This window comes from Lepidochelys kempii, chromosome 5 (genome assembly GCF_965140285.1).
Source record: "Lepidochelys kempii isolate rLepKem1 chromosome 5, rLepKem1.hap1, whole genome shotgun sequence".
Taxonomy (NCBI): Eukaryota; Metazoa; Chordata; order Testudines; family Cheloniidae; genus Lepidochelys; species Lepidochelys kempii.
The window spans coordinates 79227490-79371668 of NC_136384.1; the positions used below are offsets into that span (position 1 = coordinate 79227490).

The following is a 144179-nucleotide window of genomic DNA, read 5'->3' on the forward strand; positions in this document are numbered from 1 at the left end:
TGGCCAGGAAAGAGAATAGAGTTCTGTGTGTCTGCCTGCCTGCTGGGAGTTTCACTTGCAGGGCTGTGGAGACAGTCCTGCTAGCCAGAAGCAGCCACTGAGGAGAAACAGCCAGACCCCAAGGATGAAGCAATACTCAAATCAGAAACTGGGCGGGGAACCAAGTCCAAAGGAAAGGGTGGGGATGCCCCTTCCTTCCCCTGCTCACCTGGAAGACTGGGGGATGGCCAAGTATTGAGTTACATTTGTTTTGTTTTTTTGTCATAGAACATTTTGGGGCTGAGCATCCTCAACCCCAGCCCAGAAGAGGAATAAGATTGAAGGGACAATTAGCTGGTGGGCCGAAGCCTGCCGCAGTGGACTCCAGAGGTAGAGACTCTTTCCTCCCTCTCACCCGCCCGGCCACTTGCATCTGGGCTTCTGGAAGTTCCACTCGGGGCACTGCTCCAGCCACACAATTACAGAGCTGCAGCTAGCATACTCATTAACATACTCATATAGTCAGAAGCAAGCAGTATTAACAGATCCAGTGACAACTTGATGAGTTTGCATACAAAGAGAAGGCAGAAGGATCCTGGCAAAAAGGAGTAGGAGAAAATGCAAAGGATAACTTTTTGTCTCATTTTAGGTTCTCCTGCTTCCTAAGATACCAGAATGTCTGTTCTGCTGAATGTACTGCTTCTTTTAATAAGCTTCTGGAAATGCTCCCATGCCAAAATTCAAAACATAGCCACAAATCATTTATAGGAGACAAAAAACAATAAGTACTGTCAGCACAAAGGGATATATCTTACTTGGTCATGCCATGAGGAATTATGGTATGCTGTGATGAGTGGAATCTAAAGTAACATAAGTTGTCTGTTGACAACAAGTTTTGAAATGATAAAATGCAAAACTCATATTTCCCCACAGTGTCAAACAGCTCTGAGGTTTTTTTATGGCTTCTAGCTGGATATTGTGGCTTTTTTTTTTAGAGCCCCATAATTCTGTAAGAATATTTAAGTATGTGCTGTTTATTTTATTTGTTTAGTTTCAAGCATTTCATAAATTGTTGCACTGAATTCTAACTAACTTAAGGGATCAACCTTTTGTTTAAAGTTGTGCTCATAGATGGTTTAGGTTGGGTCATAAAATGTCTGGCAATCATACCTCATTAAATATATTATTTAATGATGTATTATATTTAATGATATCGCATATCATGCAACAACAAAAATCCTGCTTTCATCTTATTTTTATGCTATTTCAAAAACTAATTATAAAAAAATATCTCTTCAAGAAGCTAACAGCATCCAAGTTCAAATAAGAGCTCTTCAAGTGACAGATGGTAATAAGCAAGTCACGCAGTTAGATGGTGTTTTATTTGCTAGACACTGGAGGTGGTATAACTACTGACCCATGTTAATATGGTTACTCTGGCAAATAAAATGCAGAAAACCCTGCTTTGGGTTAACAAATGTGACTCGGAACAAATAGCTCAATCAATTGTAGCTGTGGGGACAGGGATGCACAACTGTTTCTGTGGTCCAATTCAGTGCCGCTCCCTGCCACACTCTCATATGTAGAGACAGGAATGCTTCAGGCCTTGGTTCTCTTCAGATTCTGGAGCTGTTAGAGAATGGGAGTATTAGTAACTGAACCAGTAGGATCACATCATTTTTAAATATCAGATATGCAGTATTTCCACACTAGTTGTGATGTGTTGGATGCAGTTTTGCTGTCATAGTTGGATTTCCCTCTGTGCTTCTGTCCCACAGTTCTTGGCACTGCTCTCTGAATCAGTACCAGACCATGAGGATGAGAGCTCCCGTCACTGTGGAAAAGAGAATGAAAGGTGATTGCCCCATGGAAGCTGGCTGGCTCCAAGTGTGATGGGTCAGTTGGGTACCAGACTGGGGATGAGAGGTCTATGGTGGGTGCTGAATGGCATTACATCGTATGTTGCAGGGACATGTGATCAAGGTGACCAGATTGCCTGAGATCATCAAGCAATTTAAATAATTATGCTTTCTGAACTGTGCATGAGCTGTTGATGGAATTCATGTGTCCATTCTGAACACTCCCCACCCTGTGCCTTCAAACAAGCTCAGGACTATATTAACAGAAAGGGGTACTACTCAGGAAGTCCCCAGTAGTCCGTGGATCATTATGGCAGTTCTTTGATATGTACACAGTGGGTCTCAGTCAAAACGATGCCAGAATTTTCAAATTCTTTAAAGAGTAGGCAAAGTGGAACTCTATTCCCATTGCGTCACAATGACATTAATGGTTTCTCCATTCCCGACTGTGATTCTGGGTTGTTGCATTCACCCACTTCTGCCATGACTTCTGAAACTATTGCCAGGCTACGCAAACACAGAGAGACACTGATTCAGCTATATACCCAGTAGGTATAGGATTATTGACTTTAAGATGGAGAGGTCTATTGACCCTCAATGCCAGTTCAGTGACTAATGTAGCAATTACATTTTCTGCCTGATGCATTTTGCATAATATATGTGAAAGCAAAGGTAGAATCTTCACTGCAGGCAGTGGGATTTGCTACAACTTATGCATATGATAGACAAGCAGTTGCAACTTAGGCTGTTGTTTACATTAGCATCGTCTTCAGAGTGCTGCCAGACTAGAAGTGGTCTATGCACACGCTGTCAAGCTGGCAGAAGGGAATTGGGAATGGAGCATATCTCTCAATGACAAATTTCTGTTTCTAGGCTACCTTTAAAAATTATGTCCCTGTTTGTCTGCCATTTTGAGTCTAGCTCCCAGCTAACTCCTCCAGCAAATTTTGACCAGCTCTCCCCCAAATTCCTTCAACTCTGCTACATGGAATGCTAACAGCCACTATTAATGGCAGACAAGGTGAGAAAATCCCTTTTAAAAAAATAAATGTACTGTTGTGTGATGGGATGCTTTTATCACCACATTTTTTAAAAGTTGTCTATCCGCCAGGGAAATATAATGAACTAGAAAAACATTACATCAGTTGTATGTTGCTTGGTTTGGGGAATGAATCTTCTCCCTTTTGTAGTGCAAAAAGGCACACTGCAAATTGAACATCATCAACAACTTAACATGACTAAGAAAGTCACCCTAAAAGTTTTTTCTTTTTCTCTCTTGCTATTTCTAATTCTCTCTCTTTTTGGTTTCCCCCTTGCTCCCCCTTACGTGTGTTCTATACCAGGTTGGGAGTCCCTTCAGTTTTATTGATGAAAATAGAATTGACTGAAGCTCCATGAAACCTCCTTTTGCCAAAAAATACAGATTTGGGTTCATGAAAACAACCACACACTTATTTTTTAAAAGGTATCTTCTCAGCTTGGCTGCTAATAGTACATGGAATGCTGACCCTCAGTACCCGAGTTTAAGGAGTTTGGGAGAGGGCTAGTCAAAAGAAGTGGACGGAGTTAGCTGGGCCCCTCCCCCCACATATCTCATTTTGCTTAGGGGCCTGAAAAATGAAGGTGGACCTTTTTGCGGGGGGCTAGAGTAAGGACTGCCAGACAGAAGATCCAGGTTCTGTCACTGGATTATTGAGTGATCTAAGGCAAGTCACTCGGGACAAAATTGTCAAACTTGAGTGCCTACGGCCAGGTAGCTAAATCCACACTTTGGCACCTAAAATAAGTGGTGTGATTTTTTTTTCCCAACGGTACTGAGCTGCCTATAGTTCCCATTGACCTCACTGGGAACTGGGGGTGCTTGACATCACTGGAAAAACATGAAAGAAAGATCATCATGTATGAAAAACATAACTTGGATTGTTTTAAATAGGTCAGCTCAAGTTGCAACTGTCAAATGTTTCACCAATTTTCCACTTTTATTTAAGTGCTAGACTCCCACAATGCAGAATTGGTTTGGAATTGTTGTTAAGCAGGCAGGGGGAATGGGGAGTGACTGGAAGTACACATGGAGCTGATGAGCAAGGGTGGAAGGGGTAGTGTTTAAGTACCATACAATGAATGGCAAAGAAGGAAACTGCATTAAAATGAGGCAGGCTCCCTTGAGATGAAAGAAACTGAGCTAGTCTGCAAATAAACTCTCTCTGAGGCTATGGTACCTTTCTTTTCCCTCAGTTTCACGAATTGGATAAGGGTAAGTATTGCTTGTCAAATAGCAGTTTGTTAGCTGTCAGCAGCACCCAGAGATGACAAAACCAAAAATCAGTTTTTGTAGATTCTCAAGAGTGGCCGGTTGTTGAGCTGAGAAGAGAGGAAACATCAGATGTTGCTTATCAAACAAAGACCCAGTTTTCATGCTTAAACCTCAAAGATAACTTGGATTTTCAGTTCTTAAGACTGGGAAAAAAAGACCTTTGTTCCTTTGAAGTAACAGCAAGCTATGTGAAATGAATTTTAATCAGGACCTGCCAATATCTATCAGTGCACAGCATTTCATATCACAGATAATAAGAGTCTGGAGAAAATGACAGAATGGAGAAAGTGAAATCTGGAAGCAAGGCACAGAGTTTTTGGTATCCAGGTCAGACAAGGGTACAGAATGCCTTTTGCATGTTAGCAATGAATGCTCTTTGCCATATCTATCTATCGATTGATAGATAAACATAGATATATAAACAGAGAGATTTCTTTAAACTAGAGAATTTGGTTAATTCTTATTTGCAGTTTAAAAAAAAAACTAATCAAATTCATATGTTAACAGAAAATACAATTTATTGGTAACAAATGGAATATATTGTCTATGTGATAAAGTAGTAATATTAAATATTTATTGCCAAAGGTGCCCAATACAATCATTTAAAAATAAACAAATCTTACAAGTTCAGAAGCCCATAGCATGGCTCAATAAATGCAAGTGGAAAAAAGACTAGGATAATATGAAGGGAAGGATTTGAGAAATGAGTAATAAGATCATCCTGATGTTAAATTGCTCATATTTTGGGAGACATTATACTTAAGGCTCCCTTTTTCTTATATCATGAAGTTATGACTATGGATTGTTTTCCAAATAATGCTAACAAACATTTTTAAAAAGGAAATAAGATGATAAAATCACTGTAGTTTCATTACTACTGCTGGTAGGAGAATACAGGATAAAATCAAAGCATGAACCTACAGCGCTCATTACAGATGAATGTTTTGAGGCCAAGAACTTAGATTCTAAAAGGGATTGGGAATTTATGTGGATAATGAGAATATCCAGAGTTATACTAGTTTATGCTTACAACATTTTGGAAGTGATATTAAATCTCATTTTTCAGGATTTAAGCCAATCTTTATCTTTAAAGGATTAGGAGAAGATCTATTATGGGGGGTAGAATTGCTCCACTTCTGTCTGCTGCAGATTTCTTACCATTTTTTCTGAAGCACCTGGTGTAGGTCACTGGCAGAGATGGACCTCAGGTCTGATCCAGTATGACAATTCCTACAGTGCTAAATTCTATGTTCTCCCTGCAAGGCTGCACTGGACCTTCCTGTTCAGCAGTCACTATTCAGAGGGGTTCTATTTTCAGATTTTATACTGCTGCCCATCAGCATAGTATCTGAGTGCCTTACCCCTCTTCTGAGGGCTGGTATGGAAAGGAGAGCACCAGTACTAGCAGGAGTGAAGGAAGTAGTAGCTAATGGGCAGAGAGACAGAATGAAACTTTGCAGGGGCGGGAGGGAATATGCTTCCTGGAGATGCCAAGAGAGCCCACCACCGAAGAGAAGGGAAATGTGGAATTAACACAAGCTATCTTGTGAGGGACAGATACTTCCACATGTGTGGCACTGCTGGGTGGGGGGGGGGACGGGATCAACTAGCTCAAAACTGAATAAGAATACAGCCCTGCTGTTCCTGTAGATGCAGTGCTAGGAGGATCAAGATTACATGTCCTTCCATCCCTCCCAGACTTTGTACTCCTGCGCTGAGTATAGTATGGCTACAGGACTCATATGTTTTCTCTCCTGTTCTTCCTCCAAACCATCCCCTCCCCATAGGTGGTCGTATTTCTTGCTAATGTTCAACAGGGACTCGCGTGATTTGGATTGGAGGAGCAAGATTCTCCTGCCTGGAGCGGTCTGGGTGCATGGAGGGTAGAGCTGAAAAGTATGCACACAACTCTTGCAATCATGCACCAAATGTAAAGACCTGAGAGGGAAAACTTTCAGAGTCAAAAGAATACTTCCAGAATCTACCACCATTTGGCTGCTCTTGTACTATTTCCCCAGTAGAGGAAATAAAAGTTAGCACACAGTCCTGGAACCTTAACACTATATGTGGGGGACTGCAGTGTCCCCGCTTGTAACCATTTTTCTGAAAGGATTCAAAGCAGTTTTGCTAGTCTCTCAGACCTGGTTCAATGGAGGAAAAAGGAAAGAGAATATTTACCATCCAGCGTAGCGTAAAACAAGCAGACATCCTGTTAACAGTGGAAGATATGAAGTTAGAGTATCAGTTTTAAGGCCCTGAATGAAAAAGTCATAAGAATATTTATTGCATAGATATGAAGCAATTCTCTAATTGGCATGTAAAACACTGAGTTAAAACCTGCCTACACGCTTCCTATCAAATCCTGTCATAACCATCCAATTCTCCAGAGGCTGCTATTGCAGTCCTTGCTGACAGAATATAGGCAAGTCTAAAATACTGAAACTTGCTGAAAGGAAACCCAAAGGATGTTCACTTTATCAGAAGGAATCTATAAACACCAAGGTTGGCTCCTGAATAAACTGAGAAAAAGAAATGCCTTCAGCAAAAAAGGGCTAAGGAGATAGACAGACTTCCTTTAGCTGAGGGAAGCAAATCATGCTGATTTGTGCAAACTCATGGAACTCATCATGGTTGAGTTCTACTGAAATATGCAACGTTCACATCCTATTTTAGTCTCCACAGCATTAATCCTGCTCTCTAGGTTTATAACATATCATAGAAGCTAGTGAAGCAAAACATAACTGAACAATTCCTTCTTTATATGGTTATTTATCCATCCATTTATCTATCTTAGCTATTTCAAAGGCGACTATCTCCTTAGTATATAAGTGCTGAAGGTTGGAGACTAAGAAGATTTGAGGCACATTTATTGTATCTTTGTACGATGACCATAATGTGATTGAATTACACACAAGCTTTTCAGTGTACTTTTCTGGGCTGCAAAAACTAGTTTGGAATTTCTTATAGCTGCTTGTGGTAGCTTTGTTTTTCTGATTCTTCACATTGTAGCCAGCTGCCCTACCAGCCACACTGGGTTACTCCAGAACTCAGAGGAAAATGAAATTATGGACATTGTGATGAAGTTTCTGAATTCACAGAACACTTAATCCCAGATAGATATTTGGCATAGATTATTACCTTCCTCTGGAGGGAAGGGGATAATTTGGGGGGATGGAGAGGCTTAGTAACAGCTATAGAGAAGTGTTTCTCCAACTATGTGCGTGGATTTTTTAGTGGGGGGGATCCTGTAGCGGGAGGAGGCTTTAACCTCCAATGGGGTATAAGAGGCAAAAGAAATATTACTTCTGTTTTCCTTTAGACTTGCCAAAACCAAACACAGTACAGACTATCCAACACCAAACATTGAGTCCAAAGTATAAATGGGCTAAAAAGAATTAAAAATCAAGCTTCCCCTTGCAGGTGGTTACAGTGTATCTTCTCCAAATATACATTTTCCCCTCTGTTCAGGTCTTTCTCAGGCCCCGTTTAAAAGATGGGTTTCCCTGTGGGAAAAGACTAAAGAATATATCTCAGTAAGGTTTGCTGGGTGAAATTTTCTCAGCAGTTGTGGGGCCCACTCACAAATGCCGCTGATCCATCAGGATCCACATAGAACCTGTTAGAAGCTCTGCTCTGGTTTTTTTTTTTTCATTGCAGGCTCCTCTCCTTAGCAGTGTGGCTCCATTGAAATTATGCTGCCATGGCTTCCCTACCTAGAAGTTTCCCTGGGGCCTTCACTTTAAAGGGGTTGGGTTGTGGGGGGAGGAGAGGAAGTTCCCTCTCATGGAGGGTAGCAATGGAAATGAAATACAGCCCCTCTACTGTGCTAATACTGGGTAGGGAATAATGTTCATCCCCCTTCTGCCCAGCTTACCCACTGCCTACGTCTTTTTCTGGTTGGGTCCATGGACCCATGTTGAGCCTTGTGTGAGGTCAAGGGGAAGGGAATAAAACTAAGCTCTTTTTCCATGTGGCAAGTGTTGTTTCCACACACAGATCTTGGACGGCCCTCCCTTGGGGTAGGTTGCAGAACTGTTTCTGTGCTTCTTTCTGATTGGGTTTGGAAAACCATGCTCTAGGGTTCTTGAACCATACAAGGAATATAAGGAAGAGGCTTTGAGTTGGCACCAAAGTGTGGCAAGGAACTTCAAACAAGAATAAAACCAGTGATTATGTTGGCAAGTGTATAAATGGATTTGGGAATGTTTTTATATCTTAGCACAGGGTACTCGCTTCCTCTTTAATGAATGGCCTCATTCATCATCCTTTAAAGGAGCATTTTGTTTGGTGGTTGTTGGGTTTAGAAAAACATCCAGAATGCCCGAATGCTGTTTACCAACTTGGCTCACCTTTTGTAGGTACTCTGTATTTGCAGTACTCTGGTAAAAAACCTCATTCTTCCACCCATGGGCTATTTCAACAATTTTTTGAAAGAAATATACAGTGTTTTCCTTTGAATATTGCATATTCATCCTTGTGATGGGGTATATTAATCCCACCCTGGGAGAGAAGGGGTTAAGAAGCACTTCTCGGCCCATGTAGCCCCACCCCACCTGCAAAGGCTGCTCTAGCTGGTGGAGGAGTTTGAAAGAGAGCCAGACACCCCACTAAGGGTGGGAAATAACAGAGAGGATAGGGGGTTGGACCTATCCTGAACACCTGAATAAGGCTATAGTGGGAGCCCTTGCTGTAGGAGGTCCATGAGTAGCAGCTACCCCGGGTCCCATTCCAGAGGAGAGACTAGCTTGTTTTTAAGGATTAAGGAATGCTTCACTTGGATTGTTTGTGAGACTGTGACTGCACTAGGAAAGTAAATGGTAGGAAGTAGCCCTGAGAGACAGCCTTGGAGCACAGCTGGGTGCTTACTATTGTTGCCACTTGCAGGGCCCTGGGTGGAGCCTGGTGGACTGGGAGGGCCTGGGCTCCTTTATTAAACACCATCTTATGAAGCAGGAAGAAGCTCCTTCCCTCCCCCTTACGGAGATAAGGGGACACAGAGACACTGAAAGCCTTGAGTGCAGTGCCCATAGGTGCCTGGAGTTGGGCTGAAGACACTTCCTTTTGTGGGGACACTGGTATATTTTGCCCTGGAAGAGCGTAGACTCAACTGCTGACCTGGCTGGAGGGCTGAGTCACTACCTACTATAAGAGGGTCTGTCATGGAGCAGGAATGGCTGAGGGCAAGGGATGGTGGAGATTGGGGAGAGCTGGGGCCCAGTGACCTAACAACTAGGTAGCACGAATGGTAAGTCCAGCCCCATCACAAACCCCTTCATGTATCCCACTCTTGCAGCCTCTCCCCTGCATGATCAGCCCCCTCATACAGTTTCTTCCCACTCTTCCTTCCTCTGCAGGTGTCTTACTCTGCCCCATGAAACCCTTTCTGAAGCACCCATGATTATTTATTTGTTACACTCCAAAGAATGACTGATGTTATAAAGATATCAACTGAAGAGAAGTCCCTGCTGTGAAGGGCTTAATCTAAAACATGAGAGAGAGAAGCAGTACTGGGAAACTGAGGGCAAAGTATGGCTTTGATACAATAGACATTGTATTATATAACATAATATATTCACTTCTTGTGGGTCTTGCTTCCTGTATTTACACTGCTTCCAGTGGCAGGTGTGTGGTCAGGGCATTCAGTTGTCCAGATCTGTTTCTATAGAATTCAAGTGTTCATCTAGAAATGGGGAGTGCGGGACGGGGGAAGGCCAGATTCTCAGGTGTGCCTGAGGAATGCTTGGTGCAGATGGAGGGTGCATGCACAAAAAGGTAGTTATTTTAATAAGGAAAGGGTGACTTTTGAGCTTGGTTATCTTGAAATGCTCCCTGAAAACTCTTTATTTTTCAAATAAATGATACTTATCTTACTTCTTTCTTCAGAAATGTTGTTATAATTTGTAGCTGATTTTTTGAGGGTTATTAAAAATCTTTTTGGAAAAAATTGGTTGTTTGGTTCAAAGCAGCATGGTTTTCCTCTTAGCATTCAAATTAGAATACTAATAAAATGTGCTTTCTAATCTGCATTGCAAACCTTCCTTCCATTTCTAACTCATCCCCATATTGCAAAATCCTAGATCTGTTCCTCAGGCATCCTTGGCTTTTGAGATCTGTCTTTCTGCATTTCTGGAAAGAAATTTTAAAAGATAACAGGATAAAATGAGAAGCTATGCACTGAATCCACAAATTTCTGATAATGCTATGAATTCCTAGTGCAGGGATACACCAGAACAGCCAGTGAGAAAAATACAATTATGGCAGTTATGAGGCTATGTAATCTCAGAGTGTTCTGGTACAGTATACTTCTTTTTTCCTTGTAGTTTTCGGATGTTTAATCAGTGGAACTTTTCTCCTTATGCAGTAACAATGAAGGTTAACAAGGGGCTACAGAGTGATCCCATTTGGGTATGGAAAGATTATCTTTCAAGATTACTTTCTCAAGACTTTAACTTCTTTACTGAGCCAAGTGTTCAAAACTGGCTGTCTCAATTGTGCCTGCAAAATTTGGCTGCACATGCTCTGGGAGCAGAGCTGTGTGCAGGCATGCTGGAACAATTCCTATAGTGGGAGTGCTGAGAGCCATTGAACCAAACTGTAAACATTGTATATTGATGGAAACCACTTCAAGTCAGGGGGTGCAGCAGCACCACCCAGCACTCCTAGTTCCAGCATCTACTGCTGTATGTGTGTGTGTGTGTCTGTGTGTGTAAATGATCAGAAATGTTGATAATATTGAATCTGTAGGGCTAACCCAGGTTAAGCAGCTGGGGATCTCTTGCTTATCCTTAGAAATCTTGCCCTTTCAAAGTCCAAGCAGCACAGACACTCAGTTTCTTCCTGTCAGGGATTTTTATTCCCATCCCGCAGAGTTTGAGCTGATGAGTTCTCAGGGATGTCTTTAGGGGTGTGTGGAGGGCAACCAATGAAGTCTTTTGACCTCGGCTGTTCCACAATGGTTTGTCTGGTGTCTAAGGGCCTTCTTTTGTTGGGAAGGAAATAACATCTCCTGTGGTAAACTAGTATTTTACACTTGGTAATGCTTCTCTCCTGGCTATGGCGGTTTACAGTTTCAGAGCAAACCCTTATTATTACCTTATAACATGGGATACAGATAAAAATGAGATTAATGCATGGAGCAATTTACAAGCATTTTGTTAAAGTCTACACCTTAAACACACTTTTATAAATCTCATATCTATTCTACCAATACTATCAAACAGGTGAGCCACACTGGTTTCCAGCCATGTATTTGTCTGTATTCAGTAGAGGCCTATGGGCCTTGGCATGAGCGGGCACCTGGTCTCCCAGTATCCCAGTTATAAAGAGGACGGTGATCAATTGTTCTCCAGATCCACTGAAGGTAGGACAAAAAATAATGGGCTTAATCTGCAGCAAGGGAGATTTAGGATAGATAGTAGGAAAATCTTTCTAGCTATAAAGGGAGCTAAATTCTAGAATAGGCTTCCAAGGAAGGTTGTGGAATTGGAGGCTTTTAAAGAACATGTTTATGTCTATATTTACTTGGTCCTGCCTCATGAGATAGGAGGCTGGATTTGATGGTCTCTTGAGTCCCTTCCAGCCCTACGTTTCTATGAATCTATGAAAATTATTCACAACAAATAATTTATTCATAGATTGTAGCCCATCTTTCTGTTTGAAAATTAATGGTCTACACATAGATTAATATGAATTTTGTCTGTTGTTCAAAACTGTTCAAGCACTTTTATACAACTGTATTCCACCCTAGGCTTTTTCAAGAGCTAGTCAGTTTGACAATGTCTTTATTTGCTGTTTGCGATGTGTGGTTGGTCACCTGAGTCACATGATACTGTTCCTGCTTCCTGATTTGGTTGAAATATTTCTAAACAGGAGAACAGAAATTAATTAATTTCAATATGGCTGTGGGACAGTTCCAATGTAAACCTTAACACAAGTGCTTTGACAGGGGAATGAAGATTACAGTCTACAGATTTTAACATAGGGGAACTGTGGGGCTGGATATTCTAGTGAAGGACCATTTATTCTGGAATTTGTTTCTTCCATCTAGTATGCCAGCATCCAAACGTACTGATTTTTAGAGCCTGGTGCAAGGCTCATCACTTTTCTCTAGCTTTTGTTGGGCTTGTGGAGACATTGGTGTATGCTTTTTTCTTCTTCTTCAGTGGAAGAGTCTTGTATTATGATTTTGCTTTAAAAGTAATTGTTCCCGTAGTCTCAAAGTGTGTATACATCATTTATCTCAGTCAGACATCTTTTATATAGGAAAAGAAATAAAAACAATTATCAGAATGGTTATAGATTTAGTTGGCAAGGTTGAAAAAATATCATCTTGTTTCTGCTGCATTATATTTAGGTATTGAGTACATTTATGTTTTTATTTGTCACCAGCTACTGTAAATTTGGTTTTGGTAGGAGTTCCAGCACAGTGTAAATATCTCTATTAATTTTGTAGTGGTTTACTATTAACATTCACAGAAAAAACTTTGGAATCTTTAATTTAAAAAATGCATTTATTGGTTTGTCCATTCATATCCAATTAGCTTGATTCTGAGAAGTCTCAGAAAGAGTTTGAGTATTGGTACAAAAAGCATCCATACAATAAAGCATCTGTACAAAAATTATAATAGAAAAACAAATGGATACTCTGTATGCAACAACCGCATCAGAGTCCCTATTGCTGGAGTCTACAGGGCTCTGCATTAGGAAGGGAAAGACAAAGAACTTTTAATATCTCCCCTTTCTCACACTAAATCTTGAGGTGCATAGCAAAAACACACAGCATCCTAATTGCACTATAAAAAGGAAATTATTTATTGAAGGGAAAGCTGGACTCTATGGACTATGACCCAGTCACAAGCTCTCTATAAAACAAATCCAGTTAATCTAACAATTGCAAAGGGAGCTAAGAAGTTTAACCAAAGTGTGTGTGGTGGGTGGAGAGGGGAATCCCTGTTTGACAGAAAATATGCTGCACCATATTAAGCAAATGGTTTACCACTTAATAACCATTTCTAGTTTGACTCTGTGAGGGTGCAGTAATTAGACATCAATCTCTTCTATCATTTGCCAAAGTCTGAATACAAACTGGTAGCTTGTTGGACTTCACTATTTTCAATACTTCACATGCACTTCTAAACAGACATTATCTGTCTCAAAATAAGGCAGATTTGTTGTTAAGAGTAGACGCAGTTTTTTTTTTTTTAATCAAAACTTTTGTGTGGCCCTTTATCTGGGGGGATAATGTCCATTTGTTAGTTTTGGTTAAAATAGCAAGAATATAGGGAAAAAACCAAAAACATTGGGGTGGGATTCTTCTCTTTGTTACCCCATTTTCATACCCGTGTACCTGCATGGACTCAAAGGAGTTGCTCTTGATTTACACTGGTAAAAGAGGAGAATCAGGTGCAATGTGTGGTGTTTTGTGTATGTAGGTTTCTTCTTCTTCTTTTATTTTAACAGCTTCCTGATTTTTTGCCTTGCTTTAAGCAGTAATTTGTATATCGGTGTGGAAAAAACAGGGAAATTTCCCTTTCTAAACTCACTCTTCCCACACTGAAAATGTTCAGTACGATCCTACCAATCTTCTGGACAGTGTGGTAGGAGGCACAGAGCAACTGCTTGACTTTTTTCTGCATTGGGGACCAATAGGAGGCCCACAAAAGGCCAGCGAGTTCTTGTAATTGCTCTTTTTGCTCATTTCTACTCATACACATTGGATCTTGATCCCACATTCCTGTACAGAGGCCATGGGAGAGCTATTGCTTTCTGTAGCCAGCAGTGACTTCTGTGGAGCCACCTGCAGGGGAAGAGAGAGGGGACCTAGGGATTTGTGGAGTCAGTGTGAGTCCTTCAGAAACAACACTTGGAGTTGGCTGCCCCCATCTGCTTGCTTGTAAGGAGGGAGGATAATGATGGACCTCTAATTTTGAACTGTCAGCCAGCTCTGGTGCTAGGCTGAGGCTTGCTCAGCTTCATGCTTATCTGGCAGTCATTCTGCCAAGGAAACCTTTGACCTTATATGGGAACCTTAGAAAGCTCTGCCTCCCTCTCAACTTCCATCCCTGGTGTCCTCGCTTCCATCTGTATTGGGGGCAAAATCACCGATTCTGTACCCATAAGAGTGATAGGGCTCAAGAACCACTTCTTAGGTATTCCTGTGCTCCCAAGGTCTGTGTGTTGCTCCAAAAGCATGGAGCCCGAATAGCTCTGGTCAGGGTTCCTGAGCAGAAGGGTCAGGATTCTGTACCTCTCCCCACTTTTTAAAAGTTTACATTATAATTTAACTGTGGACCTTATCCTGCAAAGTACTCCTTCCTCATTTCCCAAAGATTTTACTCTAGGCCCTTTGTTAGGTCAATGTTAGCTTGATCTACAGTTTTCAGAATCTTTGTATCCTTCACCCAAGAAATTTGACAAATCTTTGTCTCTTGGATCAGGTAAGCATATTTTCATTGTTTTCTCTGTTACAGAGGCTGCATTCACTTGAATCTGGGACACCTCATGTCCTGATCTGAGCTATTACCTACATCCAGTGGTGGGTTTGCAACAGTCGTCTACTCTAGGAGGCCCTCGGGAATCTAATTGCTGGTCACTGTTCTCTGTGTTCACCCCAGATGGCCAATTGATCTAATTTGATGTTTGAGGCAGCAGCAGCTTTTTGTAGTCTGACAGGTATTAATATCTTGCAGCAATGTGATTACCGATCCTTTCTGGATTGCATTACAGTACCAGGTGAAAAAAGATGGATCGCTCTATATCCCAGTCCAAGCAGAAGGCTCTTTGTTTGGTAGAGAGGAGGGAAAGAAGGGGAGTAGTGCTGCAACATGTTACCTAAACATTTTCTCTTTCTGAAAAATGATCTTAGATATTTTCCTTCTATAAACTTTTGCATTAAACCTGCTACTATGAATTCTTGTTTTCTGATTTGTATAAATCTTACCTTAGCTATGTATGTTTGCTGAAGGAATATTTATAAAAAATCACAATATGGCTATAATGATCAACAATTCTGACACAGCTTTCCCATGGCATATTCAGATTAGGTATAATCTTTTTTTTAAAAGGTTTTTCATCTAGGTAACATAACAGAAAAGAGAATCAGGTATGAGAGTATTTTATAACTAATTTCAGATAATATTTGCATTTGTAAATCTTTGCTTTCTTTGCAACAAACTATTTGTCTGCCAGGGAACAAATCCCTTTACTCAAAAAATTCCACTACAGGTAAATTATGTATCTTTTTATCAATGTTTTAAGTATGTCAACTGCATTGGACAGAACTCAAATCTTCTCTGAAACTGATTAAAGTTTAATTGTGGAGGAAAGAATAGAATTAATAAATGCCCAACTGTGTTCCTTGATCTCTTTTCTGGTTTTTACTTGGTAGAAGATAAAAGAAGCAATCACTCTTTAACTATGTAATTAATTTAATATCTGAATAACTTAGCATTCATGAATGTATCTCTGTTTTATCTCATCATTTTTATATCTTTGTTTATGTCATAAAATTTGCAGAGCTGTAACTGCGAGGGTAAGAAATCATTTAAGTACTGCTGTTGAAGCAGATGCACCTTAATTTGTATGCTGGACTTTGCATGCATGGACAAAAGCATTTTGATTTCTAAAGAAAATATCAGTGGGTAATGATATTGGGTTGGTTTGATTTACTCTAGTGATGATGTCTTCATTAGTTGCAACAAATGATTAATCTTTCTTTACCACAGCCACTGCTGCGCTTTCTCAGCCAGCCATTTTAATGTTCAGGTTGACAACCAGTCAGAAAAAATCTATTACAGATGATCAAAGCTCATGCTAGATAGTTTTTTGCTTTAAAATGACAAGCAGAACATTTTTGAAGTCTAGAGAAGGTTATTTGTGCTTTAATCTGTATGTTTTGATGCTCTGCGCATAGCATTCTGTTTGTTGACTTATATCTTGTTCTTTTATGTGTTAGTGAATTTTACCTGTTTAACCACTTTGTAAAGGTATGTAGAAGTGCTGGATGAAACTGACTATTACAAAATAGGAGGGGGTCTCTTCACCAATACACACTGCCTTCCAGGTGTGGGGTAGGGGAGGAGAGGAAGTAGCACAAATCCCACTGAACTGAACACGTAACTGGTGCCAAAAGGCTCCTGAGCCCCTAATGTATTTAGCAGCAAGTCACACTGGACCTGTGCCAATCAGCTGAGTTTCAGAGATTGTGACAGCAGGAAACAAATCAGAAAACTTCTTAAACAATTGTTTTTTAAAGGTGTTTGATCTACTGTTCACACACTTGCACATGTTGCAGGGTGAGGAATTTAAAACAGGGAGCTTCTCCAAGATTTGAGTGCAGGCTATTAACAAAGAGAATTGGGTTTTTGTACATGAATTGGTGTTTCCCTTGCCCCCATTTGAGGGTCTGAACACGAAACTAATTTTTTTAAATTTTGCCTCTTCCACGGACTTTTCTCCGAGATACTTCAATATTACATCTAATCATAACTCATCTGTGCTACTTTGATACTGCCTGAAGTTCTGGGGGGATGCACCTTTGTGGCATAGTATTCCCATCTCATCTTGGAAAAAAGACAAGACATTTTGCTTTGCTTTGTCTGTGTTGTAAAATGCAATTCTGACTGCAGAGCTTGCGAGACTCCCTTCACAATAAATGGATTCTGTTTAGGATATTACGTTTCACTGAAACACTTTGAGAGAATTTACTCCATTTTATATACCCTACATTTAAAGAGCATTATAATTGTCGTAAACACAGTTTGTAATGCTAAATTCACACAGCTCAAGAAACCTGAAATAAAAATGGAATAAACAGCAAACATGATGTTCCCCTGGTAGTGTAGGAACCATGGGAACTCCCCAACATGGAAGATCTTGCCAAATTTCTCCAGCACAAGGAAGTGGGCAGCAGTGGACTAGATAAACATGAAAGCCCAGATTCTCAAAGGTATGAAGCATCTAGCTCCCATTGTTTCAGTAGAAGTTAGGAACTTAAATACCTTTTGGGGTTCTGTGCCGAAGAGTCCATAATCCTTGGGTGGGGCAGAACTAGGCATGGCACCAGTTCCACATATGCCAGGGTGTTCAGGGGTCACACTCCTTCTAGTCTAGGAGCTAGAGTAGCAACTGTGGAGGAGCTTTAGGGTATCCCCATGCCCTCCTCTGTTGGGATGAATGCTATCCACCTTCCAGTGTAATCCAACAGAGCTTCTCTAAGAAATGTTTGTTTATTGTGACTTTTTCCCCAGATGAGAGGGAGGGCAAATGTCAGCTTCACCTTAACTGCACTATTACAGTAATCTTTAAAGGTGTTCATGTTATTAATAGGTTTTCTTGCAAAGGATGATAAAAGATTATCTCCCTGTTGCCTGGAAAATCCACTATTAGGTATTTATATCAAGCCCTTGTGACTTCCCATCAAAGGGAAACTTGGACCTTTCATTTGGAAGTTGCAAACTCAATGCTTCCCTCTTTTGTGTCAAAAAATGCTTCTAAAATGCATTTCCTTTTCTTCCCCCTTTTGAAACTGTTATGGGGAAAATCTTCTTAAAATCCACCTCTTGAAGCTTGGAGACTCCAATAAATTTAAATTGGGAGAAATATAGAAAGTTGAAAATATACAATTAAAGAAACAATGAAGGCAGATGTGTTATCATTTCAGTCTGAGTTCGAATTTTCTCTCTGCCTGGGCTCTCCTGAGCCAAAGGGGAAAACATAACAAAGTAAAAGTTAGTTAAGCTTGCTGATCTAGGCTTTCACTTTACTTTGTAAAAACAAACCTACTTATGCTAAAATTCTGCCCAGCTGTTCCCAGTTCAGATAGTCTGCTCTTTCTAGACACCTCAAATAGCAGGTGGACTGTCAATTTGAGCACATAGGCAGAACTGAATGTAGGTGATAGTGACTCATAGGTTGATTTGAAAGTAGAATTTTATCCTACAAGTAGAATTTTGTAACCTCACCCGTACCCTTTCCTCTCTGGCACAGTCAAGTCTGTGAGAGCTCATTACCCAAAAAGATTCATACCCAAAATGAGGTTACAAGACACTGACCTTCTGAACTGTTAATGGACAGTTCAACAACACTTGGCTGCCATTATTGCAACAGCTTGATGCTACAAGTCATCATTGTCACTTCTGGCTGTTTAAGAGGGCCCTAAACTCAGCAGAAACATTCCCTAGGAAATTCCATCTTGTATAAGAGGATTCCTTGATCTGAGTAGGGCCAGTGGAATGTCTATACATCACTTTTCCCATTGCAGCCTCAGTGTAGGCAGCATTCAAGAAGAAGTGATGTGACCAACAGACCTGGTCAGAAAATGGGATAATTTTTTCTGCAGAAAATGTCAATAAAATTGAAAAACATTATTAAAATGTTTCACAAAAAATCAACCCCCCAAATATTTTGATTCAGAAATATTGCCATAATGCAGGGGCGGGCAAACTTTTTGGCCTGAGGGCCACATTGGGTTTCAGAAATTGTATGGAGGGCTGGTTATGGGAGGCTGTGCCTTCCCAAACAGGCAGGTGTGGTCCGGCCCCGCCCCCTATCTGACCCCCTCCCTCCCTTCTCGCCCTCTGATGCCCCCCCGGGACTCCTGCCCCATCCACCCCTCCCTGTTCCCTGACCGCCCCCAGACCCTGACTGCCCCCTGCCCGTATTCAACTCCCCTGTTCCCCGCCCTCTGACCCAACCCCTATCCACATCCCCCACCCCTGACCACCATCTCGAACTCCCCTGCCCTCTATCCAACTCCCCCTGCTCCCTGCCCCCTTACCGCGCTGCCTGGAGCACCGGTGGCTGGCAGTGATACAGCTGCGCTGCCCAGAGCACCAGGACAGGCAGCCATGCTGGAGCCAGCCACACCACTGTACAGAACAGAGCACCGGGTCACGCCACGGCTCTGCAGCTGCACAGCCTGGCAAAAGCTCGCAGCCCCGCCGCCCAGAGCATTGTGTCAGTGGCGCAGTGAGCTGAGGCTGCAGGGAGGGGGAACAGCAGGGGAGGGGCTGGGGGCTAACCTCCCAGGCCAGGAGCTCAGGGGCCGGCCAGGAGGGTCCTGTGGGCCGGATGTGGCCTGCAGGCCATAGTTTGCCTACCTGTGCCATAGTGCCTTATGGGAGTTGTAGTTCAGTTCCCATTCTCCTGTATAAACCAGGCCCTTCATCAGACTACACCATTCTTGATGTGCCACAATCTCCCTTCATGGTGAAGCGAGACAGTTGCATTCTGGGAGTCCCTGGCTGAGGTGTACCATAGAGGAGAAAGTGGACATGAGTAAACTGAACTACAATTTCCATAAGGCACCATGGGAGGATATATCAATCAAAGTCTTTGGTTTTCCAGGCATTTGGGTTTTCATCATAAAAAGAAAATTTTCTGAGAATAGCAGCCGGTTTTCACAGAAATAATTCATTTAGTCAAAACAATTTTCCATCAAAAGTTTCAACAGAAATTGTGTGACCAGATCTAGTGGCCAGGTTATGTTATCTGGCTATTCTCAGATACGGAAAGACCCCCACCCTTAAGCAGTTGTTGCAGCCCCATTTAAATCCTTAGCTTAGGTCAATGCCCAGGCCCAGAATATGGGAGGTGCACTTAACAGAGTATAACTAGAATAGAGAGAGTAGCCCACTGTTTCTATTGTAAAATTGCACAATTTTAGTCGATGGTTATCTGTAAATTGAAACACTCATTCTTTCAAAATGCTGGAAGAAAATGCATTTAGAGCATTTCACCTGGAAATAATACAGGAAGCTATATTATACTTATTTGCAGTCAAAATGGGTCAATGCAACTACACAGTAAAATAGATGAAATTGTGCTAACATGCTTCCTCTCTTGGAAAGAGAGCGCTTCCTTGTATTACTTACTGAAAAGGAGTGGGGCTAATGGAGCTGCTCTCCACAAGGAAAAGCTCAGGAGGCTTTTCACTGCAAATCCATAGTTGTGTCTACAGAGGTGAACATTCAATGAGTCACTTCTAGGCAACTCCTAAAGTGAAATTTAAATCCTAAGAGGAACAGCCACTCATCTTATACATTTCCTGAAAGAGGGCATTCATAACAAGTACTTCCAAAGGGGAAGATAATATATTTTATTGGATCAACTTCTGTTGGTAAAAGAAACACAGGTTTGAGCTCTTCTTCAGGTCTGGGAAGGGTACTCAGAATGTCTTTTTCACCAACAGAAGTCTGTCCAATATAAGATATTACCTCACCCACCTTGTGTCTTTCGTATGCTGGGACCAACAGGGCTACAACACTGGAAAGTGCTTCTAAAGACAGCCTACTTGGAAAATCTCATGGAAGAAATCAAATAAGAACTTGTAAAAAAAAAATCACTCTAACTTATTACACTGACAATGGTCAATACCCTACGTTGGAATTTAACCTTTGGTGCTATAAAATCAAAAATTTTACATGTATTATGTTCAGGGCTGATACTATTGCCTATTTTTAAGGATGTGTGACACTTCCCATTATAAGACTCCATTTTCATTGCATATAACTTTGCCAGACGTAAACCTTTTGAGCTAAAATTTTCCATGCCACATGTCTACCTCAGGCTAATTTTCTTGGAGAACTTCAGCCTAAATGGTTCAGCCATTTCCATGAACAAGGCTAAAGAAAAATGTTGTTCTGCCTATGCTTAGAAAAAGGTCTGATGCGATGCTCCCCAACCCCTTATGCTTTGGAGTAGAGACTTGAAATTTGACATTTGACTTGAAATGTGAAATTTCTTCACATTTATTTTATATAGAGTATATGTTTTGCATTCTGTCTTCATACATACAGTGGCAGGTTCCAGATGCTTCAGAGGGAACGAATAGAACAGAGCAATTATTCAGTGATCCATCCCCTGTCATGTAGTCCCAGCTTCTGGCAGTCTGAGACTTAGGGACACCCAGAGCATGGGGTTGTAGCCCTGACTTTCTTCTTGGCTAATAGCCATTGATGGTTTTATCCTCCATTAATTTATCTAATTCTTTTTTTTATCCCAGTTATACTTTTGACTTTCACAACATCCCTTGGCAACAAGTTCCACAGGTTGACCGTGTGTTATGTAAAGTACTTCCTTTTGTTTGTTTTAAATCCATTATTTTCATCCGGTGACCCTGGTTCTTTTGTTATGTGAAGGGGTAAATAAGACTTCTTAATTACGGTGACCAACTAGCAAGGATGAAACATTGGGACAGGAGGTGGGGGGTAACAGGCACCTGTATAAGACAAAGCCCCAAATATCAGGACAGTCCCTATGAAATCGGGACATCTGGTCACCCTATTCCTAATTCACGCTCTCTACACAATTCATAATTTTATATATCTCTATCATATCTCCCCCCCACCCGCAACATCACTTTTCCAAACTGACCAGTCCCAGTCTTTTTAATCTCTCCTTACATGGAAGCTGTTCCATCCCCCTAATAATTTTTGTTGTCCTTCTCTGTACTTTTTCCAATTCTAATTGTAAGAAGAGTCAGAATGAGCTCTACCCTGACATCTGGTGGTGAGCTGTGGAAAAGGACTTCAGGGGCTGATCTGCTTTGCATGGGCACACCCACTCTGCCTAACATGATGGACTGCCTGCCCAAATGGTCACTTTGGCTGCTGTGGGGTCCCCTCTTTGTTATTGGGGCAGGAGAAACAAAGGTTGTTAGCCTGGTTATGTGAATCAAGGACAGTAGAACTGTACTTGGCATTTTATGACGGAGGGACTCACCCTCAACTAAGCAGCACTCGCTAGGCAAGGGACATGGGTTCCAAAACCCAGTGACTTGAGAGAGGTTGGGGACAGGTATGTGTACCTGGAAGTGTAGGCTCCTAATGCTACTTTGACCCCTCCTCTCTCCACCATGTAATAACAGAGCTAATTTTGATTCAATTAGGGGTCTTATTATGTGCTGCAGAGCTGAAATCACCGATACCTAGGTCTAAGCATTAGCCGTACTTTGGACTAGTGGTGCACCAGCACTGAGGCGCCTCTACTACCAGCTAAAATCACTGACAGCTGAAATCACTAAAAAGCTGAAGTTACTAAGAGCTGAGAGCTGTGTTAAGTAGGGGGCGGGGCCTGAAGACAAGTTGGTGAGCAGCTAGCAGGATGGCTAGCGGAGAGGCGCAGAGAGGTGAGCAGATAGCAGGGCAGCTGGTGGAGAGGCGCAGAGAGTGGAGCGGTTGGTGGAGAGGAGCGGCCAGCAGGATGGCTGGTGGAGAGGCACAGCTGGCGGTGAAGACTACAACAGAACCCCATGGAGAGGCATGGCACTCGGCCATTGACCCGAGCAGCGGAGCATGTAAGATACCTCCTATACCTCCCTCCACTTCAACCCAGGCTGGGAGGTAAACTCTACAGATGAATTTCTGAACCCTGGGCGCTACACTGACCGAGGTCAGAAACTGTGGGTGGGGTGACTTTTGGGTTGCTGGAATTAAGACCCTGAGGGGAAAAGGACACCTCCAAACTTACTTGGGGTTGGGTCTTTTGCTCATGGTTTGTGTCATGAATCCTGTTTGTGGTGTTTCCCCAACATAATGCCGCATTGTTTCCCTCCTTTATTAAAAGGCTTTTGATACACTCAGACTCTGTGCTTGCAAGAGGGCAAGTATTGCCTCTTAGAGGCACCCAGGGGGGTGGTATATAATTGTCCCAGGTCACTGGGTGGGGGCTCGAGCTGGTTTTACATTGTGTTATTGAAATGGAACCTTTAGATACTGAACCCGGCCCTTGTTGCTGCCAACTCTGATGGGCAGAAGGGTTACATAATATATCTTTTTTTGAAGGCGACCAAAACTACACAGTATTCTAGGTATGGGAGTACCACGTATTTGTATAGTGGCATTATAATATTTTCTGTCTTATCTATCCTTTTCCTAAAGGTTCCTAACATTGTTAGCTTTTTTGACCGCTGCCGCACATTGAGTGGATGTTTTCAGAGAATCCACAATGACTCCAAGATCTCTTTCTTGAGTAGTAACAGCTAATTTTGTTTTATTCTCATTGAGCAATGTGTGACCCTCCCCATGCTTTATTTACTGCATGTTATTAAAATCCTGCTCCAAAGACAGAATTATTAATTTCCTCATAGGCTTTTTTGTGATGCTCATCACTACAGTATCTGAGTGCTTCACAAATATTAGTGAATTTATTTTCACAACATGCTTATGAGATGAGTGGGTATTCATTTTTTTATAAACAGGGAACTGAATTAGAGAGATTAAGGTCAAAAGTAGCATTATATTGCTCTCTATAAATTCAAAGCACTGCTCCCATTTACTTCAATTGCAGCTGTCAGTGCTCAGCACTTCTGAAAATGAGACCCCAGGTATCAAGTCAGGCACCCAGAAAATGAGGAACACGCAATTAGTGATCACCTATGAAAAGTTTGGTTTAAGTGACTTGAGTAACATTACATGGGAAAACTCTGTGGCAGAAGCAGGAGTAGAATCCAGTTTTCAAGGGCAGCATTCAATTAACTTAATTCTGACACCATCCTTTCTCTTTCTGCAGTGCCCTGCCTCATTCACTACACACCTTCCAGCTTCTGCAACAAATGAGGCAGGGGTCCTATTGACAAAAGTCTCCTTCAGTCCACAACCCTGATTCATCCCAGACTAGATGACCCTTGCAGTCCCTTCTAACCCTATGATTCTGTAATTCATTCTGTGCACTGAATAAGGCAGGGGTCCTGTGAAAAAATAGATATGATCATGGAATTAAAACAGCAGCACAATATATATACACAAGTCTGTTTAATACTGACATTTTCTAACTTTTGAGTGCTTGACTTCACAAACTTAATGTTCTTCTAAAGTAGTATTTTTTGTGTGTAATATTGTCAAATCTCTTTAAATTCAGATTTCAGAGTAACAGCCATGTTAGTCTGTATTTGCAAAAAGAAAAGGAGTACTTGTGACACCTTAGAGACTAACCAATTTATTTGAGCATAAGCTTTCGTGAGCTACAGCTCACCTTGTCAGATGCATACTGTGGAAAGTACAGAAGACATTTTTATACACACAAACCATGAAAAAATGGGTGATTATTCTTGTTAAACCCTGGATTTGTGCTGGAAATGGCCCACCTTGATCATCATACATATTGTAAGGAGAATCATCACTTTAGATAAGCTATTACCAACAGGGGAGTGGGTTTGTGTGTGTGTTGGGGGTGGGTGGGGAGAAAACCTGGATTTGTGCTGGAAATGGCCCATCTTGATTATCATACACATTGTAAGGAGAGTGATCACTTTACATAAGCTATTACCAGCAGGAGAGTGGGGTGGGGGGAGAGAAAATATTTTGTAGTGATAATCACCCATTTTTTCATGGTTTGTGTGTATAAAAACGTCTTCTGTACTTTCCACAGTATGCATCTGATGAAGTGAGCTGTAGCTCACGAAGGCTTATGCTCAAATAAATTGGTTAGTCTCTAAGGTGCCACAAGTACTCCTTTTGTTTTTTAAATTCAGAGTGCATTTGACCTACTCACATCTATTTATTGATGTGTAAGGAAGTCAAGTTGGTGCTGTTTACATGCCAAGGAGGCATAAGTTAAAGTACTGTCAGGTACATGTTTTTATGACTTCTCGTTGATTGTGTTTCTTGCTACTCTTCTCTTTTTTTGCCTCTTGGCATATGTATTACACTATCTCAGACTTCTTTGGACTCAGCAGGCCAAATTCAGATGTGATATGTAAGCTAGTTGTAATTATGTGCTGGTTAGTGCTTTCCCTTTTCTCTGGTTTGTGGAATGCTCTACCTCAAAAATAACAGCATTTCAATTCTATTGTATGTAAATTCTGAAGTTTATAAACAGCTTTGTGTCTTTTACTATTATTATTATTTGTATTGAAGTAGCACCTGGAAGCCCTGGTCATGGACCAGGACTCCATTTTCTTAGCAGTGTACAAACACAGAATGAACATGCTTATAATCTAAGTTTTCCTTTAGAGCAAAAAACACTGTATAAATATGAAAATTACTCTTATTTTCATCAAGGTCCAAACTTTAACATAACCCTACTTATTGGTCAATATGAGAAGGGTTTCCTCCCTCCCAGGTAGAAAAATAGAGTTTCAAAAAGCATTTCTTTTCAATGATTTTTGACAGGTAAATTGAACAAGTTGAAATATTAGTCCTTTTCATCAAACATCTCTCTTGATCAGGATTATATGGACAGATAAGAACTACATGCTTGATTCTTAATTGTATAGTGCTGTTAGGACTTAAGAGGTAAAAATCGGAGCAAGCTAGCTTGTCATGTGATCCTACCCCTATTCCTTCATGCCTTGGGGAAGTGTCAATAGGCATGTTAGATAATATGCCTAATGTTAGGCCTAAATTCTGCAACTGCACCATGCATAGAAAGCTCATTGGAATTCCATGTGTAGATTTGTTCCAAAATGAGACCCTTATTAATTAATTTATTGTCATCTCCAGTTTTGTTAAGACACTGGGTGAGCTTCACTAAAGAGATGATTGTGTAGATATATTTTTGATATTTAACTAGTTTTGATATTGTCTGGCGATAGACACATCAGGGTGTTTTTGCTCATGTTTGTAGGTGGGAATAGAATTCAGAGGGCAGAGCCTTTAGTATTGGCAGGTGCTGCTTGCTTATGTACACATTTAAACAAACACACAACCTATTTTGCGTGATATTTTGGCTCCCTTTGCACTGGTGAGACTCTGAAGCAACTGTAATGACTAGAGCTGGTCAAAAATTTTGTTTAAATTAATCATTTCAATAAGGTCAAAACAAAATATTTCAGTATTCTCAAAATTTTTTGTGAAATAGATTTCTTTACTTTTTGTCCTCATTTGGGTTGAAAGCAAATTTCAAGGCTCAGCATTTCCTATGGGATGGAAATTTTGTTTTTCAACCAGCTTTTGTAATGACTAATTATTGGTATCATTATACAAAAATCACCTTTTGGGGACAAGGGTGGTCAAAATATTTTTAAACAACATGAATTTTTGACAGAAAATTGGGTTTTTCATAAAATGAAATTTCATGAAAAGTGTCTGCTTTTCTGTGGAAGCTTATTTATTTAGTCAAAAACTCAAATGTCTGACGACTGAATTATTTTGGCCAAAAACTGGCATTTTCGTATTTGAATTGAAATTTTCAAAATTGAAATTTTCCATGGAAAATTTTAAACAAAAGCAATTTTGTTTTTGTCACAATCTTCTGCTGAAAATATGCTATCCCCTTTTTTCATTCAAGCTCTATTTTCGAATAGTCTTCCCTCCCCCGGCCCTTATCCTCTTCTATCCCCCAGATGATTTTTTCCAGGAAAATTAAGGGACTGAATTTAGATTTAGGAGACCTGAGTTTGGTTTTTGATTCTTCCACAAACTTCCAGTGTAACCTGACTTCCCATGTAACCTGCTCCTCAGTGTCTCCTCTATAAAACAGGGATAAAACTACTTTCCTACTTCCAGCAACGTTGTGAGCATAAATTCATTAATTTTTGAGATGCATCCAGATACTGCCATAATGGGGGATATACAAATACCTAAAGAGAGAGAGAAGAGTAAATCCATGTTGTGTTTTACAGAAGTACTTGCTGTAAAAGATAATGAAGTCCATTGATTCCTGAGAGATCAGCTCAAGACAAAGCAAGGCGCCTGCCTGGCTTCTATAGATTTTTACATAGCCGAGATCAGTAGCAACCATTGCCGAGTTTATTATTTCTGATTGCATAATTATGTACACCTTTGTATTTTCTCAGTGCTCATGTAAGTCTCCAGTAAACAGCATGTAGTTGCCACAGCAACTGTAGAACTTTAAAGCATAGATTCTTACTGTGTTTTTGCTGCTCACAAGGCAACTGAATAACCTGACCAAAAAAGCGATGTTTTTATATACAGTTAAGATTATTGTCTTGTGGTAGTACGTAGCAACCCCCAATGGTGGACCGGAACCCCATTGTATTAGGTCCTGTTCAAAAAAGAGAAAAAAAAAAGGTCTTTGCCCTGAGGACTTTATAGTCTACGTGAAGCTCACAAACAACTAATATGTCTCATTAAATTTAATCAATGTGTTTTACACATTTATATACATTGAAAAAAGAGAGTGAAGATAGTATAGCAGAGCCGTTCAACAATTTGATATTCATAGATCTCCAAAGGACAGACTCTGCCTCCCTTTTCCCCAGCTTCAGTAGTAATACCTCAAGGCATAAGTATCTCTTTGATTTTCATGGAGAAATTCAGAGTCAGTTGCTATTTTTCATAAGTACAGGTGGCAGAGTTAAAGAAGAATGAGATGTACAGTCTTAAGGGGTATGTGTAATTTAAGCTTCAGAACACAGCAAAGATAGTCATTCTTTATGATCATTCCTGCACTGCTCTGGCAAATCTCCCACTGAAATCAGTGAGAATCCAAAAGGTGAACTTGGAAAGAATAAATACAATAAAGACTAAGAGGATCCAGTGATTGTGTTAACTCAATGGTGTATGTAAGGAAGAAAAAAACATTTCATTTTCTGTTTGTGCATAGTTTTTTTTTTAGGGTGTATGCCTTCACAACGTATTATCATACACCTAAATAAGACAAAAGAATCAATGAAATGTCAAGGCTTTTTGTTTTTTAATGCTTGTCATAGCTTCAGACATCCAAACTTTAACATTGTCTTGCCAAATATATACATTTGATATGCCATTTGGCAAGTTTTATATTGAAAGATTGCCATTTGCTATTAATTTTGCATGTGAAATATTGTTGAGAACTATGGAATATTTATTGGAAGTCTTAAAAGTTATAACATTCCATGTTTAATTTGATCACAGTATTATTTTGTTCACAGTAAGCAAGAATGTGTTGCTAGGATCCTAGAAGATAAATTTTCTGCTTTTGGTGTTTATCCAGACAGATGTACATTACAGGATGCAGAAAATATGTCAGAGCTAATAACAAAAGGGAAAAGTGTAACAGAAAGTAAATATCACTAATTATTTGCGTAAATTTATACCAAACTTGGCAGCAACAACTAACAAGCTCAAGACGCTTTCGCAAACTAAAGTTAGTGGTGGGAAGAAGAAGTATAAACGGATACTGTTATCATCTATTTTAATCCCTAAACTAGTGTTGATGATCTCTGATTCAAACAAAAGAATGAGCATTGCTGCTAATACTTCTGAGGATAGCCTTGATTAAAAAGTTTAAAAAAATGAGATTCTTGGCTTCCTCTAGCATACGCCCCAAGATCAATGATTGAGACTGTGTTTACGTGATCAAGATAAAAAAAGAATGTTTAGGTTTGCATTTCATTGGAATTGTCTCAGACTCATCTCCAAGATGCTTTGATACCATGGGTCAAATTTAGTAAATTGAGTGACTCCAGGAATGAATTTGGCCTCGTGTCAATTCAGCTTGGTGCCTGAGGCAGAAAACTGAGGTAGAAACTAAAGCTGCAGAATTGCTTGCTAAATCCAAACTGTTCAACTTGTTCAAACACACCTGAGGGCAGAATTTGAAGACAGAAGAGTTGCACAGGTGTCAATGAGGACCTAATTTTGCTGTAATGTGCCCTCCTTCCTGTTGTGAATAAAATAACACTGGACCAGAGAGATGATTTTAAGATTGGAGTCTAGATTAACTTTCAACTGTGGTTTAGAATTTGGGTCTAAATTTGGGTTTAGAACCAGGTCTGGAGTTTGGCAGGAATCTGTCAAGATAATCTTTGAAACATAAACTTCTTACAATATATCTATTTTTATCACAAGATTTCAATCACTTGGGGCTGTATCTGGATTCGATTTGGAAAATAGATCCATTCTGATCCAGAACCCAGCTATCTGATTGAAAAAGCACCACCCACCCTTGAAATTTAGGATGCTGTTGAATTGGAGATCCAGTTCAGGAGATCTAGTTCAGTCACAAAAATAAAATTAAAACACAGCGTTTCTTGTGCTCTTGCTTACATGTAGTTGCCCTGAGTGACTGGTGTTCACTGAAGTGATCCTTTCCCTTCTCCTTGCAGTCTGCCATGCAATTCAAGTCTGAGAACCATCTGGGTTAACATACATAGTCTGTAAGGAGAGGTTTTTTTATGTGATCCAGGACATTTGCTTACGTTTCCAAGATTAGAAGCATATGGGTTATGATGTCTTCTTCACTTCTCTACCCTCCTCTCACTAAAACACAATCCTAAAATTTCTGTGCATCTTCTCTATTGGAAAACCTACCTTTATCTCTCAGAAGTGGAGTTTCTTAACTTTTGAGTTTCAGCACTACCCTGAACTTTAGGTTGTTCTGCATATGGCAGTAATGATTATGCCAATGATGTCATTGCTATCTCTCTTCTGATTGCAAAGGTCTTGAGTGTAAATTCCCATAAGCAAACAGCTGTTAGTGTTGCATCAGAAAGGAAATGATCTATGGGTCTTCAGTGGATTTTATTATGATCTTTGGATCATCTTAAGAATTTCCTGTCTCATCTTCCAAAGCAAATGTCTCATGTTTGTATGATAATAGGGCTCACATGAACAAACAGGAACTGACAAGATTTAAAGAGAATTTGATTTGGTCAGAATTTTCATTATATGCAGTCTTGATTGAGTAATTTTTCATGGGCAGTGTTGCACAAACTTTAAATTAAAGCCAATTAAAAAGGTTCAGATTGATCCTTAATTTTTACTATGTATGTATCATATTCTGGGTTCTATTCCCGACTCTGCCACTGGTCTGCAGGGTGAATTTTGGGCAAGTCACAGCAGTGCTACGTGCCTCAGTTTATCCATCTGTAAAATAAGGATGTTGATACCTCCTTTCTAAAGTGCTATATATACGTAGGATATTCATATTATATTTTCTAACATGTATTCTAATATATGACTGTGTATATACAAAGATTGAAAATGTACAAAATATATTGCAAAACATCATGGGCAAAATTCATCTGTAATAAAACTACATTGACTCAAATGAAATTACACCAGAAATATTTTTTACACACACACACACACACTTAAATTTGTTAATTTGACTTTAGCATGTATGATAAGTTTGGGTTAAAGCTCTATTTTTCCTTTTAATTATATAAATGCAAATATATACTTTGGTTTATTTATTCTGGATAATATTATATCATACTCCAATGTGCATATGGCTACTCTATTACGATGCTGAAACATAGAATGTTTTTAAACTGTCTTGATTCAGAAGAAGAAAATATTCAGTGATTGGAGTTTATTGTATGAAAGCCTTTAAAAAAGGTTTCAAACCTCTGATATTTTGTGACATGATTAAAATTGTCTCCTCTAAACAGCAAATTGACATTTGTCCACATCATAAAATCAATACACATTTCATCATATTTTGTATTACATGGCCACTAGGGCCTCAAATTAGAATGACATGGGTTCAGGATTGTGGAATAAAGAATTGGTAAGATAAAGTATATGAGGAACTTGTCAGATTGCCTATCTATATTATATTATGCTCTCCCTAGTACGGATTTTTATTCATGTTCATAAATACTAGAAATCACCAGGTTAACTCTCAAAAAAAAGGTAAAGTTACGTGCATGCATTTTTTATTATCTATAGTAGAACAATTTCTCTATCAGCCAGTGAAAAGAAATATAAGTAACAACCCAAAATCTTGGAAGGAGAATGGAAACATGTCAAACTCTTTGCAATGCCATGATGCCAAAATGCACACTTCAATCTGAAAAGCGCAGCAGGTTAATTTCAGAAATACATTTTTATTTTTGTGGCAACTAGCCTTTAAATCTACATCAGGCACATATAGACATACAGAAATCAGGTCGGTGTTAAAATGTAGATCACTGCAGCTGAACAGCTTTGATGCTGCCTCAAAAGGAAAAAAAGAACCGAGTGAAAGCTGATGATCTAATGCAGCTCGTAACTTTAACAGGCGGCATAGCAACTAATGAAATGCTAAAGAAAAATCCTCTTGATGACTTCATAGAACTGGAAATGTATGTAGTCTGCAACACAGATATTATGCCCAGCTTGCAGGATTGCAGAATTTTTCAATTCAGTGTTTCTACAGGTTTAAAAAACATATTTTCTGAAAAATGTGAATTGGAATAATTTGCCATCAGTTCCTAATATAATGACTGATTTCCCACTCTGCAGTCAGCAAGCTGCAGGCAATGGGCTTGAATTGAGTCCAGGTGGAAGTAGGCCAGACACATTAAATTTAAGACTTCTATTTAATAACTCCCTACAGAAATTGTGCAAATAACATAGCTGAAGTGCCTTCTACATACTGTGTAACCCAACTCTTTTGGCATTCTGATTAATTCCTTGTCCTTTTCTGCTGTATGCACAGTTAAGAAGTATACTAAATAGGAAGAAAAACCCATAATCGGATCTGTCAAGCATTAAATGCAAAATGTTCTTGTATTCATTTGAAATGTAGATATAAATATGAAAAAAGACTCAAGTTCTTGTATTGAAGGGTAAGTAGGCAGGCTTTTCAACTTAATTGCCATTTTTCCTATTGTCTGGTTAGTGCTACGAGTGATGCAAATATGTGCTACTAATCCAGCCCCCAGAGCTGAAGAACACCCCTTGATTTATTAGATAAGCTATTACCAGCAGGAGAGTGGGGTGGGAGGAGGTATTGTTTCATGGTCTCTGTGTATATAATGTCTTCTGCAGTTTCCACAGTATGCATCCGATGAAGTGAGCTGTAGCTCACGAAAGCTTATGCTCAAATAAATTGGTTAGTCTCTAAGGTGCCACAAGTACTACTTTTCTTTTTGCGAATACAGACTAACACGCTGTTACTCTGAAACCTTGATTTATGCTGAGTTCTAGTGAAGTTTATATGTATTTCTAAATTTCCTTCCTAAATCTTTTGTGTTTATTCTGAATACCATGCTGTGATAGAGGGCTGATTTTTGAGGGTAAATAATGAGATGAATTTCATCCAATTGTTTTATGTCACTTGTATTAGTTTTTACAGAGATGGAGGCGTTGATGTTGTCAAGCTTCCAATGAAAAATGTAATGCCAAGATTGACGTGTTGAATTCTGTACATGCCAGCCAAAACCTCAGCTTGCCAGATGGAACTAATGTGTTTAAATAGATCATTTAATTTCAAATGGAAACATTTTAATGACCATTTCTGTACTGTCTTCTTGTTAGATTTTTATTAAAAATTTGCATTTGAATGGGCAAGAGAGGGTTGAACATTTTGCTAATGAACTTTAACATTACAATTTGGAAGCCATGTATTTAACACACACTCACTCACTCACTCACTAGCAAGTTATTGGTGTAGAGTACCTGGAAAACTCACATATGGACTTATGTGTTCTGTAAAAGAAGAAAAGGCTCTGGAGCTAGGGTCAATTGAGATTTAAAATATAATCTAGTGATGGGCCAATTCCAAAACCCTGAATCTTCACATCCCCCAGACTTTGGGCCTTGAAGTGAATGAAGCTATTCTAATTGATACAAGCTGAGAATCTGGCCCTTTGTGTGTCTGACCTATCTCTAGTACAAATCAGAATATGTCTGAAAGGAGGGGGAAATGCACTTGGATTCACTGCTTACTAAACAGAAAATAATTTATTTCACATTTCAAAATAACACTGGCAGAGAAGTGGTGGCATGGACATCTAGTTACAGTAAGTAATATTAATCTTAGATATGTTTTAAAAATCCTAAGACCTTGGATATAATAATCAATGTTCTTACTCATCATGTGTAATAGAATACATATGGGGTCAGATTCCAATCTTTTGTACACCAATGTTAATCTAGAGTGGTTTCAATCACTACCTTTTCTAATATAGCTAGGTAAAAATTACATTGCTGAATAAATGTATCGCATATAGAGCTAGGTGATTATTGCAAAAAGTTTCCTGAGAATATTTGTTCATATTTTTAAACAAATGAACTTTGACCATGTTCAGAATTCCATTTTTGTTTACTTCCTATAAATGTTCAAGTTTTACTGGCAAAAATGTTCATGAAAAGTGAATTTCAAAGATCCATAAACAAGCATTTGCAGAAACTGAATTTTCAAATTGCATTTGCAAATATTTGCACTAGGAGTGCTTGTATGCTCATAAAATGAAAGAACAGAATCAAAACCATATGACTTGCATATGACCACTCACAACAAAGCAACTCAGCTCAAAATATGAATACTGGCCACAGATCAGGCAGTACAAACTTGCAGAAATCTGTTGAATAAATCTGAATATCCAATACACTCTAGCAAATTGTGATCTGTTCATTGATATTTTGTGAGCAAACTAGATATTTTGTTGCTAATATTTGTTATATATGTCTGTCATGTCACAGATACTTAAATCCATGAAGTTTTCATAAGGCATGTGCATAACATACCTGGGAAATGCTAATTCCTGAAGCAACTTTGGCCTGTTTGTTTCTTCATTCTGTGCATTTGCTGTGGGCTTCTGTTTGCCAACACAATGGGTATGTTTATACTAATGACCATACACATATCCATGCTTTGTGCCATAACTCCCTTATTGTCCATACCTAAACCCCAGAAACGTGTTTGAAGGCGAGTGGGGGAGATTAAGATCACACATCTGAGGGGTGTGGGTAAATACACACCATAAGATGTGGCACGGCTCCAAACTTGTGCCAGGTTTGCAGGGAATAATGGTGACGAATGATATGATCAGGCACTCCCATCAGTAAATGTGTGGGGGCAGGAGAAAGTATGAACAAAACACAGCAAAGTCTTTCTATGAGTCACAGAATCCTGGGATATTGCCCAGGAAAGGGTAGTGCTAACATCTCGTACCTACAGTGGTAGTGTGGATGCAGGTATATGCGAGTATAATGTTATGCCTTTGTGCAGCATAGCATATGTGGACTCTTGGGCATGGAGGTGGGAAACATCCACTACTTGGGTATACACACAAGTGTAGATATAGCTATGACTCAGAAGTGTCTAAAAGTCTAATTGTAATTTTACAGACTTACAGAATGTAAAAAGAACCTCTTCCTCCTGCAACTTCATTCCCTCCACAAAGCTACTCTCAGGAGTCAGGGTATGTCCCCCAGGTGCTTGTAAATAAAAGGAGAAATGTACTGTATGCTTTCATAAAAGTCTGGGAGCCAAAGCACAGTTGCTTACATCATGTTGTTGTGGGTTTTGTTTTTGAACAGATCACGTCAGGTAGCACGAAAGGGGTACTGTACTTTGAGTTAGTCCCTTGGGTTAAAAACAAGCTATTACGATAGAACGCAAGAATAATTTATTTTCTCTACTGAATTACAGGTGTGTGTCTGTATGTCTCTCTCTGCTACTTTTTTATTGAGCACCCCATGTTATTTCATTACTTATATTTTGAATCAAATATCTTTTCTATTTAATATTGCATTAGCTCTAAGAAATCAGTAAGTGCAAGTTTGTAATTGCTGTGTTTTTCACTGATAGTATTTCTTCCCAAGCCTGCACATGTTTTGCCCATCTCAAAGGGGTGTATGTTGTCCAATTAAACAAAGTCCGCTCACAAAGCAGTGTTCCTTATTGTACACTCCTTCGTTTGAAAAGCAGCAGAAACAGCTCTCCAGGTGTAAGCTGGCATCCTGCCCACTCCAGTTCTGATAGCTTCATAAATCCTGACCCTGCCGTAGCCCAGAATTACATTTCATGACACAAAGCCAAGCTGTGTTGTTCACCCAATGCCCTGATTTACATTTCCCAAGACAAAAGGACATACAGATAGAGTTTCAGAGCTTTATTTGCTTTCACGTTTCTCTAAAGGTTAGTTTCAGGTCAAGTACAAGTACCTGGCAAAGAGAGGTGAATAAACTTAAAAATAAATTAATAGTAAAGCAAATGTAAAACATAAGCTTTCATTGTTCTCTTGCCCGTTGAAACCACAATGCAATTTATATTATAATATCAGAAATGAGCAGCTGTTACCTAAGTTGTAGCATAGAGAGTAACTATTTATGCTCCTTTTGTCCTGTCCAATGGGAAAGAAATTGCTCCTGGTTATAAGTCTTTTGATATCAGTTTATTGTGCCTTAGAACAGTGTTTCTCAATGACCAGTCCATGGACCAGTCCCAGTTCCTCAGATCTCCATGACACAGTTTAGGAAGGCAGCAAAGTTGAGAGTAACTGCCTTAGAGTGTCTTAGGAAGGGAAGATTCAACTTACAATAGTATGAGAAAAGCACTCAGCCTTGTGACTCCTATAGTTGGAATTTGCCACCTGATGTTCTATTGGGAACAGCAGTAATGGGATTTCAAGTAAGAAATCTCATCACTGTAGCAACCTAAGCACAACTAGAAATTTAGGCACCTGGAGTGAGAAGGTTAGTGATAGTCTGTACCAATGTAAGTAAGGGGCAATCAGTTACCTGGAAGGACTGTTTGTGTGTAGTAACAGGAAGATCATCAATGAACATAAATAAAACCATTCATAAGCAATCACACCTTAGTCCGAAGACATATTTTGCCAGGTGATACTAATGGCTTGTCATTATGGGTCATCAATGTAAAAACACCCAGGTATAAACCCAGTAGAGAGAGAATTCAGTAACTGCACCCAAACCCTCATTAGGAAAACCATCTGTGTGTGTCAGCTTGCTTTCTCTTTGTCTGGCCCTTAGAGCTTTGAGGTCCTTGCAGCTGCACAAAAGGAGAATTGACACTTAGACTCATCAAGGAAGGCCGTGTAGCCCCAGATGAACAACTTTGGGCTATGTGTTTCCGAAGTGTAAAATACAGCAACCGGGATAAGAAAAGAACACTATGTGTTAAGTCAGTTTGGCTGAGTGAGTAAGTGTGAGACTGGAGACAGAGGGTATGTCTACATTTTGAGTTTGAGGTGTAATTTCCAGCTCGAGAGACTAGCCACAGTAGCTTTGATAGACAAGAGGTCTGTTTCTGAGATCAGGTTAGTGGTGCCTTCCCCAAGCAATCTGCAAAAGGAAATTGCCTGCATACCATTTGTTAGGTCTTCTGTTCAAGGAAATGGGGCTTGTGTACATTTTGTACATACACAAATTACACTTGGAAAACCCCTGACTCTGTGTCACCAATATCTGCTTCAAACAAGAAAATAATTTGCAAGGCCTGAAATCTGCTACTGCTCCACAAAAGGGGCAACAGAAATAAAGAAGGTTTTTAATTGCGTCAAGTGAGGTGTGCTGTCATACAGGCCTAGTGTTAGTGCTACGTGGGAGATCTTATTTTGTTGCCAAGTTGTAGTCTCTCACTCTGCAGGCAATCAAGTGCTGAAAGACAGAAAGCTTTTATGCTGGGTAGAACCAACTGCTTTTTGTTTCTCAACAGAAGCCTCTTGTCTGATAAAGTTTGTTTCTGAAATGTGTCCAGTCTTTGATGGGATGGATCACAGCCTCGACAGGAAGCTGTCAGAGTTAAAGGCAGATAAGAGTGTGTGTGTGTGTGTGTGTGTGTGTGCGTGCATGAGCATATACGAGTATAAGTATCCTTGCTTCTGTTTGGAATGCAGGGAATACTGTGAGAAACAAATAAAGTCATTACATTCATTGTGAACAGAATTAGGCATCACAGATGTTTCTGAAATTTACGGATTGCTGCCATCTCTGAGCTGCTTTTCAGCTGTTCTTGCAGTTTTAGGAGTAAAATGCCTCCCCTCCAAATATTCTATTAAAAGAACACATGAAAATAAATGGAATGTATCATTACTTTTACAATGGACAAATTGCATATTTGTCAAACCACAGAGACAGGAACTCTAAGTGATCATTCTCTTCCACATTTAAGAGTGTTTTTAAAAAAAAAAATACAAAGCAGTCTCCTCTCCCAATGTCTTCCTAAAACTTCCTTTACTGACCCATTTAGCAATTTCTTTGCCTTTATCTTTATCTTCCCATGTCTTTAATGTAGGAATGGGACCAAGTGTAGTAGTAGCTGAAAATGAGCAGTCCAATTTAGGATTGTTAGTTTAGAAGTTTATTTGAAGAGTGAAGGCATAAATGACTTGTGCCTTAATGTGCCAGACTAGTACAGCTGCATTCTGCTTTATCACCCATCAAAACCCTTCAGCGCTATCTTTCAGCAATGCTGTGAATTATTTATCTCTTTAGGTTTGGACATTTTAACAAATGTCAATGCAGCTGCACTGTGCAGTGAAGCCGATCATTTAGCTGCCCCCTCCATTATGTGGAATAATAGTGCATCTTTTGTGTGGACACTATTGTTACAGAAATGAATGAGCCATGAAATCAAGGTGTGAAACACTGTAGAAGTATCTGTTTCCCCTTCCATTCTCTGATTTTTTTTCTTTGAATCAGATTCTTAGAACACAATTCTTCTAACAATCCTTTTGCATCTAACCCTGACTAGTTTTCAGTATTTCTTATTCCATTGTTATCACTGGTCAAGTTTACATTTACTTTAAACTTTACATGAGACAAACTTGACTTGATTAAATGTAGACTGATTTTACAGGAGCGCTCTCTCTCTTTTGGTGTGCTATATGGAAAAGAAAATGTATATTTAGTAATTTTCAAAATTTTCTAAATATTTCCTTACCTGTTGCTAATCAAAAACATACTGATTTGCTTTCCCTTAACTGCTTAAGGATGCTAGGCTTCAGTCACTGAGATTTCTCTAATGTGGAGGGGTTTCTGGTGAAAGCATTTTAGTGTTGTTTTTTTAAATCACAGAGAAAAGGGAGTGGTGTCTAATCAAAGGACAAGAGGCTGGCAATTGTTGAGTTCTAATCCTTCTAGTACTGACAGTGTGTGGGGCTTGGAGTAATTCACAACCTCTGCCTCAGTTGTCCCATCTGTAAATAGGGGCTGTACTTAGGAGACCTGATGCACTTAGGGTGCACTTGCATATTTCAGGCGCCAGGGTCCCATTTCAATGGAAAATCTGTACAAAGCACGCTTATTCATTCAGGGCACCTGCAGCTGGCCAATGCAAAGTCCAGAATGGGTGGTGCTGGCCAACAAAGGTACATCGAATGGAGTGCCTTGGGAATGCACTGATTCAGTGGAATGGAGGCCTGGCAGGACTCCAAAGGAGAACAGAAGTGTAAACACGGTCTGCCTTCCCCAGGATGAATTTTCCTCACAGCATAGGTGTGGTGATGCATAAGGATACATGTGGTATCCTCAGTGATGCATGAAGATTGAATTCAACCCTAGTAGCTTCAAATTCTATCCATGCTATCTATCTTGCAAGAGAGTCATGAGGCTGAATTAATAATTTTAGAAAGTTCTCTTATAATTAAAGTGTTTGCAAAGATCATGTAGTCTTTTCAATAATATTCATAGCAGACAGGCTCAAGTTTCTTTTTTTTCTTCTTTCTTTTCTTTTTTACAAAAAGTAAATTAAATTTTGGGCCTCCCAGCCTTGCCAATGCCCTTTTACCTAAACAAAGTTTAACTAGTATTAACAGAGATCAAATCAAGGTGCTCGCTAATTTAAAGTAACAGAAAAGCATTTCAAGACCATCATAATTTAAGTATTTCCCTAGTCCTATTCCAAACTATTTATAAACAAGCAGCACATTATTGGTGATCAACTGTTTGAAATTTTCTTCAGTTACAGTGAAGGTTCAGTATACTCCCTTCTTTCTCTCACTCTCTCAACACACACTTTTGGCAGCAGCTCTGTAACATGACTGCATGCTGGAAGGCAGCCAGAGAAGTAATGCCATCTTCTTTTGAAGCAAACTGGAGTTTTCAATGTACTGATGATAATTTAGTCTCACTGGATATCAGTTGAAGGGACGGAGCAATGATCTTGAACTCTGCCTTCAGAGTATGGCTGGTGAAATATGTGCTGGAAGCAACACGAAACACAATGCTGATTAAACAGGTCAAAGTCCTCTGCCTTGACATAATTGTGTTGCTTTTGGGGGCACTCGCCATGTCAAGCCAAAGGAATATGTTTTTTCTAGCTGGCTAGAATAGAGAGCAGTTATTATTATAGTCTTCAGTTGTTGGGATAATTAGATAGTTACGTTGTGGTTCTCTTCTCGTCTTGTTGCATGAAATAGGACTCAAAAAGGAAAGAAAAGGAGTTAAAATATAATAATTTAAATATTTAACGTCAAAGAGAAAGATTGTAGTGAATCTTGAGCCTGCTGAAATGAGCTAGGGTTCAATGTTAGCTTTTTTTTTTTTGCAAACCTGGGGAGAAGTTTGCAGGACAGGGAAATTCATATACCCTGCTAAACCTTCCTTCCTAAGCCAATTGTCCTATTTCTTTCTGTAACCCAAACTCTCTCCTAGACATCCCCTACTTACTGCTGCTGTATTTAATATGAGCAGGCATATGTGTTTGGCCACCTCCTCACCCTTTTCACAGTCTGCTGGTCATTAAGTGGCTAAGATGCCAACCAGCTGGTCATATTCTATCTTAACAAAGGCTACCACACAGGACCACTACCACTCCAAAGAAAAGATGTTCTGGGAAAACTGCCAGTATCCCCCCAGCTCACCCTCCAAAAAAATAAACTTTCCTCATGCTCAAGATTGTATTGGATTGGATATTAGGAAAAACTTTTTCACTATGAGGGTGGTGAAACACTGGAATGCGTTACCTAGGGAGGTGGTAGAATCTCCTTCCTTAGAGGTTTTTAAGGTCAGGCTTGACAAAGCCCTGGCTGGGATGATTTAACTGGGAATTGGTCCTGCTTCGAGCAGGGGGTTGGACTAGATGACCTTCTGGGGTCCCTTCCAACCCTGATATTCTATGATTCTATGATTCAAGGGTTTGGTAGCAATCACATGCTAAAAAGTCAGGCCCCATCAATCTTAATTTGGTTTGTAGAAATCTCTAAGATGATATTTCTGGTATCCCTTATATAGCCTATTTCTGGGATTAGACAGAGTTGGTTATTTCAGGAGAGACAAATCCATGAGAAACCTAGATTAAACCCTCCCCCCCCACCCTAAAATGAGTAATACTTTCCCTTCCTCTATGGAAAAAGTGACAACCTGTACATGGCTACAAGTGACTAAGATAATCATCAGCACTCACCAGATGAGTCTGCTATGCCCCCTGTCACTTTTACCAGAGGATAGGCTCTGCATTGCTTATTGGTCTGGATTTCTTTGGTGTGTGTTTAATTTAGTTTAAAGACAAAAACAAACAAAAGCTTTCAGAGACTTTTGAGCTATATTTATCTGGGCCTTGTTTTCAAATTGTAAACTCCCTCTCTCTACTCCAAAGGACTGATCCCATTGTTTTCAGTATGCTCTGGGCTTTGGCTCACTGAAATTTGGATCATTTCTTAAATTCAGAGAGTTGCCAGAAAAAATGACAGATTTTTCCACAAACTCACTTAAATAAAGAGGAGATTTTATGAAAGGGGTATCTCTGTGTGTATATCTATATAAATTCATAATGTTACTATTATGCTCACAGTGTTTATGCTCAGAACATGAAGAATTGCACACAGGATTCCATCAACAATATAGGAGTGAAGAGAATTTCTTCTGATTTTTTAAAAAATTACCCAAGTAAGCTTAGTCTCATTGTTTCTCTGTTGGTTCCCACCATTTTCCTACTTTTATAGTTGTAGCTTCTTCAGAGCTGGTCTCTTTTTCCTAATATTATAAATTCTTTCTTCAAGTCACTTATCTTCCTTCATTTTCTTTCCTAAGTATTATATATTTTTGGCCCAAGTCCTTCATTTTATTTTTAATCCTCCTTAACCTGGATGTCTGTGTACAAACTCTTACTGCTTTTCTGTAGAACAAAAGTATTTTGATAAGAGCAATATGTCAATAAACTAGAGAGAGTTTGACCTATCAAGGTGAAATGGTGCTTGAAAACATCTTCAAATACACCAAACAACAAAAAAGTATGTAAGAAAAAAACCCTTTGAACCATAAGGAATATTTTGGAACCTTCCATCTCTAAACATGAAAGATAGAAAAAACTGTATACATCTGGTACCAATACTGCATTAATTACACAAATTATTACTGAAGAGATACCTGTTCATATATAAACTGTTTGTGGAGTTTAATGCATATATTCTGGAAAAGGGCAGTGTGGGCAAAGAAAGGACAAATTTCTAGTGTCTCAGTACTTATTGAAATATTAAACCTTTAATGTGGGGTACCATTAAATACTCTATTTCCACAATTGGTTATAAGAAAAAAACCCCAACAACTACTAGCTTTTCTTTCTCTGTCAGAGACAATCTCAAACCCTAGGGGAGAAGTGGTATATTCTACAAATAACAAATCACCTCTGAAATCATCAATAGGTAATAATTCCCCCAAGCACCCACTTAGCTAGGTTTACATATGACCATATATCATCCCTCACCACCTCTCGCCAACAGACTGAATAAATGGGAAATACAATTTTTTAGTTGGAGTTCTTTCCCTGATTGAATGTCATTACAAAGGCAGCTTCTTCATCCAATACAGGGCCTACACAAACATTAGTGTGTTCTCTGGCTGTGGAAGTTTACAGAATTTTCCATCTCAATCTTGCTGCAATCACACTTCCCTCCCCCATAGGTTTTACAATTCCATTTAAACCACAGTAAAGCTTTTGGTCCTTTTTGGTAGGCTTACACTATATTCAGCATGTTCAGTGCTGATTTAAGTTCCAGCCGCAAACCAGTCTGCACTTTGTTCATCATACTTCAAATTCAGTATGAATGGTTCTGGATGGAATAATTCTGGGAGGTAGTTTTGTGGGGGACGTGATATGCTGATACAATATTTCACCTCTGTTGCATCTTAGGCTTCTGCTAGCTAATGATTGAGGAAAATAGTCAAATTTTATAATATGCCCAGGATTGAAAACGATTAATTCTCAATCTTGTCCACTTTATGCTTGTTCACTGTTGTATTTTTACAAAGTCTCACAATTGCAGCCCAACAGTTTGCTGGTGCATTCCTTCCCCAAAAAGATTATATTTTTAAGAGATTGCTGAACAGAATCCAATCTTTCTAGGAAATAAGCTCTGTGTTTTTAGTCATTGTTCTGTAAAGTCCTGCTATATAGTCTCTTCCAGCGTAACACTAGAAATTCATATTTCAATATCTAAACATAGGAAGAACTCTTGTAAAATTACACATTCATAACAATCTAGCCTCCTGAATTGTAACAGTTTCACTTTTACTGTATGTCACCAAGACAGTCTTTCCCTGCAGAGACAAGGGGGCTCAATCCGCTTTTGGGAGAGATTATAGGACAAAAACTGCCTCCCCCCACAAGCTCCTGACTAAAGCACTTGTTTTGTTTCTGGTTACCATAGCAACACAAGCCTTCCTCCTCAGAAAGTAACCTATGGAGACTGGGATAATTTTTTTTTTGAATGAATGAATCTAAAGCAAAGAACCTTTTGTTAAAATGGGGGCAGGGAAGAATGAGTGAGATGGGAAGTGAGAGAAAGAGAGCATGTAAAAGGCTGAAGAGGGGCAGCCATGAAGTCTGGGAGAGTCAAGCAGTGACTCTAGTGATTTTGTACAGCTCAGCCAGAGGTCTCATCCCAAACACGGAAACTGAGTGACCTGAGTAGTGTCTGCTAGCAGTATGATTAGGGTAGATACCCTTGCACAGAGATTTAGTGGCTCCTAAGGGGTCTCAACCCTATCACAGTTTCATAATCATTTCTCCTCCACCATCACTTGTGTCCTTTATCTGTGGCAACAAACCCCACTGTCTACAAGCTGAACATTTGTGTATTTAAAACTGAGGTTTTTGCCAATGTGTGCTTAGCATTCATGGCCAACACCTAATGTGTATTGGGAGTAGATAGAGGGAAGGTTGTAGTAGATTATTAGTCCATTTGTTACATGATTGTTTAACCAGCCCTTTTTATAGTTTTCAATCTTCAGTTTCTCACCACATGTTAATTTAAATGAAGGTAGCGGAGTAGATGCTAGGAATATAAGAAAAGGGTTTTTATATTATTATTTTTAAAAGTAATGAAAATAGGAAAGACACCAACACCTTGTGTTCCTTTAGGCAAGTGGCTTAATCTTTTTGGATAAGATTCTTTCAGCACCATGCACCATCTTTGATCATGGTCTGCTTCAAAGGCTGGAGAGACTCCGAGCATTAGATACGCAGTTCTGGGGTCCTGCTGAAGTTTCAGCAGTCTCTGAGAGATGCCCTATGGACCACAGTGCAGCCTGGAATCTCCACAGTTCCCTGACACTGTCCTTCCATCAGGGAGTGTGAAGGAGCTGGAAATCCTCCACAAGCAGCTTTGTGGCTGTCACTGGGGGGAAACGTCCTCCAGCCAGAATCTTGGCTGTTAGGGCTCCTTTATGCCAGGGGTGAGGATCTCACCTTTTTGTATCTCAGCTCCCCATCTATAAAACAGGGATAACAATATTTTCCTACCTCCCAGCAGTGTTGTGAGGACTAATTTATTAAAGTATATGGTGTGTTTAGATATTACAGTGATGCGTGGCATAGAAAACTCTATAAACAAAACAATAAATAACCTATAAACTGATAATGAAATAGATAGTATAACAATAAATAGGACAAGTATTTAAAAAAAGTAGTGACTCACTTGTGTGTTACACCATTTCAATTACACATGCAAATACCTGGTATGAGCAATCAGTACCTGTTGCAAAGATAGGTGTTCTGTTTTGTCTATGTTTTTCGTTCATACTGTCTACAAATGTGACCACAAAGATGAGAATACTTAATTATCCTGTAAAACAGAAGATGGCAATGGGAGAGCTAAAAGGAGACAAAGTGAATATCTTCTTCTTACAGGCATGTTATTTTTAGGCCATTTTGAAAGAAAAACGATAGTTTTTAAAAGGTGCTTTTTTGTCAATTTGTATAAAGAGGTGAGGGTTGAGCATTCTGTTGGCAAAAACTTTTGTTTCAGGAAGTACAAAGATGAGGGAAGATACATATTTGAAAGAGTATCCTTGCAGAGAAACAAATTACTCTGGGATCAATGTCCTAAATTCAAAGTGTAAGGAATCTTTTGAGAAAGCAAGGTTGAACACGTGTAGATTTTATAAAAGGGGATATTCTCTTCATAGAATGTTTAACTTATGCGGTGAACCCTACTGTAAACAAGTCTAGAATCCCTCTGGTCATTTGGCTCTTCCTAAACCAGTTTCCACACAGCACCCTTTGCAGAGAGAAATCTCAACTCTCTGGCTTCTGACTGAGATTCTGCTTCTGATTCAGTTAGGTTCAGGGTAAATTTCTGTTTCTCCATGACGTCTAACAGTAGTTGCTCCAATTAAACTAAGTAAAAATAGAAAACAGAAAATAAACACAACATCACATAGGCACACACATATTGTAAATAAACATCTAATTTATCATTAGTTGGATAGTGTGGTAACGGCTCTGCTAGACAGGCACAAAGCTTGTTTGTACAACGTATGAAGGTATTTACTACAGCATGATTGAACAAAGAGTTTCTCTCTGAGCCTAAAGGCTGTCAGAGTATCTTACTCTTCATCCAGTTAGTGTTTATCCAAATAGTGATTTGCATTTAATAAAAAGGATTACCTATTTGCCGCAAAGGGATGGGTGACCAGAAGGTGAATCACAAGAAATGTCATCAGTCACTTTGATTGTTTTTGACACCTCATTGAAGATTGGTTCATTATCAATGAAATCAAGCTATCCTGTTTCTAGTTTGCCATGTAGTTTGCTACGTAGAAGTCTATTATTATGGCAAAGATAGTACTGAAATGCATGTTATGAATTATTGATATAGAATGACTTGAGATGAAACTACATAGAAAAAGCTAAACAGAGAGAGTCATGTCCATTCTGCTCATTGATGAGGACTATCTTCAGGCTTAATGGCAACTTTCAAACTTCATCTATTTGGGCTTTAGTGCTGTTGAAATAAAAGATGCAAGATTTTTTGTATATTGGAAATATGTCTTTTTTTTATTCTTTTCTCATGCCACAGTGGCTGGATTATTTTCATTCAAAGACTAAAAATGCAAAATTTCAGACAAAGTGATTGTTTAACAAAATTATGAGTGACTGAAACAGGTAGGTAGAATAGAAGCTGTTCTGACACCTTAATCATAACATTCGCTCTCACTTTAACTAGAGATGACTCTAAAACTAATTCCCATTACCCTCAAACATTGCAGACCTATAGTGCAGACCAAAACATTACTACTACATAGGTTCTCATATTGCCTTCATTATCATAGTATTGGAGTGTCTTCCAGCAATGTGACTGATGTTAGTCACAAGTGGATTGATTGTTCTTGCTCTCATCCTGTCCTAAGGGGGAGAACTGTGTGCAGGGTAGTGTTTTGATTTGGTAGGATTTTTGTTTTTATTTATTTAATCTTTTCCCTTTCTAATGAACTATCAATGTGGCACTCAAGATGGCTATCTTTGTAGCTTATACTTTCCTCAAAAATTGCCTTATGGTCAAAAGTTTTCATTCCAAAAAATATTTTGTGAATTTCAGTGCATTTTGTGAATTTCATCTATCTCCTTATTTTTTTTCTAAATAACATAAATATAATTGTCAAGTCAGTATTCTGTGGAATAAGGTAAATATGGAAGCAGTGGATATTTTTCTGAATATATGGTTGAATACATAGTTATCACATTGGGAGTTCAACTATAACAAGGGAAGTGTAAATTCAACATAAAATTATAACTGGGGAGTGTAAATAAAATGAAACATAATGACTGAGAAATCATTATTTTGGGTTCCACTGAAGCTTCTGTGCAGCAGATTGATTGAAGCATTAACATCAGCTCCAAAGTAACAAAGCAACCATACAGGGCATCTCCTGAGGTGTGTTTTCCTTATGTACTCAATATGTGATGTCATGCTCAGTTAATTCACTGGGGTTGTAATGTTCCCAGATGTTTTTTGGCACATACCTTTCCATCTGAGCTAAGATCAAATAAAATCTGTCAGAAACTGAGAGAGATTTACCAACTGAAAAGTATCTAAATAATAATTATTCAGATATATAAGCTTGAAAAAAACCTTTTTTCCAGATCTGAGGTCAGGAACCATTTTTACCCTCAATTGATCCTTATTACAATCCCTGATCACGGTTCTTAGAAGACACATTGGTACTCTGAAACAACTGAAGCATATTTGTCAGCTCCTGCTGCCAAGCAAAGTTGTTCTTGGCATAAAAATCACTTGCCTGTGAATTCTGATTGAAACTACTGTCCAAAGTCAGTGGCCTAAAAATCAAAGAGAAACTACTGAAGAGCTTTACTGATGGATCTTGAGTTTTGACCCTTTCATTTTATTAAAGACTTTTAGAAGGACTAGTCTGGTTTTAGGATCTTTGGAGAGTTCCACTTTTTTATACTTTATGCAAAATTCTTAACCTCTTCCAGTGAAGGAAACTCAATTTACTCCCTCATTGTCGCTGATGGAAAATCATCTATCAAGTTTACAATGGCACATCTGTGCAATCTTCCTACCTTTTGTCCAAATACAAGCTATTTTCACTTTTTCATTGCCTGTGATTTTATAAATTAATAAATTAATCTGGGATTGATTAATATTTTAACAACAACAAAAATCTAATACAAGTATATTGAGATTTTTGTAATCTCCCAGAACATGTAAAATAACATGCAATGGGACTTAATTTGTCATCTGTGCCACCATTCATAGTAATGGTATCATAGAATATCAGGGTTGGAAGGGACCTCAGGAGGTCATCTAGTCCAACTCCCTGTATCTCCAAGCAGTTTGCAAGCAAGGTGTTATCATTATTGTACATAGTACCTTCTGTTGTAGGAGCAGCAGTGATCTGTATGCTATGTATAATCTGCATGCTCAAAACGTCTGTTACACTTCCCCCCCGTTTTGTCTCCTCTCCCTCTTTGAGTACCTGTGAAGTGTCTTTCCCCCTCCTCTGCATGGACACTGCCCAAGGTGGAGTGTGACCAACCAGATGCGGCCACGTCATCTCTAGTCACAGGCCGTGAGGAGCAGGTCCTTAAAAGAGGAAGGGGCCATGTGCTCAGGAGTGCACTCACAAGCTTGTACCTCCCGTGAAGGCCCTTCACCCAGACCACCTGGCCAGTGGTTCACCACATTGCGTTCCATCGTGCCTCGGGAAGACTTACCTTCATCACACCATCCATTGCTGCACTGTGGGACACTTACCTTGAAGGATCCTGACATCTCCAGTGCTGTGCCTGTCCTGGGAGTGTGACTATGCGAGTGTGAGTGTGCGCCCCCCAACCCCGCTTCTTTGAGCTTAGCTATCAATATAATAAACGTGTTGCTTTCTGCCAAACTCTGGTGGGTCATTAGTCCTCCCTAAGCTTACTAGCTGGCCCAATTTCGGGTAACACCTTTCTCCCTGAAAGATCATAAAGCACTACATAAACTGTGGTCCTGATACAGCATGGGTATAAATTTAAGTAGAGACAAGGTGAGCGAAGTAATATCTTTTATTGGACCAAAGACTGTTGGGGAGAGAGACAAGCTTTTGAGTTCACACAGAGCATCTCTTCAGCTTTAACTGACTTGAAGAAGAGCTCTCTCACCACAGACATTGGTCCAATAAAAGATATTACTTCACCCCCTTTTCACTCTAATATCCTGGAACAAACAAGGCTACAACAACAATGCAGATGGCTTGAAGTGTGTGAGTAGTCTCATTGACTTCAGTGATTCTATTCACATGCTTAAAATTACTCATGTACTTAAAGAACAGGAGTACTTGTGGCACCTTAGAGACTGACAAATTTATTTGAGCATAAGCTTTCATGATGCATCCGATGAAGTGAGCTGTAGCTCACGAAAGCTTATGCTCAAATAAATTGGTTAGTCTCTAAGGTGCCACAAGTACTCCTTTTCTTTTTGCGAATACAGACTAACACGGCTGCTACTCTGAATCATGTGCTTAAGAATTTTGCTGAATTGGGGCTTGTAGGCATACAGCACTACTGGAATGCAGCTGATGGCAATAGCCAACTGGTTCACAGTATGTTGCGCAAAAACAAAGATAGGGAAAACTTTGGCAAAGGACAGAAAAACAAACACCTGTTGGTTTTTTGTTGGTTTTCAAAAACTGCTTTCATGTCCATGCAGAGGAGGCAGGAACTCACACAGGCTAAAACCTCTGGTGCTCAGTTTGCTTCACTCTCCTGGAATTTCAACATGTTGTTCCAGGGAGTCAAGCTTTTCCAAACCTGTGGCTTAGAACACTAAAATGGCCTTTCTACATTATGTAGCAATGAGTGTAAGCAAATACATCAACTGTGATCGACTTAATAGTAGATGACACTAGCTTTGGAGAATAGGATTTGTCTTAAAGTGGCCAGGAGGACAATCAGGCCATACCTTGCTCTTTCCAAAAAGTACTATGGGATTTTTGATGTGTCCTGGACAGCCATTGAATATGGCTAGAGGGGCAATCTAACAAGTTATGGCACTAGCACTGTTGTCAATTATTTATTATAGTGCAGAACGAATAATATTCCAAATCCTTATGTGGGACACAGATCTATCCCTTCTGAACAAAGGGTGATGCTGTCAGTTGGTCATATTAACATTTTAATCCTGTGGTTGTGAATGACTGAGATTATGACATGTTGGGAATGGCTGCTGATCTATGGGAAATGCCAAACTCGCCCTTTAGATGCTGGTGTAATGACACTAGCATTTCACTTATCAGATTTTTATTTGATGTCGTTTTGTAATTTATCCTTAAGAAAGCAGTGTTTGCAGTTAACAGCAGCATTGTACTTCAGAGAGTTGTACACAAAGGTATATAAGGATTATATGATATGTGTATCTAATGAATTCTGGCCATAGAGTAATTTATACTGATATTAATGGCTAAAATTTAAATGCCCACAGCCATACATGCTCCTGTTGATTCCATAAATCTTTACATTTATGCTTGCAAAGCAGGTAATTACATCCTAAAATACTCATTTGCGTAATTCCTGAACCTAACTGGTGCCTACACACGTGCTAGTTTACATGGAAATATGTAAGGTTTTCTGGGCAAACAGATGCATGTGCATTTTTCTCTGCATTCCTGTGGCCTGAGGCTTTGCAAATGTTGCCCTGTGTAAGTGCAGTTACAGTATTCGAAATAAACAAGACACAGTATCTCTTAGTATTGTGGCATATGGCATATTATTGTTCATTACACTGTAATTCTCTCAGAACTTCCATAATTACATAATATTAAGTCTATTGCTGTTTTATGTGAAAACAGTCGCATGAGATACTTTACTGTCCTCATCTTAGCTAGTGTGACATATTTTATTGGCAAAATCTACTCATACAGAACCTTACTTTCTGAAACTAATGCACACAAAATTACCAATCAAATATATGAAAGAGTGAAGAGTCTTTTCTACTTTTAAATGGAGACTAATATATTTCACATTCTTCATGCTTACTGCTTTGGCTCATCCTGAGCATACCTCACCATCATAGCTCTTTAATGCTCTGAATTTTAACTACAGTGTTAAAGCTGTTCCACTTTGCTGATGGTCTGTTGTAAACGTCTGGCTGTCCCTCCTCCACCATGCTGAATCAGCTAACACTGCCAGAGGAAAGGAGGACCATTTCAGTTTCCCATCAGCTCTGATGGTGTGGGGCAGCTAGATTCCACTGTAATATAGGTGTAAAAAGTCAAAGTGTGGAGAAGAATAAAGAACTAGAGTCTAACTGGAGAGGGAGAAGCAGAAGGGGAAGGGAGCAGAGCAAAGAGAGGACAAGTGTCACACTGTGGTGAGGGATTGGGAGCAGGGTGGTAATGTCTTCTCTATGTGGCTGAGCGTAACACACTATGTTTATAAGCAGGCTCTTGTAAACGGTAATAAAGTGCAAGTAACAGTGAGTAAAATAACAGAGTAAACATTGACTCATCCCCAGGAGGAAGACAGACATAACACAAGAATATGGTTTAAGTGTGGCCACTATGTTATTTAACACATGCAACTGGGATAACTATCCAGCAAGGCCTAGATCAGTGTAGGTTCCTTCACCCCTTTTAGGGCAAGCACAATCTGGGGAGAGAAGTCACTCTTTGCCCTGCACCTCTCAGTAGCTATCAGAGTGCTAGCAGTATTGCTGTGATTCCCCTCCACTCTTCCCTGTATGACGCTTAAGGCTACTATAAGGGGAGTTCTTTGCTGTACCAGACATTGGAACCCTCCCCATTATCCAAAGGAAAGATCTCCTGAATTCCTGGTCCATGCCCTTATTTACCTGGCAATCAGTCACTTGTACCCAACACAGACACTCAGGACCCATGCCAAGTAGCAACAAACAAACAATACATATTAACACAACCCTAACCTATCCACTGGATTTCCAGGCTGCAGTAAGGAATGTGAAAAGCCCACAGTGCCATGCTCAATTTGGCAATGAGGGAAACATTTCTTCCCTGCCCACAAAAGGCAATAGGCAAAGTGCCCACAGTAACTCCATTACAGTATATTGAGATATGTTAGCATAAAACACATGTGCAAGGCAAATCCAGTCCAGTATGTGATGTGATGGTCAAAGATTAGGTGAGCAGAACATTACCTGTCTGTAATAGAATGTGAGTCCTAAGGCAATTTTTTTCAATTGTATAACTAGCTTGTAACAATCCTGGTCAGTGTTTCCATTGTACAAAGTAAGCATGTTAAATAAGAGGAGCAGTGAACATTACTGTTTGTTATCTTCTGTACATACAGTTAACCCCAGAACTTATGGGCCTCATTGTTTTACGCATGGGCTGAAGGCACAAACCTTTCTTTTGGGATAGTCTCTGTATTTCTAATTCATCATTTTGTAGGACATTTTGTAATTCCAGCCAAACTGGAAAGAACAAAAATTAAGCTTTTGTAAACTATATTCCTTTAAGACACATGCACGCGTGTGTGTGTGTGCTCACACACACGCTCTCTTTAATTGGTTAGTGTTTCTTAAATAAATGTTTCATAGGATTAAATTCTGCAGGAGAATGAAGCTGCTATGAGGCTCTTGCTGTGCATCCATAGGCTTTTTCTGACAGTGTATCATTTATAGGGCCCTGAATCCTCATTACTGAACTCAGCAGGCAACAGGAAGCTGCTGTACTGATAGCATTCCTGTTATCTGTTTTAATAAAAACTTAATTCCTTTTCTTTTTCCCTACACTCCTAGACTTTTAAAATAATTCATTTTTCTGACTGCTGCTGGTCATCTTGCAACCATCCAAATCATATTGTCTTTATCTTTGGAGAAAGAAACAGAACAATTTCAGTTTGAAACTGACCCTAGACTAGACAAGCAAGATTTCTCTAAACCTTTGACAATTTATCACAGAGAAAATATTCTTGGGGTCTCCTCAGCAGACTCTGTACCATAAAGTTGGGAAGTGTGTAATCAAAAACACTGTAACAAATGAGCATAATCATCCTCCAGGTTATTATTATTTATTATTATTTTGCAAGTAACATATGTTCTTTTAAAATAAACTGTTTTCCAAAAGGTGGCTTAAAAATCAACTTTCTTTTACATTTCTGATCTTACATATTGTGTTTGACATGAGGATGCATCAGTTGTGTCAGCTCAGATTATATCATTGTGACATTGTAGGAAAGGAAGAGATTGAAATTGGCTGACATGATGTGATGCAACAAAACATATCAAAACGGAAATAGTAAAAGATTCTTTCCTGTACTGTAGTTCATGTCCCTTTTTTTCAAACATGTTTTGGACTGGATATTTCATTCCTGGGGCCTTGTGAGTACAATATGTCACTCTGTATATTGCAATGAGAGGCAGATTTTTATTTGTAAACCATATTCCTTTCCAATGCGTCCATGTGCACGCGCAGGAGTGCATGCATACATGTGCAGGCAGGTGGATGCGCATGCCCACACATACACACATGCTTATTATTGGCCTAATTCTGATCTCAGTTCCAGTGTTTTTATACTGATATAATGTCACTGACTCCAGTATATCCACTTTGAATTTACACAGGAGAAACTGCCCTGTGCTGCATGCATAAAGACCATTAGTCACTGGTAAACTTCAGAAGATTCCATTCATTGTACTTAAAAATCCAGGGGGGAAATCCCGGAGACATTGACTTCAGTGGAGCCAGGATTTCACACCAGATGTTCATCTGAATCATACCCAAACCTCTTGAATATGTAAAATTAGTCAGGAAAAGTGGTTTTGTCATGAATCATGAAACTTTGAGTGTCTGTTCAGGCTAGGACTACTACAAGAATGGTCTTTCTCAAGATATTTCAGCACTTCCACTTCTGGTTGGAACTAGGAAGTGATGAGACATGAAGAAATTAAAAGCAATTAAAGACAAAGTTAAGAAAACTTTGCTCAACTTTTAAAAGTGTTCAATTCAATTTTGGGTAATCTTTCCTTGTATTCCAACCAGTTCATGCATTCAATCCGTAATGTACACAAGCTTTAGGTAGTGAGGAAGCAATTAAATGTTTTACAGGCGGTGCCACTTTCACCTTATCCATGGTTAAAAGGTCATAGGAATTTGAGGTGGGAAAGACCTATTAGGTCATCTCGTCCATTCCTGGAATGCAGGACTGTTCTCGACAGTCTATTTTCTAGTTGCTTTGTCACATCTAAGTGCTAGCCACTTAAGGTTCTGTACCCCTTAATGAAATAATTTACTGAAGTATCTGTTGTTTCCATTATATAACATTCCTTTCCCACCCCCCACCCCCTGGAGACTTGTAACTAATCTGTAAGAGTTCACTGTGGTTTGAAAATAAATTAACTCCAGGACTGAGACTCAATGTGCATTTTCAATCATATGTTGAAAACAAAAAATATATGTGGCTATTTTAAAATTTCAGTAATACAAAAAGTATGTATAAAATAAGATTCTGTTGCACAGTGGAGAGACTGATTCCTGGTTTTGAGTCTGTGTTTCCTTGACTGGAACCACTGTAGAATTTTTAAATGAATTTATCATGAGCAAACTTACTTAGTGCATGTAGTGAAATCTTCAGTATGTCAGGTAAGACTATTGACTTGAGAGACTAAGGGAGTCCTTAACTTGTTTGACATTGTTGTAGAGCTAATTAAAATCAAAGGTTTCACTGGGGGAGATCAGTCAGATTCTTCATTAAGACACTTATGCAACTATTTCAGTGATAGCACACTAGCTGAGCCATCCCAAAATTGATCGAGTGGCAATGATATAGGAGCCTTCTTTTAAATGCTTATTTAACATTTTCGGGTAGTTTAAAATCATCTTTATGGACCAATTTCTTAGCACTGATATAGTCCTTTTTTATTTGCTGCCTCAGTGCCCCAAAAGGATTGTAAAGCAGCATAGAGGAATCCCTGGGCTCTGTACAGCCACGGCAGTTGCTCTGTAACACGTTTTCCTGGCCCCTTCCCAGCATTAGGAGCATGCTGGCAGCATGCCGGAGTATTGGCCCCTAGCAATCTGTTATTACTTGTATGAATTACTCATATGAACTAGAGAAGCTTAAGGCCTATTCTAACTTGCTCCAGTCTCCAGCAGTGCTGGGTATCAGGGAAGGGAACTATGCTAGTGTCCTGCACCAAGCACAGCTTGGCTGGACCCAAGGATTGTATTTTAGGAGCTACTTTTTACCTTTATGAGAACTAGCTACAAGTTGGACTATTGCAATGTGTTCTACTCTGGCCTACCTTTGAAGCAACAGCTAGTGCTCAATTCAGCATTCTGCCTACTCTGCAATATGATTTGGTCAGGGCATACTACTCCTGTATATCATTCACAGCCCTGGCTTCCCATCTGCTTCCACGTACAGTTCAATGGGAAATCACCTGTGGCAGTTTGCTGACAAGCTCCCTAGATGTGTATTCTTGAGAACTGAAGTCAAGGCAGTCTTGATGGAGGGTTCCCAAACGTAGAACTCACTTCCTCTGGCAGACCTGAGTCCTAGTTTATTAGCTTATTATGAACAAAGGTTAAAGTTCATGATTTTGTCCAAGACATAACTAGATGGGTCTAAACAAAAGCTAAAATTTGCATAAACCATTTCTTTGTTTTCAAAAGTCCTCTTGATTATTATTTATTTTGTTGTTTGTGCATATCAGGCATGCTCACTGCATCAAGGCAAACATTTATCTTCCTAGTAACTAGGCACATATGCATAAGAGAACAAAGGTTAAGTGCAGATTGATATTTTATTATTCAGAATGAACTCCTATTTCTAGAGCCAGGATGAAGAAAGTAAATAAAATGGTTGGAGAAAAGAAAGACAACAATATGATATTAAATAAAACAGCAATAATATTTGTTAGTCATTAGACCCCTATGAAATCATCATATGTAAATAGAATGCGCTTAACCTCCACCAAAAGACATCCTTATAATAGAATAATCTGATGATTAAAGACAGATGAAACAGGGAAGTAGAAGGCGGAAACAGGTGTTTAAGGACATTACATGGCTTTTGTAGAAGGCTTTGTGGCAGTTGCTATGCTATTAGTCAGCTGGAGGGCTTTATTATTCCTCCATTTCAATGCTTAATAGTAGGTTTGCCTCAGTCATGCTTAGAGAGTGAGATCAGAAGTCAGGCAATGAAATTCTGAAACGACTTTGTGAAAGTCCAGCAATGAGGAAATAATTTTTATAGATGTACATACACGAGAGGATTTTTTTTCTCAGACAAGGGATAGAGAGGGCATCCTCCGAATTCTATCCAAGAAGAATTCTCCAGGCTTTAAGAAATGTCCTTTAAAGCTTCCTTATTAACGATAGCAGCCTGTAGATAATGCACATCAATGATTTCAGGTTAGACAGTTAGGATTTGAATGTTTCAGTGTGCATGTCCTTTTCAAGCAAACTATTCATATAATAAAGCTTTCCTTTTTTATGTTTTGTAAGTGCTATCAAACTGGGCCCTCTTAATTTAAAAGAATTCTTCTTTTCTTTTTCTTTCTAACCCTTGCTAAGGAGCATAGGAATAACACAATTTGAAGCTGATTTCCCCTAAAAGATAGAACAGCAACATAATGAAAATGAAACAGCGGTGTTGTAGATTCTAATCCTTCCAAAGAATAAAAAAAGCCAGAGTTGAAAGGCAAGTATTGGCAAATGCAATTTGAGATGAAAGTTGGTGGGGTAGGTATTGGCATTTTGACATAATGGGAGCTGTAAAGAGAATAACCAGGTTACAAGACCCCACACTAGTTTGTAAATGACTACTTTCTTAAAGGAACATTTCATTTTCAACAGCTGTCTGCCAAATCATATTATCTAATAATAATAATTTAAAAAAACACCAGTGGTCTCTGTTGCTCCCTTTCTACATTTGAAAAAGAATTCAGAAGAAAGGCTTCATTTCAACTTCAAGTATGCTTTGGATAGATTTAAAGAAAGTTAATTTGAAATGACAGTAAATAATCCTGCACCATTCAGTCACTGGTTTTATGTTTCTCTTTAATTATATTTAAATAAGCCTCTTTTTAAGCATGTTTATTATGTGCATTTGTCTTCCCTTTATTGCTTTATGCAGCAGATAAAAATGACATTTCTGTAAGGAATCCGAAGCCACTATTCTTTCCTGTAGGGACCTGCTCAGGGAGAGTTATGAATTGTTCAGGTATTGTAAATGCCAGCCATTGCAGATTTTAACTATGCTTCCTTGCCCTGAATTCCTCCTACTGTTTCAAAGTAAATAGCTTTCTGTCCTTTCTGTCACCATTTGATCAATGTCTTTATGGTGACACAATAAGCTTCATGAAAACAGCAAGAGAAAAGATGAAGATGATTAACACGTACATAAAAACAGTACAGTCTGAAGTGGGATTGGAGAAAGAGGTGAGGAGACAAGAGCAAATATAAACAGCAAAAACAAATGGATGAAAGAATTTAATGTGCCATCTCTAGCCATAATCATAAAATTAGGCAGTATACACTCTGTTTGCCCCAGCTCACAAACATAATCCTTACTACTAGTTACTTCCCGATATATGAGCCAGTCTCTTTGTAAAGGGAAGCAGTCCACACAGCTCATTTTTCTAAAGCACTTAAGGATCATTAGTCTAGCACTGCAGCAAATGTATTATTCATTTTGCCGTAGCCCAATTTCTCTGTGAAGACTTTTGCAGCGAAATGCTACACAGTTCGGCAGAGAGGTGATTGATTAAGCAAGGAGGAGCAGAATTTGGGCATCCTGATAAAATTTTCTCATAGTCTTCTCAGTTAGCATAAATCAATTTTATTTATGTAGTAACACTTGAATACTAACTACCCAATATCATCCATCGGAACAAAATTGATGACTATACCTTTAGGTTAATATTACTTGAACATTTCATTCTTGAATAATTTATACACTTTGCTGTCTGAGTGTCTGTTCATGATTGTTTATTCTGTTTTACTAAGTGTAGCCAAGCTCTTGCCAAAGCAATGACAAAAAAGTCCATTATTCTTGTTAATTTTATACTACCAAAGGGGCTTGTACCTCACAAGACTCCATTCTAATAATAGTTCCTTTTCCCAGTAGAATATTCATTTGCAAAAGCAAAGATGACACTTTTTTGGCCTATTAGAAAAATTGTTAAATCATCAAGAAAAGATTTTTATCATATACATTTAATAGTTAAAGTGCTTCACATGGATATAAGAGAGAAAAGTGGAGACAGTAAAGGCTGCTATTCATCAAAGCACATAAGCATGTGCTTAACTTCAGACAAATGAGTGGACCCTATTAATTTAATTGAAATTAGGTTAAGCATGTGCTTAAGTGCTTTGCTGCTTCGAGGCTTACATTTCAATAGTGGTGTAGTGGTACATCATTTTAGCTACTTGATGACTTTTTCCCCTGGACTTCTTACCCGAAATGTTCAACTTTAGACTACAAATAAAACAAAAACAACCCATATTACCATATGAGATTCATAAAGCATAGCCACCTAGCATAGAGGGAAGAATATTGATTTTAAATTTTAATATAGATAAAAATTATGATAACCTTACCAATAGCCCATTCAGTAATTGTCAGATATTAATTACCACATAGCAGCTGTTTGTATAAAGGCTCTGAGTGCATTTTGCGGATAATTTAAAATTGCTGGCTTACCCTGGATATTTGTTTTTGTCTGATCACTTCTACAAATAGCTCTGACAATCTTACAAGCAATGTTTTTTAACTCTATACTTTGTCTTGGGCTTCAAATAATGTAATTCTTATTGATTTGATTGACGAGAATGAGATGCAATTTGGATTGGATATGCTATGGGCCTCTTTGGGTACACGTGAACCAAATAGAATTGATTTGTACTTGGCATATGTGTAACTTTATATAACGTACTGACCTTTGTAGGGGAAATATATAGTTCATTCTGAAGTGCAGATTTCCCAATGATAATATATTTTAAAAGGAAAATAGGGGGAAATGATAACCAGATTATATCAGTCAAAGTAGTTGAACTGAGCCAGGAATGTGTCAGTTTGAATTTCCTTCTTGTCAGAAACACCATATATTATCAGCAAAGAGGAAAGCCTATTGCCTTTTCTTTTATTTCTACATGATTTAAAAAAAAAAAAAAGGGGGGGGGGGAAGAGAAAGAGAGAGAAAATCCCATATCAGATACTTGCCTAAAAGTCTCCATTAAGCTAGAAAGAGTTTTTTACCTCATGGACCACAAACATTTTTACAGAGCTGCATTTAGGCAGTTGTCACTTACATAGACTTGCTCCAGTAGAATATTTGATGATTTTTGGAAGGAAATGTGTTGGATGGCCCTTACTCACAGCATTACTTGCATTGACTTTTGAATTGGTATCTACAAGTGGGCCTGATCTTGCAAACCCCTACTTAGATGAGTAAGGAGTACGGATGAAATACACCAGAGCAAGGCTCTCTGCACCACTTACGCCTCTCTAGGGGTTGCACCTGGTTTGTTGGTTGACTGCATGATCACACAAGGGTGCCTGTGCACCATGAAACTAGTCTCTATCTATGCAGTGCCAGTACAGAAGGTCACTTGCAGATCAGCCTAGGTGGGCCAAAGGAAGGGCCAATGTATGATATTTGTTTAGATGGACTAACTGGGGTGGGCTAGGTTGTATGTTAGCCCCGTGCCCTGGCAATAAGTGTACCTTTAAGAGGGAACAGTAATAAGTCTCCATAAGAGGAAGATAGTCTGCCATATTTGGTCAGCATGTTGCGCGCTTTCCTACCCAGGGGAGCTCATCAAGTTCCGTGTGTTACGTATGACTTTAGGGAAAACATGCCTTTCTAACTAAAGTAATGTAATAACCATTAAATATAAAAACATAGCAACAGATAGGGAAAATACCTACACTTATAAGGGTTCTGATTTCATGCTTCCTTCTTGAGCCACCGTGCTGTAATCAGGACTTCTTGATTTGTGGTTTCCGTTGGTTACTTATAGGTACATTTTCACATTGTACAAAGCTGTAATCCAGGTGTGGGACTGACTTGCATGCCACAAAAGCCTCCCCCCCCCCCTCACATTTTTGGTCAGCACTTCCAGGTGGTCTGTGGAGCTGCGACTATCATTGTTGGTCGATCATCTGTCTGTCTGGGTTCCTGCTTTATATACCCTAGTCCAAACCTCTCTTAAGAGTTTTGAGAGGCTATTTTGAACAACTAAGCAAAACCAACCCAACTGCTTTTTAATGTTGAGTGTTTCTTCAGTGTAAATTTGGAATTTGATCAAATTTGTAGATGACACTGAATTTGGAGATGTAGCAAACACACCCAAGAGGAGAGAACTAATCTGTTGTTAGAGATGAGAGGAATGTCTGTAGGGGAGATTTAACAATAACACATTTTAATGTTCAATAACCAAGGAAAGGAAATAAACAATTCAGTTAAAAAAGGTAGGACATATTGTAGCAACTGCACCTCTAATACTAACATTTATTTTCAACCGTCTCTCCTTAATACTCCACTCATACCTTTTTTTATGTAATAAAATACTATGTGTTTGCCAAAGTGAAGATGTTGATTAAGTATATAGTTTGGAAGGGAGGCTGTCTTCTGGACAATATCTGAGTCAGATTCTCCACAGGTGTAAACTGAGGTTAATGGCTCTATGCCAATTTACAGCAGGCAAGAATCTTGGCTTTAGAAGTGATCCAAATATGAGAAAAATGGAGAACATCGGGTATACCTAACTTTCATTCTATTGTGTATACATTTCATGATATTGTACAAGAATTAACAGAAAACCAAACCCAATTTGATCTTCCTATAAGTCTAAACTTTTAAACAGTGATGCCAAAAAAGTATCCCATAGTTAATTCACTCTGAAATGTGCTGTTTCTCTTGCAATTAACAACTACTTGTCTGATGAAAATACATACATTTTTCCTTTAAAACAACACGAACAATATTGGAGAAAATCTATATTGGACACAGATAAAAATACTGTATTTATTCCTGATTGTATTACATCAATTGGTTTAAAAATGAACTCCTGCAGGGAGTGTCACAAATCCACATGATGTAGCGGAGTGCTACATTTTGCATTTGGGTTTCTGATTTAGCTGACAGATGTGTAAAATCACGTGTAGCCAGACAGCTCCCTATTGACTTCACATCTGAGTTGGATCAGTGCACTTCATTGAACTTTATTCCACTTTTGGCCATCATTAACTTAAACTTACCAAATTGACTCCAGATCCACCTGTTTCAGACTGTTGTGTGGGGTAATTTTTTTTGCTGGTAAGTCCATCTACTTTAATGAAACCATTCTCCTTTTTTGAGCTCTCCTAATATAGATGCAGACGACGAGGCTTTTTAGAGCTCCAGGACCCATAGGTTTTTCCCTTTGTGGAATTAAATAAGGGGCAGGAAAATACCAGCATATCTTCAAAAAAGTGCAGAGATTGTTGTTAGCCTTACAAACACACAAATCCACATTAGAGAGCCACAACTCAGACCTGTCTATAGAATTCTGGCCATAAATTAGAGAGTTTTAAAAATTCACCTTCAGTTTTAATTCTTTAACAGTTTGTAATGGTCATGAATGTCTGGTGAATGCATAATTACAAACATTGGGCAAATAGGTATTATTTACCGGAGAACTCATGATGACTGTATTGATGCTATTGCATGTACAGTTATATCAATCTGTATTTTATAGACTCTGTAAATCTGATATGACTTACTTGTCCATACTGTCCACAATACCATACTCTAGCTGGACACATAACCAATTGTCCCCTCCCCACTTCCCACCATACTGATGGCATGGTAAAGTAGTTTGGTACAGGTAAGACAAAGAAAGTGTATAATTGCTCTTTTGGCTTTTATTGTCGGGGCCCTCAGTGCAGTGGCTTTTGGGGGGTCCAAAATTTGTTTGAACTTGCTCTGATCCTAGGATTTATTCTCACTTTCTAAAAGTGTATATGTTGTAAACATATTCATATGTATAGAAGCATGGGATTGTGATAGCTATTTCCACAGTGGGTCAGGTAGAATTTGGATAAAGACACAAATCAGCTAAAATATCGACTTTGCTTCTGAGTAACAAAATGACCTTTTCACAAGTTAAATTTAACTCATTAAATGACAGCTCACGGAATGAGAGGGAACAGAGTTATGAAGCTTGCTAACAATTGCAATCCTTGTTTAATTTCAAGGGTGCAGGGCAAAGGGCATATTTCAAATTACTAGCAAAAACAAAACCAAAAAAACATACTACCTGACTAACCAGACAGTTAGGCATTTAACCTATATCAAAGGCTTTTGCAGAAAATAATTTAATACCCATGATAAAGTTTGATTCTGCAGCTTTGGCATGTAATCATTTTCTAAGCTGCCAACTTTGTTTCAAAATAATAGGTTTAGGTTCCAAACAGAGTAGAAATCTCTTAATTGGAACAATCTGGTGAATAGTCTATCATCCCAGTTAAGAGAGGAGACCATTACCAACACATCCGAAAAGGTTTAAAGCAAAATTCTCCTCTCAAGATCTGCACTGAACTGCAGAATTGACTTATTTTCTGCTATTTCTATATGCACAAGGCCATCTACTGACATAACTGGAAGTCTGACACAATTGGGGAAAAATAGAATGTTGGAATCCAGATTAAATGTCATATTGTATAAAATGCAAGAAAAAATTCATCTTTATTCCTTTTAAATGTTGGTAATGTCCGTAATAAAGCACTTGGCCTTAGAATTTGACACCTGTTTGACACTTGAGCTGGTCAAAATTTGAACTTCTGAATTTTTTTAAGGAAAATTTTGAATGACATTTTTCCAAATATTTCCCTCAATTTTTCAGCCAACCATAGAACTGGTTGGTATGTTTTGAAATTACAAAAAAGTGTGCAACATTTTGAAGTATAAAAAAGAGTTTTTAATTATTAAAAAAATCCTCTTTTTTTTCTCAACTAGCTCGATGTAACACCTATTACATCGATGCCATTTAGTGAAATATGGTCAACTAGCTCGATGTAACACCAATTTAACCACATTTCACTAAATGGCATTGAAAAAATGTAACCCAGTTAAGCTGAATGTTTGCTTGAAAAAGTATTTGGTAAATATGATTTGACCCTGTGTCTCCTTAAAACACACTTCTTTCCTGGGGCCTGTAAAGTATCATAAGTACTATAAATACATCAAATAAATAAATAAAATGCTGATGACATGCACATAAGTAACCAAAGTAATTGCATGAGCCTATTGCTGTAACTCCTATCTTTCCTTTCCTTTACCCCACAGTGTATGGACCTTATTCTGTACCCTTTAATATCAATGGGAAATTTACCATCCATAATAATGTTGCATCTTAATTTAGACCTGATCTAAATGTATATACACAGAGAATAAGAATTACACAGGTATATGTGCATCACTGTTATATATAGGTATTGATACCATGCTGTAATACACTGATTGGTCAACTTGTCATTGATGTCGAACTTTTTTACACTGATGGATTCATAGGGACAGAATTACTGTACTGTGGTAAGAAAGCAGGTGATATTTATTCAGTAGATGAATTAAACTGATACCATTAAACTTTGTTATTATTCATGTATACAGTACTATAAATGTATGTGTCATTTCACAGATCAATAAAAGCCTAAGAGTATAGAATTTAAAGGACTGAGCCAACTACAATTATCACCAATAGAAATACCCTAACTGAAATAAATTTTTAATTCCATTTTACTTGTAATTCTCAATATTTTTTCTGATGCATTCATGGAAAAAATATGTGGTCAGAAAAACACAATTAGATTCCCTTGTATGTTAATCAAAATCTGTTTATCCCACTGGATTAAGTGACAGATTTATATTTAAGCTGCACTGAGTTGAAATCATTTTAGAATACTATTTTTATTAAACATTCTTTATCTTTTTCTTTGTGTTAAATAGCTTACTACAAATAAAACTATCAAAAAATATCCTGCAACTAACAAATATTGAAACAACTTTTGTCAAAGAAGCAAATAAAAATACATAGAGTGCACCCAGAGAGTACCAGCATTTTCCAAGATGCCAGTCTAATTAATGCTCAGGAAGACGTACAGACTTGCACAGTAAAATCCCAGCAGCAGGGTAGCAAATATAGCCCAAAGCATTTAATTGAAACCTCAGTACAACCTCCCAAAAGGTACCTGACAACCTAAAAAGAAGCAGTATGGCTTTGTGTAGGAGGCAGACCATTTGAGACTCTCTGGGTAAAGATAAAAGGTGTAGAAAATAGGGGTGACATCATGATAGAAGACTACTATTGACCACCAAATCAGGAGAAGGTGGATGAGGCATTTCTAGAACAAATAACAGAAATATCTAAAGCACAAGACCTAGTAGTAATGGGGGACTTTAAATATTCGGACATCTATTGGAAAAGTAATAAGGAAAACCACAAAATTTCCAATAAGTTCTTAAATTGTTTTGGTGATAGCTATTTGTTTCACAAAGCAGAGGAAGTAAGCAGGGGGACAACCATTTTAGACTTGATTCTGACCAATGGAGGAATTGGTAGTGAACCTGAAGGTGGAAGCCAATTTGGGTGAAAATGACTGTGAAATGGTAGCTTTCTTGATTCTAGGGAAAGGAAGGAATGACAGCAGCTGAATAGGGACAATGAACTTCAAAAAATCAGACTTCAACAAACTCAGAGAACTGGTAGGTAAGTTCCATGGGAAAAAAATCTAAGGGAAAGAGTAGTTGAGGAGAGCTGGCAGTTTCTCAAAGTAACAATATTAAGTGCACAACTGCAAACAATCCTGATGGGAAGGAAAGATAGGAAAAGACGCTAATATGGCTCCATCAGGAGTTCTTTAATGACCTGAAAATCAAAAAGGAATCCTACAAAGAGAGAAAATATAAACAAATTGCTACGGAGGAATACAAAAGAATAGTGCTCGAATATAGAAACAAAATCAGAAAGGATAAAGCACAAAATGAGTTTCATGTAGCAAGGGACATAGAAGACAAGAGAAGCAAGGGACATAGAAGATTTAAAAAGAGGTTCTTAAATTACATTAGGAGTAAAAGAAAGATGAAGGAAAATGTAAGACTTCTACTTAGCAAGGAAGGAGTGATGACATCGAGAAAGTTGAGGCGTTTAATGCTTCAGTCTTCTCTAAAAATATTAATGGCAACCAAATACTCAACTCAATTAATATTAACAACAAGGGGGAATGAATGCAAGCCAAAATTGGAAACAACAGGTTAAAGAGAATTTAGAGAAGCAAGATGTATTAAAGTCAGCAGGGCCTGATGAAATTCATCTCAGGGTACTTGAGGAACTAGCTAAAGCAATCTTGGAACCGCTAGCAATTATTTTCAAGAATTAATGGAGATGGGTGAGGTCCCAGAAAACTATAGAAGGGCAAACATGGTACCCGTCTTTAAAAAGGGGAACAAAGAGGATCCAGAGAATTATACACCAGTCAACCTAAGTTCACACTATCAGAGGCTCGTTCACCTGCACATCTACCAATGTGATATATGCCATCATGTGCCAGCAATGCCCCTCTGCCATGTACATTGGTCAAACTGGACAGTCTCTACGTAAAAGAATAAGTGGACACAAATCAGACGTCAAGAATTATAACATTCAAAAACCAGTTGGCGAACACTTCAATCTCTTTGGTCACTCGATTTCAGATCTAAAAGTTGCAATTCTTCAACAAAAAAACTTCAAAAACAGACTCCAACGAGAGACTGCTGAATTGGAATTAATTTGCAAACTGGATACAATAACTTAGGCTTGAATAAAGACTGGGAGTGGATGGGTCATTACACAAAGTAAAACTATTTCCCCATGTTTATTCCTCCCCCACCCCCCACTGTTCCTCAAACTTTCTTGTCAACTGCTAGAAATCACCCACCTTGATTATCACTACAAAAGGCCCCCCCGCTCCGCTCTCCTGCTGGTAATAGCTGACCTTAAGTGATCACTCTCATTACAGTGTGTATGGTAACACCCATTGTTTCATGTTCTCTATGTATATAAATCTCCCCACTGTATTTTCCACTGAATGCATCCAATGAAGTGAGCTGTAGCTCACAAAAGCTTATGCTCAAATAAATTTGTTAGTCTCTAAGGTGCCACAAGTACTCCTTTTCTTTTTGCGAATACAGACTAACACGGCTGCTACTCTGAAACCTGGAAAGATAGTGGCCCAAATTATTAAACAATCAATTTGTAAACATCTGGAGGATAACAGTGTTAAAAGGAATAGCCAGCATGGATTTGTCAAAAACAAATCATGCCAAACCAATCTAATTTCGTTCTTTGAAAGGGTTACTGGTTTAGTGGATGGGGGGAAGCAATAGATGTGATATATCTTGATTTTAGTAAGGCATTTGACACAGTCCTGCATAATATTCTCATATGCAAACTAGGGAAACGTGTTCTAGTAGAAATTACTATAAGGTAGGTGCACAACTAGTGAAAGACCATCATCAATGGTTTGCTGCCAAAATAGGAGAGCCTACCTAGTGGTGCCCCGCAGAGGTTTGTCCTGGGTCTGGTACTTTTCAAAATTTTCATTAATTACTTGGTTAATGGAGTGGAGAATATGCTTATAAAATTTATGGATGACACAAAATTGGGAGGGTAGCAAGCACTTTGGAGGACAGATTTAAAATTCAAAATGACTTTGACAAATTAGAGAATTGGTCTGAATTCAACAGGATGAAATTCAATAAAGACAAATGCAAAGTACTTCACTTAGGAAGGAAAAATCAAATGCACAACTACAAAATGGGGAATAACTGGTTAGATGGTAGTACTGCTGAAAAAAAATCTGTGTGTTATAGCAGATCACTATATGAGTCAACAATGTGATACAGCGGCGAGAAAAGCTATTATTCTCAGGTGCATTAACAAGAGTGTCATATGTAAGACATGGGAGGTAATTATCTCACTTTACTTGGCACTGGTGAGGCCTCAGTTGGGGTGCTGTGTCCAGTTCTGGGTGCCATGCTTTAAGAAAGATGTGGACAAATCAGAGAGAGGCCAGAGGAAAGCAACAAAGCGGATAGAAACCTGACCTATGAGGAAAGGTTAAAAAAGCTGGGCGTGTTTAGTCTTGAAAAAAGACAACTGGGGGGGGAGAGGGGAACCGATAACAGTCTTCAAATGTGTTAAGGGCTGTAATAAAGAGGATGGTGATCAATTGTTTGTTCTCTGTGTTCACTGAAGGTGGTCAAGAAGCAATAAGCTTAATCTGCAGCAAGAGAATTTAGGTTAGATGTTAGCAAAAGCTTTCTAACTATAAGGGCAGTTATGCTCTGAAATAGGCTTTCAAGAGAGGTTGTGGAAACATCACTGGAAGTTTTTTTAAAAACAGGTTGGACAAATACCTGTCAGGGATGATCTAGGTTTAGTTGGTCCTGCTGCAGCATAGGGGGCTGGACTTGATGACTTCTTGAGATCTCTTTCAGCCCGACATTTCTACAATCCTGTATGCACATAAAATGAAGGGGTACAGGGTTTGTTGTCACTATTTCAACCCAGGGAGTAGAGTAGCAGCGATAGAGTGACTGTGAACCTGTTTCACACCCTCACTGTGGCTTGTAGGGTGGTTTCAACCCTAGCTCCATGTAAAGGTGTTATGTGGGTGTGGGTGTGAATTTCACTCTTTTGTAATCCCCAAAATAAATACACCTTGATGCAAGTGTGTGAAAGTTATAGGGTTGACCTGATTTTCATCTTTATTTGTATGAATTTTTGTGCTTATGTGGATTTAACTCAGATCCCATTTTAAAATAGTTTTATTATACTAAATTGCACTAAATGAGAGAGGGAGAGAGAAAGGACAGAAATCCATTCGTAGTACAAGTAAGTATATCATATTTAGCACTCAGACAAAGCTATTTGTCTATTGTGTAAAAATATAATTAAGGATTATAGAAGTGTTTATTGGTTATTTGATAGTCTTTAAATGTTTCCTGAATGTATAGGCTCTCACTTTAAGAGCTAGTTTGAGAATTTTTTACTTTGTGAATCATTGGCAGGATACAGCCATTTAAAGTCTCGACTGAATTTGGATGTCATGCATTTGTAGTAACTCAACATGAAAAAATACCTATGAAAAATAATAATAACCCCCACTTCTTCATAGGAGCATAGGAATTGCAATACAAACCTGATCAGACCAGTGGTCCATCTAATCCAGTATCATAGCACTGATAGTGGGCAATATCAGATGAGCTTGAGGCAGGTATAAGAAACTCTGTGCTAGGCAGTTATGGGATAATCTTCCCACAAGCAAAATTTCTTTCTAATCATCAGTAGTTAGAGATTAGCTGAAGTCCTGAAGCATTCCTTCTAACACTCTTATTTTGTAGTATTTATTTTATTACTCTGCATATTTTTTACTATCCATACAAATGTATAATCCCCTTCTGAATCCTGCTAAAGTCTTGGACTTTCAATGATATTTTGTGGCAATGAGTTCCTCTGGCTAATTGCCATTAAAGAAGGATGATTTGAGTGCTAGTATGGGAGTTGCAGGAGACGTGGGTTTGATTCCCCACTTTGCTATGGACTTCTTTGGCAAGTCACTAAGGCCAGATTTACAAAGGTATAGTCACCTAAAGATGCAGATAGATGCTTCTGAAAATCCTACTAGGCACCTAAGTGAGTTAGTGCCTAACTCCCATTTACTTTCCATGAGCAGTAGGCACCTAACCTATTTGGCACTTCTGTTAATCCCACTTGGTACCTATCTGCATTTTTAGGTGCTTGAATACCTTTGTAAATGTGGCCTTAGTCGCTCTGTGTCTCAGTTCCCCATCTGTAAAATAGAATAATAGGAATTCCTGCTCACAGAAGTGTTGTGAGAATAAATACATTAAAGACGGTAGTGTGCTCAGATAATATAATGGTGGCCATGTAAATACCTAAGAAAGAAAGATTATGTAAAAAAAATTTTTGAATTTTCCACCTGTGTGTTTAATAATCCTTTCTTCTAGATAAAATTTAATTCTGAGTTTCCCCTCCTCCAAAAGGCAATTAGCCCACACTGAAAACATTTCACACACAAAATTTCTTATTAACAATGCCCCCATGAGCTATGGAACTATCAAAACCTCCTCAAAAGTATAGAGTATAATTTATTTATTTGCACTTTAAAACTCAGATATTAACACATGGCTTCTTCATTTTGTAATAGCTTCCAGGCAGTTACCCTGCATGCCATGCTTTGGCTCCAGGCCACGTTTTACAGATATCCTTTTAAAAAAAGTTACTAATGGAAAGTCTAAAAATTCCTTAACAGCACCCAAATAGAGGAATATAATCAATCTGGTCTTGCAAACCAATCATATAACTTGTCTTCATGGTAATGACAAAAGACCTGCAACAGAGACAATTAGTCAAAGACTCTGAATATTTGTAGGAGGATTCTGAAGTGGATGCCCGAGTGGAAACTTGTATCATTCTCCATGAGGCACTCTAGTTTCCTTGAAATCAGTAATACAAGTAAGGGAGAAAATAGACACTAGCAGTTCAAGCCTTGTTTAGCTTGAATAGTCACAAAGGACTTTTTGTACTTTGTCTAATAGGCTTTGCTCTGAAAATCTTTGGCCATTCCTGTGAAAAAAACAACAACCCTGGATTATACAGTATTTCGTGAATAGAAAATGCATTAGGTAATAAACTGCATGTTACTTTGAACTCTCCCCCACTCCCCATGTCAGTGACAATGAGTTACAAGAATATCTGGGTTATAACATTTATCATAAGAGTCTCAGTTCTAAATTTTAAAAAATGCATTGGATTCTGGAAACCAGTTACTTCATAGCACTTACGTAAACATCTTCACATTGCCTAAACCAGCACAGTTTATGGATACCAGTTTGTATTAATTAAAATCAGGGAGTGACAACCCCAGAAAATGTCTACTGACCTTTGATCATTTTCACACATTCTGAAAAGTCTGGCCTACTTCACTTGACAAAGGAAGTATGAAAGGACAAACAAAAAAAAAATAGGAGTTCATAATATAGGGGTCTAGAGTGCATGTAACAAAACTGAAAGATCAACATCCCTGAGCCAAGCATCCAAAATGGCTGACTGCAAATGCTAAGAACAACTGTATAGACACACAATGCTCTTTCTGAGAGTATTTTGCTGTCTTTTTATAGTCTGCATGTGAATTTGTCTTGTGGTTTTGTTTCCCCTGAGATTGTTAAGGTGTAAATATAAAACAGATGAGTGTTGGAGAAGGTTAGTGTTACATATTCATTTTATTTTAAATAATTGATTATGTTTCCTGTCTCTGCTTACATTAATTGCTCTCAGGTGTTGGAAAATTGCTCAGTGAGTTGCCTTGTAATTTGTTTCTTTAGAAAAGCAGCATGTTGCTTTGTGGAATACTAAAAGTAACGTGTGTTGTGCAGTACTTTCTAACTGGAGGTTAATACAGGTGAACTGAACGTTTGAGAGAAAGAGAATGAGGCACCAGAAGGAAATGAAGTGTCTTAGAAGCCTTTATAATGATTTTTTAAAAGTATAATTTATGTTCAATTGGCACTTCAAGATTCCACATTAAGCAGCTGATCAGCAAGGTGCTGAGTTCCTTCAGCTGCTATTGATTTCAGTGTGAGTTGATGATGCTCAACACCTAGCAATATTGGGCTCACAGAATGCAACATCGTTTTTTCTGAAATGGTAGTGTGAGATCCATATTCTAATTTATCTGGCTATGCAGCGGGAATAACAAGAGAGAATCCTTCCCAACTCAGTTTCTCAAATCTAAGTGAGATTGTTTTATCAGTATCAGATTTATAAACTATTATTAATTATATGCTCAGCAATCGGTGTGCTCTGCACTGTACAAATACAGAGGAAAACAGTGTTCTTACAGTTTACAGTGAACCTGCAGTCCAAATACAAAAATATACTGAATGATGAGAAGATAGATCTAATACAGACCTCAGCAAATTTATGAGCCAATTTTTTTAAAAGCATAGGTGTTCTGTGCAGAAGCACATCAGTTGAATGGACACAAAGGTGTGTGCATGTACAAAATCACAGCTACAGTGCGTATGTGGATGCTGAGTATGTATTTCAGGGCTATAGGGATGCTGAGATAATGTTATGTGTAAGTCTATTGCATCCCCATCTTCCTGTGCCTCAGCTCAACTCTTTGTAGAAGCACAGGTCAGAGTTCTGTCTCTTCAGGTAATTATTATTAATTCCCGGTGAACTTCAAAGAGAGTACCATATATTTTCTTCACAGACAAACATTTAATGCACACAGAAAACTTTGTAAATAGTATTGGGAATACTATTAATAACTTTTAAGCAAAAGCTATTAGACAATAAATCAACTGGTGTTCCTCATACAGATTTTCCCGTTTCTTGCTGTTTTAAATTTAAATCCAAGGTTTCAGCACAAGAGCTATACTTCTATACTTTAGCACTCACATGTAAACACGTTCCCCTCTAATCTTCTTTCAGAGATGATTTCTCAGTCATCATAGTGTGACCTTAATATATAATATGTCACCTGGACTCTTCAGAGCTTGAGAAGGATGGCAGCATCATAGTCTTTTTAAACACTCTAGAACTCTCTTAGCAAACAATCTCAGATCTCCACAGCTAGCACCCTTCCAGCCCTTGGGTTAATAGCTGACTAGTCCTCCATTGTTGGTAAAACAGAAATCTGTAGTCTGTATCCAAAGTAGCACAGGTACTGGAACCCAACCCTCACAGCACGCACATCTCATGGTCCTGCATGAATCGGCTGCTGGTGCTGAGTCCTCAGGACTGTCTTTAACTCCAGTATTTATAACCTTTTCCCCCTCCACATGCTGGGATAGGCTCTGCCCTTGGAGAATAACTGGCGATGACCTGCCAGGTAGATTGCCCACAACGAAAACTTCCTATAAAGCTTCAAAAACAGCTGCTGAGTATGTCTAGTAACTGCCACACACTATTTCTGGATGATTCTGGATCCTTCTAGCTGAGTTACCCTGCCCTGCCCTTTGCAGATATGCAGAGTATTAAAACAAAAATCCGTATTTCCTCCCTACTGCTTCTCTTCTTTTCTTTGTGCTGAACAAAGTCAAATACTGCTGTATAAAGCTTGTGGATTACATATGTACAATTTGGGGACATGTAAAGTGTGTGCCCTTTTTTAAAAACATTGAGCCTCCTTTTTTTTTAATTAACAAAATCGCATTTATAAAGTAAATTGCAAGTCTCTTATATTGGTTAATTAAAATTGGTATGTAGAGGGGGACTGACTCACTCCACTGTTGCAACTGAGGCTGGTAAATCTGGAACAGCTGGTAAATCTGCCAGGAGGAAGGGCACAGTGACACAAGTCTCCCATGATGGTGGGCCTAGTGCCAGCTAGATCATCCCACAATGTGGGCAGGTCCTGGCCAGTTGAGAAATGTGCTGATTCAGTACATCTCCTGTGGTGCCTCTGCCAAGAGGACTCCTGTGTAGCCACAGTGGGAAACCCCTGGGAATGAGGTCAATGGCACTTCCACCTGCTGTCCCTTGGGAGAATACCTTGGATAGCACAGCTGCTCCCACAGGGTGTCAACTACTTCTGTTTGTGCCTGTGGGGGTGAATCGGGCCCATGGACTATGGGAGAGAACTCTACTCTGATCTCTATATAGAGAGAATGTCATCTATTTTTATTTCTGTACCATCCACGACATCTGTATATTCACCAAACAGTCACCACAAGTCAATAAGCCCAGCTGTTCAGTATTATTTACATTATGTTGTCATCTCCGCTGACCTAAAGAGCAAAAGAAAATAACAGGGCATATTTGCAGCTTAATAAAACATTGCAGTAGGGAGCCCTTTCTGAACCATTACAAGCAGTTGCTGGAAGTGCATTTGCTGATTTAACAAAATGGTTAGGGCAAATGTTTAACATGCTGTTGTAATGATGCTCAGATGCTTTTCTTAGTATTTGTTGATCTGAGAAAATGTGTCCTTGCCCAATCGCATTACAGAGCAGAATTAATTAAATAAATAAATGCTATGTGATGCCGGTGAACTAAAGCAAAGCAGTGACTGCCCCTGACAGATGGAAAAAAAGTCAATATGATGTCTGAGACAGCCCAGGCTCTGCACGGCAGAATAAATTACATGATTCGCTGAATGCCTGGGCTTCACACAGACATACACAAAATTGGAAAGATAAAAGCTTGCATTGGCTTCAGATGATATTTACTGCTTGATGGATTTACTAGCAGCCCCAGTACAGTCATACTGTATTGAATTATTGGCCTCTATTTAGCTTTGTGTCCGTTGAAGCTTGAGTGTCCATTTAAGCATAAGTGAGCTGGAGCCCTGCCAAGGCTTTCTGAAGCTTTGGTATAGAGGAAGATGCGAACTAATGGCAACTAGCTTGAATAACAGGGAATTTAAGGACGCTGGGGGAAGACAACAAAGCAGGCTTTGCTTGCTTATCAATATTAATGCCAAAATAAATATTAATGGGATGCTGCCCGGCATATCATTTTAGAATGATTCTTGTTTCCTTTGTATTTTAGCACAAATGGCTGGAAATGACTGTGTGATTTCTCCGTCTCTCTTCCTCTCGGTCTCTCTCAGAAGGGGGAGTTTGAGAGAGACCATTAGTTTTACAACTATCCATTGTCACAGCAGCAGGGTTTCTCCAAGGCAAAGGAGGCAAATGAAATACTGGCTTTACGAAGTATACTGCTACAATAAAATATATGATTAGCATAGTAATGTACTGTACAAAGCTATTGTTATGGATTCATTATTATATTGTACCATGGCAGTTCAGTTAAGGAGCAGCATTTCATTTACAATGAGCCCCATGAGATGGTCACACTGTTGCTGTAGCCACAATGTAGAAAATAGAGGCTGCGTGGTTAGTTGCTTAATGCGTTGAACTGTGCTTCTAGAAGCCTGGGGCTCATTTTTGGCATGGCCCTCTCACAGGATGAGTTTAGCTGGTGCAATGGTTCAGCAAGCTGTGGGAGGGGGCTCTCTAGGAAATACCTCTGTGGTTTAGTCCATGTCAGTGATGTTGGAAGGGGTTTTATCTGCAATTAACTAGTTGTCTGGAAGAGGAAGAACAGAGGGAAAAAATCACTGTGCTATTTGCACTGTGCTGATCAGCTGGGTCAATAGCAAGAATGAGCAGGGTGCTGCTCCAGGTGAGCTAGTTGCAATGGCAGTGCAAAGGAAACCAGTCATGGGGAAAGATGTGCCTGTTGGCGTGGAGAGGCATGGAGACCAAACTATGAACATACTTTATTTTGGGATAATGATTAAAATACATCACAAACTGCCATCACGTTGTAAATAATGGACTGCTACTTGTTTCATCTATTCCCTATTGGAACATACATGTTTCTTTCACAGCAATTCCCTATGGATTATCCATTATGATGTTTATAACAATAGACCTAACACTTTTGCAGTCCGTACCAAGCAGGTTATTCATCGATTAATTAGTTAAAGAACAGCATAGATGGATCTTGCCTTTGTCAGCCAACCAGGATGAGGGCGTTCTAGCCTAGTGGTTGGAGGAGGCATTAGCTCTAGTGGTCAGAGCAGGTGTCAGGAACCAAGGACTAGAGTCAAGCTGGAGTCAGTAGTCAGAAGCTGGAGCTAAGGGTCAAATCAGAGGGCAGGAATTGGACACCAGAACCAAGGGTCAAGCCAGAATCAGAAGCCAAAGTCACAAGTCAAACCAGATGCCAGGAACTGGAGTAAGCAGGGTAGCAGGCAAGGAGGAATTCAAGGCTGGGTGCAAGGAAGAAGCAGGCACAGTAGTGAGCAATAAGCACTGAGTAGCTAGCAAGATGCTGCTGCTGCTGCTGGCTTAAGAGCAGGCCTACTGGCCCCTCTAACCACGCAGGTGGTATGGCCAATCAGGCAGCCTGCTGTAGGCCAGCTGTATTGATGAGGCTACCTGGAGATTAGCTCTGCGGCAGGCCCTGCCAGTCTTTAATTTTAAAAGTGGAAGAGATGGAGCTTTTGGGTGGGATGAAGGGAGAGAATTTTCCCCAAGCAATAGACTGAAATACAATGATGGAAGAAGTAGATGTCAGTTGCAATTTGCCCATGTTTCTGCAATCTCAGCGTGTACAGTAGTGCAATATGTTTTTCCCCTGGCCAGTGTGAAATGACATGCAATTTATATCTTCTGTCATGTCAAGTCTCACTAACCAGAAGCCAAGAAGGAAGAGCATCATGGCAAGAAAATGATTGTGTTGTCTTGCAAAGACCACAAAATGATACCTACAACTGCTAAATTTCATGTGGAAAAAGTATGTCTCATATTTTGCTATACAGTACATGGCATGCTAATATATATTTCATTCATTTAAAATATATGTAGGGTAGTAATATGTAGCATCTGCTAACATATCATAAGTGGAGTGGGTGGGCAAAGATACTGGGACAAGGAGCTGGAGGTGGGATGAGGGAGACATTGAGACTGGACATGGAGCCTGGGGAGGGAAATTGGGACTGGGAGTGAATGTGCACAGGAAACGAAGTTGAGAGGGGCAAGTGGAGGCCAACCTAGGGGAGAGAGTCCAACTGGATGAGGAGCTGGGAGTTGGGAAACTGTGGCTGGCTGGACAAGGAGACTAGGGAGTGGGGGAGGAGACTGGATGGGGAATCTAGATGTGTGAGGCTAGGACTTGCTGGCAAAGGAGATTGGTACTTGGCTAAGAAGCCTGAGGAGTGGACACTGGGACTGGCTAAATAAGGAGAATGGGAGTGGGAGGATGAGCCAGGGTTAGGGAAGGGACAGGAATGGGGAACAAAAAAAGATAAGTTGGACAGAATGGGGTAGAAAGGATCACACTTGTGGGGGTGGGGAGGGGCAGAAGAGTCTATGCCCATTAGAGCACACTCCCCTCCAGAGCTTGAGTGGAACCCAAAATTCCCAAGTCTCACCATTTATCTGTTGTCACTAGATATCTGTGAAATCTATTGGCAAAGGGTCCCTTCTCCCTCTAGTGCTGGTAAACATACAGCTATGTGTTATTCCATTAGCTCAAGTGATAGAGGTCTGTGTTGGGGTCCAAGTGTCAGAGATCTGACCTCTGTGTGTGTGTCAATATGATACCACTTGATGGTATTTCTGTTTTGTTTTGTTTTTTCTTTAAAAACCTAGGATATTATGTTTTAAAAAATGTTAAAAGAACATTAAGGTTTCAAAGTCACACACTCAAAAGTTAGGGAATGCCAGAATTAAGGTTTTCTTTGCAAAAAGATCTGCCAATTTTGGGTGTCCCATCTGAGACTCCTAAGACCTGATTTTTCAGAGTACATGGCATTATATAGCACTTAATATGTTCAAATCAGACGTCCCATAGACTTCAATTACAGCTGTGAGTGGTCTGCACTTGAGATCCTGGAGCCTGATTTGCGCAAGTCAGGAAATGAGGAATACACAAATAGTGACTGCCTATCACAATTTGGCTTAAGTGACTTGCCTAGCATCATGTAAGAACTCTGTGGCAGAGGCAGGGATAGAAACTAATTCTGTAGGGCAGCATTTAACTTCCTTAACCATCAAATACCAAGGTTTCTCTTTCTGCACTCCACTGCCTCATTCACTACAAATTTCCACACTTCTACAGCACGTGTAGTAGGAGTCCATCATTACACAGCCCTTATTCATCCTCAGAACATATCCAGCTGCACTGAATGAGTCCTGTGGAAAAAATAGTATAAGATCATGTAATTAAAGACTGTACCCTAAAGTCAGTCTGGGGGACGGGGGACGGGGGACTAAGGTTGTTTGAACAATCTCAGTTCTTGCATCTCCCACCTTTTGAGTGCTTGCCTTTGCAACCTTAATAATTTTCTTTTAACATTAGTTTTTTCTGTGTGAATATTATTTATGATTATTCATTGAATGCCCACAAGCATGCTAGGCATCATCCAGATACATACAAGAGCTACAGTGCTCAAATTACTATATATTCTTCATTTAAGACAATTTAAATAGGGAAAGGGCTTTTTATTTTAATTAATATGATACACTTTTTTGTTATGTGACTCAATACCAAGGAGGAGTTGTATTTAATCCTAGACTGTTGTCCCTGGATTGGTGTTTTAACCCTTGCTTATTTCCAGTCATTATTTTTTAACCTTTCCTGTTTATTTTTTATCTAATATTTTAGCCCTTGCCTTTTTCCAGTTTAATTTTTCTAATACATTTTGCTTTTCTTTTGGATGACTGGAAATGGTGGCATAGACTATTGAGCTGGGGAAGTTTGATGTTGAGTGCCAATGGGAGCTTTATAAAAGAGGTGGGTTTCAGCTCCTAGAGTTTCCTATGAATTCTTCTAATGGGGTGGAATGTGTTGCTCTCCTCGTTCCACTCCTTCTCCTGAGCATTACGCATTCTTCATCCTTAATCTGTGGATCCAGTGAGATACACATATGCCTCTTCATATTGGGGTCCTTGAAAAGCATGAATCATGCAGAATCTGTATTTCTAGTGTCTTTCACAACTGCAGCTGCCCCTAGAACCCACCTAAATGGTGGAAAGGAGGACGTGCAAGTTAATAAAGCCCCAAACAACATTAAATTTATCTGGTTTCCCCAGTGAGCCTGGGATGGGATAATCCAGATGGGTTTTCCCTGGATTAGGAATGGAGGAGCATGCCCCAGAAGCAGAACTCTCCCCTTATGCAGCCTTAGGCTTCCTTCTATGGACAAATGCAGAGTGGTTTCTAAGGCCCTAAATCAGGACCTATCCTATAGAAATTATGTAAAGGTTCTTAAGTTTAATACAAAGTTGAAAGTCAGCTATCTAGATATAGCCATTGGTTACAAATCTATTTTATATAATGCCACATACTTATAGTTTATGAAACATATTCTATATTGTACATATAGGATTTGATAGTAAATTCTTGACAAATATTAAATATTGATTCTGAAATAGGAAGCAAAAAAAGTTAGGAATAAATAGCTCATTCTCCGCTTGAAAAAAGGTGACTATTAAGATGCCCAGGGATCATATTAGAACTCATGGTGTTTAGTACATTTATTAATTATTAATACACTGAAAGAGATAGCAAAATAGTGCAGTGGGAAAAATTACAGATGGCACAAGTATTAACATTATTCATGAGGAAGGAGGATTGTAAAGAACTCCAAAAAGACTTAACAAAACTGGGCAACAAAGTGGCTCTTGAAATTCAGCAGTGACAAATACAAGGTAATGCACACTGGAAGGAGCATTTTAAACTACTTGTTCACACTGATGGGTTTTGAATTAGCCACAACCTCTGAGGAGACAGATCTAGTGAACAGCTTAGTAGAGATGTCTGTTCAATGTACAGCAGTGGTCATAAAAATGTGGAAGAGCTCTGTCTAGATCACATTGCTGCCATGGCTACTGGGCCACAAGGGCTCTCCAAGCCCAATGAACTAGGTCATCATAGAGTTTGCTAACTAAACTCACATGGTACATCTCTTTCAAAAGTTTCCAAATAATGCCTTTCCTGTGGCCAGAGTCATACTGTGTCAAGTCTAATTGCAATCAAATTCATAGAACTGATATTTACTGGTTTATTGCTTAGTGCATCCTATAACAACCTAAGATGGGGGACAGATTTTCCAACCTGATCACAGGACACCCAAAAAAATAACTTTTATAGGTCTCATGTGGCTCTGTCACAGGGTGAACTGGTCCTTTAAGAGACTTGGGGGTCAGCCTCACCTATGACAGGCTCAAAGTCTACCTGTGTCCTTAGCGGAGCCTTATTATGTATCTCAGGCAATGAGAAGACAGGACCACTGAAGATTAATCCTCTGCTGTAACAATCAAAGGAGAGAAGAGTGAACCCACTTGACTGGGGAACCAACCACAAGACCAAAGATTTAGGTTTCTCACCACCTCCATGGGAGCAGGAGCTCTGCTAACTACACCACTATAGTGACTGAGAGTTGGCATGCTACAAAGCTCATCTTATGCTCCTTTGATTGGTGTGTGGGATTGTGAAATGTGGTCAGATGTGGGGGATTTAGGCCTATTACTGTGAAGAGCTCTTGTATATGCAATTCAATATTAATATTTTGGATATGTGCCATGTGCACTTTAATTCCATTAAAACCCCAATATTAAAAGCACATTAAAGAATTGCCAGTATGAACGTAACAACTCTACTTGCTGTGTGGGCAGCTGCAGTTGTGGAAACCACAGGAAGAGCAGCTTCGGTCTGAGCCATGTACAACCAATTTTCACTAGACTTCCAAAAGGCACGTCTGTGACCTAGGGACTTGCTCCCTGCCAAATGAGGATCTAGTGTACTTTAACTTTCAATGTGGTAAAGTTGCTTCAAAAAAAGACACAATGATGTTTAAATGGGAAAATGGAGCCTTTTTTTGTTGATCCAAGCTTTGAGAAGCTTCTTCTCCTGTACTCCCCAATCCAAGATTTAAAATTCAGCTCAAAAGGTAAAAGATTGAAAAAAAGTTACAAGCAACTGAAAATGTTCCCTCAGACTAGAAACACTTGTGCAACCTTAACTATAGGTGTTTCTACATGCTCTGTCTAATAGTATTATAATGATCTAAAGCAAAGGATAGATGCATAAAGGGCAAAAGAATGCATACATTTCTGTGTTCCTAAAATAAGTTTTTCAGTCTGGGGTTTTGTATATAGGGAGCTTCCTCCCCTAGTGGCATTTCAGTTATATTTTATAATAACTTAAATACATCACCCATGAGAAAATAATGCACACGTTAGTTCAAAGCAAAACCAAATGTTTATATATATAAAAGAAATGTGAACAAAAGAAATACATCATTTTATCAGCCATGTGTCCAACTGAATCACTTCCAAAGTAAATCAAAAATCTCATTGAAATTGTTTTTAGTTATCATGATCTCACTGGAAAACGAAAGGATTTTCTTCAATAGTCTGTTATAACTCTGTCATTATACCATAGTGAGGTAATTTGCTAAAGCAGCTGCCTCTAATGAGTAAACCTTTCCATCTGGCAGGACCAAAATAGATACAATCTCATGTCTGTTTTTCTTACCAAAACAAGGGGGGAAACCCTACACCTATATGTAAGGGGGTGTTCTTTCAACTGTACAAACAACTCAAATTCGTTTATTTTTTAATGCCTTCTCTCTTTTACATTCTTTCACCCGCACAATTGGCCTGAAATGCTGGAGTGTTGATATTGTGCCACCTTTCAGATGGATAACAACATAACTCAGAACATGTTCGTAATATAAACATTCCACCAAGAAACGAGACAAAATTAACAGTCGTCGGAACTTTTTAGCTTTTGAGGAACAGCACTTGTAGATAGTTTGTTTTCATAGTACGATTTTATTTTTCTTGAAAAACTCTATTTTATGGTGTTATGGAAATTACCATTGAGTCATAAGATCTAACAGCTCGCTTCAATACTGGTGCATTCACAAATCACTGACTCTTTAGACTGCACTTTTCAGTGAAGAACAAACAAAGAAAAGAACTGTCATTACTTTTGCACTTTGTTGAAAGATATATGAAGCTGTAATCTTCTTAAATTCAAGTGAACATGGCCTGGCTTTGAGTGTATGAATTATTTTTGTTTTGTTTTTTTCCTAAGGCAATATGATGGCTATTGTTTTTCAGTGAACATTTAGGCTCAGAACAGAGCAGCCAATTTGCTTAATATCATTTATTATAACCACATACATTTTGGCTTTTCTGAATCTCAAGAGCGTATATACAATAATGGAATGTATACATTTCATAACAGCAATTCATTGGTACTATTAGAGAAAACATTGCAATAAACTATCTGGAAAGATAGGGTTCATACTGGGAAGGCATTTTAGTTTACTAGCACGTCTTAGTGAAATGTTTTTCTAATCAAAGGTTAAATCATGGTTATTGAAATTAGAGTTGGTCTGAAATACTGACTCTAAATATCCCTGTCCCCTACCATCGCCAAGTGCCTGCTGCAGCTCTGATGAAATCAGTGGAAAATCTTCCATTGAATTCAGTGGAAGTTGGATCAAGCCCCAAATAGGGAAAGATTGGATTTAGATCTAAATTTGGATACAAATATCATACCTGGTCCCTATTTCTATAATGAGTGGCACAAAAACTTCACATCTGGAAACCCTCAGATGTTCAGAAAGTTCAGGTCCAACATTTGTATTTTGCTATTTGGGGCTATCTTTAATACAAAATAACAACAACAAAACTTAACCAATGAAAGTGTCTTTGCCAGTTCAGAATCTTATCAATATGGTTAATATGTTATGGTACTCACTGGTAGCTTGAATAGTGATTTTTACTTGCATAAAAAAGGCAAGAATATAACAAGCACCCTAGATGCCATGGTGATAAAACCCGAGAGAGAACAACACACAAAAACCAGAGAACTGCAGTGTGAGAAACTTTGTGACAGGCTGCCATTCAGCCCATTCCTTGGGCTCTGCATCACAAAGTGTTTCAGATCTTAAAGGTACAGTAATTCAAAAAGTCACCATTGTTTCTACAATTATACACATCACTGTAGTATAGAAAAGTATCAGCACTTTGGAGGAGGAAGATTATGATCCTATAATAGCAACTTATTTAATTTTCTCCTTGACTGCTGGCTGTAATGTAAATTTAATGTGCAACATACCAAGGTTATCTCTGGTTTCAGAGTAACAGCCGTGTTAGTCTGTATTCGCAAAAAGAAAAGGAGTACTTGTGGCACCTTAGAGACTAACCTCTCTCTCTTACACACACACATATACTGGACAGTAATGTTAAAGCATTAGTGAAGAAAATGAATTTGTCAGTGCTCCCAGTCTTTCTCCCATTGAAGTTAATGACTAAACTTCCTTTGACTTCAATAGGACGAGTGTCAAAAAGTACACAATACAAAATAGCACTTAATTATGCAGAAGGAAGGTAACAAACAAACTTTTATCATTCAGTCGATTGGCTAATAAAATAAAACATGTCTTTCAAGAAACATCAACACAGCAAGAGAAGATTAAAATACAAATACTAGGTTTACTGACATTTATTGTGCAGAGATCTAACAGTGTTCACCTTTTTGCTCATTTTTCTCGTTAAAAATACTCGTACCCAAACTGAAGCTACTGTATATTGCAGTTGGATCATATATTTGTACAAATTGTATCCACCTCTCTGGTTGTCAAGTAAACTAGTAAATGCTAAATTTGGATGATATATTTCTTCTTCGAGCTTTGTGTAGAAAGCAATCTATCGGAATTAGATGTACCAATGTCTGGGAAAACCTACCTGGCACATACCCATCTTGGGAGTCCTGAGAGAGCTTAACTGAAGTCAGAGAAGGAGCTATAAAAATGAATGGAAAAAATAGGGTTGTACAAAGAAAATTGAAAATAGGAAAGGACATAAAAGAAGACAGTGGGCAAGGTCCTCAGCTAGTATAGATTGGTGCAGCTCCAGTTTACACCAGCTGGGCATCTGGCCCACAGAGTGAGGAAAAATAATAATGCTGTGGCTTAAATTTCTTCTGGACGTCTCAAGTAGATCTGTGGTCAAGCCTACACCGACGTAAAACCGCTCGCATGTGGCCGATTCTTTAAATATTTCGGCAGTAACAATCATATAGCTACTACACACGTGCCTGTACGTTGTCTGTTTTATGCACATGGGACTGATTTTTACACAGTATTTGTTTCAGTATCTAGCCTGCAGCAGCTAGATTTTGGGGGAAACAAGAGTTATCATCACCCACAGACATTGCAGAGAGAGGGAAAGTAATCCACTAGCACTAATATCTTTAAAATAAATAAATTAAACCACTGCTTTGAGACAGAAACATTGATTTCACTCTCCTATACCCAATTCTAAGTCATTATTAGCTGCCTTTGCCCTTTTCCTTAACTGAGCAGGATATTGGTTCAGTTGAAATTAGATGCGGGGAGAAGTGATATTTTAAGGTCCTATTCTTCCATGAGTAACATAATATAAGTTCTTAGGGTCTTATTATCTCTACACTATATGTTATTATTTTAACAATGATGGAGGTGAAAGGAGAAGTTATATTCTGGTATTAGAGTAACAGCCGTGTTAGTCTGTATTCGCAAAAAGAAAAGGAGTACTTGTGGCACCTTAGAGACTAACCAATTTATTTGAGCATGAGCTTTCGTGAGCTACAGCCGGATGCATCCGATGAAGTGAGCTGTAGCTCACGAAAGCTCATGCTCAAATAAATTGGTTAGTCTCTAAGGTGCGACAAATACTCCTATTCTGGTATTGTTTAGTAGTATCAATTCTTTCTTCATCTCCACAGAGACCCTGCTGTTCCTCAGGAGATGTTATTTTGTTGCACTGATTCCCTGTAATAGTAGGTGGGCCTAGCAGCAGAAACTGAGGAAATGGTGGAAACAGCTGTCCAAGTGCACTTGGGTTAATGATCTATAGAACAATGAGAGACGGAGCAGTAGTCATAACCAGTACATTAATGGTCAGATTTTCAAAGCTGGCTACGGGTTTGGATGCTCCGTTCCCATTAACTTTAGTAGGAAATGGGCAGCCAGAGCCTTTATGTGACTTTGGAAATCTCAGCCCTGTTTTGTTTAGGATTTGCCCTTTCCTTTGTGTTTGAATATTCCCTGACTTTGACTTCAACAGACCCGGGTAGGGTCCATGGATGCCTGGAAAATTAGGAGGTCTCATTGGAGTTTCCAGGTGAATCTTTATCTCAAAATATTTATTTTCTGAGGAATGCTAAGTTATGGTTTATTTTTAGTGTTGTTTTACTGGTTATTCATACCTATGACAGACAGCTCTAGAGGAAATCTGAATGAATTATAGGAAATGGCAAGAAAAAATGTACGAGAAAACTGTACAATCTTCCCTCCCTCAACCTATGCTGCTCTCAGTGACCTGAGGTAACAATAGACGATCAGCGCCAACTTTGAATTTCCTCACTTTTGTTTATTTCATTAAAAATGGGTTCATGTCACCACCTTTGCATTCAGATTTCAAACACCCCAAAATTCAAGAGCATTCACATCTGGGAATTTCATTTGGTCCATTATAAAGAGGGAGGTGCTCATTTGCAAAATTCAGACTTGGATCTAGATTTAGATGCACCCAGTGTTTGCAGTGTCTGAATATTGCATTTGGCTCAGACTCATTTCTATTGTAACATACATACAGGAGGGACCAATTCTCCACTGCCTTGCACGTTGTGTAGTCATTTATAGCTATGCAAAATGGGTACAAGGTGCTGTCATTCTTATCTGCAAATGATTGCCCAAGGTGCCAAAGCAGTGAAGAATAAGGCCCAAAGTTTATATACTTATATAGTAATAGAAAGTGTTAGGCAGCCTTAATACAAGGATTGGCCACAGTTGACACACAGTTGGCCACACTCAACGTATGGAGCACAGGCTCATGGTTCTACCAATGGAAAATCTTCCTGGAGTGAGGGTGTAACAGCTTCGTGGGTGGATTCAGAGCTGGCCAGCACAGCCTTCAGTGAGTGGGGCAACCAGAGAGAAGGCAGGACAGAGCAAAGACACCTAGGAGATTAACTGGTTCAATGCATAACCCAGGAAGCCTCTGCTTGTGGGACTGAGTCCCAAGAAGCTATCCTCCTCCTCCCCTATGGAAGGGAGAGCTGCCCGCAGCAGGCACAGCAGCTTTTGACAGCACAAGGATTGCCAGCTCCATCCCACTGGACCCTGAGGGTTGGATCCAGCCCAGTGCAGTTAATATACAATTGTGAAAATATATCATTTTTTTTCTGCATAAAGATCAACCGGACAATTTAGAGGTCAATAGTGAACGCACGGTAATTTAATAATGATTAATAGCTCTTTCAGCTTTAACTTCAAGATCTGAAAACTGCTTGTCACAGGGAAAAATTGTATTACCTATTAATATATAATTAAAAAGTAGAATAACATATAAAGCTTGTCGTGCTATCTGGTGCTGTTAATGGTCACTTTCCCTTTACTCAGATTTTACAACATTTATTTTCTCAAGACTAACACCAAGAGCTTTAATAAAGCAACTCTTTTAGTTTCAGTTGTCTTGGAATAATCAAACTCTCAGGGGTAGAGAGGTGTTTTGCTTGTGCTTCATAATTGCCTGGGATTTTGATTATTTCATGAGAAATCTGCACCTCCTGCTAAGTCAGATTGCTTAATTAATGAACTCTTTCAAATATCAAATACCAGCCAATGAGAAACCAGACACTAGCCAAATATTAGGTTTAAAATGCCAGTATCAATTAATGTGTGGTACAGTGGTAGTTTTCTAGTGTTGCAATAAAATGGTTTTGCAGCCAGTGAATTCTGTTAAGCAAGAGAAATTAGGGTTTAATCCCTCAGGACAAGGAGGAAAAAAAGAACTTGATTTTGCAAAGAGAAGCCACAGGGTAACCCTTAAAATGCCCAAACCCCAAGGGTATGGAGTCAAAGTTGTGGGATGACAAAAATGATTGTAGGTGGACACTTGCAATTAATTTGTGGTTCTTGCTAATGGTAATTTTTGTAACTAATGTGTTACTATTACTAAGAACTGTAAAAATGTACAAAGTGCCTAATCTTTTGAAAAAACCCTTGAACATGTTAAAAGTGATACATAAGAACACACTTTATGTTAAAAGGCCTTGTTATACTGATGTTTCACAGTTAATGCCTGCAAACAATATTGGAGCTTTTCACAAGGGAAAAGTCATTCCAAACCTAACTTGCTGTATGAAAAGGGAAACTGAGGCACGCTACCATATTGCTTTCATGGCTAAATGCCAAGATTCCTATACTATGGATAACATTAATATCTACAGTAACTTGGTATTAATTGGTTTCCAAACATTTGCCAGAGCTTGTATGAATAAAGTAGCTATGTTCTTTAGCTCTTGGCAAGATCACATAAGACGTACAGGAACCATGCTGCAAGAGCAGATCCAATCCACTGTTGTTCTAACCAAGTTTTACCTTGAGTTTTTAAAGGGATTCAATCATGTTATTGAACATGATTTTGATAAACCATTTCTGTTATACAGATACAGCTTCTAACCCAACACTAGCTGTAGTAAGACAAAACCAAGGATGGGGCGCTCTTGGGATGCAGTCAGTGATGTTTGTGTCATCTCTTCCTGCATCAATTTTGCGTTGGGGATGTGACGTTACTGATATAACCTCTGACTGTTGTGACAGGGTCAGGCCAGATGGCTACAGGAGAGTGATAGAAGGCAGATATATTAGTCCCAGGTTAAGTAGGTCCCTTTTCCCTGGGTAAGGTAACAGGGAAGTTTCCAGAATAATCAGGAACTTTCTGGAAACAATTAAGACAGACAGGCTGATTAGAACACCTACAGCCAATCAAGAAGCTGCTAGAATCAATTAAGGCAGGCTAATCAGGGCACCTGGGTTTAAAAAGGAGCTCACTTCAGTTTGTGGTGCACGTACAAGGCGCTGGGAGCAAGAGGCACTTAGTGAGCTGAGAGTGAGAACGCGGACTGTTGGAGGACTGAGATGTACAAGCATTATCAGACACCAGGAGGAAGGTCCTATGGTGAGGATAAAGAAGGTGTTGGGAGGAGGCCATGGGGAAGTAGCCCAGGGAGTTGTAACTGTCGTACAGCTGTTCCAGGAGGCACTCTAGACAGCTGCATTCCACAAGGCCCTGAGCTGGAACCCAGAATAGAGGGCGGACCCGGGTTCCCCCCAAACTTCCCAACTCCCGGTTAGACACAGGAGGAGTTGATCTGGACTGTGGGTTCATGAAAACTGCCAAAATGAGGACTGCTGTGAATCGCCGAGGTGAGCAAATCTGCCAATAAGCGCAAGACCCACCAAGGTAGAGGATGAACTTTGTCACACTGTATAGATCATTGTTGCAACCACTGTTATATATTTGCAGCAAATATTGTACAAAGATTGCCATGTAAGGTGTCTACGGAAAGGTTATGATTTGCTGATTATGATAGCTGTATGTGTGTATCATTTTTGTAGTTGAAGTTATGAATATTTGCTGTGTGCTTGTATCTTAATGTGTTTTGATTCTAAGGCCTGGTCTACACGGGAAAGGGGTGAGTTAAGTCAGTCTACGTTATGCAACTTCAGCTACGAAAATAACGTAGCTGAAGTCGATGTACTTAGAGCTACTTACCGGGGTGTCTTCACTGCAGTAGGGTGACAGCTGCCACTTCCCCGTTGTCTCCGCCTATGCTTCTCACTCCAGTGGAGTACTGGAGTCAACGAGAGAGCACTTGGTGGTCGATTTATTGCATCTTCACTAGATGCGATAAATCAACCCCCAATGGATCGATCGCTCTGGAGGTAAGTGTAGACATGACCTATGAAGCCTCAGTGAAGCATTTGGTCAGCTTCTTAAGAAAGAACTATTCTCAGTAAGTGCCCAATCAAGTAACACTTGGCTGATAATGAACTTTGGGAGATGCCAATCCACATCTGAGCTTTCCTGGGAATGTTCAAACTAACATGTAAACAACTACATCGGCCTGTAAAGAACTGAGTCATGCATGGACATGTGGCTTGGCCATGTGACTCCAGGCTCCATCTTGCTACTGTGATCTTCATCAGGGCAGAGGATACAAAAGGTCCTGAAAACGCCTCCATTTTTTCATCAGTCCTGCTTCTTTCCTCCGGAGGAACCTTCCTGCCAACTAAAGCTCTGAAAAAGGACTGAATGACCCATCCCAGCTGTGGATGTACTCCAGAGACTTAATTTGAACCTGCAGTTTATTCCACCGCTGCTACAAGCCTGAACCAAGAACTTTGCCATTACTGTATGTAATTGATTCCATTTAACCAATTCTAGCTCTCATTTATATTTCTTTCTTTTTATGAGCCTTTAGATTTTAGATTCTAAAGGATTGGCAACAGCGTGATTTGTGTGTACAATCTAACTTGTATATTGACCTGGGTCTGGGGCTTGGCCCTTTGGGATCGAAAGAACCTTTTTTCATTTACTGGGTATTCGTTTTCATAACCATTCATCCCCACAACAAGTAGCACTAGTGGTGATACTGGGAAACTGGAGTGTCTAAGGGAATTTCTTGCATGACTTATGGTTAGCCAGTGGGGAAAAACCAGTCTTCTCTATTTGGCTGGTTTGGTTTGCCTTGGTGTGCAAAGGAACCCCAGCCTTGGGCTGTAACTGCCCTGCTTTAAGCAATTTGTCCTGAATTGGTACTCTCAGTTGGGTCCCACCAAAACCAGCATTGTTACATCTAGTGTTGCAATAAAATGGTTTTGCTCTGTGTCAGTCTGAAGACAACTGATCTTCCAGACTTTCTTTCCCCTTGCAGCTAGGAATTTGTAATAATTGAGTGCTGAAGTGAACTGAAGAATATTTTTAATTGTTTAAAATTCTATTTAATGCCTATGAGAAGTGGTGATATGTCAGCATTGTGCACTGAAATCTTCTGTCCATCTAACGGCTACAGAACAGGAAGTAGCAGTGCAAGTTCCATCCTCACCCCCCATTCTAACCCGTGGAACGACAGATAGGGATGAGAGAGTACCACAGTTCAATTTCTATGGCAAATCAATTCTTAGTCTCTCTGTTGAGGCTGCCAGCAAGGATATCACTTGTGGTAGTATTTCTGGTGATGTCTGCTGATACCTACAACATGTTTCATGCTACTGACCTGCACTAGAGTTGAACTGGTGACCTGGAGATTAAAAGCTCCACAGTCCATTACCAATCACTGAGCCATTCAGTCCACTGAAAAAGCTTGTCTTCAGCTCCCCTTATGAAACATGCCAGAATTTTAGTTGATTGCCTCTCATTTCCCAAAGGATTAATTTGGAAAAGAGTTTTGCCCCTGGGGGTTCTAAGCTCCCTGTGTGTCTTTTGAAATTCAGCTCTTTCTTTTCCTGTTATCCTCTGCACTGTTCTCTAATAGACTCCAACATAGAACATGTGCTGGAAAGACAAAACCAATATTGCAGTAAGTAAATCTCTGTGATGCCCTGCATTGATACAATAGCTATGAATTTGTAGCTTTCAATCCTTTAAAAATGAAACATTTTGACCTGCTGTGGTATTGGTTCAATGCATCTCCAAACAAACTTCAATTTATAAGTATTATGTTGCTAAAGCACTGATACCGTCAGTGATTGTGGTGCTTGCTGGAAAAGAAATACCCTACATCAAGCACATTTTGAAAATAATGTTCCCACCTAAAAGCTTCTCTCCTGCAGAAAATGGATTGTGCAATATCTTATCAGGCGGAAAAGAGTGTGTGAGGGAAAAAAAGGGAGAAATAAAAATAATAAAACCCATCCCTGTGTAGAACATTAGAAACGAGGCACTAACAAAGACTTCCCATTCCACATAGAATTAGTGCTGGCAGAAGCAGCTCACAGCACTGTGGGTGTACTCAGCTGTGCAGAGCTGATTATAGAAGATGAAAGAGTCTGGCAATTTATTTCATCTCACACTGAAGCACTGCTGACAACTGAGAGTGAGGACAGAAGGATTCATTTGTTCAACTTCTGTTTTAAAAAGCAGGCTTCAAATGATACCACTGAGACCGTAGGGGAGGGGAAAATGCTGTGGTGTAATAATGTGTCTATTTTTTATTTCTCTGGCTGCAGCATTTATACTTTTAGCTGGGTTTTTGGGACAGAGGGCAGGCTATTAATGCTTGGAAATATATAAGATCAGGTTACTAGTCAGAAAAATAGACTACATTAACCTAAAATGAAGTGTGCGAATTTGTGTGTGTGTCTGTGTGTATACAGATGCTCTTTGCTGCCTGACAAGCCATTGTATAACCTATTTTCAGCAGAAGAGAAGCTTTTAGATGGTAACATTATACACACACACATACACTCTTTTGTTCTGTTACACCCCTGCTGTCTCAAAGGCCTGTATATCCTCTTTCAATGTTTAAATATGGATGTTTGGCCGTTGTATTAACATTTATTCAATGAATATTATAATATTTAGTGCTTGGCAATTTGATTACATATATTTGGCTCTTAATCCCTTTTTTTCCATTTGTTAAAATCTCATGGTTAATTTGCAGAGTCACCATGAGTCCCGAGTAAGGGGTATCATGGTGTTGAACTGCCACAGGAACAGATCATGCTTGAAATTGTGACTCAGAGGTATAATTTAGTCCCTGCTTCTCCTTTGTTCGGGGGAAGCAAGCTGTGCCAGGTGCAAGCTTAATTGCTTCTCATCTCCAGCACAGTTGTGCTGGCCAGTGGGTTAGAGAGGTAGCACCCAGGTGCTGCCCATCTGTGTAGAAGAAGAAGCAGTGGTTCTGTCCTGGTAGCTGCTTTTTCCTCTCTATGTAGATCAGCAGGTAGCCCATGCAGGGGAATAAGAGACTACTTTACATGTCCTTACTGCCCCGTTCAAGTGCATATGATTGCTCACAATAGAGCCCTTAAATGCAATTTTTCTTTTATTCTGCTCTTTATCTATCTATCTATCTAACCCCCCCACACACACACATTTCCGAGTACTGTAAGTTTTATGTATGAAATGTTTTATCTGATATGTGTGTATTGTATTTTTTAAGGATTTATTTTATATTTTCTAATTATGATTAACCAGGTTTGTTGTTTCAATGTGGTGCTGCAAATGTAATTTACCGACCACACCAGTCTTACATTGTAAAAATCAGAGAAAGATTCAATAAAATATATTATTTGGCATTGAAATCATGCTTAAGATCTGATCTCACCTTTCTTGCACTCGCCAAACATCAGCTGACATCAGTGGGAATTTGGGATCTATAAGGAATGTAGGATTGGGACCTCGAACATGTTAGAATCCTAGAATTAAATGCACAAGATGATTTTTCCTGTGAATTTGCCACTTTATATACATTTGGTTCTAGGTTTATAATATGTTTAAAGTCCTGACCCAGCATTTTTGTGCAGACCCCAAACTCCCACTGCTGTTTGGCGCATGCAAGGAATGCAGGATGAGGCCCATACCTATGTTATAATGCTAGAACCAAGCATATACATTGACCGTTACATAGGAAAACCATCTCAACTGTGATGCTGAAAAGGGACTAAACACTTACAGTAAGAAACCAATCATGCTCCATCCTAGCATGGATACAAATTTGGCTGTAAAATTTATTCTGTCCTTTGGCACTCCTGAATAAATGGGTAAATCCTCACTTGTGCCAGAAATATTCTTTAGAAAGCCAGGCAATCGCTCTTCCTGATGTATTCATTCTGTAATAATGAATAAAAAGCAGCTTTTAGGAAACCAGAGGCCCAGAATACCATTATTATTGTTGTTCATTATAGTTCCAGGAGGGCCCAGAATATACTGAGAGCTGTACTAACAAAAAATAAGGTTGAGTCACTGCTTCAAGGAATTTACTTTCTGTTTTTTTTTTAAATAAAATAAAAAAAGCTGACACCCCCAAAAAGATTTTCAACTTGTACATCTAATGTGGTTTCTTAAAGTAAATTGCAACTGCTGTTCCACATCATCCTAATATAAAACTCATCACAAATGTATATTTAAAACTGTATTTTACTGTGCTGCAATGTGATATTTTGGCCGCATGCAATGTGCAAGAGCAACTCATTCCAGAGGAGCACCTTTCTTAATTACTTTCCCATTGCAGATTTGCCCTCTTATAGGAACTTTTTTCAAAGCCTTATTATACCAGATAAGTCTATACTTGCAGTGAAAACAGGTCCCAGCTTAACATCTTCCTGTATATCAGAATATACAGTCACTTAGTGGTAACGTTTTCAGGAATACAAGCGTTAGAGCGTAGCTTTAGGGAATGATACTTTTCTATAGTGTTGCCTACTAGGAAGAGAAAATATGGTGATTGTTTTTGTCACAGTGTGTTACCAGGTAAACAGCCATTAGTCACTCAGCACTTTTAAATACAAAAATGAATTAAATGTAAACATCCACACAATCCAACTACTACTTTTATGGTCCTTCTGCACTGTACACTGGTACATTAGAACAACTTCACAGGGAAATATGATTAGGAATTTGGTTGTTGATTAATGAGTAAATAGTTCTGATGTGCAAAGAGGGGGATATTACCCCAAATTGATAGTTTTCAAACTACAGCTTGGGTAATGCTGAAGGCTGTAGTATGATCAGGGCAAACTGAGATTCCTGGTTAGGAGACCTGCTTTCCACCTTGTATCCCTTCCCATTTACTATTACTATTGCCAGGGCATGTCCATCCAGATCTCATTCCCTCATTAACTTGATCATCCTACAATATTGTTATGAGTGGGGTGAAACCTTGTTAGGAGTTGAGTTAAAATATTCCTGAGATTGATGGGTGTGAACTCACCCTTCAATTAACATAACTGTAAGGATATATTAAGCACAAGCCCCTACCTAAAACACACAGTTTGTGTGAACCCATGCAGGAATTTTGGACTGAGTAGGCAAGCTCCTTTGCTAAGTATTGTTTGTGTATTGTGTGTGTGTGCATGCATTAGTGTGAAAGCTGAACACACAGAAACTGAGATCAGACAGAACACAGAGAGAGACAATAGCAAAAAGCAAGAAAGGCAAGCAGTAGCTGATGAGCACAGAGTGACCCTGGAAAAATCTGTTAGCTAATGTGGCTCGAGCTTTTCTTCTTGATTCTTCCTGCATTTGGAGAAGCAGAACTTGTAAATAAACAGGATTGCATCAGAGAAATACCTGACTCCATCAATTTCTACTTCCAGATGGATAATAGGCCCTCTGAGTATACAAATATATGTGGTCAGAAGTTCAGCTGTTGTAACCCAGCATTGCTCAGTTGAAGTCAATGGAGTTATGCCTGTTTATACCAGCAGAGGATCTGGTACATATATCTGGATACAGTTTTCAGCATATTTGTCTGTCCCTACTGTATTCATAACAAGCAACTACCTCAACATCATAATGTCCATAGAAGGGAGAATTTAAAATGTGAATTTTGTTGGTTGTTTCTAAGTCAACCATTTTCTGGTCTAAACCAATTTGAAAAGAAAAAGACTTGAAAATGAAGATATCTGATATATAATATAGAATAATAAGAGCACAGATTGTGATGCCACATGGTAGTACAACTCTAACTGAAGACAGTGTTCATTTAATTGACTTAGGGCTTGTCTAAGCTACCAAGCTACACTACCAAGCTAAATCGGTGCTGTTGCAATCAATGCAGCGGCATCGATTTAGTGGGTCTAGTGAAACACTCTCCCATCAGTTTCTATATTCCACTTCATTGAGAGGCGGAAGCAACATTGGTGGGATAGCGTCTCTCGTCAACATAGCATAGTGTGGACCCCACGATAAGTAGATCTAAACGACGTCAACTTGAGTTACACTACTAACGTAACTCAAATTACGTAACTTAAATCACCCAGCAGTTTATTTTCATTGTATACAGGTGTATCTAGTCCCATTTTGACACTGGGGGAGAGGACTGGTTTGCTACCTTATGTCTTGTTAGCACCATATTGTAAGGTGTATGTTATTATAGAAAAATGGCAAGGTGATGAGTTGTCATTTTAACTAAGAAGTTATCCAATTTTTAATGAATATTATTTCCTAAAAAAATGTGCTGATGACAGCTTATTTCCGAGGAAACTGTTGAGGCATAACCACTTTGCCAGGCAATATTATATCAGTAATGATTGTGTCTGAAGAACTGCACTAGATACTAGGAAAATTATTTCTCGGACAAATCCTTTTGGAAATGAGGAAATACATGCCAGCTATTTTTTTTTAAAAAATTGGGCAACTAAATATATTTAATAGGATGCATTAGTTCAGCAGCCATCAAATCTGACACTTCACTTCTAGAGATGAAAGTTTTAAAGTTCAGATCAAGACTATAAAGTTGGTGAGGATGGTGCAGCTCCTAATAGGAAGGTGTTCACTGTCCAAAATAAAAGCATTGCAGTTGATACTAATCAATATCCTTAGTGTCAGCCTCATCAGAAAGACATAGAGCTGAATGGGCATTAAGACACTTTCACTCCAGAAGTGATATTCTCAGGATAGGGTTAACGCATGCTGGGAATCTAAATTACAGGGATGAGCAACTTAAAACAAGAACCCTCCAAATTGTTAACCTATAATGAACCTGAGTCCAACCTTTTGGAAGGTTTTAGAATCTGCAGTTCTAACCTTACCTACAGCGACCAATGTTGTCTGTGTGTGGTAGGGATGGAGGGACTGGGTGCCCTCAGCCCTCACTTTTCCAGTTCAACATTCTGTCTTTAATGGTTGCTTGGTGGCCTGGTACAGTAAGAAGCCAGTACTCCTACTGGGCCAACTCTTCCTTTTATTTATTTATTTATTTAAGTTTAGTAGAACTAATAGGCTTCCCTCATAGCACAGACTCCAGAATCAGTGGCTCATGGTAGTATAGCATGAGGGGGCATGCATGATTCGGAGTGCATTTTGAGATGTGAAGCTATGGAAAAATACCAGAGTGCTATGAGATTTTGGAACCATTCGGTCAGTAGGCCCAACGAGTTGAGGAGGTACTGAGTCCTACTGCACTGAAGGGATGGGGCAGGCTGCCCAGCCATCACCAAGCACCCAACTATACTGGAGAGGAGAAGGCATCCTGGCCTCTCTCTAAAGATAAGAAGGCTTTGGGGAGGTGGGGAAGGGAACTGAAAAAACAAACAAACAAAACCATGCAGAGGTGATCAAATAATGAAAAAACAACTCTAGTACAATAAATCTTTCCAACAGTCCACATCCTGAGCATACTTCAGAAAGACTCCAGCACTGATTGGTCTGAGTGACCTCTCCAATGGAGTAAATCTGTATCATTGCAAACTGACTACAAAATATGTGATCATCTCAAAAGAATGTTGGAAACATAAAAAGGAGGAAGTAGGTTGCTGCTTTTTCCTTTGCAATATTGACCTTGAAGGGAGCTGGCATGTTGCAGAAATCATGAGGCAGAGCAGAACACAAATGCTAGAGAGATCTGAGTGTAACAGTCTCACCATTGAGGGCATTCATTCATTCCATCGACAGCTACAGCCATAACTCTCAACCATTCCCGCATCCCTCATTTTAAACCTGATTATACTTCCATTTCTCCCAAGTTCTTAGTTTTATTTATTGTATTATATCATAGAGAATAAGTCATGATCATATAGAAAATATTATTTCTGCTGAAGAAATGAATCCCGCCTCATTTTAAGATGCTTGCCACAAAAATGTGTTTGGCCTCCTCATTTGGGGTCACTGTTTCTCACTGTCAGCGCACGTTAGGGGGCCCCAATAAGGCTGAATGGCGTAGTTAATGGTGCTGTGGCCTCAAAGATGTGGAGTCAAGGGCCAAGACATGATGGTCAAAACTGTTTGGTCCACACCATTCAGCTTTTGCACACAAAACATTTTGAAATGTCTCCTTTGATGTCATGGGAATTTTACTAGTGACTTAAATGGATCTAGGATTTCACCTTCTGAGTGTCTTACTTCAGCTTAAATTGAATCTAAACAGGGGATGGGCGAACTCATATGAGAACTCATGACCAATTTCCAACCCACTAGAACATAATGGATCTAGTGGTTGCAAACCAAGTTAACATTCAGTTTCAATCTCCTTAGGAGCAACTGTGAGGGAAGGAATAGAAAGAGGGAGAAAGAAAATCTAATGAATATAATATATTCGGTGTATAGAGCACATAGATGGTATAAACATTAAATACTAGATGAAACCCTGTTGCCATTGAAATCACTGGGAGTTTTGCCTCCATTTGATTTCAAGAGGGCAAAGATTATATTCATGGTATGCAGTAGCAGCCAAGCTTTTGTGGGAGAGGGGCCTTGTTCTGTCTATTATATAGCTTGGCTTCCCTTTAACTAGAAAATGCATGAATGGTGTTGCTTTTAATTAATTCCTATTTTTAGTGGATTGAAATTTCAAAGGGACATAGCAAAAAATAGCTTGAGAGGTTTTTAAACCTTCAGGCTTATGGTCTCACTCACCTCTAAACTAAACCAGTTGGGGCAGCTATAATGTGGAGGGAGTTCAAAATCTCTTTGAACACTTTTTCCCCCAGCTCATTGGGTTAATAAAAAGTATCCAGTTTTCATTGCTATCTGTTCTCAGTTTCATTACATTAAAGGCCGCTTAAACTATTATAGAAAACCAAAGAGGTTTTGCCTTGCCTTGGTACATTGCCTTGCTAGAGAACAAAGCAAAAATGATTCTTCTCTTTACAAAGATGCCACTTTTCTTCCTTTTTCTGCAATAGCAAATGCCAGCAATGAATACATTCTCTGGACGCCCTCAAGTTACCCCACAAAGGGGATCATACATATCCTTATCCACACTCCTGTGAGGGCAGGAAGATTATTTTAGGATTGAGTGCTAGACTGGGATTTCGGAAGTCTAGGCTCAATTCCCAGTTCAATCACAGCCTTCCAATGTGACCTTGGACAAGTCACTTGATTATTTCCTGCCTCAGTTTCCTATCTGTGTAATTGGCTAATATTTCCCTACCTCACAGTGGAGTGGAGAAGATAAAAATCACAGATGAGTGAGGTGCTTAGTTACTAAACAGCTAGATACTATGGTCATGAGGGCCATATACATTCCTAGATAGACTAGTAAGCATACAGGATCAAGCCCACAGTGGTCAGGTTTTTGAAAGTTGTAACAAGCGTAGCTGGAAAAAAACTGCAGGCCCACTCCCACAGGCATCTGAGTGCCCTTAATTCCTCTTGATTTGGGGTCTCATTAGGAATTAAAGAAACCTAGCATCTTTTGTTGGGTGATGTTCCTTGTTTCTCTCTGAGCAATATTGTTCAATGGTGTGACTTGTCATCTCCAATGCTTTTCAGGGACATAAATTGCTATTGTGGCTAAATTAGCATAATTCATGTTATCATTCTTGAACCATTCAGTTCACAAGCAAACACAGATTAAACAGGACACAGTAAAAGGAATTAATAACGTGTATTTGTATTTTATGGTTTTTAGTAGTACAGGGCTAGCAGGCTTAAGAGAATAGAAGGTCTTTAGCTCCCCGTGTAGCAAAAGTGAGAGGATTGAGGGTGTGTTCATACTGGCTACCAGATTATTTTGCATATGCTGCTCTTTGGCTCTGCCTGTTGGACAAAAGGAGAAAATTGAGAACTTCCGACCTGCTGTCAGGTACAATTTGTATATACTTTAGAGGAATTCCCTGACTGCCCAAAGCTGTACCATCCAGAATTTCCCCATATTCTACAATTACAAGTTGCTTTAAATGTGCTCTGTAACTGCAGATATATAAATGGGTGTGCAAATTCACCCACGGGAGTCAGTGGAGAAAGTGGGCCACCCTAATCTGGATGTCAGTAAGCCCTGGTAGGGTAGTCAGGATGAAGACAGACTGAAAAAAAGCAATGATTCCTTTTTGAGGTTTGTTTTTGCTTTAATGAGAAAATCTAAGTCTTAACTATCAAAGTTTGTGCTGCTCCGTAGATGCCATTGAATGCAAATTCTTTACAAATATGCAAATTCTCCTATTAAATATTTCGCTTATTTATAAATTTGTATATGTCCATAAACTTCATTTTAAAGTCCATCTGTCCTTCTATAAGTAGTTGAGGGGTAAGCTGAACGAAGTGTGGTAGCTATGGCAGGTAGGTGGTTGCTAAAGAATGTTTGGAGAGTAGATGAAAGTGCAGGGGAAGAAGGAATCCAGGGCAATTGGGTTATTTTTGGGCATGAACACTCAGTGGTTGGGAGAAGCTGAAGATAGAAATCTGTGGTAGGGAAGTTGGGGACAGGTGAGTTTATAATACTGTCCAGAGGTTGGTTGGGAGTTAGTGGGGTGGAGGGAGGGTTGGGGTGAGTTGTGCAGCTGTCCAGAGGTAAATGGTAGCTTGGACCCCATTGATGAACCAGATTAGAGCTGATAGTATCTGAGCTGACTAGCTGGTGTGGTAGTAGCAAACCAGATGGGAGTTAACAGCCAGGGATCAATGACAACCTCATTAGGGAGTGGTAGATTGTACAGAGGTAATGTCTGGAAGCTGCAGTAAGTCCACAGCTGAGGTCACCAGTTGAGGCGAGCCCCTATCTGCACCCATTTTACTGAGAAGGCATTTTATTGGACTTTTGGGTGAGGTGTAGGTGGGAGCCAGAGTTTTGGGGGCTCCCAGTCAGCTGGCAAATCCGTTTGTCTGATTTGTCCAAAATAAAATTGGTTGTGTTCCCATTTACCAGGACTCCCGTGTGTACTGTGAGAAGAGAAGAAAAATACCGTTAAAGGTGACCAGGGTGTTTAGATTTTAGTTTTGTAAAACCAGAAGAGTGAATAGGATTCTAGGTGTTTTAGTTATTTTTTGGACATTATATTGAACCTGGCCTTTGTTACTGCTATTGATACCTGGCAGCACAACACTACTTGTGATGTAGCTCCTTGTACATGGCAAGTGCTTTCAGAATATTCAGTGATACTTGAAGTTCCAAGTAAACACATTGAGTTCTATGTATTACCAATGCAGTGGCCTCTACCTCACCCCCAAACAGTTGTTTTACAGTGTCTAAATAAAAACAGAAAATTACCGGATTAGACTGAGAGACTAAATAAACCTTTACATGTTTTTCCTTTTACTAACATATTTGATTTTTTTTCTGTGTAGGCTGATGTAGATGCTCGCCTTTTTATAGTGCTTTGTCTTCACACAATCACAAAAGCACATGAAATAATAACAGCAGGAGAATTACTGTGCTGCCAAAAGGTTCCCCTCAAGCAGTTAGAATGGAGTCATCATTAGCATCATTTTGAGATGCAGAATGTAGTTATACCAGCAAGCTCAGCTCTTCTGAGACGCAGAAATGTTCTCTCTAGAAATCCAGGAAGATCCCAGTATAAATAGGGATAGGAGAAACCAACCAGAAAAAAAAATCCCTCTCTCTATGATTACACACATGGAATGTGCACCCCTTTCTACAATCATGGAATGAACCTTGTTTACACTTCTGAAACATTTGGATATGTGTTTTCACTTCCAGTTTCTGCATGTGCCAGAAGATGGAAGTGCCAAACTTCTAGCAAAGAAGAGGGTTCTGCTCTATTTTTTCCCCTTAATTTCCCCACTACTTCTACCACCAGTACAACTTCATGTAGAATCAATGTTGCATAGTTCAGGGGAATGGGAATCTGAATTCCTAGCTCTATTTGTAACTTACTGACTCAGTGTAACAAATCGCTTTCCTGTTCTGTGCCTCACTGTACCTGTCCGAAGGTGACCCTGGTCTTTTAAGAGGGAAGAAGCCAGTGCACCTGTGACTGGTCACTTGACCTGCAGTTAGGCTCAAGAGAGGGTCACTGGACCCTAGGGGGAAGGAGACTGGGTGAGTCAGGAAGAAGCAGATGAGAGTTGCCTGAGGGAACGAGCTGAAGGAGAGAATTAGTTGTGAGCTCCCAGTGAGGAGCATGGAGGAAAGCTATTGGTGAAAACTGGTCAAATCTGGGAACCCTGAGGAGCAGAAGGCTCAGACAGTGGCCCCTTGGAAAAGAGGAAGACCCAGGTTGGGCAGGGGAAGCCGAGCCAGAAGCAAGAGGGTTGTTGAGGAAGGGTGTATCTCCATGAGCAGAGGTAGGGCTTCCAGGCAGGGAAATGTGGAGGACTGGAGCACTGCAGGATGGGGAGCACTTGGGGTAAAGACCTGAATGAAGGGCTGTGGGAAGGATGGTTGCACTCGGGCAAGTAGGCCTGGAGAGTGGGACCTAGATTGAGACCAAAGGAACAGAAAATAAAGTGCTGCTATTGACTCTTGGGTGGGTGACTTGGAGGTGAGGTCGCTGGAGAGAGGAACAGACAAAACTGTTGTATCTATACACGTTTATTGTGGCAATTGGAAAATGGTTTTATTACAAGTTTTTGGGGGATTTCCTGAACTGGTGAATATCAATACATTGTGCCCAAAGATGGGATTTGTATTGGACACTGAGAGTTCATGTTCCATTCATGGGTGGAAGAAAGTGGAAACTGAGGCACAGCTGTCATGCTGCAACCTGACATTGGACGGTGCCTCAGGTGAGGGTCGCGCTAGCTCAGTACCCCTCTGTAAAACTTAGTGTTAACCTTTTCCTTACAGATATATGGTGTGAATTAGTTAACAACTGAAAAGCCCTTTCAAAATGAGAAGTGTTTCTTATCAGTGCTAAGTTTCTATTGGATGGGTTTCCCAGTGTTGGATTAATTGTGGGAATGCTTTTTGACTGGCATCTCTCTTCATGGAATTATGTTTTCAAGGACTGCTCTGTGTCAGTCTGTCTCTTTCCTAGGCTTCACTTTTTTTCTTCCACTGTGAGAAAACCCTGTTTCTGCCTCCCACTTTACTATGATCCTTGAAGCCTCGTTTCTCTGTCTTTCTCTTCGCATCTCTGCTGGCTGTCCCTTATCAGCTCTATCTGTTTGAGCTACTGGGCTTTATCTCTCTTCAGTCCTTTTCACACTTCAGAAACCCTTTTGTCTTTAAGGCTATTCCAGCTCTACAACCCCCCTCTCTCCTTCTGACACCACTGTTTTAGGCTGTCCTCTGGCAGCTTTCTTTAGGTCCTCCCCATTCTGTATTCTCTTTGCTGCATTCAGAAGGGAAGTATGAGTTGGCAAAAGGGGAGTCATTGCACATTGTGTCCATTACTGTTTAACACCTGTGGTAAGTAATATGTATCCTGATGGATTGTGAAAATGCACAGAGTTCAGTGGTTACAGTAACTCTCAAATATGTTAATTCTTCTCTACAGTGAGGCCAGGGTACAAAACTAAGAATGTAGTATAGGGACAATTTCCCTACCCTTTTAAAAGGTTCTTTTCTGATATTGCCTCCAGGTACTGTACTGCTTCTTTAGTGCGTCATTCTGCTTTTGTGTTTACCACATTTATTGGGAAGAAAAATATGTGAAAGATGTTTGTGTATATGTGTGTTTGTATATAAAATAAAACACAGAAGATCCACTGAGCCACATTTCACTATAATTCACTTGTCATATTTCTTCCCGCCACTCAGAAGATGTTTTAGTGAGTGTCATATTTCACAGAATAATTATTTTATTATTTGTATTACCGTAGCCCCCACATTTACTCTGAAATATTATCACAAGACATGAAGCTACAATTGCAGTCATGAATGGACAAAGAAAATGTTGTGATGCATTATCCTTAATTTTATTTTGTTCACTTAACTGGTAAGTTGCACAATTCACTATTTTGCAGACAGACCTCCTAGTCATTAGTACAAATTAGTGGGCTTCAAAGAGTCAAAGAATCTCACCTAGAGAAACAGAGAGTCAACATAAAATGGGTTTCTCCAGGCTACAACTCAATGATTTGCCACACAATTGTGATCTGGTGACAATGGGGGGTGGGGTGAAAGTTCTGTATCATAATGCATTCCTGCCAAAGGTGCATGTTACAAGTATGTGATTTCTGTTTACATTTGGTAATATTTTACCTGTTGTTTAAGCATGTCAAAAGGAGAGAAAGAGAAAAATAAACAAGAGGCTCTGAGGTAACTAGGAACTCAGTTCTGCAAACCCTTAGGCCACATCTACACTACCTGCTGGATTGGTGGGTAGTGATCGATCTATCGGGGATCAATTTATCGTGTCTAGTGTAGACACGATAAATAGATCCCTGATTGCTCTGCCATCGACTCCAGAACTCCACCAGGGTGAGAGGCAGAAGCGGAGTCGATGGGGGAGTGGCGGTCGTCAATCTTGCGCTGCGAGGATGTGAAGTAAGTGATTCTAAGTCTATCTAAGATATGTCGACTTCAGTTTACGCTATTCTCATAGCTGAAGTTGTGTATCTTAGCTCGATTGCCCCCCCCCCAGTGTAGACCAGGCCTTAGTCAGGTGAGTAACTCTTACCCATGTGATTCAATGAGCTGTCCATGTGATTAAGGATTGCTCACCATCATTGGGAGTTTTCAGTATCGGGCACTAATAGCGACATTAAAGTGATTTGAGAATTCTTTTGTGCTCTTTTTTGTGCCCCCTCTGAAGTCATTGGGAATTTTTCTATTAACTTAAATGGGAGCAGGAACAGACCCATTCTCCCATTATCTGACTCTTCTTCACCCAACCTACAAGCAGTGGGCAGGATATATTCCCAGTTTTGATTCGTCTGCAATTCAAATGAGCATTTTTAAATAAAACATTAAAACTTCAAGCAATTGCTACAAAAATTAGTGTGCTTCTTCTGTGAAGACTCATTAATAGCATTTTTGGAACACTCAGTTTCCTCTTATCCATTAAAACAAATCAATGACTTATCAGATGTCAATACACTTGTAAAGCAAGCTTTGCAGATTCCATTAAATGTTAAAACCTGTTCACAGGAATGGGATAATTTTGTCTCTCTTCAAGCATTCAGAACACAGGTATGCTTTTCAGATCCTCAAATCTGTGTGATTCTCCAACAAAATGTTAAAAAATAAAAGATTATCCTAATTTGAGAGAGAAGGCAGTCTAGAGGTGAAATACTATGTCTGATTATTCTAACTTCCCTATACTCCCAACAAGGTTCAGGAAGGCTGAGAACATAATGCAGGAAAAAATGGACTGAAGTACAGAAAAGATTAAGTGAGTGAACTATACAATGATGACCTCCTGTATATAATAAAAGCATTTTCTGGTCAAAATTAGGACTGCTGTTGGAGGTGCATGTACAGATTAACTGTGGATATATACAACAGGGTAATTTTTGTCCACTCTGACTTTTCTACTGCTTGATTAAAAGATTAGACATTTCCCCTTGAGATTTGCTCCTCTGCCTAATGTGCTGTAATTGCACAGAGTGCTTGGTACAGTGGCAACGAGCACTATTCTGTAATAAATTTAGGTCACTGCAGAGTTCATCATGTAGTCCTTGGCAACAGAAGATAAAGCGCTGGTTAGTTCATCTCTAGCTTTTAGCCACAGCATCACCGATTCTCCTGTCTAATGATATTAATAGAACTAAATATAGGCAAATTGTCCAAGTCCCAAGGTCTTTTCCTTCCCACTCTGTATGTAATATTTCAGCTAGAGAAAACATACTGTAACAGCATTATAACAGAAATGGGAACCAGAAGAGTTTGTAGTCAAGAAAAAGACAATTACATTTTACTTTGGTGTATTCTTTTTTATTACCATATAGTCCCTCAGATCAATATTCTTGAAATCCTTTTGTTTGTACAAGCCCCTGCACTTATTTCTCCAGTGGAAAGCAGACAGAAATTGTGTAAGGCTTTCAGAAATGCTGACTGCAATAGCTAAGTGTTTGGAATGAGTTTGGGGAGCACTTGGCTACAAGAGAAGATTTTTCTGTTTGTTTATTTCCTTGCTTTGGTATTTGAGACGATTTTATTCATTCGGTTTATTTGTAAAGTGGCCATTCACATTAAATCTTAGCTTCTGGCCACTTTTCATTTTGTTGAAAATGAAATGTTCACTTTGTTGGTTTATGGCCCCCCCTCCCCACCCACGTGCTTCTTGAAGTCCTTTTACTTCACCATCAGATACACAAAAACAGCCCTCAAAGCCCTTCCCCCACCCCCCACAACCCCATTGAAAGTAGCAGGGTTGAAAAATAACATACTAGCTTGGATAACACTGCAAACAATTGGCTTTTTATTCGTTTATTTATGTATTTCACTTTTTTGTGTTCCTTTCCTTGTAGACTATAAGGCTATCTTGTGAAAGGGTTTGAGAAGGAAGCTTAAAGCACTGAAGCATAAACATAAAGCAGTGAGATTAAATGAGGGTCTGGTTTGATTTTAGCACTAGTGTATTTATATTTAGAGCCATGGATGCTGAGCTGTGGTAGATTGCAGAACTAGGACACTGATTCTTTTTTGGCTTTGAAGGTCTTTGCCTTGAAATGTGTTTGAAGAATTTAATAATAATTGAGTGAGGACTGTATAAATCTCCTTGAAAAGATGTGAACACAAAGAGTACTGCCAAAAAAGGCAGACAGTCAGAACATTGGATATGGTTTCTCCCCTCCCCTAATTTAAAGCTTGTACAGATATAGGGGCACAAATTTATATCAGTGGGGGTTTTGCATGTATTGTGAGGAGAATAAGATCCATAATATACAAAAGAACCCCTCTGCACACCCCTCTCAAAATTTTCAACAGTAGTGCCCAAGTTATGCACATAATATATGTTCTTAGGTGCAAGTGGGTAATTATGCACCCAAACTAGTGTTGCCGCCCTCAGATATATATTTGTATATTGTAATGATCCAATAGAAAGAACAAGAAAGTAACACATTGCCAGAATGATTGCAACAAAGGTTTCAGGCTGCATAATAAATTAAAGGGAGCATTTTGAAGTCAGGGAGCTCTAGGAGGCTATATATTCCTCACCTGTGAGCGGAGGAGAATCATGATACTATGTGGAATCTCATTGTGCAATTTTCCCTGTATGCTTTTCAGGGCACTGTCTGTGCCTCATTTTTACCTTAAACCAAATTTATTTTTGCAGACTCAAGCTAAGCTCCCGCAATGTGCCATAAACTGCTTGAAAGCTTATCTCTTTCACCAGTGGAAGTTGGTCCAATAAAAGATATTATCTCACCCACCCAGATATTGTCTCTCTCATATCCTGTGTCTAGCATGGCTACAACAACACTGCATACAGTAGAGTTTAAGATCTTTCTGAATTATGAAACAAAAGTTTCACTCAAGACAGGCAACTTTGAAGAAAATCATCTGGGGATTTGATATGGTATTTGAGATACTTTTTATGGTTAAATCTGTTTTGCTGTTTTAAATTTAAAAGAGGATTCAAGCCTTCTGAAGCCTTTGGAACAAGGAACAAAGGCTGACTCTACTGTATAAGAACCTAAGGCTTCTACAATATCTTGGTCTTACATATCTTAGATATTTTTGGATGACTTTTGGAAGTATGAAAGGAAATTACTGCCTCAAGATGGTTTGGTTGTTTGCCTGTTTAGAAACCTTCATGATGGCCAGAATCCAGATCTCCATACTAGCTGTTTAGTGGATGATGTGGTTACAGTAAGGTTCTTACTAAACTGTGAAAATCTGGAAAAAACAAACAAACAACACTTGACGATCAAGGTCTTCTTCTTAATTTAAGAGATTTCCAGCTTTTGGAGTGTGCAGTCGGTCAATGGAGAAATAGCTACATTTGGGAGTACTAGAAAGACACAGAAACTGATTTCTTAATCTTTAATGAACCCCATTTACTACCTTAAAATTCCCCACTTTTCTTTGCTTTTGCCCACATTCATCTTTTGAAAAGAGTGATCACTATTAGAGTCAATATTTATTAACTGTTAATTGATGGCATCTGAGATACTTTTTAGTTTTCCCATACTTACAAGAGGAAATAAATCAGATACTTCAGATATCACTGTGCATTAATTACCGGTAAATGTTGATTATTTTTAATGCCACCAATTATAGTTATGTATATCATTAGCATATTGTAACCTTTTAGATATCCTGTTATTTTTAAATATGTTCCCTATAACTACCAAATACTGGATACACTGGATGAAATACAAAGGGAACTTTGCATGTTATAATAAAGCACTTAATGACATTCTGACCCTATATGCTAAATTCTGCAGCCTGTTGTGTAAAAATTAATACTACCACAACATGGTTAAAAAACAACAAATACTGAGTGCTGCATTATACTGAGCACTCTGGACATTGGTAGAGAGTTGTTTAGCATGTGTTTCCCTAAACTGTGTTGCTTTAGGGAAATCCATGGCGTCCATTCACTCTCAAAGTGTCTTTCTTTCAGTATTTCTCATCAGCATTGCTAGCAAGGGTACACCTTAATTTATTCAAGTATTTCTTTAATATTTCTTCCAAAGACCATTGTCTGTGAGTGAATAATAAAGAATCTAATGGCCATTTCCCCCAGTCAACCAACCATAAGCCTAGTCCTTGAAAGTTCAGACATTGGGACTCCAACTTGCTACTAAATTTGAGTCTTTTACATGGAAGTACTGGATAGAGGAACCAAACTACAAACTTCCTCAAACATCTATTGGACAACAACCCTTAGTACCATTAAATGTCCTTAATTCCTTTGATAAGATCACCCATGTTTACATGGTGTGGCTATCACAAAGAGGTTTATGAGTCTGCTACACCCATTGAACTCGCAGACCTGGTCTTTTAGCTCAGGAAACAGAGGATTATGCTTTTAGATCCCTAAATCCTGGATTCAATCCCCAACGCTGACAGCTCATCCAGAGGCAGCACATTAATCTAAATAGACAAACTAGAATTAATTTATAACATTATGTCTCTTTTCTTCCTTCCCTGCATGATCACTGGCCAGTATTGCACATTCACTTCTGTCTTCCCATATGTCACACAGTCTTTCTGAGTCCATTCTCTTTTTAACTATCAATATTTTGATGATCCATTAATATGTGCTTTATCTGATTAAGGTTTCTTCTTGTTCCCTTAGAAATGTAACACTTGGTGACCTTGAAATATGAGTGTTAAAGACAGAATACCTTATCTTGCTGCATGTCACTGTCACCAAATAAAGCTCCTATTGTGGGTTCTTTGAAATGAACTGGTGGTCGTAAGAGAACCTCTACTGTTAAACCTTCCTTAACACAAAGTGTGCGTTATTTATTTATGATGTTACATGAATCATCTGCTCTTTCCCTGATAAGCCCAGGGCTGTGTGTCTTTCATTTCAGCTGACATTTTGCTGCCATTTGCCAGGCTAAGTAACTGCTGTGCAATCACTCTGAGCTGATGCATGGTCATTGTTTTGCACAAAATGGATTTTTAAGTCAGCTGAAAGGCTTTTTGAAGAATATAATTTGACAAAGTAAATTTTTGCTCATATGAGGGAAATCAAGTAGGTCTGCACCAAATGTATTTTTTAAGATAGCTAAAAGGATTTCTGCAGAGAATTTCACAAAGTATTTTACTTTTGTGCACAAAGCAAAAATGGATTAATTTTGAACAAAAAGGATTTCTCAGGGCACTGAATGGCTTTTCTCTGGAATTAAATGTATTCTTAGGCTTTCCTGATAAAATGTTTGAAAGTAGTGTCTTTGGAAAGACAAATAGGTGCCAGTTACATTTTTTTAGAATGTATTTCAAATAATGTAACAAAATGATATTTTCTCTACCTTATATTTGGTTCTTTTACCAGAGATCATATTCTGAATAACAAGTTCTGTTTGTTAGCATGCTCAATGCATTGCATGATTTTGTAGCTTGTCTGATCATCCCCTAAAATGGACAGAATCACTGAATATGTTGTGCACAGAGCAACTGAGCGTTATTTTTTTTTAAATTGTTAACTGTAAGAGACAGAAAAACTGAACGTAATTCAAGGATAAGAAGTTTTGCCTGAAGTTGTTTGCTGCTAAGAAATTTTGCTGACAGGTTCACTTGGTTGCCTATACTCCCATTTGAGTAAAATAATGTGGAAATATGCAACCGTACAAAAACTGTCTAACAACTGACAAGTTCCTGCCATGTAGAGATTTAGAGACTGGTTATTAATAATTTATGAGCTTCTTCTACCATACACTATTTGTAGAGCATAGTAAATGCAGAGGTGTTGCTTGTAGGTCTGGTCAGAACTTCCAATCTTTACTTCTTCAGAAGTTTGGAATTTTTGTAGACTTGAGGTTGGTAGGGGTGGGTGTTATGGTGGATCATATTAAAGAAGTTCTGTATCAAAATCACAAATGAGTTTGATTCCCCATAGTTTAAATTCCAGGGTATTACTAATTAAGAGGTCTCTTGGTTTTTGGTCTCTTATTTTTACTGTTTCTCTCCCTCTCTGTGTGAAACTTGCAAGCTGCTAATTGTGTTAGTACATCCTAAGACAGTCTGTTCTCAAAGCAATACTTTGTAACAACAACTACTCACACACAGAGAGACTCAAAGCGATACTTTGTAGCAACAGAAACATCACACAGAGAATCCCCGCCCTTTTGTTGTATTCATCTCACTTTGTTAACAATTGTGATTAAAACAGAGATAGAGGATGTATGTGGATGGATGCTTCCTGTGGATAATAAATGAATGATCAGGGAGGTGCCAGCCTAAGAATCCAGTGTCGATCGACCGAAGAAGGTGTCAAGTGGAAACAACCAGAGGACCCCCGGAGGGCAGACTGGAATCCACCCAACAGCCTCAAGAATGGGAGAACCGAAGAACAAGATAACATCTGGCAGCATGGAGCCGTCAGGAATGTGCCATCTGCTGATTGATTCAGCAACAGCATGATGAAGCAATTCCCATACACTGGCATAGGAATAAATTCCTATAAAAATGGACTCTAGAAACTGAGAACTTTGGGGTCTAAGTCTGCAAACCAACTTCCAGGAGCATCAGATGAGCGTCTGACAAGGCCCTGCTCCCTCCTCGTGTCCAGGCCACCTGGCCAGTGGCTTGGCACGAGCAACTCTAAGTCTGGTAACTATGATAACAACCTTGCAGAACCTGTGTGTGTGTGTGTGTGTGTGTGTGTATGAATGAACGTGTGAATAAATATGAAATTGAATGGAATGTTATAGCTATAACTAACTGCTTACTATGATTCTTTCTGTATTCACAATAAATGTGGTATTTTGCCTTTTTCCCTTTAATAAGACCCTGCTGGTTTTTATTTTATTGGTATAACATGGGGATGGGGGAGAACGGACAATTTTAGCATATGAAAATGTAATGACATTCATCATCACTTTGTGACATTTGCTGTCATTTCATGAAGCCATGCCCAACCTAAATTGTACTTTCATAGGAAAATATTGTTTGTTATTAATATACACTTCCATAGTGCTTTTCATGTAAGAATGTCAACATATTTAATAAACATTGAAGAATAAAGCTTCACAACACCCCATGATGTAAAATAGAAAGCTATTATTATTATCCCTGTCTTACAGATGGGGAAAATTGAGGAACTGATAAATTAAATAGCATGCTCATGGTTATGCATGACATATGTTTCATGGCCAGCAGGAATAGAATCCATATCACTTCAGTCTTAGTCCTGTGTTTTCACCACACAGCCATTCTATTTCTCTCTTAGCAGGACTTTTGGTGTGCAGTCTGTAATAAATTTAAGGGACAAATTTACAAAGGTGGTTACAATGGTATTATTCTATAATGGCAAAATGTATTTTAATGTCTTCAGAGAAAGGTAGGATGAGCAGAAAATATTTTCTTTCATTCCGTTTCTTAATCACAGATGTGTGAAATTCACATTCCCATGTAAAGCTTGAGCACGTGGGTTTTGTACAGGGGAACTATATTGATCGTACCTCAAGCACTATCTCCTTAATAACCTAGAGACAGAATGTGGCAGTCATGCAGTCAGACCTTGCTATCATATTTCATAGGTTGTAATAGGAGCTCAGATCTGATACATTCTTCTCCACCGTCCCATATGGAGTTTTAGGTAGTAGATCCACCCACTTTGTGGGCCTTTTTCTTCCTCCAAATTTTAGAATTCAAGAGCAAAACCTCAAATTGTTATTAATTCCTTGGAAATAGATTACGGATGTAAGCACCCATCAGTGCTCTTGTTGGGGATGCTACACATTTGTTAGTCATTTGTTATAAAATAGTAAAGTAGAGCAAATAGTCTTATGCGCCTGCTGTTGTGTCAGAAATAATTGGCTCATTAATCTTACTCATATTAATTTAGTTACATCATGAAGGTCAAAAGCAAGAAGATACTTTTGGGTCCTCATCAAGTTAAAGACAGATATACATACATGCAGCAACATTTCTTTCTCTATAAAAATCCAATTTCAATAATGTGAGCAATTTAATTAGAAAATAATGAGAGACTGGGCAAGACACAGGAAAGCAAAAAGACCACACATCCACAGAGAGAAATGAATGCAGAAAAACATACTGTTCATGCGACATGTTATTTGCATCACATTCCTGTGAAAATGAAGTCTGTCTATGATGATGACAACATTATCAAATGATGTTGTGCATATGGATGTATCCATAATTCATATCATTTTTGGAAGTGAGGTCAAACAAGACAACAGATGATTCATTGGTGAAACAAAGTTTAACTTTGTAAATGAAAATTGCCCCATCAATAGAAAAGCTTCTGTCAGGAATTAGATTAGTAAAGACACAACAACATGATTTTTTCACATAGATGATAGTTCCTATCCTCTTAAATGCTCTTTTATGATGCCCAGCATAACATACCACTTCAGGACAAAGATATGTTTTGGGGATCTTCAGAATGTGCAAAATATGGGAAAAGCAACACAATATGTCACTAGGGAAATATAACTTTGTGAGAAACCTTTATATTCTTTCTCCATTGTCTGGCACAGGCTGATGATCTTGGCCTTCAAAAAGACCAGTGAACTCATGCTGATGTAGCTTGAGGAAATGGAAACAACATGCAACTTCACTGATAATGCCATTGAACCTGGGCGGTAAGACTGGTGTGTCCTCTTACAGCCAATAAAAAATATGGTTTTCTTGTCTTTTCTTTTGCCCAGAAAAACCTGGATAGGCTCATCTCTTGATGACTTACCTAAAAACTGCAAAATCACAATGCTGGTCCACTTATTTCTGTTGCTTATTATGCAACTTAATCCTGTTTCTTTATTAATAACAATATTGCCTGACAGGTTCTTAAACTCTGGTTACTTTACTGTTTTGCAATGGTTAGCTCCTCGGACACTGTATCCATTTCCTTTGCTATGATCTAAAAAAATAAAATAGCTATGAACTGACAAACATTCAGACCTCCCCAGTAGGGATCAGGTGGTGTATTATGTGTGGGTAGCTCTCAAGAGGAGCAGTCTAGAATTGCAGCAGATCATGACTAGGGCTCCATGTCTGTCACAGAGGTCGCTGATGTCATAGATTCTGCACGGAGCCAGCCACTCAGGCAGCCTTGAGGACAGCCACTCTGGCCGCTGCTGGAATGGCTCTGTAGCCAGCCCCTAAAGACTGTCCCATAGCCAGTCGCACCAGCTGCTACTGTGGCGGCCCTGGGCAGCTGGCCCGGGGATCGCCCGAGCAACAGCCGATGTGGCTGGCCCCAGGGACTCAGCAGTCTTGGGGTGGCCAGAGCAGCAGCTGGTCCCCCAGGGCTCCCTCCCTCCTGGCAACGGCTGAAGTGGTAGCAGCCTCCCCCACAGTGCCCCCCCCCCCCAAGGAATCAATCATGAGTATTTTTTATATAAATTGTGGACAAGTCAGGGGCTGTGATTTTTTGTTTTTTGCCCGTGACCTGTCCATGACTTTTACTAAAAATACTCATGATTAAATCGTAGCCTTTATCAGGACTGAGGTTCCTAGAAGGAAGACAGAGGCTATATACCCACTGTGTATTATCAGAGGACAGTGTCTTCATTTGCTTTTCTCATTTGCTTTCTAAATCTTGCTTGCTCATTCATCCCTGATATAGACGGTAAACTCTTGGGGCAGGAAGAAAGGGGGAAAACTGAATGCTCAAAATTTAGAAAAGTCAATCTTTTTTTCAAAATGTTTCTGAACAGAATTTTGAAATGAAAAAAATTGTTCTGTTTGAAACCCTGAAAAAGAGAAACAATTTTGAATTTTTTCCTAGACTTATTTTTCCATTTTTTGACCAGTTCTAATCTCGCCACCTCCCGCTCCCCCACACACAATACACACACACACGTACACTACTGAAATAAAATAAAAACTTCATTAATTCACACTCCTCCACCTCTACAGTTTTGACAGACACCAATTGGTGGTTTCTGAATACTCCTCAACACAGATTTAGTAGTGGATTAATTTCTTTCAATCTCATTTTATGGAGATTTCTTTATTTTCTCAAAGTATACTAGAAAATATTATAGTAAACCCTAAATTTTAAGAAATAGGTACATTTTATGTACCTTATCCCTAGATATATTATGTTTGTTCACTTAGGCCCCTATTCAGCAAGGTATTTAATCACAGGTCTAACTTTAAGCACATAAAAAGAACAGGAGTACTTGTGGCACCGTAAAGACTAACAAATTTATTAGAGCATAAGCTTTCGTGGGCTACAGCCCACTTCATCGGATGCACAGAATGGAACATATAGTAAGAATATATATATATACACATACAGAGAAGGTGGAAGTTACCATACAAACTGTGAGAGGCTAATTAATTAAGCATCTGAGGAAGTGAGCTGTAGCTCACGAAAGCTTATGCTCTAATAAATTGGTTAGTCTCTAAGGTGCCACAAGTACTCCTTTTCTTTTTGCGAATACAGACTAACACGGCTGTTACTCTGAAACCTGTAATTAATTAAGATGAGCTATTATCAGCAGGAGAAAAAACTTTTGTAGTGATAATCAAGATGGCCCATTTAGACAGTTGACAAGAAGGTGTGAGGATACTTAAGGAAAGAGATTCAATATGTGTAATGACCCAGTCACTCCCAGTCTCTATTCAAACCCAAGTTAATGGTATCTAGTTTGCATATTAATTCAAGTTCAGCAGTTTCTTGTTGGAGTCTGTTTTTGAAGGTTTTCTGTTGCAAAATTGCCACCCTTAAATCTTTTACTGAGTGGCCAGAGAGGTTGAAATGTTCCCCTACCAGTTTTTGAATGTTAGGATTCCTGATGTCAGATTTGTGTCCATTTATTCTTTTGTGTAGAGACTGTCCGGTTTGGCTAATGTACATGGCAAAGGGGCATTGCTGGCACAGGATGGCATATATCACATTGGTAGATGTGCAGCTGAACGAGCCCCTGATGGCGTGGCTAATGTGATTAGCACATAAGAATTCCCAGTGAAGACATTGTTACTCACTAATTCTCAGAATTCAGTAATCCACAATGGGCCTCCCAGTAGTCAGTGTGAAACAGTGGAGTTTATATTTAACAAGAAAGTGGAATTTTCTCTTTTGTGCAATGTGTGGTAACTTGGCAAATCTTGCAAAGTTAAGGTTCCATTTAAATTGCAAATAAGAGGAAGGGGGAAATCAGTTTCCTGAAGGAAAATAGTGTAGTCTTTTTCCCTGTCTTTGGCTGGGTCTTGTCTGGTGTTATGCTTCAGTTGGTTTTGATATCAATGTACAGGTCAGATTTATGTCTGGTTACTTTTAAATTATGTAGGTGTTACGTCTCAATATTTTGTGTATTGCGGGGGAAAAACCAGGAACAGTTTACAACAACAAATAAGTGCCGAAGTGGAGGGATAAGTGAAGAGAGTTGCTCACTTCTTGGAAGAGCTGGACTTCCAGGGAGTATTGTGTCTGCAGCAGGGTGCTAGAACTGGAGAATGAATGAAAGGGGAGAGAAGAGCCTGTCCCATTTGCCTCAACGTATGTCTCTGTCTGTTTCTTATTATTAAACATGACTCTACCATGTAGCCTATCCTGTTTTTATAGCTAAGTCTCAGATGTAGGTGGGAAATGAATCCACAATGACGACATGTGTCTGTTCTGTTATAGTCCAGATTAACTCTTGATCTGTATTCCTGTGGGTGTCATTGGATCATGCGGTCTGAGTAAGACTGAAGACACCAAATCAATTTGATTTCTTTAGTTTTATGCACTTTTTACAATTTAATGTTGTGAAATGACAGATGTACTGTTACCTGGAACCATGTGTTCCATTTAAAGAAAAATGCTGGTGAAAAGTGTCCTGTGGGGAGTGATAATAGGGCTTGTAGCCTTTACATCATTCACTCTCCAAACTCTGAGTTGTGGAGATGCTGTTCAGTTGGTATAATGCTTCTTTTATGTGGAAGTTGGAGTGGCCTGCAAGAGCGGAGTAGCAAATGATCCTCACTGACCTAGCAAATTAGCTTGGAGGAGAATAAGAGTATAAAATAATTGGTGGAGATATAAAAATTTATTGAAAGGAATGCATTTACTCAATTTTTCCTGATCTAGCTAAACTATCCCCAGCTAAAGATATTCATCCAAGATTCTCAGACTAGGTGTCTAAAGTTAGGATTTTCATCTCACTCCATATTTTGACATCTCAATTAAGTGGCCAGATTTTCGTAATTGCTGACTACCCCATAGTTGCCATTAAAGGCTTCCTTTTTTGGAGGCTAAGAACTTGTGAAAATTAGGCCACTTATTTAGGTGCCTAAATATGGATGTAAAATCCTAATTTTAAACATTTACTTTCAAAAAATCTCAGCCATGTATCTTTGAAGTTGTGTGGTTTAATTCTGACTTTGCACTCTAGTGAAACCACACACAGAATTTGATCCTACCCTCACTGACTTCAGTGTTGCAAGTTAAAGCCCTTATGGCAGAATACGAAGTTGGAAAAATACCATTTACTTGCATTGCCTTGCCATCATTTAAAAATGGGCTTGACATCTTAGCAAATCTAAGTCAATACTTTTGCACCTAATAGCCTTTCCATTACTTTAAATCCAATTTCACAAGCACTATTTGCCAGAAAATGCAATATTTACCAACATATGTTGCTTTGGTCAATAGAGATATAATATTATTAATGACTGGCCCATTACTAATTTTATTTCTTGATTAAGTTTAGCTTATTTTTGATCCATAAACCATCAATCAATTGTATTATTTTATATATATAACTAAACAAATGCATTTTTTTTCTTTGGGCCCCATAAATTGCTCACCACATGTAAAAAACCAGTTGCTAGTATTTTTCATGAGCATCCTTCTATTAAAAGGAGGAGCACTGGGAATTGGGAGACCTGACTTCTATTCTCACTCTGCCATTGACCTGCTGTGTGACTTTGGGCAAGTAATTATCCTCTCTGTTTCCCCTCACACTTTCTCTGTCTTATCTATTTAAAATGGAAGTTTTGGGGAGCAGGAAAGGCTTTTTACTATGTATTTGCACAGTGCCCACCACAATGGGGCTCTGATCTCAGTTGGGGGGGTCTTTAGACACTAATGTAATACCAATAATAACTAATACTATTCTCTAAAACTTCACTTCTGATCACTTCTGATCATGAAAGATCTCATGAAACTTTTAAAAAGAGTGGTGGTGGTAGCTTGGGTGTCCTGGTCAAATCTTGTCTACATTAACCCTCCCTGCTGTTTCAAAACCTGTTGTGCACTTTTGCTGGGCAGAATAGCTGTCATGGTCCATCCCAGAAATTGCTACATGTAAGTGCTGGGTATAGAAACCTCTTTATATAGATTCTGAAAAGAGGTTTGAAATATGAATTAGGGGCACACAGTTTTATTCATGGCTACACGCAGATGGTGGGCAGCGGGCCAGCATGTTAGTTCTGGTCATATTTATTGTACGCCATGGCTTTGTTGATTTCAGCACCTCCTGGCATTTTGTGCAACGCCAGTTCTTGCTACTGCAAGTGAGCCATTAAATCTCAGGAGGACATATCAGTCATGGCTTTTATTATTTAAAAGTTCTGTGGAAAGTACTAAAAGACTAAGATGGGGGGGGGGAGAGGGTAAAAAAAGAGATGCTTCACCTCAACATTGACAGCTGTACTTGATCATATTTTCTGTGGGTATTTTAAGATAATTGCATGTGTCCATTTCCATATACACATGGACAATATTTTCCAAAGTATTTCCATATTGTAGCTGTGCCATTATGCTTTTTTCCTGAATTGTAACTGGTGTGTCCTTGATTAAAGTATTTACATTCTGCATGATGATTGGTTTTCTTACTTTTAAAGCTGAAAATAGGTATATTGCTGTATATTTCCATCTGTATGTTTGTCATGGCCATAATTTCTCTGAGTGAAAATAGTCAACATTTAGTCGTTTTCACCCCAGCCTGCCTGCCATTGTGCAAGACTTTTTTCCCATGAATTTTCAAATGCACTTGGGATTGGCCTAACTGTGCTCCCATTGAAGTAAATAATAAAATTGGCATTGATTTCAATGGGAGCAGAATCGAGCTAATGTCAAATGTTTGTGAAAATTTCACCCATGGTTCTATTTTGGAGTTTTGTTCTTTTTCAGTGCTTTAAAATACCAATAACAGCTGTTCATCATTTTCCTAAAGGAAAATGAACTGGTGGAACAAATATTTTAATTCTCATGACTATTTTTTATTTTAAAAACTAAAATGATGACTTCTGCATTTTCCTCTTGTGACAAAGTCATGGCTTTTCCTAATGTTTTCTCACAGCCAACTGACCTTACTTGTAAATGTGCCATTGCAAAACCCTTTCCCACGAATTCTTTTTTAAAAAAATCAGTAGCATGTGCGCTGTGCCTCACTCAGGGCAAAGATCACCTGGTGTTTGCATTCGGTAACACCTTCAATGAACCGTATGTTTAATGGCATTGCAAATAGTCAGGACTGCCTGTGGTCCTAGAGCCTTAATAAAGATGGGTTTCAGAGTCGCAGCCGTGTTAGTCTGTATCCGCAAAAAGAACAGGAGGACTTGTGGCACCTTAGAGACTAACACATTTATCTGAGCATAAGCTTCGTGGGCTACAGCTCACTTCATCCGAAAGCGTATGCTCAAATAAATTTGTTAGTCTCTAAGGTGCCACAAGTCCTCCTGTTCTTTTTAATAAAGATGGACTGACTTTAACAGCAGGCATCAAAATTCTCTCTGTTTTCATCAGTAAAGAGCTTTTCTTATCATTTACCTTGGTATTGAAAAATACCCTAGAAGACACCCCCACCAGTTCACCTAGCTGTTGATTTGGAGTGAATTAAAGGAAACATACTGTGAAAGGTGAATAGCTGGGGAAAAAATGAAGTATAACATTAAACAATATAAATGATCCAGGCTGTTGCTCTAGCAAACCTTACGGCAAGTCTTTTCAATGTCATGCTTTTGTAAAAGTCTTTTTAGACCATGCATGTCTTTCTAAACAAGACAGACAAAAGCTTTTATTTTAAAAGCAAACAGCTAAGTGAATTGCAATACACTTGCCATGAATAGTAACGAGTGGATTTGTGGCATGTTCCTCTTTTTAATTAGCACGTTGCTATAACTTGACTGCTGTTGCTGCTATATGGATGAGTGCTGCCTTATTACAATGCATCCAGAGGATACCACTTGGAGCAGGTCATGAAAAAATTTAGGGTGAGAAGGGACAGAGAAACAGAGTGTTCTTGGGATTCATTTGAAATACTTGCAGGTTTTGCTTCCTTTTTTCTGAAACACAGTGGCCATCAACATTGAAAAGAATTCCAATTTTAGGTATTTGAATGCCTAAAACTAGTCTACATTTGAAAAATCATGAGGGGAAAATATTACAGAACTGAATTATATGTTGGGTAAATGAAGCTGTTTTACTGCAAACCTCACATGAATTATTAATAAAGACTAAAGCATTTATTAGAATCACTTCCCTGGGTTCCAAGCCATTTTCCGTTCGTTTTTATATATTATTGCATTTTTAAAGGTTTTTAATTGAATAAAAGGATAGGCAAGACATTTGAATTCATGTAGCTGTTTCATTGTCTGAAATTCTTTACAAAACCCCTGCAGAGTCTCCACCTGAACATGCATTTGGAAGTTGGGTAAGAGTGAGAAAATGATCTACGGAGACCTTGAATGAAAGGGAAGGTGGAGACTAGCAGGAGACGGTGGCAAGTGATGGCAGGAAGAGACAAAAGAGCTTGTGCAGTGGACTCCATATTTCATGCCTGCCACGTGGGCAATCACAGAAAAAATATGTTCTCCTGATTCAGCCAGCACTGTAATTGTCTGTTTAAAATATGCATGAAAAGCAATATAAGAATAAAATAGTTTCTCTATTAATTTTTCTCTGTAGCTAAATAAACATCATTTTCTCATTATGTTATAATTTTGTTCTGAGCTTTTTGGCCTGATTCTCCTCTCACTTATACTGGATTTACACTGACAGGGCATGATTCAGTGTTGCCCTAGGGTCATTTTGTGCCAGCTAGGTTAGTGCAAAGGAGCTTAAGAGTAGGCTTCATGCTCAATGAATACCCCTATTTCAGAGGGGATCCCTGTGCAGTTGCAGACTGAACTCTGTCAGCTCCGCACCTTCATTGCAGCAGTCCTGGGTGAAGGGGGTATTTGGATGTGGGTCTGAAGGTGCAAGAGGTCATTGAAGTTGGGCTGGAAATAGATCTGTGCTTTGGTGATTTTGCACCCTGAAAACCCTCCAACAGACAGAAATTCACATAAAAGATGCCAGAAGTGTTTAAATACTAATGCATTGCCGGATACTGTCCAGAGTGAGCAAGAACAAAACAGAGTCCGTATTATGGTTCCTGCACAGGACGTGATCTGCACTCTATAAAACAGTGTTAAATATTAACACAAATACTTCTGACAGTAAAACAACCCAGAAGCTTGTTAAAAAAGTGAAGTTCTTGGATCTGGAATCCCTATTTTCTGAAGTGATTTACTGGGCTAAAATATTCTCCACAGTAGCAGAGGCAAGAGAACAATTATTGTAGTTTGTGCAACTTGAAATGTCTTTCCTGAGGGAATTTGGGGTGTCAAGTGCACAATGTGTTAGAGGAATAGGATGAGCAGTAGAGAAAATGCAAATTGGTATCACAAATAATACTCCTAACAGTAATTAAATATTACCTACAATTTGAATTCTGATGTGAGACCAAAGCTTTTCTAACAGATAGATGTGTAACATATATTTATATAAGTTTCAGAGTGGTAGCCGTGTTAGTCTGTATCAGCAAAAATGACGAGGAGTCCTTGTGGCACCTTAAAGATGAAAAAAATTTATTTGGGCATAAGCTTTCGTGGGCTAGAGCCCACTTCATCAGATGCATGGAGTGGAAAATACAGGAGCAGGTATAAATACATGGAAAGATGGGAGTTGCCTTACCAATTGTGAGGTCAGTCTAACAAGACAATTCAATTAACAGTAGGATACCAAGGGAGAAAAAATAACTTTTGTAGTGGTAATGAGAGTGGCCCATTTCAAACAGTTGACAAGAAAGTGTGAGTAGCAGTAGGGGGAAATTAGATTTAGGTTTTGTAATGATCCAGCCACTCCTAGTCTTTATTCAGGCCTAATTTGATGGTGTCCAGTTTGCAAATTAATTCCAGTTCTGCAGTTTCATGTTGGAGTCTGTGAAATGTTTATGTTGAAGAATTGCCACTTTTAGGTCTGTTATTGAGTGACCAGGGAGATGGAAGTGTTCTCCTACTGGTTTTTGAATGTTATAATTCCTGATGTCAGATTTGTGTCCATGTATTCTTTTGCGTAGAGACTGTCCGGTTTGGCCAATGTGTAAGGCAGAGGGGCATTGCTGGCTCATGATGACATACATCACATTGGTACAATGAGCCCCTGATGGTGTGGCTGATGTGGTTAGGTCCTATGATGATGTCCCTTGAATAGATATGTGGACAGAGTTGTCATCGGTGTTTGTTGCAGGGTTTGGTTCCTGGGTTGGTGTTTTTGTTGTGTGGTGTGTAGCTGCTGTTGAGTATTTGCTTCAGGTTGGGGGGCTATGTATATGGATGTAGACCAAGATTTTCAAATGTGGCTAGCTATTTTGGGAGCCTCAATTTTTGGGTGTCCAACCAGAGGCATCTTAAAAGGCTTGGATTTTCAGAAAGTGCTGAATACCACATCACTGTGAAAATCATGTCCCTAAAAGAAGGGTAGGTACCCAAAATCATGAGTAACTTTTGAAAATCTTGTTCATAATACAAAGTGAGAATATAAAATGATGTGGTGTGAGAATAGTCTAAAGGCCTTATCAACATGTATTTGAAATGGTCACGTTGTTACTCATTATTAGTGAAGCCATGAGCATATTATGCAGGCCATTCACAATGAATGGCCATAAAACCTTTAAACTCACATACCATCATATTTTTGTATATGCCATATATGCTGCAGGGAAAATATTTGGGAATGTCTTAGAGAGTTCTAAGTAATGCATTAGGACTACTTCTTGACTCGCTCAACCTGGAAGGCCCAGTGCAATATTACTGTGAGTCCAGATGTGCAGGACTGAGAGAGAGAGAAAAAATAAAACTAATAAATGTAAAATTAATCCAAAAAGTGACCTAAAATAGCTGGTGTGTGTGTGTGTATACATATATATAAAATCAGGATTTTAAAGTCTGATTTCTTGCGAATTTAAGGCTAGAAGTGAATTTAGAATCCCTCTTCCAATGGGATAAAACTCTTCTTTTTTGTCCTGTAGGGGTAGTAAGTGTTGGATTTCAAACCAATGACATCATTAGATATAGAAAAATTGCCCCTAGCCCAGGGCTGAATTTTACCCATTCTGGGCTTTGGGGAAGGGTTGATTCAGGGGGGAATTCCACAAGTGTGGGGGGAAGAGAAAAATGGCTCTCGCTGGTTGGTTTTCAAAAAATGGCAGCTTTATGAAGCTGCTCTGGGGGTGAAATGTTAAAGTAAGTACCAGGGAGGAATAGTGGGCAGAGGGTAGGCTATGCAGTCAAGATGAGTGATAAATACATATTTCATCTGGATATACACACACCTTGTGTCTGTGTCTGTGTCTGTATAGTATAATTTCTGAAAGGTACAATTTGTGTATATATATAAAATACATACAGACTATTATAGTGAACTGTTAATTTATTTTCCCTGCCACAAGGTATATCTGACTGTGTAGACACAGCTAGTAGAATCTATCTCAAATTGTTCCAGGACTTGCCTACAGCTGCAACTAATAGTGTACCACAGTGTGATGTGACACCTTTCCTGCAAGATCTTTGGTGGAATACATCTGCTGTACAGTGGGGGAAACAAAATATGTGTCTTGACTAAAATTTTAAGTAGAAAGGATTCAAACTGGGAAACCTTTCGACATAATTTGCAGAGTATACAAATTAAAACCTAATGAGAAAAGAGTACACTGGCAGACCCTACCTTGTTATCTGGCATTGATGTGTATACCGGCATGGGTACCTAGGCATAATCTCCTGAAATGTATTTTGCAATTTAAAAAAGAAACTAAAATAAGAAAAAGAAGTGAGAGCAGCATATATAAATAAGCACCACTTGTGACAAACCACATAATCCCACACAATCCAAGTAATCCAGTTCATTTCAGGACATGAGCATCAGAGCTGTGTGTTATTAATTCTGAATGGTAGCAAAGGGAAAGTCGCCAAGTGCTTACTGAAGCCTCATTTCTTGTTTGAGCGGCTGCTTCTTTATCCTTGCTTGCCAGTTCTGAGTGTATTTCAAGGAACATTACTGAGAACAAAATCGAACACCATCAATATTAATGATCTGAACTAGGAAGATAGCTTTTAGTGTGCAAATTAATTACCCTAATCACAGGGTTTTTTGTATCCATTTTAATGAAATAACTATTTATTTCACTGAGTCCTGAGCTTTTCTTTTGCAAATAAGGCACATTTACATGATAAATACATGAAATTTAAATGGATGACTAAATTGAGAGAAAAAAAGACCTTTTTAAATACAATTTTCATAGGAAAAACATCTAGATTAATGGGTTGGTTAGCTGACTGGCATCTGTGATTAAATCTTTTTAACATATGTCAAATAGAATTTAATGGACCTCAGGAAATGTCTACACAGTCAGTAATATTCAGGGTTTAGTGAAGATACACTTTATCTACTATCATTTGAAGTGTAGACTGCCGAACGCATCTTGCAAGTGGTTGCATGCTGCAACATAGAGACCTTACAATGCAGAAATAATATCCAGCATTCTCATCTTTTACCCTGTATTCTCCCTCACCCTCTCTTTCCCTCTCTCAAAATAATTGTCATGATTTTTATTTTCAAAAGTGGGCCCGCTATAAAAAATGGAGGCCTCTGAATATTTGCATAATCCCTCATATTTAATCACTGCATGCACATTTGTTTCATATTTCTGTTTTCTAGTAATGACAAGAAAGGAGAAAACGCTTAGTTCAGAGGAATTTTAAAATGTGTCTCTTACATTCTATGTGTTTTGAAAACTTTATTTATTGTGGCAGAGCTTTGAAGGGCCGCAAATTCAACAGAGGAAAGATTTGAAACACATTCCAGCTCATTTTTTGATAACAGTGCTGCAGAACAGAGCATCTTTCTCTGCTTACATTTTTCCAGTTGAGCCACCAGAGACATCTCCAGCTTCCTTTGATTTGAAATGATCAATTGCAGCTGTGGCAGTCAGGCCGGGTGCCCCAGGCACAATGCAAACAAGTATCTCTCCCAGCTCACTAGGATTTACATTTCAATTGCTGCCACATTTTTAAAGATAATTATAACCTTTTTATATTAATATTTTTCTGTGGCCTCTCTGATAGTCTAACAACATAAATATTAATTTAGCACATCAAGAAGAACATGCATTCTTCAGTGGAATGACTTCAACAAAAAAACTGCCAAAAAAAACAGATGGCATCAAACTTGTCATCAGAATATCATAGCAATATCCTCATGAAAGAGACACTTCTTCTGGGTCTTATTTTGCCTACCTTTTGCACTCTTTTTGAGATTACCAGTTTAGAGAATAACTTTTCTGGTGACTTAAGGTCTACATGTCCCATTACATGTTTGCTGGCTGTCTTGGAGGTTGTGACTTATATGCCTCTTAATAGTATCTTTTAGCATGGGAAGAAATATTAAACAGGTTTAGTTGCCTTGATGAACTTGATAGTCCTGAAAAGAGGAAAGGGAAAAGGGCCACCAGTACTACTGAGAACATATAAAGAGTTTTGTATTCCATTTTTACTGCAACCTTCTATTATGTGTATTACCATTACATCACTTTATTTCCTCCAGCTCATGCAGTAGGAAAAAGCCATCATACTGCATAAACAGATGTTGCTTCACTTACATTGTCTGATCATGCTCTGTGGACCATGATGCAATTTTGCTGCCTGCCCTAGAAATGTTTAGCATATAGTAGGTATGGCTTTTTATTTTTTACTCATATATTATGTAACTACATGGATTCTCTTAAGGGCTCATCACCCTGCATTGTTCAGTATCGCTCAGGGTATTTACATTCATGCATAAAAATATCAGAGAAAGAGTGTTTTCTTTAGTAACTGAAAAATAATTGGAGCTACGTATATTAGGAAGAAAATTGATACTAGTGCCCGTCAGATATTACAAGCAGGTCATTCTACTGCTCCCCTTGATAAACTGCAGAGTTACAATAATTGCCATGGGATCTCTTTATGGACAAGACTGCTATTTCCTACACACCAAAACCATGGGATTAAGTATTGCTTGAAGCTGACTGGTGGAATAAAACTACTCATGAAATATGCATGACTAACACATATGCTGCCAGGGGAACTTAGTGTATTATGTATGACCCTGCTGTAATTGTAAGGTAATGATATTCATTTAAGTGGATGTTTATCACAGTTAAAGGTACACCTAATGAGACAAAGGTTAGAAGCCTAAAACCACAAGGTTATCCTACTATTTCTGTCTTTGTTTGAAAAGAGCATGCCTTTATTCACAGTTGTTTCTCCAGTGCATGTGATCTATTTTTATGCAGCTTAAGAGTCCCTGTCTCCTATATTTAGATGCCAAATGCACTATTAAATTAAATGCACTTCTAATATTATATGCACACATCTGGGAAATATTCAGGCAGGTTATTAAAATTCACATCAAATCAGACTCCACTTTTCAGCTGCTGTTGGTTGAGGAATGTCCAGGTCTTTTGTTTTTCTCTCAGATTTGTGTTTTTGTATGTATGGCAATAAAATCCAAACTAAGACTTATAGTAGGGATAGGTTTTTACCATTTAAAAGATGTTGGCAAAATAGTTTATTTATTCAAACTTCTATCGGTTTTCCTGCATATAAATCACATTTAAAACAATGTGCTTTCTTTTCTCTCAGCAGTACCTTTTTTAACATGAAGTTGGCTTCCTCTTTGTATGAGTACTTTTTTAGAGTTTGGGGGGATATAACACAGCATCCTTCAGCAAAGGCCAGAGTATATGCAATAAATGAACTTTTTGAGTAGTGGCGTAGTGAGCTGTTCGCCAAAGATTCCCACTCAGAAACAACAAACTCTTCAAAGGTGCCTGATACTTCCTGTGATGTTCACCAGGATGAAGTCACAGTTCAACAAAATTATGTTGCTGAAAGCAAAAAATTTACTCCATCAGAATTCAAACTGCTGATCGTGGAAGCCAACAGAGTTGAAAATAATAATACTCCAAATAGAAAGCTGTGTCTGGACCTCATTGTGCTCAAGGTGGTGGGCTAAATTCATCCTGGGCTAACTCTATTGACTTAACATCTCATCAATGGTACTGAAAACAACTGATAGATGTAGAAGAATCAGTATGGGCACCTGATCTTCATTTCTTGTCAGGAGAATATCGAACAGTGCAGTACAATAGTTATACCATACCCAAACCTGAAAATAGTTTGTTTAATAGACTAACTGAAGTTAAGGCCATCTAATGATTCCAATTATTGTAAGAGCTACAACCCTTTCAGCAAAAAATTCCAAAAAAGGGAGGCTTGAAATGGGTAGTTGACCAGGTTGTCCATACCAAAAGATAATTTCCTGACCAAAGGTCTCAGAATGATTCCTTGTGAACAGGTAGCCCCCTGATTTTCTGAAGGAGAACTGTCTGTCTTCACCAACAGCAGAGCTTCCCCACTGGCTTTTACCATCCATCAAAGACATGAAACCCATTCACATCTGAACCTTCCCTGCTCCCTCCAGAATCTCAGTGAGTGATGCTGGCTGGAATTTACACAGAAAGGGCCTGGCCAATTGTCTCTCTGATATACTGCTTTACCACTACTGCCACACAGAACCTGGATCCTTTTAGGTGAGTTGAAACACATCAGAAGCATTTGTGTAACTTTGAACTCAAGAGAATTCTCCTTCCTTTTGTTGGAAAAGGGGGTAAATAAGTGGGCTCAAATTGACAGTATCTCTCCACTAGCTTCAGAGTAGCAGCCGTGTTAGTCTGTATTCGCAAAAAGAAAAGGAGTACTTGTGGCACCTTAGAGACTAACCAATTTATTAGAGCATAAGCTTTCGTGAGCTACAGCTCACTTCATCTGATGAAGTGATATGCATCTGATGAAGTGAGCTGTAGCTCACGAAGGCTTATGCTCTAATAAATTGGTTAGTCGCTAAGGTGCCACAAGTACTCCTTTTCTTTCTCCACTAGCTGTTTCACTTCTCTGACTAAAAGAGAGATGTCACTACATGTGTGACATTTTTTTTAAGTCAAAATATCTCCAACTCATATTTTAAAAAAAGGTTTATTATTACTGTATTTACATTTTTCCTCATGGATTACGTATGATTTTTTTTGGGCTACGTATCTTGCTAAAGCAATTTACGTGGCTGTGTATGTGACGCACCAATATAAGTTCAGACAAAATATCCTGATGTATTATTGATGTCAAATGGGGTTATTCTGGATGACCACCGGTGCAAATAAAAGCAGAATCTGGTCCATTGTTTGCAAATTCTGTAGTGTCCAAGTCTGGCACATTACAAGCTGCCTTCATTTCACTTCGTGAAACTGGGTTACACCAAGATTATCCCTCTGCAGCAGCTACTTGAGCCAAAGTCACAAGGTACTACCAACCAAGTCTTTTGTGGTAGCCAACCTGAAAGAACCAGACATACTACTGAATAACACCACGAGTGGTGGCAACTGGATTCGCGTTTTTTATAGCAGCACAAGCAGCCCCAACAAGCATTGACAATTCAGTTTTACTGTATGAAGCCGCTAATATGGTTTAGATTTGCTTTTGAGATTGAAGAAGGAGAGAAAAAGATACTGCACGAAGAAAAGAAATGTATCGCCTTTCAAGGAGCCTTTCAAGGAGGTAGAAGTGTTAAAACAGCTCGCATCCTTCCCAATAAGAAGTAAAACAAGGAAAGAAGTTGTGCTGTTGATCTAGTTAGCATACCACTTACCAGTATATCTGATTGTGGGTATCACTGTATCCCACAAAATCTCAAATCTATTTTCTGGAATTTTTCCTATCTATTCTGAACACCTCCATAGCTACAGTAATCGTTTTGCACTAACCTCTTCTGAATAATTATTAGGTCAGGCTAGATTTCATGTAAATTAATTAGTATATAACATAGAAACCATGCCATTTTAACTAAAACTGGTTGGGAGCTTTTCAACAAAATGTTTTTGTTGGAAAATGCCAATTCATCAAAACCAAACTTTTTGTGACTATTTCTCAGTTTTGATTATATTTTGTTATGAAGGTTTTTCTCAGGTCCAGCATGGGATTTCAGGTTAAAATATAATCGAGATCTCAGAATAGCCAATCGCCCAGTGATTAGGGCCCTCATCAGGGATATGGATGACCCAGGTTTAAGTCCCTGCTCTCCTTGATTCATGCAGGACTTAAACCTGGGTCTCCTCCATCCCACATGAGTGGCTAAACCACTGAGTGTGTGTGAATCATTCTGAAGGATCTTGGTTTCATTCCATGTTGGAACAGAAACAAATGTTGAAACCTGGAATTTTTAATCAAATATTCTTGGTTTTTGGTCAGCCCTAATTGTAATCTACAGTAGAACTTGAAATGAAATCTTATTTTTCTTGCAAGCTGGAAATGTATGGCTTATTTATCCCTCATGAGGAGATGATATATCTATTAGCCATGTTGTTACTTAAATGGGAGCTGTGACAAGTCTGTAACTCACACTTTTATTAGGCAGCCTCCAGAAGCAGTGCATCACATCAATATGTTGCTGATTGCCAACAGCAGTGATTCCTTTTCAACAACTATAAACTCACTGAACTTGTCTTTTACTCTGCAAAGTGTGAGAAAACCAAGAAGACAAGAATGGAAATCAGAAGAGAGTGTCCACTGCATGATTTTGAAACATTTTATCAAACAATTTTGCCTGCACATTATGTGCAGAGAAAGAGAGTGGCTCTATACGCACACTGTACACATATATGCATTCCTTAAACATTCTCATGAATAACCTATTGTATCAGAATCCTCAAAGTGTATTGTGCAGTCACCATACTGCTATTCAGGTCATATTTAGATCACTAGAACAATAAGCTGTAACTCACGAAAGCTTATGCTCAAATAAATGTGTTAGTCTCTAAGGTGCCACAAGTACTCCTTTTCTTTTTGCGGATACAGACTATTTGCTACTCTGAAACCTGTCATTCTCAGGCTGTAGTCCATTATCATTACCGAGTCTCTCCTTTTTTTCAACTCAAGAAACAGCAAGCTCTTTCTTCTCAGTGCTCACTGTCTCTTTTTTACCTTTTGGTAATTCTGGGGTTCTTTTCTCCTTCATGCTATGCAGTGGTAAATAATTCACTCGAGAGAATGCTTGATGAAATATTGTACCACATAGTAATTTTCAGGTGGCTTCTTTGATTACTAAACTTCAGCAGTAGCCATATGTTTTAGGCTGGATCATTCAAGTTACCTCATAGAAATTTTTTGTGATACTTGTAAGTACACAAATGTTTCAGATATTTCAACTCTAACTGTCAGATATAATTTTCTTTAGTTTTGGCACTTGTGGTGTTACTGCTGGAACAACAAGCAGTCTAGACCATATAATCATCTTCTCAATTGCTCATTTGTAGGGGTTAGAAGGAAATTGAATACTGACACCAAAATCTAGGGCAGAAATGGTCCTGACTCAATCAGTAAGGCTCTTGACAAGTGGTAGAATGGGACTAGTGAATTGGGTTTTGGGATTGATGCAATGGAATTACTTCTTTGCTACACTTCTGATTAATCCCCTTTAATAAATCTGTCTAGCTAATATCTTTATTTTACATTTTTTTAAAAAAAAACCCCACAAGGACTCATCAGTAATGGTCCAAAACACCACGGTAGCAGTAGGTGAAATCCTGGCCCCATTGAAGTCAATGGCAAAATGTCCATTAACTTCAATAGGGCCATGATTTTGCCCATAATGTTTTGGGGCCATTATTCTAGAATTCTGTAGTGCTTTGTCATAGGGGACTTTTTCTTCAGCATGGTCTCCAAACTCTTCAACCATAACAAGTCCCAAATAAAATATTAGAAAAAGGAATAGGGAATACTGGGGAGTTTTTTGTGTAAAGAGAGAAACTTAAGTGTGTGTGTGTGTGTGTGCCCAATACCACCTTCTGTTTGCTCTTGCCATTCGTCTGCAGTATAGTCAATTTGCCAATTGCTTCAGCTAAGGTTGGTTGAGGAAATGGATGCGCTGGTGGAAAAACCCTGCGCTACAGGTAGGAAAATATTTCTTTTCCTCATTCTTCTCTGTTTAGCCTTCTTTTTCAAAAATAGATGCCCAAGCTGCGCACACACAAGAGAAGTGTGAAGGTGCTCATAGGTAAGGGGTACCCATGGTGTGAAGCTGCGTATGCAAATTCAGTACCCATATTGCACCATCACCTATTATAACAGTAATCCTAGTAGTAGTGAATATTGTTTACAAAGGCCCCCAATCAGAATTGCTGGGCACTGTACAGAATAGAGACATTTCCCACCCTATACTGTGATGGGTGAGGTGCTATTTATTTTACATGCATAATTATCTGTTTATACTTTCACACGGTGTTTTCCAGGCTCAGATTTAAGTGCATCTTTTTTTAAAATATGATCCTCAATGGTCTTCTCTCCTAGAACTGGATTTTTGGCATTATTATTATTGCCTATTCCCCCCCAACCCCTTCCCACACACTTTTCAGTTCTCTGTTGACTTTAATTAAACTTCCTCTGTCAGCTCATGAGCATGGTGACTTTTTTAAAGTGTTCTTTTCCTTACTAATCAGAATTTCCCAGACTCTCCTGAGTCTACATTGAGTGTTAACAGTGATCTTCAGTTCATACAAATCTATTGTCTTGCCTATAAGACCTGTTCATTTATTCATAAGGTGCCACTAGTAGAGATGGAGCAAAAAAGGACAACCTGAAAGTCATCCTGAAGCTGTAGAACAAGATAATGAGTTGGGACAGCCCATTATTTTATTACCTAGAGCCATATGTCAATTAATAACAAAGAAATCACAACAATGTACTGAAGTGCTGTTGTAGATATAGTCAGAGGGAAAACTCCTGAATGGTAAACCGTGAACAATAACCATTATTCCTCTGAGTCATATAATCCCCAAAGACAGTAGAAAGCAGAGGAAGAAAAACACCCTGCATTAGAAAGAGTTTATAATTTCGTATCCGTCTGTCATCTGCTGTGCTAACTACAGCCAAGAGTTTTTTAATGTTCTCCCCAAAAGATATTTTGAAAACCTACCAAATAAATATTACAGTGAAGGAGTGGGGGAATTGCAGAAACAATGTGTGAAGAACATTTTTAGAGCTGTTGTATACCAGAAACAACTAAAACATTAAAGACTCATAAAAATAATATTTGAAATTGCAGACTAGATTTACACTTGATTATAAAGTACTTGTTTGGGGTTTTTTTTTTTTAAAAAAATATAGATTGGGCAATGATTTCTTTATACATTTTCACATCTCCCAAATGGTCTTCTCTCTCTCACACACACATCTATCTGTGAAACCTAATTATACCCTGAAACCAATTTCTTCTAGAACAGATTCCCTGCTGGGTAGAGGCTACTAGTATAGTTGTAGGCATTTATACATCTCAGACAGACTCACAGAGGCTATTCTTTAGCTCAGTAGGAAGTCTTAAGGAAAGGTTCTCAAGCAGGGTCTAACAGGGTCTTTATGACTTGGGAGTTTATTTTTTCCTCATCAGGGTAACTGCTTTGCTAGGGATACAGAGATCCTGAAGCTAACTGTCTCAGCCTTATTTCTGGCACCCAGCACTTGAAGCATTTGTGATCCTCAGTGGCACAGCAAAAGCTCCTGCAGAGGGAATAGCTCATGGGGAATTGTAAAACAAAAGAAGTTTCTCTAAGCAAGCTTATCTGCATTAACAGCCCTTGATTTTAGATAGTAGCAGTGCACCAACAATTCAGCCTAAAAGAATAACAGTGGCTGAGTAGAACAAACTTCCAACTGTGAAGCAATTATAGTGCTGTTGAATGGCTGATTGCTTGTGTGTGGTCCCTTTGGTTCCCTGGTGTAGTGTGCTTATGGTTTTGCAATTGGATAAAATGGATTGGAATGAGTGCTGTCATATAAAACTGCCAGCTGTTCTACTGTTAATAAAGACACTATTTAGCTATTAATACACCCCATTCTTCTGTACTGTGCTTATTCAAACAAAATATCTTTGTTTGTAGAGTGGGTGTGACTGCACCTGTTCTTGATTCAAGAATCCGTGGCCTATGAGAGACCCCCTGATACTCTTAAAAAACAATGCTAGCTTCCAGCCAGAGCCAGATACAAAGACTGTACAGAGTGGGCTTTACTTTCAAAACAGACCTAACAGACAATGTTTTAAAAACATAACGGGTTTGGATTTTAATTGGCTACTGTTTCTGCTCTTGGTTTATTTGTTAAGCACCCCGTTTTATTTTTTGTATGGGGCCCCATCACTAGCACTTAAGATTTCAGATTTGCTATCTTATAAGAACATAGAAAAAGTGACAAATTATGATTTGTACTGGAGAGCTAAGACTTGGTTCATTGCATTTTTTCCTAAAAATTGTGGGTCAAATTCTCTTGAGATATAAGACCACTGAAATCAATAGAGTTTATCAAAAGAGAATTTACCCCTACATCTTAAGCTTTCCTGGTCTGAAGTATAATATTTGGTTATGTCAGTGAAAGATAAAAGATGCTAAGCCTGGATAATTTAAAAAGATCTGAATGTCTTCCTAAGCAATAGTTTTAGAAATCTACAGAAATATACCTGTGCTTTCTTTCCACTCTTGATGTGAAAAGGAGATTAAACCATATAGTCTGGTGGTTAGAACATGGGAAACCTTGTTTTGACTATACCACTGAGTTGCAGTGTGAATTTGGGGAAAGTCACTGCTTTCCCCCATCTGAAAAATGGGGTAATATAGTTAACCATATTTAAGCCAGATGGTGACCTGAGAATTCACCCTTGCCTGGTAGTCAGGGGGCCTTCCTGTGTCCCTTGAGCCCCTGTGGTTGCTAATATAGCAGGTGGCAGTGCAAGACTGGCTGCAGCCCTGTTTTGCCAACTCCCATGCTGTTGTTGTGAGTCTCATGATAATCATTGTTTTTCTTAAAGCCCCAGCTCCTGGAGTCAAGTGGATATGTGATAATTTCAGCCTTCATTCTTAAGGAAAAAGTAAGTTTCTAGCCCTTGTTACTGTGGAGAAAGCTTCAAAATGTGACCCCAGTGTACCCTAAAGGCTCAAAAAAGCAGAAAGCAAATAAAAAGAACACCAAATCCATTATTTTCACATGGTTAGCCAAGTGTACTGTTCTGGGACCAGTTTCCCCAGCCCTCCAAACGTCCATGGCTCAAGGGTATTCCTGCCCTGCCAGGGCTTCCAGGCTACTTGATGTGGATCTGGGAGTCTGGAAGCACTAAGGCTAGCTCTAGATGGGGTCAACTCCTGGATCTGCAGCAGGGATCCTGCAAGACCTGAGAACTCTGGGTTGCACAGCTCTGGGATCCGGCTGGTTTGGGAGCCTGGAAGCCCTGGGGTTCCTGGATCAGGGCAGTCCTCATAGCCCACAGGCAGAGCTGGCCCAGAGCCATGGACCATTTGAGCAGAGGGAGCTGCTGACTGAAATTGAGATTCTTGTCAGATTCACCACTGCTGTGTGAATAAATATGTCAAAGATGTTCAAATGTCAGCAGATGCCATGGTGCTGTCAGTGCCATGTGTCAGTGTTTCTGAAACAATTTTTTTCAAGATTTCTGGTGCATGGGAAATTTCAAAAAAATTGGTTTAGTTCCTGCAAAGAGGAAATCCCTAATCTTAGCCAGCATTACATTGTGACTATTTGTCATGTTGCATCAGGTACCAAGACGCACAGTGGAAAGCCACAAACACAGCAACATTGTGACCTGATGTTGAGATGCAGTTTAGCCCTTTGCCTAAAAACAAACCTCATTAGGATCCCCTGAAAATTTGGTTGCCAGCCCTGCATGATAAGGAATATGTTGAAGTGTGGCCTGCTTCACCCCCATTGAAGTTTTTGCATTGATATCAGTTGGAGCAGTCTTAGACATTTTCTGAAGATTTCTCCCAGATGTCTCTATTCAGAAGTCAGAATTTGTAAATGTCATTTTATCATTCACTCCAGAGATTATGTGTCAATTTTGCAAACACATGCCTTAAGGAAGAGTAAAATCTCCTCTCCTCTCAAGATATTAAAATTTACAAATATTTGCTTCAGCCCTTTAGAGATCTTCATATTCTTCAGCTGTTACCTTGTGACAAATTATAGGTATGGGGAAGACATTCATGGCCTGAGTCTCCTCCTGCTTATGCTTCTGTGAATCAGGAGTAGTTCCATCAAAGTCAAAACATTTACTCCAGTGTAAAGACAATGAACATGAGAGCAGAACCAAGCCCATATTGTATTTCAAGGCTTAAACATGAGTGCAATCTACAACCAAGAATAAATGTGTTTAATGTAACCTTCACAAGTCATCAGCATGGAAACCTTTCATTTTGGTTTCTGTTTATTCATGTTACAAAATGCCTTTGTGTAAGAATTTCACTGGCCTAATTTAACAAAAAGCACATCAATAATGCAAAGCCCAACAAATGAGCTGATATATTATATTTGTAAATAGGGTAGCATTAGAACAAATGGCATTGGATGGACAGATTCAAGTTCTTTTTCTCTAAGCAAGAAAAGGAAATGTTCTTTATTATTATTATATATTTTATTTTATTTTAGTTGATATTATTGGCTGCTTTCTTTTGCCACCCTCTCTCTCTCTCTTTTATTCAACTCAAGAAGTGCTTCACTTAAATGTCCTTTATTTTTCTAAAGATGAATAAGCAAGTATGTTTCTACTAGACACTTTTTGGAATTATATAGGAAGATAATTTTTGAAGATTCTTCTTTTTTTATTTTTGTCTTTATTTTATTTATTTTATTTATTATGGAAGGAAGCAAGGTTTGTATTCGCAACCATAGGCTCCAACTTAGATCAGGACTGAGAACACATAGTAAGAGAATAGACAAGACAGATAAAAGGTCTTGAAAGGGATAAATAAATTCATCTTCTCTATTCCCACAATAAGGTGGATAACAATTATTATCCCCATTTAACAGATGGGGAACTCTGTTCCAAAGATTAATTGACTTGTCCAAGGTGACACAGGAAATCTGTTGCTGAGCCAGGAACTGCACCCAGATCTCCTCTCCCAGTGTATGTAAGAATATTTGTACTTAGAGTAAGAGAATTACAATAGGGTAGAGAATTACTCCAAGGAACCATTTCCCACTAGCATTTGACTATAGCTGGTGAATGGTAAGTGTTCAAGTTCTGACTAATTTCTACTCTTACAAAAAGTTATTAGAGGCTAGTTACTAGTTTATTTTCATTAACAATTAGGCATCTAAGCATGACAGCCAACCTCTCATGCTTTTTGCTTTCATCTACATCTTATTTTCCCTTTATATTTTAAAATTTACTCTTCAGAGAGGACCAAATCACAGTTTTAAAAATTACAAATAACTATTTGCTTTGGCATGAACAAGCTGATTTTGCTTTTTAAAATGAATTAATTCAGTTGATCATCCTTGCTACCTGAGTAAATAGCTTATTTCTTAACATTATTTCTCACATCGTAATTATTATAGAACAAAACAACCACATAGAAAGTATTTGCCCCTTCTGTTTGTCACAGGATTAATACATCTGATACACAAGAACTACTTTAAACTAGGCCCAGGATTTAAACAAAATATACAATCAATAAATTGTCTCTTTGATCAACTCAAATTATTTCTGAAAACCTTCAGTGACCTTCTAATATAATCTGAAAACATAGCGCTGTCCTAGAGCCATGGACCCAGCAGTCTGCCAGGCAAGCTGGCAAGGAACCAAGCGGGTTTCTGATGGAAAGTACCTGGCAGACATGGTTCCATTGGAGACCTGCCTGTACTTCAATGAAAATTCATTAAATCTGAGCCTTTCTCACTAAACATTTCTCTTTCAAGGCATCTGTCAGAGTTTCATCAGAGAATTTCTCATCAGCTCTAGTGACAAAGTCATGTTTATGACATGGTGATGGCTAAAACACATTTCCTAGCAAGATTAAGTGATCCTTTCTTGAAGAGCCAGGTGGTAGTGCTGTGGGGTTTAGAGAACAAAGGAGCATAGGTGATAGAACTAGGGATGCAGGGGATGCTGGCACATCCCCTTGCTTGAAATAGTTTCCATCATATACACGGTTTACAGTTTGGTTCAATGGCTCTCAGCATCCCCACTGGGCTGCATCACTTGAATCAGTCGGACTCTGGGTGGACACAGAGAGTTGACCACACAGGGCAGCTTGCAGAATTGGGACTAAATCATCACATAGTAAAGCTAAGCATTTCAAAAGCAATGAATACCCTCATACTAAACCCAAGAATTTCAAACCATACATCAACTTTGCAAACCTGTTCCCGTACCAACCCTCACAAAAACATAATACATTTTTATTGCCAGACCACAGATCCTACATGATCAGGTCCATTATTTCTCCTCCTCTCAACTCAGGACCCATGAGGTAAATTCTTAAGTGCCTGAGTCACTTTTGAAAATAGGACTTAGGTTCCCAAATTACTTGGGCCCTTTTGAAAGTTTTACCCTGGCCCTTTTCCTGTTGACAGTATTATCTGTGAGCATACCAGGATTTTTATGAATTTGTCCATTTTTTCTTAACTGGTTGACAAATATTTCTTTTTATATATTTGGGCCCATGGGTTTTCATGGGCTTCTTCGAGTGTTTTATTTTTGGTTGGTGTGACTGGTCACCTTATTCATGTGACATGGTGTCTGTGGATGACTTAATCTTTTGAAATAGGAGCAGTGCCTGAAGAATTCACTAGTGCTTTGTATCTCTCAGGTAGAGGATGGGGAACAGTTAAAAGAGAGTGATATAAAGGGATAAGCAGGCAAAGAAAATGTTAAGGTATTTGAAATCTTTTCCTGTCCGCTTTTGGAAAGAGCTTTATATTTGGCTAGGTTCCCAGATTTTAAAATAGCTGGATTCCTTATAGACTGAGAGGGAGAGGAAGATGTAAGCCTGATTTATTGGTTGTCTAGCAGACTTTACTTTCCATTTTCTCTTGTCACATTCCCAATGAGTAAATGTGTGTGTGTGTAAATACAGGCTGGCCAGGTAACCACTTCTAGGATCAGTATATTAATTCATATGTGAATATACTTGTTTACTTGCAGATATGCTTATTTGCCCATGAATATCATATTTGCACAATTAAAAGAACCTCATAAGAACATAAAAAGGATATATTGGATCAGACCAACGGTCCATCTAGCCCAGTATTCCATCTTCCAACTGTGGCCGGTGCCAGATTCTTCAGAGGGAATGAACAGAACAGGTCAATTCTGAGTGATTCATCCCCTGTTGTCCAGTTCCAGATTCTGGCAGTTGAAGATTTAGGGATGCCCAGAGCATGAGGTTGTGTCCCTGACCATCTTGGCTAATAGCCATTGGTGGACCTATCCTCCATAAATGTACCTAGTTCTTTTTGAACTCAGTTATACTTTTGGCCTTTGGATCATCCTCTGGCAATGAGTTTATAGGTTGACTGTGCATTGTATGAAGAAGTATTTCCTTTTGTTTGTTTTATACCTGCTGCCTATTAATTTCAGTGGGTGACCCCTGGTTCTTGTGTAATATATGATAAATAATACTTTCCTATTCACTTTCTCCACATCATAAATGATTTTATAGACCTCTATGATATCCCCCCCTTAGTCGTCTCTTTTCTATGCTGAACAGTCCCAGTCTTTTTAATCTCTCCTCATAGGGAAGCTGTTCCATACCCCTAATCACCTTTGTTTCCCTTCTGTGTACTTTTCGCAATTCTAATATATCTTTTTTAGATGGGGCGATCAGAACATTATGAAGTATTCAAGGTCTGAAAATACTACTGTGACCGGTTGGGTCACAGAAACCCCCTTGGGACTGCCACCTGTTGTGCTGAGACTACCCCTGAGCCCTTTTTCCTGCCTGCTTGGGGCCTCAGAACTCTGCCTTGTTTAAGCCAGACACGCTAGCCTGCTACAAACACAGACCTAGGTCTGAACCATGTCCCGTAAAAGCTGAAGGCTCAACTGAAAACAGCTTAAGAAGTGCTCCTGTTTCCAATACCCAGGTACCCGGCTCCCAATGGGGTCCAAACCCCAAATAAATCCGTTTTACCTTGTATAAAGCATATACAGGGTAAACTCATAAATGGTCCACCCTCTATAACACTGATAGAGAGATATGCACAGCTGTTTGCTCCCCACCCCGCAGGTATTGATATAGAAGCCCTCTACACCAACATTCCACACAAAGATGGACTACAAGCTGTCAGGAACATTATCCCTGATAATGTCACGGCAAACCTGGTGGCTGAACTTTGTGACTTTGTCCTCACCCATAACTATTTCACATTTGGGGACAATGTATACCTTCAAATCAGCGGCACTGCTATGGGTACCCCCATAGCCCCACAGTATGCCAACATTTTTATGGCTGACTTAGAACAACGCTTCCTTAGCTCTCGTCCCCTAACGCCCCTACTCTACTTGCGCTATATTGATGACATCTTCATCGTCTGGACCCATGGAAAAGAAGACCTTGAGGAATTCCACCATGATTTCAACAATTTCCATCCCACTATCAACCTCAGCCTGGTCCAGTCCACACAAGAGATCCACTTCCTGGACACTACGGTGCTAATAAGCAATGGTCACATAAACACCACCCTATACCGGAAACCTACTGACCGCTATTCCTCCCTACATGCCTTCAGCTTTCACCCTGACCACACCACACGATCCATCATCTACAGCCAAGCTCTACAATACAACCGCATTTGCTCCAACCCCTCAGACAGAGACAAACACTTCCAAGATCTCTATCAAGCATTCTTACAAGTACCCACCTGCTGAAGTGAAGAAACAAATTGACAGAGCCAGAAGAATACCCAGAAGTCACCTACTACAGGAGAGGGCCAACAAAGAAAATAACAGAACGCCACTAGCCGTCACCTTCAGCCCCCAACTAAAACCTCTCCAATGCATCATCAAGGATCTACAACCTATCCTGAAGGATGACTCATCACTCTCACAAATCTTGGCAGACAGCCCAGTCCTGGCCAACAGACAGCCCCCCAACCTGAAGCAAATACTCACCAGCAACCACACACCACAGAACAGAACCACTAACCCAGGAACCTATCCTTGCAACAAAGCCCATTGCCAACTGTGTCCACGTATCTATTCAGGGGACACCATCATAGGGCCTAATCACATCAGCCTCACTATCAGAGGCTCGTTCACCTGCACATCTACCAATGTGATTTTTGCCATCATGTGCCAGCAATGCCCCTCTGCCATGTACATTGGCCAAACTGGACAGTCTCTACGTAAAAGAATAAATGGACACAAATCAGATGTCAAGAATTATAACATTCAAAAACCAGTCGGAGAACACTTCAATCTCTCTGGTCACTCGATTACAGACCTAAAAGTTGCAATATTACAACAAAAAGCCTTCAAAAACAGACTCCAACGAGAGACTGCTGAATTGGAATTAATTTGCAAACTGGTTACAATTAACTTAGGCTTGAATAGAGACTGGGAGTGGATGGGTCATTACACAAAGTAAAACTATTTCCCCATGTTTATATCTCCACCCCCCACCCCCACCCCCACTGTTCCTCAGACATTCCTGTTAACTGCTGGAAATGGCCCACCTTGATTATCACTACAAAAGGTTTTCTTCCCCCCCGCCCCCCCAACGTTCTCCTGCGGTAATAGCTCATCTTAAGTGATCACTCTCCTTACAGTGTGTATGATAACACCCATTTTTTCATGTTCTGTGTGTATATAAATCTTCTCACTGTATTTTCCACTGAATGCATCCGATGAAGTGAGCTGTAGCTCACGAAAGCTTATGCTCAAACAGATTGGTTAGTCTCTAAGGTGCCACAAGTACTCCTTTTCTTTCTGCGAATACAGACTAACACGGCTGCTACTCTGAAACCGTACATACCCTGGGTTAATTAATAAGTAAAATATGATTTTATTAAATACAAAAGGTAGGATTTAAGTGGTTCCAAGTTATAACAGACAGAACAAAGTAAATTACCAAGCAAAATAAAATAAAACACACAAGTCTAAACCTACTACAGTAAGAAAGTGATTGCAGATGAAATCTCACCCTGAGAGATGTTCCTATAAGTTTCTTTTACAGACTAGCCTCCTTCTAGCCTGGGTTCAGCAATCACTCACACCCCTGTGGTTACTGTCCTTTGTTCCAGTTTCTTTCAGGTAGCCTCTCCACCCCCAAAGGATATCTTCTGAGCCAGCTGAAGACAAAATGGAGGGGTCTCACAGGGGCTTAACTAGACTTTCTCTTGTTGCAGCAGAGGTGAAAGTGGGACGGTGTAGGCCAGTACAGCATACTGGTAAGAAGTGGCCACTGGTACAGGCCTGTACACAGCCAATGTTAAAGCGCTGCCGCTGCCTCCTCTTTCTCTTGTAGGTGTAGACCCACTCCTCTCTCCTATGCAGAATCCAACTCCAAGATGGAGTTTTGGAGTCACATGGGCAAGTCACATATCCATGCATGACTGAGTTCCTTATTAGCCAGGCCACATTCTTGGGAAAGCTCAGATGTGGATTGGCATCTCCAAGTTCATTGTTAGCTTAAGTGTTTCTTGATAGGGCACTTACTGAGAATAGTCTTTTCTCAGGAAGCTGACCAACTGCTTCACTGAGGCTACTTAAAATTAAACAGGTACATAGCCAATATTCATAACTTTGAATACAAAAAATGATACATGCATACAAATAGGATGAATAGATCCAGTAGATCAAACCTTTGCAGAGATATGTTACATGGCATATCTAGCATAAAACATATTCCAGTTGTGTCATATTTATTTTCATAAGCATATTTCCATAAAGCATTATGGAGTGCAATGTCACAACTACTATTATCTATTCCTTTTCTAATGGTTCCTAACATTCTGTTAGCTTTTTTTGACTGCCACTCAGGGTGAGAGTAAGATAAATTACTTACCAGTATGGGGGCCCAGCTCTGGGACCCCAGAAGGGATGGGGCTGCGGGCAGAAGGGGCGGGGCTGAGGGTCAATCTCCCCCAGCCAGCCCTTCCATACTGTCCGGCTGGCACCACCCGGGGCTCCAGTGGTGATTTAAAGGGCCCGGGGCTCCTGCTGCTGCCACAGTAGCGGCGCTGGCATCTCTGAGTCCCAGGCCATTTTAAATCGCCCTGGGGAAGTTGCCCTTTTTGCCTACCCCCACCCCCCATTAGCGGCCCTGCCAGTAGGGTGTCTACCCATTGGCAGCCCGGAGGGGGGGGGTGCAAAAGGGGCAGCAACGTTAAAGCACTGCTCCGGCAGTATGCCGTACTGGCCCGTACCGTCCCACTTTCACCTCTGCTGCCACTGCATATTGGTCCGATGTTTTAATAGAACTATCCACAATGACTCCAAGACCACTGGAGTTTTCTTCATTCTGATGTACTTAAATCAAATGTTTGTTAGTTTTTTGTGTCTTTAGCTCATTACACTTTTTCCCCCCAAGCATTCATGCAAAATAAAAAAACAGACAATGGAAAATAAGCAAAATATGTTATGAACATGGTCAGATAAAATTTTGATTCAGTGAACGTTTGTTAATATGTTTTTGCCATTTGTGCAGCTCTAGTATTATCCATATCTTGTCTTCTCTCAATGCGCGAGCACACTTTCTCTCTTTCACTCCCACCCCCTCAACAAGATTTTTCCCACCTTGCTTTTTCTGACCCCTTTTTTTTCTATTTCCACCATTCATTTCTTATCTCCATTATCTTTTTCATAGACCTGTTTACAACTAGACAAATTCACATGTATTTAAGCCACCCTAAGCCCAGTGCAGACACTGCTAGGTTGACAGAAGAATCCTTCCGTCCACGAAGCTACTGCTTCTCGAGGGGTGAATTTACTCCAGTGATACAAAAACCTTTCCTGACACTGTAGCAGTGTCTGCACTACTGTGGCACAGTTGCAGCACCTCAGCTGAATTGCTGTAGCATTATATAGTGGACATGCCCTTATTTTTCCCTCATTTTTTTATTATATTCTGTTTTTTCACCTCTTTCTATTTCCTCCCATTTTCTGCCCACTCTTGATTCTCCCTGAGATGAATCCTGTTCTCATTTAAATCAAAGAGAGCTTTTTGCCATTGGTTCCAGTGGAAGCAGGATTAATTTGCAAGTTCCCATATACTCCTCTTCCTTACATCCCAATTCTTCCTCCTTCACAGTTTCCCAATCTCTTTCCTTCCATCCCTGCCAAAATCCCCCTCATCTTTCCTTCTGCCTCCCTGAATTCCTCACATCTTTCCTCCCACCACCAGGTTCCCACATCCCACCTTTCTTTGTCTCTCCATCCTGGATTCATCAGTTCTCATGTTTCTTCCCTTTCCCTGGTTGCCCATCTCTGAGAGCCAGGCACTGTGAGACAGCTCAAGAATGAAAGAACTTGACAGACGCAGCATGTAAGAATAGAATCAGAAAGCCAGCATAGAGTGAGATGGATCTAATCTGTACAGTCTGTATCCATCTGTGCAAAACAATTCATTTTTGTTTGGACCAGTGCTGGATGGTGTTGACATTACATGGGGCTGTGGAAGAAAACAGTACATACCCTACTCAAGGTGACCACTAGTTTTAAAGCCTCTGCAGCCCTGAGTAGGAGAGGATGCACTCAGAGAAATTTAACATTGCAGAATGACAGTCAAAATTCTTCAGTATTTGCTAACTATATATTTGTTCTACACTTGCATGCTTCTGCCATTCCAAGAACCTTCTTTATCTCAAGTCAGGCTGTTGCCAAATTGCTTCCATTTGTAAATTATTCATATGAGGCAAAAGCTTTTGACTATGTTTGACAAGACAACTTCTTTAGCAAAGTCATTAAGATAAGAGACCTCTGCAGGGATAGAAGTTATTCAGATTATATATAAAACCTCTTGTGTGTATGTATGGTGATTTTCTCTCCCTTCTTCTCTCTCCCTCCTAGCCCCTCCCCTCCCCCACCATTTTTTGTCCCTTCAACTAAATGCATTAAAATGTAACAAATTACTATGTTGCCACAAGTAATGGATGCTTCTGTTAGCATTCCAAGCAGTTCTGCTCACAGAGTTATAAAACACTGAAAATGGAAATTTAGCCTAAGGAAAAGTTTTGCATTCTAAGCTCAAATGTAATTTTAGAAACCGTGGATATTAAAAAGACAACATATTTTCTAAGACTTCTGTTGTACTCGATTTATATGTGTTGAGTTATGATTTTTAAGGATTTTACATTAAAGTAACTTCTTAGAATTTTATTTGCAAAGATGTATGTAACTCTTCGTGTGTATCTACCTATCTAGAGAAAGAGAGGGAGAGAAGGGGAATATACGTAATGGTTGCAGTGGTATAAAAGTATTTATTAGCATGAGTTTAAGATGAGCTGTTATTCATGAATGGCAAAACCGTGGGTGAGTTATGTAGGTGACACCAAATGGGCACCAACAAAAGCTTTATGCTTTTTACCTCAGCACTATGGTTTTCCTGTCCTGTAAAATTTTTTGAAATTTTTACCTGTCTCAAATCGGGACAAAACATTGAAATCTTGAAAATGTTCACAAACAAAAAAACCCCCTGATTTATTTATTTATTTATTTATTTATTGCAGCAGGGCTGGGCAATCAAAATGTTTTGTTTCAATAATTTCAAAATGTTTCACTTCAGCTGTGACCTGTTTCCCCTTAATATCTTTTTAGTTTATTTGCTTAAATTTCCAGATGAAAAGTCATTTCAAAAATGTCAAAATGAAACGTTTCAATAATTACAATTTTTTTCTCTGCATTTTAGAGTCAGAAAATTCATCAAACCAGCCCTGTTTAACACAGCATTTCAGATGAAGTTAATTGGCATTTTGGTGAAAAAAAAATAATCAAAAAATGCTCAGCCAGCTCTACTAACCATCCCATTAGCTATCTTGGATAACCCACATGTGTTGCAGAGAAACGACTTTAGGATTGTTTTAAAGAGTTAGCAAATGTTCTTTGGGGCTGTTTTTTGTATTCTTTCTTCTGTAAATCAATTTACAGTAAGTCCCACTGTTTAGGGCTCAAAGGGAGACCATAACAACCTTCAAAAATAACCTACACCAATATTTTTATGTAAAACCATCACAGTCTTCAATCTGAGTACCTGTGATTCTTCGTGTGCTAGGACTTAGAACCAATACTTGGTGTCATTAGATGCATGGGTTCTCCTCTTTAAAATGGCATAAAGCTCCCATTTTCAGCCCTGAAGGGTATGGAATAATACTTTGTAAAGCAGGTATTTAAGTTGTCACAATAAAACTAGGGCTGATATGATAGGAGGCAGTTCAGACTTCAGAGCTACTGTTTCAACCTCAGGAACACACCACTTCATCTGTTTAAACTTGTTTCACATTTCTAAGGTAATCTTTGCAACCATATGTGCCTGAGACTTTTTTAATGAAACCTTAGATTCTAGAAGACAAGAAGTCATCCTTAAGAAAAAATGTTCATGCTTGCCATCTGTGAACTGGCCCTGAGCTTACTCGAGCTATGGAAAATGACTTCATGCCCTCAGTATAATTATGAATGCATATAGATAGCTCGGTGCTTCGTTACCTATTTGCCCATACATTTACCCAATCTGAGCATACATTTGCTCTAGTTATATCCACAAATTGGTTTGCTCATAGTGCCATGCATATTCACAAGCAAGAGTGACACTTTACAGATTAAAAATTTGGTCCATACTGTATGTCATTTTAAGCATTAAGCACTAATACATTAATACTAGTTAAGGATTACTTAGACTGGGGCATTCTTTGCAATATGGTCCATATCTTCATATATCTGTGGACAGTAACCGGTATAACGGACACCATTCCAATTTGGGGCTTTTGGGTGCTACTGCAGTAGAAATAATAAATAATAGTAATAATGCACATTTCTGAGTGTGCAGTTTTGCATTCTAAATTCTCTTGATTCATATTAAACTCTTCCAGATGAAAATTGTCCTCAGTGGTTAACTTTTATTAAGTAAGCCCCATGACAGGGGTTGCTTCCATGATTCTAAATAAATAAGCACTACTGTGGCTTGAAACTGATATACAATTATAATCATCTTATTCAGGGAATGGTAGTATTCATCATGTTGTTAGTATTGTAAATTTGTACCATTGTAGATCGGAGTCACACAGCTTGGGGCCTTGTATCTTCACCTATTGTTTTCCTTGTGTTATGATAAATTTTCAGCAACACTTGATTAAAACTGCCAATTTGTTGGGTATAAAGAAAATCTCTTGACACCACCAGGACTAATTAGTTGTCTTTGCCAAAGGGGTAGTTGAATAATTGCATGCGATTATTGCACAGCTATGGTGCTTTTCATGTCAGTTGCAATGCAATGAAGATTGATTCCCTTTAATTAATCATTCAAAAATAACCCCCTTGTATCAAATAAGAGCAACTATGTTCCTACATCGTTCTTCCAAAAGGCTCCTGAATGCAATTGGTTCCCTGATGAGATAGCATTGTAATCTGCATGTGTATGTGCCTGTCCTAAATAGGAGGATCTGCTTTGTAACTGGTTGTGGATCGTGGATCCTAGTTTCCTTGTTCTTTAACCACAGTCCCTAACTTGCTTTATAATCTTAACAGCTGCAAGCACATGAACATAAGCAGGAAAAATCCAGCTTTTACTAATTAAACTCTGGACAGGAAGAGGAGCTTCAACTCGGTTCTGTTTTATAATATATAAAGCAGAACAGAGTTGAAGCTCTCGCTCTCTCTCTATATATATAATGTCCACTCTGTACCTATCTACCATGTTAAATTGGCCTCATGCAAGCATAAAATATTTCTTGGTAGGATTTTATGCTGCCAGATAATATTCTCATTATAAAAATACTTAAAGACATTGGGCCATCTCCTGCTGGAACCAATGGAGGTACTCTAGATTTACACTGGTGTATTTGTTTTTGTTGGTTTTTCATATGTTCTTTTTACTTTCCAGATTCTATATCATTCTCTTCTGAGCTAATTGCTTCCTTTTCTAATTCAGATTGTGACAAGGTGTGACTCCATTCTGGGCTGGAAAGGGTTAAGACCAGACTTAGGCTCAGGTAACCACATCCACTGCACCTGTGCTGGGTTTGGTCTTAAAAAGAGGGAAGTCCGGAAAGTTGAGAGGTGAATGGGATGAGTGCTGACAGGAAGTTCCTAACCAGGATTAGCAGCCTGCTAGGCGGCAAGGAACCCTGTGGGGACTTTGGCTGGCCAGGTCGGCTGCAGAAAGGAAGGCTTCAGCCAGGAAGACAGTGATTGAAACTATGCTGTCTGTCTGAGAGGTGTGGAGCCAGGGTGTAACAGCTGGCAATTATTTATGGGAGCAGGGACTACAGGTAGGGCCTGGCTGGGTGGAGGATTCCTTTGTTTTATGCCTTTTGTTCTCTGAAGGTCTCCTTTCATCTGGAAGAGGTGAGACTGGGTGGAGTGCTGGAGCTGTAAGAAGTAGATTGTTGCAAACCAAAGAGCTGTTTGGTGGGGAAAACAGAGGCAGAGTTGCTACAACTCTATAACTGGCCGTGAAGATATGCCCTGGCTGGTGAGTTTGCTCTGTTACACTGACCATATATTTATGTTAAAAATATTAGCTATTTTAATCTGAAGAAGTAGTTTAAGCATATTCACCATTTATATGACCAGATATATAAATGTAAGATTTCTACCCACAATGGCATTATGTTTTTCTGAAAACAGCTGTTGTTGGTTGGGTTTGGTTTTTTTTCAGTATTTTTTTTTCAGTATTACAGAATCCTCTCAGTTAGTATAACATCTATATATTAAGATAAATGATAGGCCTGACATGTACTATTTAATAGGTATGTGGAGATCTAGGAGTTCGATTCATGTCCATCTCTATGAGGTAGCATAGTCATTCTACCAAAGACCTACGGTTAGAGAGACAAAAGTATATGAAATGTTGCTGGATTGCTCATGAAATGTTTGTGAATCTTTTTGCTCATAAAACTGGGATGACATGATATAGTCTAACCAAGTTATTCACACTGTTATGTATAAATTAATTTGAATTGTTCTAATACAGTTCGGAACTCAAGGCTCAGAAAAGGCTTAGAATTTCCTGGCAGAACATGTTGTGTCAGTTTGCACCAACAACTACACAGGTGGTGGTGGTCCTGTAGGAGTTTCCAACCAGTAAATGGTAGAAAATATTGAATTTACTCATGAAGGAGCAGCCACACTACTATTCACTGCTAAGGTGCCACATAGCTATACTATAGATGTATAGTATGTCTGTATATAGTTACATAAATGATCAGTACCCAAATACCATTCAATTTTATTTTATCAAATAAGATATTCTGAACTTAATTCAATGCTATTTTATACCAGTGTAATGAGTGTCAGTGGAATCTGATTCCTAAAAGACATGGGGATGGGGCGGTAATCAGGTGGTGGAATTGCAAAGTGGATGCAACTTTACTTATTGGAAGATGCTTCTGAAAATCCTACTAAGCATCTATCTGCACATCTAGGTGCCTAAATAGCTTTCAAAGTCTGACCCATTGTATATACATGTGAAAATGTAGCTTGAATGAGCCACAGAAAAGCAGATTTCTATCCAGGATAAACTTGAATATAACTCAAGTAAAGATTTTTATATTGTAACCAAAACATGGACACGCTGTCCAAACTTGTGGAAAGTGCTTTTTTTCTCATGATAAATCTCCTTTTCCGCTTTTCCATAGATT

The 144179-nt window shown here is 39.1% G+C and overlaps 1 long non-coding RNA gene across 1 annotated transcript; it reads left to right on the forward strand.

The window, feature by feature from the left end:
- The first annotated feature begins 9146 nt into the window (after nt 1–9146).
- On the forward strand, nt 9147–116097 carry LOC140912074 (uncharacterized). The gene is made up of 3 exons (XR_012159217.1): nt 9147–9397; nt 9507–9678; nt 115818–116097. It is a non-coding gene; the product is annotated as an uncharacterized LOC140912074 (long non-coding RNA).
- Nucleotides 116098–144179: the final 28082 nt, after the last annotated feature.